A 121,896-nucleotide genomic window follows, 5' to 3' on the forward strand; every position below is an offset into this window, starting at 1 on the left:
CTGTTCACCTATTTCCTGTAGCACGTGATATTTGCTTTACAGTGATTCTGTTCACCTATTTCCTGTAGCACGTAATATTTGTTCTTTACAGTGATTCTGTTCACCTATTTCCTGTAGCACGTGATATTTGTTCTTTACAGTGATTCTGTTCACCTATTTCCTGTAGCACGTGATATTTGTTCTTTACAGTGATTCTGTTCACCTATTTCCTGTAGCACGTAATATTTGTTCTTTACAGTGATTCTGTTCACCTATTTCCTGTAGCACGTAATATTTGTTCTTTACAGTGATTCTGTTCACCTATTTCCTGTAGCACGTGATATTTGTTCTTTACAGTGATTCTGTTCACCTATTTCCTGTAGCACGTAATATTTGTTCTTTACAGTGATTCTGTTCACCTATTTCCTGTAGCACGTAATATTTGTTCTTTACAGTGATTCTGTTCACCTATTTCCTGTAGCACGTGATATTTGTTCTTTACAGTGATTCTGTTCACCTATTTCCTGTAGCACGTAATATTTGTTCTTTACAGTGATTCTGTTCACCTATTTCCTGTAGCACGTGATATTTGTTCTTTACAGTGATTCTGTTCACCTATTTCCTGTAGCACGTAATATTTGTTCTTTACAGTGATCTTATACTCCTGTAGGAGTCTGGGGTTATATTTGAGTCCCTGTGAGCTTCTTTCTGTTTTATTTTTCTTTAGCTTTGTTTTGATGTTCGCTTCCAGTAGGTGGTGGTTTGAAGCTGCACTCGCTGCTCGTTTGACCCCAGTATCTTGCAGAGATCTTCTGAACGTTTTATTCATGCGTATATGGTCTATTTCGTCTTCAGTTTGTTATCTGGTGATACCCATGTGGCTTTGTGGATGCTCTTATATTGGAATATGGTGCCACCAGCTAGTGTGTTGATTGCAAATTAAAATAGAGCTACAATGTTTATCAAGACTGATACGCACATTGTTTACAACTGCAGATCGTTCATGATGAAATGGCTATCATTTACGTACAATGACAAAAGCATTGGAAATGTAAATATTAGAGGACATTGATCCCCTATTCAAATAATTCATATCATCTCATTTTGAATACATTATATCATATATTCGAGTAGGTGAGATCAACCCTGAAAGTTTATTGCATATCGATTGTTTATGTTCTAAACTGTTCAGGACAATGGGCTAAAAATTATATATTATAGTTAAAGAAAAATCAAATCAAATCAACAAATATAATAAATATAAATAAAGTGATAAATAATCCGTCAGAATTTTAAAGCTATTTGATGTAGTATGTTCCTTAATTGTCTATATATTGACAATAAGGTAATATTAAATATATGAAAGGATTGCTCATTCTGTGGGTTGATTAGACGTGTCCCTTCCAATACGTCATAATTCATTTTGAGACTTGGCAAAATAAATAGAATATTCCGTCACATTGTCAGCTTGTCAGTTCCTGAAAAAAGGAAATAATTCATCCCCATATCTGTCAGTCCAATTTTCCTATTACATTTCTACATATATATGCAAATTGAAAAATCATATCTACACCCGATGTTTGATGTTCGGGTTCTGAAGAAACCTCACATAGAGTTTACAGGAAATTGATTCCAGGGGGGAAAATAACAAATAATATTCATAGTTTACGAACGAAATTCATGACAAATTCTTTGTTTCACATTGATTTAGAAGATTATTTCGGTGGGGCTAGCTGGTTCAACGACCCATTAATGGCGAAACAGCTGTGTATTTCCTCTGCTCAGAGTAGGCAATTGGAGACATGTCGCCATAATGCAAAAAATATTTTCATTCACACAGTGATTTTTTTTTTTATTCAAGAATCATATTGATATACTCCAAAGAAACTTTTTATATGCAAGTTTTCTCTTCGCTTTAGAGAAATATATTGGGGAAAAAATCTTTCGTTTTGCACCTCAACATTTTCTTGAACAGCTCATTATGAAATTGAAGCAGTAGAATTTTCTATTTAAAAAAAAACAGCATCACAATTTATAACGCAAAGCAGAAATATCACAAGATCGATGAAACATTGAGACGTTAGAAAATTGTGTGGACATTGTTGCACTTCTCACTGGCACTCCCTAGGATCAGTATTAATAATGATAAAATTTATATAGCGCCTTATATAAAACAAATTAGTAGTACTCCAGGGCGCTTTACAAGGTAAGAAGAGGAATGCAACAATAAAACACGCTTAAATGAAATGAAATGACAGTATGACATAAGATGTTATATCTGTAAAATCATCAAACATTATCTTACACTTAAATTGGGCATGCCATGACCTATGTGGACCTTGGTTATGTTCCTAAACAAAGTTTGGGAACATAGTGTTTTTGCTCTACTCAGTTTCTTCTTATTTATTTTTCTCCGGCACTTTTTGTTGTTGTCCGGAAGTGTTCTAAAAAACTACACAAGGCATGAAGATGAAACATTTTTATTAGGATGTATAGCAGCTATAGATGTGCATAAAGAATGTCATATTGTCTGAGCATGCATGCATGTGCATACAAGTGCATTGTATTTTTGGTTTACTAATTTTGGAATGAGTCTAACTTTTTTTTCATTTTAAAATTTTATATGGAAGGTATCTCATGAAATTCTTAAATGATTGACATGGTCAAAATCAGAAACCTGCACGCACATGCGCGTCTGCTTCATTTTGATTGGATGATAATAAAACTTCTATAATTTCCCTATGAATGAAGGGAATCGAATGATATTCACAAGAAAGAGATATTTAGATCAAATAAATATCTACAGATTGGTATAACAAAAAAATGCATACGTGCATATATGTGCATAGTCTTTTGAATGTACCATTCTTTGATGGGCCATACCTGTTTTGTTCTTACTTAAAATCTTGATCTTGATACTCCTTAATATCTAATATGGTCAAAATTACTGGCATGCACCTGTGATAAATTCTGATTGGATGTTTTAAAGTCACCATATTGTAGGTATGATACGAATGCCCGTTGAATGACATCATCTAAAGTGCTAAGTCATACTAAGGTGCACGTGTATGTTTTACTGACAACCATGCGCATACTCGTTTGATTTTGATGGACTAATGCTTTAACTTGTATAGCTACATGTACCTTACAGATGAAGAAAATACTGTCTGTAATGTAATATACGTGTCTATTGAACGATTCGATTGGACTTATAAAAAGTACCACCTTGGAGGTGGTGAGGTGGTGGGGTGGGGGGGGGGACTACCTGTAAGGATCCCTAGTAGCACTAGTTATGATAGGTGTTATGTTCCACGGAAGATTTAATATCATTAACCGATTTATTTGTAATCAATAGCAAATAAAATATATTTTCAATAATTATGTTTGATGTCACCGTAATTTTAATTATTTGAAACGTAATTGTATGTGTTACTAGTGTGCATGTACTTCAAGGTAATGTGACTATGATGTTGTATACATAAGTATTTGTCATCTCTTTCTGTTTAAGTCACGTCGGCAGTGGTTCTTTCTTGTATACTGACATTGTGATCAGTTGTTTTAACACGACTGACTATTTTGAATTCGTTGTTTGACACATCATTATGTTCCACAGAAAGTTCAGGCTTTGGGGCCATAAAAGACATGTTTGATTAAATCTCACGTTCATAGAATGAACAGCGGTTGTTTTTTCCTTATATAACTGGTAGCGATAAACGGAACCATTCATGGCACCAGACTCTAGGCTTAAAAAAAACCCATAGATAAGCTCACATTTGATTTCATTTCCCCACTACATGTTCCTTCTATAAAAGCGAGACTTATATCAAAAGTGTGCTCGTCTGTTTTATGGCTCTGGATCCAGAGGGTTACTCGAACCTCTTACTGATCGCTTATTTGAGGAAGAAATTAGTGCTTCGGTGACGGAAGTAACTTATTTGCACTAACACATGGTTTTCATCGTACAGAGAATCAGCCATTTGTAACGATCTACATTTACATGTATATATTGTGAACAAGAACCCAGTGGCGTAGCTTCCATTGAGGCAACCGGGGCAGCTGCCTCGGTAAAAAAAAAAAAAAAACCCACCTTTTACGTTGTTAAAATGTCGACCCCCTGCCTCGGTAATATTCGAACCCAAGCTACGCCTATGGAACCTCTCCGTCTGTGGTCAAGTGCTGTAATATGAACTTTTACTTACGTTCACATTTTAACTCAACCAATGGTGCAAATGTAACCGGTCTTGGGTTTAAAGATAATCCACAAGATGGTAGATTCGTTTACTTTTTGGAAACAATGAAAACAAACCCTATAACAACAATAAAAACATATAAGGACAAATACAATACAAAGACAAAAGACACTATCGAACATATGATATATGCAACGATACAAATATATATATATTGGTCATCATTTTATCGTCAAAGGACATAACTCTCTGAACCATCAATTATAAGTAATTGATATTAAAAAAATGAATATAATGTACTGCAGTGAATTGCATATGTACATGTACATACCAGTTTATGGAACTGAGCTACAGCTTCCGAAATCAAGGTGAACTGCTTAAAACTCTTATGATGACCTATTGAATAATTTACTAAAATACTAAATTCTGTACACATATATCACTCTGCGCATTTATATTACTTAAAACTCATTATTTACTTAAAGAACAGAAATTATGTTTTTCCACAATTCTACTTTCAGTAAATCTTTCACTCATGACTTGCACACAAGTTTTATGAATAAAGAAAAGTTTAATTACTTATTTAAATTCATTACTTGCTTTTAATCATATAGTAAAACTATCAGCTACTTACAGTTGTTGGTGTTAGCAAATCCTCTATAAATTAAATATATATTTTATGCTTATTTAGAACTCAATAGTGGCAACACCCTTTGGAATCTCTTTCAAAACTAGATTTTCCTGAACTATTTCATAAAAAGAACTCAGGAATTCCCGCCAGGAATTCCTATTGGCTAGAACAAAATACTAAGACCAATCAGATGACAGAACAAGTATGACACCTAAGAGATACATGAACTAATCCGAGTTATGTTCTAACTGGACCCTTACGGATTAAACCATTATATTTAAAAAGGTGTTTAGGTTTCTTTAACACACAACACAAAGTTAGTAAGTAGCGCAGCGCAATATGTATTGAAGTGAATAAATGTGAATGGCAATATAAAAATATAAAACTAAACTAAGTACAACTACCACACAAATATGAAATATTAAAGTCCAAACCCTTCTCAAGTTATTGCTAAAATTAAATAAAAAGGCAGTTTAGTGGTTCGGGCGCTCGGTTCCACACTGAGAAATCCAGGGTCGGATTCCCGATCCCGACACTAGATATATATTTAAGGTTGCACCACTCTATTAATTTTGCCTATATGTTCTTACCAAAATTACTCACCTTTGACCTGACCCTGCTGCCTTAAAGTAAACTTTTCAGAAGTTGTACTTTCACATCATATAGTACAGTTCTTAATGAGCATTTTCATACCAAAAAATACATACCCATCCAGCAAGGCGTGAGAGTTTGTTTACATCGAAGTCAAGCACGTGCAAAATCAGCTGGTCAAAAGCCAAATCACCCACCTCTACAACAAAAATTCAAAAAAATATTTAAATCCTTCTTTCATGGTTTTTACTCACAAAATTTCAAACACAATACTTGAATTTACATCTCATAAAAAATTGGAGAGCCTACCTCATAAGGAAAGTCCCATAAAACATGCAAAGTTCCAGGAATTATTTTCTTTCGGCCATGATTCGACGTGAACCTCCACATAAATAGAGTGATGCAACCTTAACATTGGCAGTGGCATGCATTAGCACATGAAAGAACCATTACTCTTTCGGCCTTGAACACCAAACATGTCAAAATATGTGGTACCTCATGTATAGTTGGTGACGTCACTATAAGAGTAAACATCATTGAATGGGACGTAAAAATAACAAACAAATGTAAAGCATTGAATCGAATGGAACATATTTCATTGACAAAAGCATCAACAGGATTAGGCAAAGAGGTCATGCCACTAGGAGTATGGATCCAGAGGCAATCCAGATTATTTCTAACAATGACACTGTGCAGCAAATGGGTAACATCAGTTCTCCGGGTGTGACCGGTCGACAGGGGATGCTAACTCCTCCTAGTCATCTGATGCGACATCTGTTATATCCAGGGTTCCTTAATTGCCCAACTCTCAATTTTGTATTGCTTATAGGAGTTATGAGATTGATCACTGTTTGTTATCTTCATCTTTTATCCTCCACTTTTAACCCATATCAAATTTCTCTGGTGTAGCATTTCTCCTTAAAATTACACCCCCCTACACGTAGTACCATATCTATACAATGGACAAAAGTAGTTATTCTAGAAAAACTACCCCCACTCGGTTCAACACCCGTTTCTACACTTTTAACTTTGAAGTTATTGTAACATCATGTTTACGACTCGTTGTAGCGATGGTTTTCCCAAATGATGATGTATTTGTCGCCGGTCGACATGCGTTCTATCAAAAGAAAACGCATACTATCTCATCGATTTTGAGGGCCATCTCGTCAAATCGGTCTTGAAAGAACGGAAGTTACAATTTCGCGTCGGCTGACTATAGGGAAAGTGCCAAAATTTTAAATATTGAAATCAACATAAATGTTCAAAATGTCTTCGCCATTCTTAACAGATGTATTTCCGTTTAAAAATCGTAGTAACGTTGAATGTATAGAGAAAAATATGTTTTCATGTAATTCAAATGGTAACGCCACAAAGTATAATTTTTGGCAGCTTCCTTTTAACCAGTCGTCGTTTTTGAAAACTTCCGTTCTTTTCAGACCGATTTGACAAGATGGCCCTCAAAATAGTTGAAATAGTGTGTATTTTCCTTTGATGGAACGCATGTTAACCGGCGACAGGTACATCATCATTTAGGAAAATCAACGCTGGAGCGAATTTTGCCACGATAATCCAATAAATTGTTAGTTTAGAGTACAAAAATGCGTGTTGAACTGTCAGAGTGGTTTTTTTTTCAAGATGGCGACTTCCGTCCCTTGTTTCGTTATGATGAAGTAACAATGAAAGAAAAAGGGCTACTAAACTATTCAACAACATAAAAAAAATTCAGGAGGAAACTAGGGGGCATCGCCATTCAGATCTGAATTCATGAAATCAGGAACCATTAAAATGTCACAACGACCTGGGACCAGATTCACTCACAGCAAATAAACGACCTGGGACCATATTCACAACAAAAATAAACTACCCGGGACCAGATTCACATCAAATAAATGTACGTGGGACCAGTATGCACACGAAAGAGAGCACATGCAAATGTTAGATCAAGAGACCTTTCTATTTCATGATTTATGGAACCTGTCGTTTTTACTGGTCAATTCTGCAGAGAAAGTACGTGCGACAAGTGCATATTAATGCGGAATGGTGAGTTTTGTGAGAGGATGATTGATTGTTAATGATGGTTAACGTCCCAGCGAGAATATTTCGCTCACATAGAGACGTCCTTCATGAAATTCAGTGCGAGGAGTTTTTACTGACAGAAATCATCCGGTATAATAATGTTCTACACAAAGTGATTGACAACTTTTGAGAAATAAAATAACTAGGGCACTATCTTCATCCAATCGATAACTTTCTTGTCACAAATAGACCAGACTGCATCGGAATGTCTCGAGTTTGATGTATTGCCCACATTGCATTCTTGACGACGCACAAGAATGCCGTTGTGACACACACACACGCGCACGCGCAGTCTAGAAAAGTGAGGAAGTTCATATGCTCCATTCAAAAATACAACTTTAAAGAACCTAAGTCGAGTAAACAGAGGACTGTGGAATTTTCAGATGTCGGTATTCCAACTATTTCCAGAGCAGAAAATTACTCATTCATACATATGATAAACTTTATTATTCAGTACTTGCACGAATATGAGTTAAGTTTTAACTGACAGTTAACGTTAGTTAACACTAAATAAATGTAAGAGTTAATGGGAAGTTAACTGCCTGTTAAAATTAACTAACCGTCGTGCAACTGGGTTCAGTCCTAAAGTTTTCATTTGTACTTGGAAGATATTGCTGAAACATAGAGTAATGTACAACTCTGTTTTCAACATCTCTTGCATTGCAATGTTAAGTCATTCCAGACAATCATTACTACGCTTGAGAGACATTTTCATTATTTTTCATGTTTTCGATGAAAGGTGAAGATAACGAACAGTGATAAATCTCATAACTCCCACAAGGAATACAAAACAGAGAGTTGGGCAAACACGGACCCCTGGATATACCAGAGGTGGGATCAGGTGCCTAGGAGGAGTAAGCATCCCCTATATCGACCGGTGCATCTTGTAACGATGAAAAGTATTAATCCTACAATGTGTTGAATAAAAACAAGAAATTCTTGTGACTCTTACGAGAAATGCATCGATAGTTGATATTCTACAGATATTTCACAATTTACTCACCTGATATAAAACATGTATTATGATAAATCAGCTTTAAAAATGACAAATGCTTGGTTTCCAAGTAGATCAAATATAACAAAATGCGGCCAGTTGATCCATACACCTGACTTGGCGCTTTCTTTAATCTGTATTTCCGTGGAATATTAAATCTTTTCGACATTAATTTTGGTTAGGATATCCCTTGTATTTGACTTTGAACTATTTCTATCCTATTCCTTTTCGTCACTGTGGTTCCGAAAATCATTGTCATCATTCTACATCTTGGTATGTTTTCGATAAGAAAGTCATCGTTTGACATCGCGTCCATTTTCAGCCATTCGAGTTTTCTGATGACCTTGTGAATAAGAGGTATTACAGCATACGTGAATCATTGATCAGCGTCTATTCCTAAAAATTCTCGAAAGGGAATTTTAAAAAACAAGAAAAATTAAATTATTTTTACCAATACCTAGAATCAAAATAAAATGATTTCCATTATCATGTTCTAAATTTGATGCGTCATTCATTTCTTGCATATTAATGTGTTAATAGAAATATATCATTGTTGCACATACTAAATAAATACATGTATATCAAAAATCGTATAAATCTTTAATAAAAATTAGTGCGCAATGCTTGGAACTACTTTACTGTATAATATACTTGGGCCTAATATACAAACAACCATGTAAATGTAAATCTATACATTACAGTGTTGTAGAATTTTATCTATTCCAATTCAAATTCTTTTTCATATTTAATCTAAAACCTAAAATCTAAAACCATATTATGCCGTGATTTACTTGATGACAATGCAATATAGTTTATAAATGGTCCTTTTGAAAACCCAGAAGTTCTCGTGGATGTTGTCAAACGCTGGCTTTAATCATTTGCTCAGCTTCCAATGTGTAGGAGGAAAATGGTAAGAAATTTCGATAAGTCTTACTAACTAACATACTTCCCTGTCCCAACAATACTGGATTAGTTTCCCCTCTCATATTCAGAAATTCCTCCGACTTGCCCTGCCTTTCCCCATATCAATTCCCTATCGGCCTGACCAGTCCTGCTCCTGTCTCGAGGTTAAAAAAAAAAAAAAAAAGGCGTGTAAACTTTTCTATAGAAAATACAAACGATTAGTAGTTTTTATTGATCAACAATATTTTAACGATAAGCTCTAAGTATACTGAAACCTACAGTGTACTTGTATTTTACAATTTTTATCGCAAGCTAATAAACAAAACAGAATTAAAAAAAATCACAAAAAGTACATACATGTAGTTGAATACCTAATCACTAAAGCTGAAATCTATACTCCACCTAATCAGTTTGACATGGAATTGGTCAGGGACTGAGAAAAGTGGTCAGAGAGGTCCGAAAAAACACAGGCCGGGCGGACGGGCGGTTGGGCGTCAACAATGGGTTTTGTTTTTGAAATGTCAGGGGAATACGAATTTAGTATGTCAGTGTCCTATACTGTGTGTACGGAGAATCAGGTATTACCTACAGTAAAAATTCTGTTTATCCGTTGCCGTTAATGTTTCTGTGTTTCAGCTAGGCCCATGGGATAATGATAAATATCCAAATGCCATTATACATTCAATTAAGTTTTAAAACATCGGAAGCAAATCCAATCTCCTGTATTTGCTCAAACATTGACTGGAATTAGACAGTTAAATGACCCCATAGTAAGGATTATTGAACCTTTTCTAGCTACACGTATATGATTGTATGTATTTGGACAGTGTATTTTGTAGGTGGTAGTATTTGTTTCTGTCACGTTGTCATTAGATACCTCAGTTTCCACTCCTAAGCCACAATTAGCGATTCGATATATCAGAATCTCTCAAGTAACATATCTTTTCTGATATTTTTATACTTCCTCTCATATTTTCACAGTGCATCAAACATATCAATATCGATTTCCCTTTCATTTCAAACATCGAGTGGATATGAAGCCACAATGACATTTCAGGTAGCACGCAGGCAGACCCAACTGTAAAAGACACTCTTTTGTATGTGTATTAGTGTCTTATAAAGCTCAGGATGACAGCAAGACTAGATATCTGATTGATACAAATTACATATTCACGCCGAACAACGTGAAGTTAAACTTGGAATCAAAACGAAAATTTGTTAGTAGTATCAGTTAGAATAGATCCATTCTTACTGGCTTATATTATTCTGAATGTGTTTTAGCAATATTCCACATTGGATAAACAAGACGCATTGCTTGAATGAAAAATGAGGATAAGGACAGTGATCAATCTCAAAAATAGTAGGGCAAACACGGACCCTAAAACACACTAGAGGTTGGATCAAGTGCCTAGGAGGAGTAAGCATCCGCTATGGAAAGGTCACACCGTCTTGAGTCCTCATTCAATGCAATGACTTACATCTTTGATATATTTGAGATAGACCAGATAATACAATTATTTGCTATTTGTCGGTGATTATGATGATTTGATGTGTTGAGAACTATATTAACCGAGTGCGAAGGAGCGAGGTAAATGTTGTCGTTCTCAAGGTTATTGAATAATTGTATTCGCCTCATAATCAAACGATTTTTAAACCCAACTCAGCCAATATTTATGAGTATACCGTGGTAAGTTCAATATCCCTATATTATTTCCATTTGATGAGTTACTCCGGTAGTCGTTAATACATACTTCCCGATTTTACCGGAAGTACACTTTTACATAAAAACAAAATCAGGGATGGTTGGCCTTTAGGCAACTTGCAACTTTTTTCACTAAATATTCTGTGGAAAAGGATATAGATTCGAATAAAAAAAATTCGTTCTCAATGTTTGTGCCATAGCGAACTTCTAGGCTTTGTGCCTTTGGCGTCCTAAACCTAATTCCTGCACATCTTCAGCTCATATGATAAACCTATCCTGATATTTTACATTGATATCTTGAATATTTTTTTTAATAAAAAATCTGCTGAAAAGGGACATCAAAAATATAGGAACGCACAACACATTTGAAAATCCTTTTCAGCTAACCGGATGCCCCAAAATGTACTCATCCACAACATAAGTTTATTATTCAGTCTTTGAAAGAGGTTTAGAACAATGATTAATCCCTTTAAAAGTTTTCGCTTTTACTTAAAAGATATTACTGAAATATCGCAGAATGGAAAATTCCATAATCAGTCCTAGTTGTCTTGTAGTCCTGTGCTGCACATCGTCGCAAGCTAGGCCTCAATTGTCTCCGTTAACACTACGTCAATGCCGTTTGATGTAGGATAGATACTACCGGACTCGGTAACCGTGGCTAGCGGCGATGGGTGCGGCAATACAAAAAAGAAATGACCACAACAAACTTAATTAAGTTTAACATATTACATACAGCTAACGATAGCACATTGTGTAAACTTATATAATTTATCAAGGCAAAATATTTGATTTCCTATACCTGTAATGCATTAATCACAGGGGGGATGGGATGTTTGCCGGCGTAGCACCTCGAACAGTACAACGCAATTATACAAGGTGTAAAACCTTGTATTATAGTGTTCTTCACCAATTGTACAAATTGTCCAACTTTCGTTTTGTTTTCATACCATCATCATAATACAAAAAGCAGGACATCTCTTCATTAATTATTGCACGACAGTGAGGGCAATATTATGTTTTATTCACTCAAAATAATTAAATCTCTTTTGACGGTTACGCCTGAAACGGGCAATCTTTCGTGGACGTATAGAATTTTACGGTTCATATACCCAATGCATTTTTTATTACTGAATCCATATGTATTCTCAAAATATTGTCATTTGCGATTAATATTTGATATCCCTTTCCCCAAAAAAAACAAGGCTTGTGGTGCATGAGTGCGGCAGCTCTGCCGCAGAGTATACGGCGAACTAACCACAAATTGTTTGCACCAATCTTTTAGCGACTTTTAACCATACAAATAATGTTGACCACAAACTTTTGACAACCATATATTTAGAGTTATGTAGGAATCCCCACATTTATAGAATGGTCAAGTACAATAGTTCACATGATTCACTGTGCTACAAGCAACAGAATGCAACACTAATTCTTCAAGTACTCTTTATAATCATATGAATTTGTTATATGCCTGATTTGAATGTACAGTGTATGTCCATTTACAGTTAAACAGTTGATGAGAGAAATTCTAACCCGACTGTTTCTGTGCTGATAAACACATCGCAAAGACGATAACTTTTCAATGAAAAAGTTTTGTTGATTGGTTAAAAAATATAGGGTACGACATTACAATATCATAATAGCCAAATTGATACACTCTCAAATTTGAAGTAAGAGATAAAAGTGAGATGCATCGAGTTCCTCACTAATGGTCGATTCCATGAGTATCTAATTATCCACCTCGCAGAAGTTGGCAGAAAATCCACCATATTTCCTAACTAACTGTACTTATTAAGATCAATTTCAACACAGGAAGTTATGTCTGAGCATGCTCAACTAAAATTCAATATTACAGCAGGAAAACTTTCGGCAAACTTGAAATTCATCCATCATGCAAGTTTGAACCGCTACAGGTGAACAACTGCAAATTTCAGGTGAACGAATTTGTTTACCGTTAGTTTGTCGCAATTTTGACCTCACGTTCCACATCGAAACTCTACAACTCGTGCAGTGGCCAAATAGAAACAAAGAGGGAATCGAGGGACTGATTTTAATCAGATAGTATATATATCGCTTAGTTGATAAGGTTTATGTACCACTAAGCATAGAAGTTTTCTATATATAATCATAGTGGTTTCTATAACGTTAATCATAGGGGTTTCTGTATCGTTGAACATAGGGATTCTGTATCGTTGAACATAGGGATTCTGTATCGTTGAACATAGGATTTCTGTATCATTGAACATAGGGGTTTCTGTATCATTGAACATAGGGTTTCTGTATCATTGAACGTAGGGGTTTCTGTATCATTGAACATAGGGGTTTCTGTATCATTGAACATAGGGGTTTCTGTATCATTGAACATAGGAGTTCCTGTATCATTGAACATTATACAATTATTGCTGTTTTTGAGGTCAATACGATGATTTAGACACCCGAGGAGTACAATATTCACCGTGCCCGAAGGGCGAGGTGAATATTGTACTTCGAAGGTGGCTAAATCATCGTATTGACCTCAAAAACAGCAATAATTGTTTTATTATATGATTAAAAAACCCTTCAAGATTGTTCTTTGCTTTAATTGTAAGTTTAAACGACCTATTTTTGGTCCTATGTGCAAAAAATAATTCCTTATGTTCACCTGGAAGGTCTATTTTTGGTCCTATGTGGAAAAAATAATTCCTTATGTTCACCTGGAAGGTCACGTGCAGGTAAACATAACGTAGTATGATTTCTACATTGTTGGATCTCAGCCAATGAGAGAGCTGGGAATTATTCAATCATATAATAAAAGGGTTTCTGTATCATTGAACATAAGGTTCCTGTATCATTGAACATAGGGTTCCTGTATCATTGAATATAGGAGGTTTTGTATCATGGAACATAGGGGTTTCTGTACCGGTGAGGACGTGATTTTCTGTGCTGTTAATGACGGGGTTTTCTGTGCTGTTAAGGACGGTGTTTTTTGTGCTGACAAGGACGGGGTTTTCTGTGCTGATAAGGACGATGTTTTCTGTGCTGTTAAGGACGGGGTTTTCTGTGCTGTTAAGACGGGATTTTCTGTGCTATAAGGACGGGGTTTTCTGTACTGATAAACACGGTTTTCTGTGCTGATAAGGACGGGGTTTTCTGTGCTCTTAAGGACGGGGTTTTCTGTGCTGATAAACACGGTTTTCTGTGCTGATAAGGACGGCGTTTTCTGTGCTGTTAAGGACGGGATTTTCTGTGCTGTTAAGGACGGCGTTTTTTGTGCTGTTAAGGATTGGGTTTTCTGTGCTGTTAAAGATTGGGTTTTCTGTGCTGTTAAGGACGGGGTTTTCTGTGCTCTTAAGAACGGGGTTGTCTGTGCTATTAAGAACGGGGTTTTCTGTGCTGTTAAGGACGTGATTTTCTATTCTGATTAGAACGGGGTTTTCTGTGCTGTTAAGGACGGGTTTTCTGTGCTGATAAGACAGGGTTTTCTGTGCTATTAAGGATTGGGTTTCTGTGCTGTTAAGGACGGGGTTTTCTGTGCTCTTAAGAACGGGATTGTCTGTGCTATTAAGAACGGGGTTTTCTGTGCTGTTAAGGACGTGATTTTCTATTCTGATTAGAACGGGGTTTTCTGTGCTGTTAAGGACGGGTTTTCTGTGCTGATAAGACGGGGTTTTCTGTGCTATTAAGGATTGGGTTTCTGTGCTGATAAGGACGGGGTTTTCTGTGCTGATAAGGACGGGGCTTTCTGTGCTGATAAGGACGGGGCTTTCTGTTCTGATAAGGACGGCGTTTTCTGTGCTGTTAAGGACGGGGTTTTCTGTGTTATTAAGGACGGGGTTTCCTGTGCTGTTAAGGACGGGGTTTTCTGTGCTGATAAGGACGGGGTTTTCTGTGCTGATAAGGACGGGGTTTTCTGTGCTGATAAGGACGGGGTTTTCTGTGCTATTAAGGACGGGTTTTCTGTGTTGTTAAGACAGGGTTTTCTGTGCTCATATACACGGGGTTTTCTGTGCTGATAAGGACGGGGTTGTCTGTGCTATTAAGGACGGGGTTTTCTGTGCTGTAAGGACGGGGTTGTCTGTGCTATTAAGGACGGGGTTTTCTGTGCTGTAAGGACGGGTTTTCTGAGCTGTTAAGACGGGGTTTTTGTGCTATTAAGGATTGGGTTTTCTGTGCTGTTAAGGATTGGGTTTTCTGTGCTGTTAAGGACGGGGTTTTCTGTGCTGATAAGGACGGGGTTTCCTGTGCTGTTAAGGACGGGGTTTTCTGTGCTGATAAGGACGGGTTTTCTGTGCTGATAAGGACGGGGTTTTCTGTGCTATTAAGGACGGGTTTTCTTTGTTGTTAAGACAGGGTTTTCTGTGCTGATAAGGACGGGGTTTTCTGTGCTGATAAGGACGGGGTTGTCTGTGCTATTAAGGACGGGGTTTTCTGTGCTGTAAGGACGGGTTTTCTGTGCTGATAAGGACGGGGTTTTCTGTGCTGATAAGGACGGGGTTTTCTGTGCTGATAAGGACGGGGTTTTCTGTGCTGTTAAGACGGGGTTTTCTGTGCTATTAAGGATTGGGTTTTCTGTGCTGTTAAGGATTGGGTTTTCTGTGCTGTTAAGGACGGGGTTTTCTGTGCTGATAAGGACGGGGTATTCTGTTCTGATAAGAACGGGTTTCCTGTGCTGTTAAGGACGGGGTTTTCTGTGCTATTAAGGACGGGGTTTTCTGTGCTATTAAAGACGGGGTTTTCTGTGCTGTTAAGAGAGGGTTTTCTGTGCTGGTAAGAAGGGTTTCTGTGCTGTTAAGACAGGGTTTTCTCTGCTCATAAACACGGGGTTTTCTGTGCTGATAAGGACGGGGTTTTCTGTGCTGTTAAGGACGTGATTTTCTGTGCTGATTAGGACGGGGTTTTCTATGCTGCTAACCACAGCTGGGATTTCTGTGCTGTAAGGACGGAGTTTTCTGTACTTCCTTATGAGATGAACACCTCAGTTCTATACTTCCTTAAGAGAAGAACACCCCAGGTCTATACTTCCTTAAGAGAAGAACACGCCAGGTCTATACTTCCTTAAGAGAAGAACACCCCAGGTCTATACTTCCTTAAGAGAAGAACACCCCAGGTCTATACTTCCTTAAGAGAAGAACACGCCAGGTCTATATTTCCTTAAGAGAAGAACACCCCAGGTCTATACTTCCTTAAGAAGAGAACATTTCCTGAACAAAAATGAGTAAAATGTACTGGAAAGCAGAAATTACCATGCTCTTGAATGACAAGTTTTTATTGGATAGTACAATTCAGACAATCAAGTTGAATAAGTATTAATACAGCCTCCGCAAATGTCATTTTCTTTGGACAAAGCATTCTACGCGCTCTCTATCGATCATCCATGTAACAAAAAGATCGCTCAAGTGTCGTAATTCGAAATATCTAACAACTATTGTTAATGTACATGTGTATATGCGATAGAGTTTTATGTCCCAGCAAGTAAATGTGGTGTAATAAACATTGGATGTTTCTCTATGGCTGAAAGTCTAACATACAAACTGTCTATGAAGCAGAACAGTGACACATTATAACATAATATGCAACCAAAGGTACACGATAAGCTATTGTTCAGTATGTTTTAGTCTTCTATATGATCTGATCTATCAATCATTCATAAGTGAAAGCTGCAGCTTCATTAACAGATAACTGAAAAATAAAGCCGTTAAGATCATGGAATTTCTTTTCATTAAATTAAGATTCTCACTACGCTTCGCTATTTTATTCTTCATTATGCATAGCAAATTTCAAATAGATTTATGTTCAAAGAAAATAAATAGGGCATTTTATACTACATGCGGTATCGCCACACGCTAGTATCTGTTGTGAAGAGTTGGGTCAGTTCTACAACAATGCAGGAATCACACTGATCCACGCACGCGAGCTTTGACCTCCCTCTCTAAGCATCTCGCGCGCACATTCTGAAGTATTGAGATTGTATGGTATGAAGAGTATTCTTACTACATCCAACTAAACGGGCAATCTCAGGAACAAAACGGGCTGCACATGGAGCGATAAATTTACATCAACTCAAATAATTGAAGATATCTTGAATTATTTAAAGATATCATCAATTCAATTATTGCGCGCAACGTGTGTGACCGGTCGACAGGGGATGCTTACTCCCCCTAGGCACCTGATCCCACCTCTGGTGTGTCCAGGGATCCGTGTTTACCCAACTATCTATTTATCTTCGCCTTTCATCTTTAATCAAATTGTTGCCCTCATCAAATGAATTGATGATATATTCAAATAAGTAAAGACATTTTGAAATAATTCAACACAGCTTCCATTATTTGAGTTGATCAATATTTTTCGTCTGTTATGTTGACCACTACTGCATTTCAAATGCTCGGTACACTAAAAAATGACACATAGTCTTGAAATTTCAAAACAACGCCATTATAGATCGTAACATAATTTATGATAATTCTTACCGCAAATTGATTTATTTGTTCATTTTAATATACACATGAATTTACATTCACTGAATCCTTTCTCTTATGTTTCTTTTGAAATTGACATTGTTTTCATCATAGACAATGAATACACGTTAGTTGCAAACTAGTTCGATCCGGTTTTTAGCACAAGCTGTCCGCTTAACCATTACCATCTGGAGCGTCATCAAAGTCAAAGGGTGCATTGGTTGTTCCATTTAAAGTAACGAATGGGTCACCGATATGATATTTTAGTATTTAAATATAGTTTATATTAAAAAAAAAATACATAAACATATAAATACATGGGTTATAATTTTTTTTTTTGCAATGCTAGCTACCTTCATCACCCAATAAATCAACAAAGCATTTTATTGTTTAAATATTTACATCTACCATGTGTATTCTGTTTCATTGCCATTACAGGCCTGGAGGTTATAAAACTTTTTTCAACATGTTTTCATACCCAAACTCGAACTCTGTGCTCTAAATCGTACTCATACTCAAAAGTGAACGTTATAAAACTTTTATAAACCCATTCTCACACTCAAATGGACTACATTTTCAAGATTGTTCGAGTATGCTTCATAGCTTGCTCAGATTTGTACTCAAAATAAGCATGGCTGAGTTTGAGTACGAGTGCGGTAGAAGTTTAATAACCTCCAGGCCTGGTCATTTGCAACGTATACCAAAGTATGAAGACACATTCTGTTTCAATCTAGTTGGATCCGGTTTTTAGTGTCGTCGGTCCGTGTATGAATATACATATTCCATGAACTCCGCGACCTATTTCGTGACATTGTTGAAAAATATGTTTTCTTGTTTATTCTTTCCCCTTTATTTGAATTTAGAATAAATAAAGCAGTCCTATATTATATGATAGTCTACTTTAAGAGTCTATCCTTCTTGGATCATTTCCCTTTACCATCGTTCAAATAGGGAAATAATTACCAAATATGGAGACAAATCAAGGTCTGGTGATTTTCTGCTGTTAGGCTTAAATAACTTGCAGGTCAATAACATCTATAATTTACGTATATCAAAGTAGCTACATGTATATCAATATATATATATATATATATATATAAAGCACTAGAATGACCAACGACATGAACAATTCCAATTGTTCATGTCGTTGGTCATTCTAGTGCTTTATATAATTATTTTCCCTAACCATTGTATCTATTTAATATAGATCCGACAATTTTGGATACTGAATGTTGTTGGTTCTTCAGTGCTTTATATATATATATATATATATATATATATATATATATATATATATATATATATATATATTAATTAATTTATTAACATTATGAATTTGTATTCACCTGAGGATGGATGTTAAAAATATATTTTGGAACTGTATATTTTCCTGCTTTTTTTTATTGAATTATTTTGACTGTGTGATATCAACTCTTTCTATTTGGATTATATATATATATATATATATATATATATATAAAGTCTCTGTTTTGGAAGTAAAATATAGAAAAAACTCTAAACACTTTGTTGAAATATTTTGACCGTGTTACCGGTCTTCTTCAGTCGTGTTTATCTCTCATAGCAACGTAACGCACCTTATTTTTTAAAATTTTTATTAAATAAATAATAAATTGGAGTGCGTTACGTTGCTATGAGAGATAAACACGACTGAAGAGGACCGGTAACACGGTCAAAATATTTCTACAAAGTGTTTAGAGTTTTTTTCTACATAAATATATATATACATACATACACCAAGTTAGGCCCCATCCTAGAGTCAGAACCTCTACCCCGTGGATCATGAAAGTTACTTCCTGCCCTACATCACTATGCATTTAGTTTTCTTACAGATAAAAAATTATACTCAAATATGATTCATAAACACTTGCTTAGAGCGTGATTTATTATTCATTGAAAAAATGCATTGTCCACAATTTTACAGGACTACCAAAAGGCTCTAGGTTGAAGAAATACCTAAATTTAATATTTTTGATACATATTACAAGATTCGGTTTAAAAACAAGCTTAGAATTGCACAGAAAATCTCTCGTGTAAATGTACATATTTACATAAATGTCTGTGAACTCTCGTGTAAATGTACATATTTACATAAATGTCCATGAAATTCATCAACATACTAAACACACGTTCTTTCAAACACTTTTTAAATTGTGTCAATAATTTTCATACAAACAGCGATTTCCAGTTCTTTGGAAAAAAATTAATTTTCAAGGATTTGAATCAATAATTGTGCACAGTATAAAAGTTCATCGACTCGATGGAAAAAAGATCAATTTTCATATTTCAATTTTCCAAAAATTCATATACAATGTATTTATTTAAATACATGCATTTTCAAAAACTTTCAAATTTGTGTCAATAATTTTCATACACAGTGGAGGGACAAATTCTTGAATGGGAAGTAAAACAATTAACAAAGTTCTGTAGAAAAAATTCTCATACACTGTCGGAAAACGCTAAGTTTCAAAGATTCATCACAATACATTAACAAGATACGCTGCTGCATTTTTTTTTTATCAAATACAAGTAAACCTGATACTGACTTATGGTAGATCAATTTATATGTCTTACATAAAAATAATGGAAAGAAAAGAAACATTCACAATCAATATGACATTTTCTCAAACATAATCATTCACTACATACACTGTAATTGTACAGTGTATTATGAAAAAACTATTACCTAAGCACCATGTCACAAACTGCAAATCTTTACACACGAAATCATAATTCATACCAAAATTATGGAGTTCCACAATCTTAATATCAGGAATAAATCTGAAATCACATGTCACTATACTGACAAAATCATGATGAGAAAAATTCAAAATAAAATGTAAGCTACATCTATATTTATTCAGTCTTTAATTTTTGTTTCCGTTTTGCCTTTATCCATTTAAAAGCTTTGAACAGAGATCCCAGAATTGGTAAGCCAATCGGCAGAAACAGTGGAATGTAGATGGCGAATCTGTAAATGAAATTAAGAACTCATCATATATCTTCACTTCTAGTCGGGCTATGAATCTCTTTCTCTCTCACATCAAAGGCAGATTAACTGATATAATTGTTTGACAGACATATAATTCTTTTAAAAACCCCCAAAACATTGTTTCATGGGAGCATAAAGATGACCTACTTTTGATCTTCCGGGAAATACAGCAATTCTAGCAGGGACGGATCAAAGAAAGCTTTCTCTGGAAAAACAAAAAAAAATTTTATGTGATGATTCATTCTTGAGTGCAATGTGCATTTATAAAATGTATGAAAAATATCAATAGAAATAAAATGGATTATATTGACAAATGCAAATTAAATACACTTCTGCAATATCCCATGTACTGAGCAAAACACTTAAAAAACCTTAAAAAGATTAGAATAACATGGTGTAATATTCTGCACCCGAGAAAGGATATGAAATTAAAAGAGAAACTTAAGGCCCCTACTAAACAGCTGGACAGGTAATTGTATCACATGCAGTGTGGTATAACAAGAAATGTTTGTAAAACATATATGCCCTCTGTGGTGAAAAATTGAAAAGGGTTATACACATGCATCATTTAATTGACATCAGTGCCAAACCAATTCGAAATATTTAGCAGACAATATCTTTCTATTTCCAGAGTGGATTGACCATGTGACCTAAAAATTGATAGAGGTCATCTATTCCTTACACTGTACCAAGTTTGGTGTCAATCAAGCGAATAATTCTTAAAATACAGGAGACAATATCTTGCTATGTCCAGTGTAACTCTTGACCTTTGACCATATGAACCCAATTTTTATAAGGGTCATCTACTCCTTATGATGTACAAATGTAACAAGTTTGATGTCTGTCAAGCAAAGGGTTCTCAAGACATTGAATGGACAGTATATTCGTATGTCCAGTTTGACCATGTGACCTCAAAATCAATAGGGGTTATCTACTCCTTAGGATGTAAAAGTAAAACAAGTTTGATGTCTGTCAAGCAAAGGTTCTCAAAATATGGAGGAGACAGTATTTTCCTATGTCCAGTTTGATCCTTGACCTTGGCCATGTGACCTAAAACAATAATGGTCATCTACTCCTTAGGATGTACCAGTGTACCAAGTTTGATGTCTGTCAAGCAAAGGGTTCTCAAGATATTGAGTGGACAGTATCTTCCTATGTGCAGAGTGGATCGACTCTTGATCTTTGACTTTTTGCCTCAGAATCATTAGGAGTGCTCTTCTAATCAAAACCCACCCACATATGAAATATGATTACGATCAAGTGACTGGATCTCAAGATATTGAGCGGACAACATGTAGTCTACCGACCGACAGGTGCAAAGCAATATGCCCCTCTTCTTTGAAGGGAGGCATAATAAAAATATTTATGAACCAACACATTTTGTAGAAGACGTGTGTTACAATTAGAACAAACTCTAGATATCATTAAAGGAGAAGATACCTGATGAGGCCAGGGCCTTTCGTGACTGTGTAAAAGCCCGTGCTATCTGCCCACCAGCCAGGTACCTCTGGGCCTCCTTTATACCTGTTACTGCATTCTCTACCTACAATTAACAGACATACATTACAGTCGGTATACATTACACAGTCTGCAGACAAAAATTCTAACATCCAGTGAAGAATGGAGAATTCTAACTCTTAACAGAAACTCCCAGCCAGGTAGAAATGATTAATTCCAAGAAAACTGTTTCAGTTTGATTGAGTATTATGTATGTTTATAAATAAAATGCTCCAAAAATGTTCACACAGTTGATTTCTTCCAAATCAATTGGAAAACACTGTTGTCCCATTTTGAGTTCAACCTACATATACAGTAAAATATCTGTATCTCGAATATGGTTTATCTCGAATACCCCGCTTGAGTCGAAGTCGACCTCTGGTCCCGGCCGTTTTCCCTATATAAATGATTAAAAAAAACTTCTGATATTTCGAACACGGTAATCTCGAATACTCCGCTTATGTCGAAGTATTTTCAAGGTCCCATACCCTAAATTCACCTGGTTTATTTCAAAGTGCAGTCAATTTTCCGCTCTGCTTACCATACCTGGAGTCGTTAGGTCACACATTCACACCCGTGGCTACATCAATTATAATTAATTACCACTAATCCACGCTCGCCTTTTCCGAATAGACCCAGGTCACAATAAATGGTTCAACAGCTTGGGTGATTAGTGAAGCTTTTCAACATTACGGCTAAAATTCACCGCCAATTATGAACTAACACACCCGATTCCAGGGATGGTGTTTTGAATGACACACGCTCTATCATTAACATGTGGGTTAGATAAACACACAAAATCGTCGAAGTACGCTTGAAGGTAATGCTCTTAATAACGATAATGCATTTAATAATACATGTTTCATCATTAAAACTAGTACAAATAAAACACGAAAATTTCTTTAATAAACATTTAAAATTATTTTTTGTTTTAAATCCGTCTTTTTTGTTTCTTACATGATAGGTTCTTTCATTACAAGGCAATAACTACATCCCAGTCTAGCCTGGACATCAGTAAACTTAAAGTAAGCATACAGGCACGATCATCTTAATTTTGAAACACATTGTGAATTCAATTGGATGTTTATATATATTTAAAAAACGAAATGTTTGTCTTTGAAATTCCACAATATTAATTTATCAACTTGTATTAAACTATAAGAAACGGCAACGGGGTTTTTGTTTATAATGCAAATCCCATACTATGCATCAAATATCCTCCTTTAAAAAAAATATCCAAGGTCGATTTTGGATATCACGAACCCCCGGATATCTCGAAGTTTTTTTGAAGGTCCCTCGGACTTCGAGATAGAGATATTTTACTGTATGTTAATTTTGCTACTTTAATGTTATGATTAAAAATATTTATTTTTAATCTTTTTGTCTTTGATGTCTCAACAAATTGGATCACCATTTCCCCATGAATGTATTGCAGATGTAAGAAATGTGTGTATGAATACAGATAGATATAGTACACATCTATTTCCAACAAAAATGAAAGTAGAATGTAAATATAAGAAATAAATTTCAGTTTTAAAAATATATGAGGGTATGAACTGCAATGCTTCGTGCCAGCATAAATGTACTTTCCATGAAGCACTAACACACCTTATGAATAGTATACCAGCGTGAAGCATCACAGTTCACACATTCATGTATTTTCAAAAATGAAATTAATTTATTTCTGAAAAGAAGCACAAATCACACGTAATATGGAAGCATCCTTCAGCTTCTTTACATAGCTAAGACAGGGCTACATTATAGGTTTATAGTTAGAAACCTTCCACTACCTTATCATAGAGTCTATATATGTAAGAGCATGGATACTCAGGTGGCTTATTGTTACAATATTTTGTAGTTGTTGAAATTTGGAGAATATAAGTATTGATTTAATGGACAGGATACATGCACCTGTAGTTTTCAGTAACTTATTCAACAAAACTTTGACAGTGGCCAGCAGAGCTCACCTGTAGTCTGATATCATCCTGTATAACAATATTACCGATTCCTTCTAACATAGCTGTTATTGACTGCAGGGTCGATATTGAGCTTACCTGAAGTCCGATATCGTCCTGTATAAAATGACTGATTCCTTCTAACAGAGCTGTTATTGACTGCAGGGTCGATATTGAGCTTACCTGTAGTACGATATCATCCTTTATAACGATATTACTGATTCCTTCTAACAGAGATGTTATTGACTGCAGGGTCGATATTGAGCTCACCTGTAGTCCGATATCATCCTGTATAACAATATTACCAATTCCTTCTAACATAGCTGTTATTGACTGCAGGGTCGATATTGAGCTCACCTGTAGTCTGATATCATCCTGTATAACGATATTACTGATTCCTTCCAACATAGCTGTTATTGACTGCAGGGTCGATATTGAGCTTACCTGTAGTCCGATATCGTCCTGTATAACAATATTACCAATTCCTTCTAACAGAGCTGTCAGTGACTGCAGGGTCGATATTGAGGTCGCTAAATTCTCCACACATTTTTTTCTTAACCAGTTGTCCAGTTCCTAAAATTGATATAAAAACATGATGAAAAACAACAATGCATTTATAACAAGACATGAGGAACACAAGCCCCTCCAATATTCTCAGGAGGTCTTCTTTGGTCTGTATACTGTAAAATCATTAATTTTTGTGAGGGTATAAAATTCACTGTTTTTGTGGGGGGATAATTAATGTGGTATTGTTGGCATTTTTTAAAGCTTTTAACTCCCCCCCCCCCCCCCCCCCATCCCCGAACAAGAGAAAATGAACTGAAATAAAAATAAATATCACCTCTTCAACTAAGAAATGAAGTCTTTACTTTCTTAAAAGAAAATTTAACCTATGAAAGTAAAGGATTTTTTCACGTGACAGGTACATTTGCACGATGATCAGACACCTAAAATTAAAAACTAAAGACTAGAAACTGAAAAACTACCGTACATGTAAATTTGCATTTTTAGGGATTGAAATGCTGTCGTATCAGAATTACTTGGATAGTGTATGGTATTGCATACAGTGGATACTGTTCAATCCAACACCTGTGAAATCCTTCACAATTACAATCATAAATTTTATCCCCCCCCCCCCCCCCTGCTCTTTACACTGTATCATCTGACACACTGTCTATTCCGAGACAAAATGTCTACTAGTGCATGCTGGGTTTGATTTGATGTATGATTATTTTTTTGTTTGACTGGTTTCCCTGTATGATTATTTTTCAACATTTACCAAAAGAGTCCTGTGGCTTTTGAATTGGAAATTTTTTTTGACACTTTGGTCAAATTGGGAAAAACCATTATCATTTTAAATAAACTAAATATATTATATCAGACAAGTAATCAAACACAAATTGATGTCATTCTTTCCTTTATTTTACATATTAAACTTATTTTCTTTAAGTTTTTTAAATTTTTCTAAATCATCTAAAATTTATGTGTCTTTGTCACGCTGTACATAAACTATTCACGATCAAACTTATCTTTTAACAAATATGCTTTTGCCAGTTTTTATTATTGGGAAAAATGCAAATTGAATTAGGAGAAAAAATTGGTAATTTTTGGGAAGGGAAAGGTCCGATATTTGGACCTTAAATGGGTCTTTAAAAAATCACTGGTTTACTTACCCATTCTCTGATGACATCATTCCCAACTTCTCGAACGTCCACATCCTGTGCTACCTGTATAAATTCAAGCAGTTAATTCATTGTGAGCTCAGCAATCCACTCAAGCAAACTCTGAAGATTCACAGAAAATTTACGTTTACATATAAGTATGGACTATAAAAAACAAGATGTGTTTGTGAAACACAAATGCCCCTGATAATGGCCAATTCCGAAGATGGCCAAGGTCACAAGGGCAAATATCTTGGTACCAGTTGAAATATCTTGTCAAAAGAAATGCTCATGTACAATATGAAAGCTCTAATATTTACCATTTAGAAGTTATGACCAATGTAAAAAAAAAAATTAAAGTAGGTCAAATGTCAAGGTCAAAAGGTTCAATACCAACGGAAAGATCTTGTAACAAGAAATACTCATGTGAAATATCAAAGCTCTATCACTTACTGTTCAAAAGTTATTAGCAAGGTTAAAGTTTTCAAAAAGTAGGTCAAATTCCAAGGTCAAGGTCACAGGGTAAAAAATGTTGGTACCCACGAAAAGGTCTTGTCACAAGGAATACTCATGTGAAATATCAAAGCTCTATCACTTACTGTTCAAATGTTATTAGCAAGGTTAAAGTTTCAGACAGAATGACAGAATTACAGAATGACAGACAGGACAAAAACAATATGCCCCCCGATCTTCGATCTTGGGGGCATAAAAATCGTCAACACATCCTGATCGAAATTTTTTTAAAAATCAATTAAACTACATATATGGTATTTTTTCAATACCGTAAAAATTAGTAATATGAACAAAAGGAAAATATCACACACATGAATGCTGAAATCCATCAGAAACCTAAGCTGAGTGAGGAAAACCTCCATGACTGTCTTCATATCTACTGAAGCAGTGGCCGGGAGGGAGGAATTCGGAGGGGGTGAGGGGAGGTTCTGTATCACAATCCCTCCCCACTGAGGACTCAGGAAGGAGTTGGTAGTCACATGTTTACCTTGAAAACAACCAAATATCAACAATTATAAATCATCTAAAGAATGCTAGAAAATTACAGGGGCAACCAGTTATAGAAATAACACCCCCTTGTTGACAGTTTATCAACCTCAATACAAATGAGAATGTGCATATGGGGCCCTGTGAAATGTTCAAACTTCAAAGTTGAATGAGACTCACATTTCAGGATATTTACATCCCAATTAAAGATCTACAACCACGATATGATTTCACTGTGGGTTGTACATAATGACATCCTATACTACATATGTAAGACGATATAGCCAAAATATTATGATATTTTTCACAATTATGTATAGAACACAACCTTAGATGTTTACATTATTGAAAGAACTATAATTGATACCTAATTTAATGCATATCATCTATATTCCTTTGATCAATATTCAATTTTTTGTACAGCATTTTCAGATAAAATTCAAAGACTTCACACATTTATATGTCCAGTTGAACAAATGCATTAAAACCATATTTTCTAATAAAAGAATAAAGTCACAATTCTATATTCATACTTTATTATTTGACACAAGTGGGCATTTATCTAAAGTGGAAATAAACAGGGCAATTTTAAGCATAAAGTGAACCTCCTTCTTTACTTGTACAATCAAGTGAAAATGTGCTTGACAGATCGGGCAAAACTTGACTCATCCAAGCAAAGCATACCTTTCTTGTCCACAATGTGAAGTGGATACTGATCTCTGCTTGGTACATAAACAATGAAGTTCAACATGGGATTATTGGAGGCATGAGAACCTGAAAATAACATTACTGTCTTATAGAATATATTCATTTGCATACAATAGTATATTACAAAAATTCATATTTTTTTTCAATAACAACCCCTCCCTAAAATCACAAGAAACACATATACATATTAATGAAAAAGTAGGTCACGAACAATAATAATTCTCATAAATCCTACAAAGAACAAAAATTGAGAGTAGGACAAACACAGACCCCTGGATAAGAGGAGTAAGTATCCCCTGTCGACCGGTCACACCCGTCGTGAGCCCTATATCTTGATCAGGTAAACACAGTAATAGTACTCTAAAGACACTGCTGAAGTGTATGTAGAGGGACTGAAAACTATTTTGAAAATTCTGAACTGGTTTATAGGATAATATTAGAAGTTATATATACTGATAGAGTATCATCATCATAGTTCATGATAAATTGTAGCATCATCTGACACATGTATTAACATAGTATAAGCTCAGTAAAGTTACTCATGTAACAGATTGTATCAACTAAATACAAAGAAAAAAATCCCACTAAATTTTCTTATACAAAAAAATGTTGGCAGATTTTTCATGTGATTTTTCTTCAATACCCAAAATTTTCATTGATGCTAAATCATTTTATAAAATGTATCTTTTATGGAACAATTTATGTTACTTCTGTAGGATAAATATATTTTTCTACCCATCAATAATCTGTGTTTTGATATCGTCAAATTCACAGAGTGTGATCCGGATCACCTCACCACAGTGACCCAATTCCAAATTGTGTTTCTTTGAAACTGATGATGTCACAATACATCAACGCACATTTTTTGTGGAACACCAAAAACACTTGCATACACAAAAAATAATTAAATTTCACAACATGTTTATGTTTTTGATAATTAAGAATACATTCATTATCTTACAAACATGTATTTAAAAATACACAAATGGTATCATAATAAAATTATCATTACTACAGTAACTTGATCTGAAGAGTCGGATCACGTGGAGTTGACAGGCTTCACGTCTCGTTTGATCTGATGATCCGCCCCTGTCAACTCAATGTGATCTGGCTCTTCAGATCTAGTTACTGTAGTAACAATATATATACATGTATGTATCTCTGCACACACACACAAACATCTATTGTTTCTCTTACCTAGTTTAGCCTCTAGGGGGTTAATGGTGTGAGGTAAATCTACCTCCTCATAATAGTAGCCCTGAGACTTGCTGTCTTTCTTTGGTTTTCTTCTCAATCCGGTGAAGAAAATCATCTGGTGATAAAAAAATAAAATAAGTATAAGCACCCAGGGGTGCACGAGCCGAGTTGCATGGGATACATTGTAAAGCCAGGAATGACATGATATATTTATAATTGTGAAGAACTAATTTCAGTTTTAAACTTTTCGAGTTACTGTCCAGAAACCATATTTGTCTGAAGTTTTCAATCTATATTCGGTCACTGTGACCTTGACCTTTGTTCTCCAAATCAATAGGGGCCTTGGTTTGCTGGTATCCAACAATATATCCAAGTTTCATTTGATTCAAATTAAAAAAATTTGAGTTATCCTCCGGAAACCAAAATCCTTTTGGAATTTTAAATCTATTTTCAGTCACTGTGACCTTGAACTTTGACCTATTTTCTCCAAAGTCAATAGGGGTCTTCCTTACCTGGTACATAACAATATCTTCAGGTATCATTTGATTCGGATTTAAACTTTCTGAGTTATCATCCGGAAACCAAATATTTCTGAAATTTTCATTTTATATTCGGTCACTGTGACCTTGACCTTTGACCTTTTTTCTCCAAAATCAATAGGGGTCTTCCTTACCTGGTACCCAACAATATATGAAAGTTTCATTTGATTAGATTATAAACTTTTCGAGTTATCATCCGGAAACCAATTGTTGACACCCAACCGCCTGCCCGCCCGCATCACCAAACCAATAGCCGAGTTCAACTTCGTTGCAACTCGGCTAATAAAAATTCTATTAGAACTGCATGTATCTCTGTTAATCTTCCAAAATACTAGGATGATAACAATTTTTGAAACCTTACAGTGATCATTTAGATGAAATATTTCATAATGCATGCAGAAACTTTCATTGTTTTATAACAAACTATGAAGCATCTGACTTTCATAAAAGAGATTAATAAGTAGAATATGTACTACACACAACAAAACATAAGCAACTATTAAATACAGATAACTAATAAAGATATTAACCTGTGACTTGATATCCATTCACACAACAAAACATAAGTAACTATTAAATACAGATATCAAACTATTAAATACGAACATCAAACTATCAAATACAGATATCAAACTATTAAAGATATTAACCTGTGACTTGATATTCACTACACACAACAAAACATAAGTAAGTATTAAATACAAATATCAAATATTAAAGATATTAACCTGTGACTTAATATCCAGGCTGATGTAATCTGACAGCTGAGTAGACAAGGGATCTAAGTAAGCTACAATGAGAAATGATGTGCATGTCTGAGAAAACATTTAGAACGCTTCCACTTTTGACAGAAAATTTAGAACACTTCCACTTCTGAGAAATTAGAAACAAGTTGGGCTTTTAAATTCAGCCATTGTGTTTATGACTCACCCTTCACTGCCTCCTGTATGGACCAATCAACATTCAGGACATCTGGTTGTGGGTTTACCAAGGTAAATAGGAGGTCGTAACCCTGGTGATAGCTGAGGGATCTCATGCTTTCTTTGTCCTGCCATTTACATGAACATGTGAATTTCATATTCAGAAAACTATTGGGAAATTGATTTCATAATCATGCAGAAATCATGATGAAAAGTCACTTAACAATGTCAAGCAACAATTTAGTATCCAATGTAAGAAAGAAATATGTCTCATTTCATTTTGTACTGTTGCTTTTTAAACATACTGTGTGAATGAAATCACAGCACCTCTATGCACACTACATAGTACCTTTGGTTCCCTAGCACCTAGCGAATTCTGGAAAGACTTGACCATGGTGTCTTCTCGAACCAGAACACTGTGAAGAATTTCAGTGATCTTTGTTGCAACTATTTTCAAATCTGCAAAATATTCAAAAGAATACATCATTTAATTCTTCTCAGATAATGCAAAATATTTCACAGAATACATACTAAAATCAGTTTATTTTAAAATATGCAAAATAATTCAAAGAATAATATATATGTGGTCATTGATACTGTTTGCAATCTTCCTTTCACCATTGTCTTCATTTATCACTAATTTTGCAGAAATTTAAAATTATGAATATATGACTGCAGTGAAAATCACATAACCAGTCTTTCAATAATATGTAAAATACAAATCTGTGAAATTAAAATGAAGTAAAAACAGAACCTGCAGCAAATTCAAAACTGTAAAAAGTAATAAAATGATTTATACAGAATATGTGCTCTTTTGAATAACGAAATCTATATTTCTGACAAATTACTAGTAACACAAGTTTTTGAATGATTCTTAAACTTCCTTACCTCCCTTTCCAACAGGCAAAAACACAGCTCTGTTATTTCCAATGGTTGGCTTTGTAACCACTACATTATTTACTGGCAGTAGAACTATGAGATATTTGTTGATAGACGACTCCTTTCCGTGAAAGTATTCATCAAATTCTGAAAAAAAAATGAAAAGCATATAAGCAAAAATCATGAACAATCATCGTAAATGAACACAATCTAAGCAAATAAAGCAATGTTTGTTTGATCTGTACTGGTCGAGAGTTTCTATATCCCTGCTATCATGCTTACTGGAAGTCTGTAAATCTTTAAGCAGTTACATTTAATGCAGAGGACTGTACTCGATGCAGAAGTGTACGATTACTATTATAATGATCCTCCCATACACCGAAAGTGAACTAGTGAAGCTCAGTGCTCGAGCTGGGCTTCGCCATTTTCGCCAATGGCGAATTATTTTCAAAAATGGCGAAAAAAAATTGAAAGTGGCGAAAATCCCTTTTTTGCAATAAATTGTATTTTAAATCCTTTGTCAGTGACGCATTATCGCCTGTTTGTTTATGCAGTCAAAATCTGTTTATTCAGTCAACGCGTGCGACCAGAAATCTTGCGTCGCTCCAGTGCACACAGAGCTGGTCACAGCCTCAGGTAATTTATGGCTGCAAAAAAGTCGGTGATTATGTAATAAAGTACATTGGACAGCTGTTTACACTGCTGTGGTCAATTGTTTAACATTTAAAGTCTTATTCATTATCGTGTTATCATCTCCACATTAAAGTCAATTCTTAACCAGAGAACCGACCGGTAATTAAATTGGCCGTATTATTGTGTATAATGTATATATGAATACATCAATTGTTTGTTTTTGCGGCCAAACTCGTTGATTACAAGATTTTGATGTGTTTGATTTTAGTTCGAATATTTCATAAACAATTATGCGGTTGGTCACCATTGATATGGACATAGCAATTTTAATAAATAATTTTCTTTGAAGTTCGGTGCGCAACAGTATAAAAATGCTAATCTCCTAAGACTATGCACCCCATTCTATTTTGACACTAAACTTGTAGCTTCTGACCCTAGTCAGTCTAAAATTAAAAAATAACTATGTTTGGCTTTACAGTCAATCCCACCTGCTCAAACATCTGATTCTGTCCAAATTGCAAAATCTTCCATACAAAAACGGAAATTTAATAGGGAATGGTTGAGATACGACTTTAAATTGGGTTTGATGTTTTGTGACATCTGCATTTTGGGCAATGTACACAATGTTTTCACTGAGGGGTGTAGCATCATGAAGTTTATATTTTTATGATTTATTATCTGAATTTTGATTTCCATAATAGAATTTATCAAACAAATCAACTTCTTATTATTTCAGAAAGAAGTGTTTAGGTATGGTAGCTGGGTATGATTAAGTAATGTAACTGATTCAAAATGCTAAAATAAGTGTAATGAATAAAATAATATATAATATGATGGAAATAATTGTAAAGCATGTGATTATTTGTGCCGCGCCGCTCCCCGAAAAAGTGGCGAAAGGGAATTCTGGTCCAGTGGGAGCACTGGTGAAGCTAGACAATAAGTTATTAAAATCTAAGACAGGCATGGCTCTAGTTGAACAAGAATGCTTACGTGATAATGTTTTGAAGGAATTAACATCACTTGTTTGTTTCTCTGCTGCTTGTCGCACTGTCACGCGATACTTTGAAAGAATGGTGGCTAATTTTCTATCATCAACTACAAAAGTGTACAGAAATATTATACACAAAATATTGAATAGAAATCACTTCATTTAATATTCATACAGTAAAACATAGTTATAGTGAACACACTTAGTTATAACAAAGTGAAACTACATTTGTAAATGGAACAAATTACGTCTATTTCAAAATAAAATAGTGAACACACCAAAGTGAAACTAAATGGAACAAATAACGTCTATTTCAAAATAAAATAGTGAACACAACAAAGTGAAACTAAATGGAACAAATAACGTCTATTTCAAAATAAAATAGTGAACACAACAAAGTGAAACTAAATGGAACAAATTACGTCTATTTAAAAAAAAATAGTGAACACAACAAAGTGAAACTCAATGGAACAAATTACGTCTATTACAAAATAGAATAGGAAGTTACTGAAACTGTGTTGTACTGTATATAATCACTATAATCACAGTTTACTGTATATTGTCACTTCATGCACTAGTCTTTGTACATGACATAAACTCAAATTCTAAATTACTTTATTGATTAATTCAATTGTAACCATGGTTATGATTTAATATGCACTGCATTTACAAGATGTTATGCTAAAAGCAGTAAAAGTGGTATTCTAAAATAGTGAATTACAATGGATAACATTATGCTGAGTCTCAAAGTCAAAAGATTTCTTAAATTACCTAAATTTGCTTTCAAAAGTTTGGACAAGTCTGTCAGATCTTTATCAGTCCATGATTTTTCCAAGTTCAACACATCAATGTCAATTGTGAACTGAAACTAAAAAAAGAAGTCACTAGTTACAATAACAGTTCTAGTTCATGAAAAAAAATTATAATAAAATAAATGAATTCAAATAGATTGATTAAATATTATGCAGTTTTCTTTTAAATGCTTTGTACAAAGAAATTGTCAATCAGTAAGTTCTGTATTTCCAATCGAAGTACAAACTATCTCAGTGTTGAGAAGTTAAGTATGAAATGGTGGCTGTTTGCAATGGCTTCGAAAATAGCCAACTTCATTCACTGTGGGATTTACACCATGTAAAGGTAAGAAATGCATGTTTCATTGTGATAGGGAGTTAATAGGATGTCTAAGGCGAAAAGTTGAAGCGGACAAGAAATTCAGTTTAACCCATTTTAATCACAACAAGCAGCCGAAGTTCAGGCAAGATTTCCCGAATCACTTTGTGTGACACTGGTCTGAGATTTGGAAGAGGCATCAGTCCAAATATCCAGCCTCGACGAATCTCGCTGAGATTACTCTCAGTGCTCTGATAAACAACACTCCACACTATCAATCACAAAACATCGAGTATGGTTAATGATAAAATCGGTGACAATATACCTTTGTTTTTGATAGGTCTGCGATGTCAGAGTATGGTAAGCTCACTCGATACACCTCTGTTGTTTTCCACCATAATGGTATTCCAATGACAACACAGATAAAGCCAATGCTTAGTGCAGCAAAGTGCTGAATGGATTTATCTACAAGTTCATTCTCACAGTTAAATCAAATACCTTTATAAAATCATTCATCAAACATAATTCAAACCAATGCCTTGCTTTATATACAAGCGTACACATGTTTACCATCTAATCAATAATTCAGACTAATCGATGCAGCAATAGTTTACACAATTTTTACACAATGACAATGAATGTGGGGTATCTGTTAGTCTATCACTTCCAACAGTCCAATCAAGAACATATTTATAAATCACAAAAACATATATATTGCTCATTAATTGTGTGAAAATTGATACCCTCATCCTCAGAGCCAGTTGCCTCTTCGCTCGGCATGATGACTCCGGAAATAAACAAATACTTTTTTACCTTTTCGTACAGGAGAGTTCAGACAAATTGGGTCGGGTGTGTATTATTATTTAAAATTGAATTTGAGCATACTTCCGCAATTAGCGATGCTAAATAATATAAATTGTTTGTTTAAAATTAAAGTGTTTATGAAATAAATATTTATCCATCTCTAATTTGCATGTTTACATTTGTGTGATAGACTGTGCAGTATAGGTACTACGTTGCGTTGATAGTAGAATGACTTCAAATGCAGTATTGAGATTTCGAGAATTTGGGAAGAAAATAGTTGCAGTTGGGAGAAATTATAAGTAAAGTATATTTGGAATTATTTATCACAGACACTGCTTGATTGCACAAGGGTCATTATTTAGCATGTGTACCGAACTTCGAACCCGATTGAAAAAGCAAATATCAAAATTCGCTGTCCGTCTGTCTGTCCCTCCGAAGTTTTGCATCAGAAATTAGTATAATTGACCGCAAATGTTCCTTGAAACAATGACGTTTGAACAAAGGTTGTTCTAGAAAGGTCAGGGTGACTTAGAACTTATAAATTTTTGTTATTTCAAGTTTTTGAATAAGGTCATTTTACAAAGGTCATGGTCACTCAAAACATGATTTGGATATAAAAATCTGTTATTTCAACATTGTTTGAAAGACTTTCAGACAAAGGTCACTCAAGGTCAATTTCTAAAGATTATGGTCACTAAAATCATGCTTTAATATGAAAACCCCTCATTTTAACAATATTTGTTTCAACAGCTTTTGATCATTGTGGGTATGATTTTGGGACAAAGGTCACTCAAGGTCATTTTTTGAAAGGTCACTCAAAACATGGCTTGTGAATGAGGAAAGACATTTCTGAAAGGTCATTTAAAACATATGGCTTTTATATGAAAAAAGGCCTCTATTTCAAAAATTTTTCATTTAGTATACAAGCCTGTGCACATTGGTTCCATCAGGTTTACTGATATTCTTGTTTTATGATTTACATTTTATGACTAAAATAATAGTGAAACTTTAAAAATCATAATCCTTTGCTGTCATTTTCACATTAAAATCATATTTGATTTATTATATATTCTATTCTTAGACTACTTTTATAAATTCCTTAGGATAGTATCAATTCAAAACTGTATACCTTTCATAGCATTACTGAGAAAAAATTGAATACAACATATAATAACATATAATTTAATTTGACACAGGGAACATGCGGCGGAATTGGGAAATGTGGTACCAACAAAACCAATTTTGTTTCTAAAACCAACAACCTCATATGTCATCCAGGGCCAAAAAATAAAGGTAACGGTTTATAAACCAAAACTTTGCTATCATATAGATTAGTTGTGGTTTAACCCAAAATATGAGGATTCATACCTAGATTGAATTACTGTTTGTTTCCTATTTGTGACTCGCCATTTTCTCCTATGGTTTGTTAGGTGAACAAATATTTCAGTTTTTAGTTGAACACTTTAGAATACAGACATTTAATGAACAATTCACCTCTTGGCATGCTTACAGATAACAATGAACAGGATAAAACCTGAGAAACTGTTCAAGAAAACGATTCTTGTCTTCAGACTTATTTTCTATTTGAGTTGGATATTTTTATTGAGATTCGGAAAAAGAAGGCACACTAGAGAATGTGCTTGTATTAGATGATGCATCTACTGGACTCAAAATTAACACAGAAAAAGTACTGAGAGTGTAATTTTTTGCTGATGATTACTGACAGTGTTTTCTTCAGTGCTTATCAGTTACTGTTATCTACTGTAGGTATCAGTATTTCTCTGTACCAACAGAAAATATAAGTATTAACAGTATATCAGTTTTTATCACAACCACCAACACAACAACAGTAATTAATCAGCAAGAAAATGGCACTCTCAGTAATTTTTCTGTGTTAATTACGTGTGTGTGTGGGTCAGATGGGTTTCAATCTCTGGTGGCCAGAGAGCTCAGTTGTTAGAGCATCTGATTGGAGATTAAGGGGGGCCCGAGTCCAGTTCTCCCTTTCTGTTTCACAGGTATATATATGTATAAGGGTAATTATAGTTATGTACATGCAGTTTGCCACATTTCATTTTGTTTCCATTAGATTCCACCAAACTGCAAATCACTACATCATGAGGTAGAACTGGGTGTCGTGATCGGGAGAACTGGGAATAACATCACCGAGGATCATGCCATGGAGCACGTGGGAGGTTACGTGTTAGCTCTGGACATGACAGCCAGGGATCTACAGGTTTGTTACAGTGCATTGTATGCTAGATTAGTCTACATCGTATTTGCTTTTCAGCACCAGGCGCCTAGGCTATGAAATGTAAATGAGATTGCATTTGATCAAAATCTCACTTTTTCATGATATGTTCTGTTTTCAAAGACTTGGATTAAAAGTGTGCTCATCTCCGTTTAATGGCCCCCGAGCTAAAGAATTACATGTTAGAAATCATTTAGTCTTCAGTTAGCACTATTTTCCACTATTCAATGTGCCCTGCGGGGTGTATTAGTCCTCTTAGGACAGTTGTAGTTTGTATTATTTTGAAATATTTTTGGGTTTCTCAACCTTTTTAATTGATTTTAATTGTCTGCTTTCTCCTGACCAGCACATAGAAAGTAAAAATCCTGCAAAAAAGTGAAAAATTGTAAAGCAGACTCTAGGAAAAACTAAGATGTTTAGGAAAATTCAACAACTCGTAGTTGCATTTTTGTTTTGAGAAATTTGTGTCACTTGTCTGTATTGGCATAAAGGGTATCACTGTCACATCTAGATGCCATATAGTCTAGGGCAACATTTTCCAATTTAAAAGGTTTATTGATAATTGAAATCAGGTTCCTTTTCTATTTTTACACATACATAGATATATCCGTTTTCCGTTTCAGGATGAGGCGAAGAAGAAAGGGTTGCCATGGACACTTGCCAAAGGCTTTGACACATCGTGTCCGATAGGTGACCTGATTTCCACGGACAAACTACAGCAACCAGATAATGTCCAGTTGTGGCTGAAGGTCAACGGTCAAACAAAACAAGACGGGAACACGAAAGACATGATCTTTAGCATTCCTTATCTTATCAGTTATATCAGCAAGTATTTTACGTTGGAGGAAGGTGACGTCATTCTGACGGGAACGCCCTCAGGTGTCGGACCTGTTGATAAAGGAGATATCATTGATGCTGGAATTTCAGACATTACTTCATTTAAATTTCAAGTGGAATAAAACTGAGATGAAGTTGTTATTTTGTGTTTACTTGTTTACATGTTTTATTTCTAATTATGGCACTTAAATTAAGAAATGAAATTGAATGAAGGTATGTAGATTGAAAATCAAAGGAATGAAGCCTCTTTAAAAAAGGAACTACAGGACTTGTTGCATGTGCATATATTCAGATATTAACATATACTACAGTACAGCTGAGAAATCTGAACATGCGTGTATGAATCAGTTTCACATGGCCTCAAATTTGACAGAATTGTGGATTCTATTTACATAAGGTGTGTCAGCTTCGCTAGCCAAGGGCTTTCGGTCCACTCTGCTTCCCATAAACCTTTCGCTGATCGAGCTATCTATGAAAAGTTGGCAATTTTCAGCAAAACGTGATTGGACTCATTATGGGGAGCAGAGTAGACTGAAAACCCTTGTCTAGCGAAGATGAAGGTGTGTAATTCAAGCAATAATTTGTGTCCTTTGTAATGTATATGCAGCAATATTATAGAATTATGAACATTTTCTTGATCAATATTGACTCCCTTCAAAGTACAGTATTTACCTTGCACTCTTAGCTCAGTATATATTTTATTTCTCGGGTAGCTAAAAAGCATTATATTGACCAAGAAATTGTCAAACCATCTTCTAACGAAACAACACTTTTTCAACCATCTTTGTTTACAGATAGAGTGTAAGACCAAGTAGAAAGTGATCAGACTCAATTTTTCATAGGACAACCAAAACACAATTATCAGTATAGACACTGAAGTGAATTAATCTGTAACAAGAAACAAGAGCTCCACAATTGAACATATCCTCCCCATATTGGGTGTCTATAGGCTTTTTCTAAGAAGTACCGTTGTAACCTTGAACTATTGATTTCTCTCTTGTCAATAACAAAGTTGCATGTGAAGTGTCGAGGAAACAATGTTGCCTGTAGAGTGCCTAAAGCTTTTTCTATGAAATCCTGTAGTGACCTCGGAATTTGACCTTCTGAACCCAGAATCAATAGAATTCTTCTCTTGAAAGCAGAGCTATGTGTGAAGAATCAAATCAATCAAGCTAAAATTGTGGCTTGCAGAGTGCCAACAAGCCCCGTGTTACACATACACAAATGGTCCCGTTAATTACTATATCCCCTCTCGCTATGAATTGTGAGGGGATAAAAAGCATTCACGACAACTTTAAGAAGGGGGCGTAAGCAGACAAGTAACACCAAATGTTAAGAATATCCTGTGTTGGAATTCCATATTCCCGAATACTGTTCATAGTTTTGTAAACGCTTAAAAGACACAGACATAATAGTCGCATGTAAGAAAAGAATAAAACAATTTACTAATGCTTTATCTGAGAACGAGAGAGAGAGAGAGAGAGAGAGAGAGAGAGAGAGAGAGAGAGACACTAAAAGGGAGACATGTATAACAGAAATGGAGAAAATGCAATGCACCAGACCGGGATTCGAACCCGGGACCCCTGAATCTCTAGTCAGGTGCTCTGTTGTTTTTTTTTTATCTTTTATTTCTAGTCAAGTGCTCTACCAACTGAGCTATCTGGCTACCGGCGATCGAATTCGTCTGACCGCCATATTCCTCCCTCCTTAAATGTCTTCACACTCGAAGACATCGACCTAGGATAATTAACACCTGGCAGACAATTTTCACCTGTCCGTTCCAATGGCTGGTCACGGCACCAAATGTAACAGGAAGGGAGAAAATGCAACGAACCATACCGGGGTTCGAATCCCACTCTGGTGCGTTGCATTTTCTCCCTTCCTGTTACACATATGCTGAAATGTAACTAGTATAAAATTACCAAACATAGGTTTGTTATTTTAAGGCTCATTTTACAAATGTACTCAACTTTAGGTTGAAGTGTCACGGTTTTGTAAAACATAATTTACTTCATTACATGTGCAATGTATAATTTTAAAAACTTCTATACGGACCTCATCATACACTCTGAAGTTTACAAAATTTCTTATCAATGTTAGTGTATCGGTGAGAGTTTGATGACCTCATATAGGTAAAATAAAAATGGCTTCGTGACTTGAATAATTTATTAAGGTTTTTCAGTTCTCGCAACATTTCTCATTTGTGTGGGTTTAATAACCTAAAACAGAACTTACCAATCCCTGTCTTTCATTACCTTAATTAGAGTATAATAAGACCACAGAAAGAAACCAAACTTAGAAATATAGTACATTGAAAGCAACTTCACTCAATCGTTTGCCCAGTAATAGTTTGTAAGCTCATCTATATAGGATCAGGACGTGCCTACAAATTTAAAAAGAAAACATGTAGATGTCAATTCTTTTGATGATAATTCAAATGCTTTATTGACGGCTACCAAACATGAGGCTTTCATCACATCATATCCTAGTATATGTAACGTGATACACAATCTCAGATTAATGGTTATCATTGTCTGGAACGTGATACACAATCTCAGATTAATGGTTATCATTGTCTGGAACGTTGTATTTTACCATTCAATTCTAAATTGTGTAAAAAGTCAACCCTATTTACTTGTTCGATTTGTATTTTGGAAAAGACAAGTGCTCTGGCATACTACTTTGTGAATGGAAAGATAATATCTGGACTAGTATGACCTTGACAATATGTTGCACATGCGCAGATATAATACACTTAGAACCATTCCAATATCACCGTGATCGCTCTGATCTAATGAGCTTGACGACAGTTCAACAGTGACGTCATTTAATTCCGTCCTCTACTGCAGAAAGATTATGGGCATATGCTACTCTGTTTTCATGTATTTGTTGAATGTTTGATAACTGAAACCAGATACATGCTTTTGTAAAATTAAATTTTGACCTCCCGACTATTGTGATGCATTTTGATAGCCTTCAAATTAGTAATTCACTAGATCGGAATATTCACCGCAATTTTGGAATGATTCTTAACAAATTTATTCAAGTCACGTAATATTTTTTCTACACGAAGTCATTCAAATCACGGACTACAAAATAGTTCATCTGAAGTTTTGTAAGAGAAAGGAATTGCAGACTTTAGAGTTCGATTCACGCTACTCCCAACATGTACAGTCATCCGGGCTTTGGGGTTGCAGATTACTGTGTTTTTGGAGCGTCGGTGATCATTTCTTTGGGAATTGGAATCTTTTATGCATTTTCCGGTGGAAGACAGCGCACGGCTGCCGAATATTTGGTCGGAAACCGTCAAATGAAGATTCTGCCCCTTACTCTGTCACTAATGGTGTCTTTCGAGTCCTCTATCATGATGCTTGGGTTTCCCGCGGAGACATATGTATATGGACTTCAGTACATATGGTACAACGTGGGAGTTATGGCCGGTCTTTTTATTGGCGTTTTTATAGTGATTCCCCTGATTTATCCCTTAAAGCTAACAAGCGTGTATGAGGTAGGTACTGGAATTCAATGAGATTAACAAGTGGCGGATCTAGAATGTAACCTACTACCCTTTCTGTTGATTAAGAAAAGTTAGAATTTAAAATTTTTGTGAGATATGTGTATGACCTTCATGAAGCACAAAAATACCACTCCTCTCCTGCATTGTTCACTGTCGAATAGGAGCTGAAAGACAGTAGGTGTTGATATATTCACAATCATGCTTCAATGTTAGACACATTCAATATCCCAGTCAATGGGATGGATGAATATAAATCTATCATACTTATACTGGATTCGTAGACTTCACAAAAACCCTTACAAAGATACATTGCTGGATCGAGTAAATGTTCTACCAAGCCCCTATCTTTGCTCCTCACGAAAATATTAACAGGTGTGAAGGAGAAACTTTAAACGTACTGTGCCACAACATATGCCAGAATTGGTGTAAATCAAATGTTGGTTTCAAACAATTCTAAAGATCATTAAGTAAATTTGAAATCGCAAAGCCTTTCTCAAATCAACAACATCAAAACGTATGACTTTTTAAGACTTTACACGACCATTCCTAACGATGAATTAAAGACTAGACTTTTTAATATCAGACAGTTGCTTCTTCAACTAAAGTGATAAACGGAAATATTCATATATAGTGATCAGTCATCCAAAAAATTACTTTGTTAAATACCACTCTGATTCCACGCACAAGTACCCTGAAGTTGAAAGAAAAAAATATGCTAGAGTTCCTCATTGACAACATTTTCGTAGTCTTTGGTGATCAGGTTTTCCAACAGTCTGTTATTATTCCCATGGGCACGAATTCTTCTCCTTTGTTAGCTGACCTGTTTTTATATTCCTATGAAGCATAATTTATTAAAAAACTTCTACGTGAGAAGAAAAAAATTCTTGCTGTGGCCTTCAATTCGACATTTAGATATATCGAAGACGTTTCATCTATTAACAATAATAATTTTCATTCATATGTCGATTCGATACATCCCTGTGAATTCGAAATAAAAAACACCACAGAGTCGTAAACTTCTGCTTCATACCTAGATATATTATAGAAAGTAGATATTAACGACAAACTAACAACTCAACGTTATGACAAACAGGATATTTCAGCTTCTCCACCGTCAACTTCCCATATTTATGTAGTAATATTCCATTATCACCTGCATAAGGTGTTTATATCTCTCAACTGATTCGATACGCAAGAGCTTGTTCTCCGTATGGTCAGTTTTTAAATCGAGACAGGCTACTGACAGATAAGTTGATGGTGCAGGGGATTCAACAGTCATGTTTAAAATCAGCATTTCGCAAATTATATGGTCGTTATAATGATATAGTTTGCCAATACAACCTATCATTGGGTCAAATGCTGTCTGATGTGTTTCATACCGATTGTTAGGCCGTTCTTGGCACACTGAAAATGACAACGAAGAACTCCCTTCCTCTGATCAAGATATAGGGCTCACGGAGGGTGTGACCGGTCGACAGAGAATGCTTACTCCTCCTAGGCACCTGATCCCACCTCTGGTGTGTCCAGGGGTCCGTGTTGCTCAACTCTCTATTTTGTATTGCTTATAGGAATTGTGAGATTGATCACTGTTCGTTATCTTCACATTTCATTTTTGTAATGATGTTGTCTTTCACTGATATAGTTGAATTTTGGGTGGGTTTTTCTGTTTTGTAAAAGAAATTGAAGAAAACGAACGGCGGAGAACAATTCATAGGAAAATGTTCGTGTTGAAGTGTTTGGGCAAGTGGTAGGGGATCTGACCGAATGTTATATGTCATTCAAACCAGAATTTATTGCGTCAACTGATAGGCTATATATATAAATAAAAAATATGAGCCACTCTCTTGCTCCTCCTCACGGACTTCTACACTGTCCATAGTAAAGATTGGTTGTACTCTGTGTTAAATGTATCCTGCATATAATGGTTGTATTCAAATGACGTTTGGCCATGGTGTGAATGGAATAAGTTACGATTAGTTAGTTTGTTATTTCATTCTTTCTTTCTAGTATATGGAGCTGCGTTTTCAATCAAAATGGGTTCGAATATTTGCGATGATACAAGGGACCCTATTTTACGTAAGAATGAAATATTATAGAATACAATGTTAAATATTCAAGGACTAAACGTTTTTTAAACAAGCATGTCTGGCCATGAATTTGGAATTTGTTTATTTGATTTCTGTGAAATTTAGTAATTTCTATTTTGAAATTTTCTGAAACGAAAATTAAGAATTGAATGTCATAAAACTGATTTTCATTTTATTTCACATGAAAACGAGAAGAGTTATGTCATGTATATGTTCCTAATTGACAATACTGGGTTTTACTTTGCAGATTTTCTATATGGGCATTGTGCTGTTTGGCCCTGCAATTGCTTTGGAGTCAGGTATGTAGAAAGCACGGTTGAATCTTAAAAGAAAGCTCCCTAAATGTTCCATCAGTCTATCTTAATGTACACGTTATGATTCATGACAAAGTATGACAATAATGTGAACGAATGAATACAAAATATTGCAAGCTAGGACATCCAGTGTAAACCTTGAATTTACGGTAAACTGGGAAATTTTCTCTTCTTGATATTTTCGTCCACTGAAAAACGATTTCGTCGTTGTTTTAGATTTGCTCCAAACAATTTGATTCAGGGAAATGAGTAGATTTAAATTCATCCAGTTTAAACACCCTATTTAGGAGGAAAAGGTGAAGGTAATGAATATCGATCAATTTTATAACTCCCATAGGAAATACAAAATTAAGAGTTGGACAAACACGTACCAGAGATGGGATCAGGTTTCTAGGAGGAGTAAGCATTTCCCGTTGACCAGTCACGAGCCCTATATCCTGATTAAGTAAACGGGGTAATCCGCAGTCAAAATCAGTGTGTAAAGAACGACCTAATAATTGGTAAGAAACACGTCAGACAGCATTTGACCCAATGACAGGTTGTATTTGCAAACTAGATCGTTATAACGACCATAAAATTTGCAAAATGCTGACTTTAAACGAGACTGTCAAAACCCATGTAACATCCTTGTTTGTCAGTAGGCTGCCTCGGTTTAAAAACTGATCATACACAGAACAATCTCTTGCGTATCAAATCAGTTGAGAGATATAAACACCATAAGCAGGTGTAAATATTATTTCATAAATATGGGAGGTTAACGATAGGGAAGCTGTAATAATCCTCTTTGTCATAGTGTTTAGTTGAGGATTAAAGCAATACGAACGAATATAAAACGATATAGAAAATATCTTTGTAATAAGTATACAAAATAATGTATTTTCTAGTAAAGTGTGTTGGATACTATGAAAATGTAATGCAGCAAAGCAATAATAGTGTATTGCTTTTCGACTTTGTTTAAGTCCATCAGTTTTTCATGTTTAATGGCATCATGAAAGAAGATGGGTGAACTTGGCGAACAATAAGCCTATTCATGTTTGGGCACCGGTCGCGAATCGGGAGTGTATTGGTACCCGTAGTTACAATAGAATACAATACCGTACTAAAACGCTGTCGAAAATATTTAGAATTTAAAACCCCCCACCAAAATATATAGATCATACTTCAAAGAAGGATATTTAATCAAAATCATCATCATAATTTGTTTCACAGGCAGCATCATGTATATCAGACATTAAGCGGCTTTTAACACACACACTGGGGCCTGGAGTACCCAAGGTACCAAAATGACACTGCATATATGCTCGCATCATCCAACAGTACGTGTTCCACATTTCCATTGACATATTAACTGATGTGAACGAGAAACCCCACATGTTTGTGGAATAGCATTTTCTGTATGGTGCAGCATTAATGCTTTGATTTGGATTCAGTTTTTATCCAACAAATGTTTTTGAACAGCATTTACAACCTACTGGTACTAGTATACCGAATATATTAAAGGCATCAGTTCTCGCCTCTTTTGGTACAATTCTGAGGCCGTTTTTACAGTTACAGAACGCACATTTGCTGTTAGATTTCCCAGCAAATACAAATGGGACAGAAACAGACACTTGATTCGCTTTTTTTGGGTACTGTGCCTTTTAGACAGTCTGCACTGATTGCATATTTGGCTTTTGTCATGATCTCTTCAAGTAACTTCTTAAGCATCGTTGAAATTATTCTCTTTAACTCTCCTTTAAGTTGTCGTTTACATAAACAACATCCATAATTCACAGGAGGCCCCATACTTGTTTACATTTATTCACTAGCTGCATGTTGGAAGCAATTAATTGTGATTGTCATTAAGACTGCATGCTATTATGGGGAGTCTAATAATTCATAAGTAAGAAAAATAGGTTGGAAAAATTGGTATTCGAACCACAGATATGCAACTTGAGCCTGTCCAAAACGTCACTGAGACTGTCGCTATACCACCTCGGCTATCCATCCCATGAAAAATGTCTGAATTGCAAGCTATCTAAACTCACCCGTCGTGGACATAGAAATTTTCTTGATAATACGACAAAAGTTATACACAAGAAGTAAGTTTTTTTTTTATAGAGTGGGTCAATTCTCCATACTTTTATTTACAAAACATATTACACCTGAACATGTAGTAACATATTTTACTCCGTTCACAATGGAGACTTGGCCCACTCCATATGAAAATCTGCTTGGAAAAGTCAAAGTTACTGTTATTTTGTGCGTTTTTCGCGTATACGTGATTTTAAGTAGGTTTTTTTTCAATGTTCTTTTGAAATGGGCACATCGAAAAGGCAATTTTGGAAACTATGGATTGATTGTTTTAACTAGAATGCAATTTTTTCTTTTTCTGGAGAAATTTCAATTTTAACTTTGATATTTGTCGTTCTGTGAGTTATTGGCTCGATAAAATCACCCATCTTCTTTCAAAATAATAGACTTTCATACCAGATGATATTACCGATGCATGTAACACAGTGGGTAGGGCGTCTTAATAGATTTTAAAGATTTCGTGAGAACGTTAGTTGAAGGGAAAAGAAATTTCAAAGTCAATAAAACGTAAAATATAAACATTGAACAATTGCTCTTTCTATTCGTTTCAAAGTCACAGATTTACCGTACTGGGCTTCCGTCTCGGCAGTCGCCTTGGCAGCCATGTTGTATACATCCATTGTGAGTTATTTATAAAACTTTATTCTCGATTTAATGATTGCAATCAGTTCAAGGGAACGCAACATCGTTCTTCAAATTTCGTAATTAATAAGTGCTGCACCGGTCGTAGACTATATAGTATTTAGGATCTTCTTGACATTTTTGGTACTGATTTCAGGGCGGAATAAAGGCGGTGATTTGGACGGACGTCTTCCAGACCGTGGTAATGATGACCGGGATAGCGGCCATTTTAATTCAGGTAAATACAGACCTAATTAATGGGGATGTATTTTTATTTTGCAATTTCATAAAGGATTGTTTTCCAGACCTACAGGAAACAATTTCAAGGATGAGATAGTTTAATGACTTTCGTGATTTTTTCCCAAATCGTTGAAAAGTTTAGAATTGAAAATTTCATTTTAGGGAACCATCTCTGCTGGTGGTATAGGGAGTGTTTTCAACATCAACAAAGCTACAAAAAGACTAGATATAATAGAGTATGTGATGGCAAGTTAATACACTCTTATGAGCATATAATTAATATATATAACGAGTGGTTTATTTTAATTTGATTAGTCTAGAACTGTTCAAAATAAAAATAAAATCCCGAAGTTAAATATTTTCAAAAATAGAATAGAATGACAAAGGGTGTTTGATGACCATCAGACGAACATGTAATTGTTCCACTGATAAATGATAAAGAAATGTTTATTAGACAAGATAATCAGCTGATGCATTGTCTTGCAGCTTTAACCCCAATCCGTTTGTTCGACACACGTTCTGGACACTGTTTATTGGGAATTCGATTAAAGCCATAAGTCTTGGCTTCAACCAATCCTCTATACAGCGGATATCCTCAACATCCACGAAGAGCAGGGCCAGAAAGTATGCTCTACCAGTTTAAGTATCGTAGTAGTACTCAATTCCTAAGATACTCCTACATAAATAATTTTGGCATTATTTTGTATCTACTTGTTTCCCGAGACAGTTTTGCAAATGTCAATTGTACTTATATCGTGAAACAAGCACCCATTCCATAAAAATGACCGATATTGGTAATACCGTATAACAGGTATTTTCTGCAGTTGTCTATTCTTTGTGGAATTTTACGGATAGGCAAAATACGCAAAAACTATAATCGCAAAATGATCAAACGTTTCTTTTGTAAATGTTTCAAAAATATAATGAAATGACATGACTTTAATTCACATCTGGATGTTTTGAAAGAATCTGCATGTTCAAGATTGTATTTACAATTCTAGGATATTTTTGATTGCCGGTCCAGCGTTTTGCATCACCCTCTCTCTGCCATTATTGGAAGGACTTGTTGCTTATGCATACTATTATAAGAAGCGCTGCGACCCCCTCACTTCTGGCCAAATCAAGAACCCCAACCAGGTATGCATATGGAACATAGCAAAACATGCATCACATACTGTTGTTTCATTATCATGCTTTGAACACAAATTCTCGCTTTGTTTTTGGAGAGGCGAGATGCCCAGGAGAAGTATTAAAACCATAGTCAAGGTAGCGTAGTAGTTAGAGCACTCACCTCATCACTGGGACACCCATATACCACTCGCGACCCTGTGCCGGGTCTAACACAGGAAGTGACGTTCCTTTGCGAAGCGCCCACAGAACGATAATTCGTACCCTCAAGTAGGACCCGAGGTCACCTGAAAGTAGTACTTATATTTCGAAATAAATGCTCATAGTAATAAATGCAAGTGATACTCTTCTCAATTAGAAAATGTGGTAATGTACGAGTACCTACTTTCTATATAACATTGTCATTCTTTTGGAAGATAGACATCCTCCAATTTACATTCTGTCATGAATCCTTTTATGGGGTCTTTCCACTTTTCTGTGTTTTGTTTTGTTTATCACTATTATCATTATATATTTCTTTTCCTAACGGATGTTTTGTTTCAGTGTTTACAGATGAATCAACTTCATCATTGTATATAATTTAACAAAAATATACTTTAGTGGGATCATCTCGATATAATGGAATTGTTCCCAATTTGTTGATCTTAATATTATACCTATACTGGATTCATTAACTTCATAAAACCCTTACAAACAAAGATACATTGCTGGATCCAAAATCACCCAATACGTGTTCTACCAAGCCCCTATCTTTGCTCCTCACGAAAATATTAACAGCTGTAAAGGAGAAGCTTCAAACGTGCTTTGCCACAACATATGCCAGAAGTGGTGTAAATCAATTGTGGATTCTAAAAAAATTCTGAAGAGCCTTTAGTAAATTTGAAATCACAAAGCTTTTCTCAAATCAACAACATCAAAACGTATGACTTTTCAACACTCTACACGACCATTCCTCACAATAAATGAAAAACTAGACTTTTTGACATCATAGACATTTGCTTCTTCAACAAAAATGGAAAACACAAATATTCCTATCTAGTGACCAGTCATCTAAAAAGTTACTTTGTTAAACGTCACTCTGATTCCACGCACAAATACTCTGAACTTAAAATAAAAAAAATATGCTGGAGTTCCTCAATGACAATATCTTCGTGGTCTTTGGTGATCAGGTCTTCCAACAGTCTGTTCGAATTTCCATGGGCAAGAATTGTGCTCCTTTGTTAGCTGACCTGTTTTTATATTCCTATGAAGCAGATTGTATTTAAAAACTTCTACGTGAGAAAAAATCTCTTGCCGTGGCCTTCAATTTGACATTTAGGTATATCGACGACGTATTATCTATTAACAATATTACTTTTCATTTATTTGTCGATTTGATATATCCCAGTGAACTCGAAATAAAAGACATCACAGAGGAGTCCACTTCTGCATTATACTTCGATACTTTATTCATAGTAGATATTAACGACAAACTTGCAACTCAACTTTGTGACAAACGGAATGATTTCAGCTTCTCCATCGTCAACGTCCCTATCAAACTCAACTTTATGACAAACAGGATGATTTCAACTTCCCCATCGTCAACTTACCATATTTATGTAACAATATTCCATTATCACCTGCATATGGTGTTTATATCTCTCAACTGATTCGATACGCAAGAACTTGTTCTGCTTATGGTCAGTTTTAAATCAAAGCAGGTTTATATCACTTTCTCGTATTTGGGAAAATCTGGGGATGTAGTTTTCTTTAACATAAGTTCAAGAATTATTGATATACTAAGTAATATTGTGTACTTATATAGATTAAGTTACACAATTTGAAATCAATAAGTCCAAAGAATTATAGACCTTGACATTCAGTTTTATAAATGTTTTTCTTTGATAGATCATTCCTTATATGGTTCTGGAGATCTTTGAAAATCTTCCCGGAATGCCCGGATTGTTCATCGCTTCTTTGTTCAGCGCCTCATTAAGGTGACATCGTGTATTTTATAGCCATGTTGATTAAATTTCATTTACACTGAATGCCACGAGAGGAATAGATACTCATGAAATTCTTTAATGAAGCATTTGCATAGACAGATAATTGTTGAACAATGAGTAAACTAAAGAACATATCTGAAATATCTCGTCTGCAATATTAGATATAACATTATTGCCTGATTACCGTGTATCGGGTTATTTATTTGACAGATTGTCCTCGAAAAAGTAGTTTGAAACTTCCGCGCTTTGATTTTAGTCGCAAGTGTTTGATTTTTATGAATAGGAATTTTGTACACTCTTTTTACTTTTGGCGATTTTTTTCCATTCTTTTTATACTTTCGGTGAATTTTTAGCATCCGTTAAAAAGGTCAACATATCCAACGCGCGAAAATTAGCCGATATACGACATCTCTTGTGTCAATCATAAATTAATTCAATGCCATTTCAAAGCAACGGTTCAAAAGTTATTAAAACAACAAATGAATATTTATTTCAGTACTCTGTCCTCTGGTTTGAGTAGTTTATCAGCAATGACAGCTGAGGACATCGTCAAGCAGATATTTCCTTCCATCCCTGACTCCAGAGTTACTATTTTGTCCAAGTTATCAGGTAAATTATTATTGATAGAGTAACTTAATTATTTCAGATAAAGTAGTAGGCATTTCTAGTTTATGTTATTTCACGTGTCTATGTACCATGGACAGTAAATTCAAAGATGGCGTACTTGAGGAATGGATAAAAACAAAAAAGTTTAAGATAACGAACAGTGATCAATCTCATAACTCCTATCAGGAATATAAAATACATAGTTGGGCAAACACAGACCCTTGGATATACCAGAGGTCAGATTAGGTGTTTAGGAGGAGTACGCATCTCCTATTTGATAATGTTTATACACGTACCTTCAGTTTTTTATAAGATGGAAATAATTAGAACCCTATATCATTTTTTGCACGATGTCAAAATTCCCATACTGGTCTAGTTTTCGGGAAGTACTAGAATTCTGTTTGGAAGGTTATTCTATAACTGTAACCATGGGCCCTTGGGTATGACAGAGGTGGGATAAGGTGCCTAAATACTGTTTTTACACATACCTTCAGTTTGCTATAAGATGAAAATAACCATAACTCTATATCAATGTACTGTGTTATCTTATGGGAAGTACTAGAATTCTGTTTAGAAAGTCTATCTATAACTGCATTGTAATAAAATTATCTAACACTTTACTTACTTTATGGTTTATTTCAGTTTTTCTCAACGGTTCACTTGCTATTGCCGTCTCATTTATGATAGCAGAAATTAAAGGACCCGTATCTCAGGTATACAATCTGAATTTATTGTTTAGATCATATCTCCAATATCGAATACCCGATTAACATTGATGTTTATATTCTAGATTCCTTGGCTGTATTAACGGTAGTTACACTGATGTTTATATTCTAGATTTCCAGTACAATTCTTGGCTGTTTTAATGGTAGTTTGTCCGGAATGTTTTTGTTTGCAGTGTTTGTTCCGTGGTCCACTACGAAGGTAATTTTTTCTGAATATATCAATTTCAGTACCATTCTAAGTGCATGTTGATTAAGATTAACAAACTGCCTGTTTGCCCTGTTTATTTTCAGTCTACATTATGTGGAGGAATAGCAAGCATTGTAGTTACATTTTGGATTTCAATGGGACAAAATTTCTCAAAAACACTTCGGCGGCAACCGTGGCTGGAAATGCCACCTAATGATAATTGTGTTCACATGATTGGAAATAACTCGGTCTTGTTCAACATTTCAACGTCCACTCAGTCCCTTCTCTCAGACGTATCAAGCGTGGCCACCATTCCTACAGAAGAGTATACACCGTATGTATGTTTATTGCATGGACTGCTCGTTAAATTTAGAAACATAATATTCATTAATTTGTTAAAAACAATCAGGCAAGATTTAATGATCCTAAAATTCTACAGATGAACGGCGTTTCTTGTCTCAATCACATTTTATGAGAATGTATGTTGATTTACCCGTGGTAAACTGGTAACATTAGTAAAACTTCAGATGAAGTTACAAGAACTGCAACTTTTCAATTCGACACAATTTCGATTTTAGCCATTCATTTAATTTTGATTCGATTATTTGAATAGTAACTTCTTTATTCAACATTAACTTGCAATAAAAAAAATTATAACAATCATAATCATACACAAACACATAAGATAATATGAAGATCATATAGCATTTAAATTTCAAAAATCAAATATTATTTTGAAAAACTTGTCTAGATTAAATTACCATAACTAACTAAATAAGTAACTTAGACTTAAAAATTTCTAGAAATTAAATATATGATATCACAGATAATGTACAGATTTTAAAATCATAAAATCCTCGTTTGACCCAAAACGTTTTACTACTCAATGACACTCATTCCAAGATTGCAGCAAATCATTGTGTATAATCAAAAGAAAACTCGCATGTTTTCTAATCTTTTACTACCTATTCAAAATCAAAATACCCCCAGTTTTTGGATTCAAGTGACTTTGGGGATCTTCGAGCGTCATCATGCTTCTCCATCTTGTTTGTTTAGTGACCTAAGTATATATTGCACGTTTGTTTTAGCCAATCAGAGGCGCCATTGAAATGTTAAAAGAAATAAATACATTTATTTACATCAATAAAAGACACCAGAGAGTCTTCCTTTTCTGCTTCATAATCAGATATTTTATTGAAAGTAGACATTAACGGCAAACTGACAACTCAACTATAGGACAATCGGGATGATTTCAGTTTCTCCATCGTCAACTTCCCATATTTATGTATTAATATACCATTATCACCTGCATATGGTGTTTAAATCTCTCAAATGATTCGATATGTAAGAGCTTGTTTTGCGTATAGTCAGTTTTTAAATCGAGGCAAGATACTGACAAACAAGTTGATGGTACAGGGGTTGCAACAGTCTCGATTGAAGTCAGCATTTCGCAGATTTTATGGTCGTTATAACGATCTAGTTAATCAATACAACCTATCATTGGGTAAAATGGTGTCTGAAATATTTAATACCGATTGTTAGGTAGTTCTTGGCACACTGATTTTGACTACGGATAACTCCTTTACCTGATCAAGAGATAGGGCTCACGGCGGGTGTGACCGGTCGACAGGGGATGCTTACTCCTCCTAGGCACCTGAACCCACCTCAGGTGTGTCCAGGGGTCCGTGTTTGCCCAACTATCTATTATGTATTGATTATAGGAGTTATGAGATTGATCACTGTTCGTTATCTTCACATTTTATTGAATCGAACCGAATTTGTTCAGTTCTGAATGGAGAATCAATTTGGCTGACAGAATCGCGGTTTTTTATGCATCGCGATGAATTGTTGCACCTCTAGACATCACATCATTTATAGTTGTTCTTCCAATGGGTTTACCTTCAATGTCATTTCGCGTTGCAGTTGTAAACAATACGTTTATTTGAACGGCGGGTAATTCTGACAGAAATAAAGGAAGAATGTACATGCAAGAAATAAAACCTTAGGCTTAAAAAATACATGAGAGTATGAACTGAAACGCTTCACACCGGAATTCGTTATGAAGTGTGTTAATTTATTCCTTAGATATACATGTACATGTATTGCATATATAGCTACTGATTTACAAAGTAAGACTGCAAAATTTCTGAAATATGAAAGGCGAAGATATCGAACAGTGATAAATTTCATTCATAACTCCTATATGCAATACAAAAGCGAGAGTTGATCCCACCTCTCGTACGGGCCCCTTGATGTACCAGAGGTGGGATCAGGTGCCTAGGAGGAGTAATCATCCCTTGTTGATCGGTCCCACCCGCCGTGAACCCTATAGGATGTGAAACTTATACGGTACCAATTTCGATACACCAGATGCGCATTTCGACAAATAACGTATCATCAGTGATGCTGTGTTGTGTTTTTTAATTTATCTATTTAGATATTTTCATATTGTAGAGAAGGACTAGACAAAATATACGCCATCTCCTACATGTGGCTTGCAGCCATAGCGATTGTTATTTGCCTTGCTGTTGGTCTATTAAGTGCTTTGATTCTAGGTATTATTTGCAAGTCTTAACCAGATCGTTCACAAAAGAAAATATTTGTTGAGAGATTGTCGGTTTTGTTACTTAGCATCTCCTTTATTAAGAATTACTTGTAATTTCATTTCAGATAATTCGAATGGTCACAAACCGGATGTGCGATTTATGTTACCATTTTTTGACGTTTTCATGTCATTCTTACCAAAGTCTTTGAGACAAAAACTCTACGCTGGACTTCCGTTTGACAAGGTTAACATCATACTAAAAAGTTTCATAATTGGTCTTCTACGATATTTTTTTTTTAGTTTTACGGGGGGTGGGTGGGTGTAAACTTGTGAATTTTTACCAAGGACCTTGTAGGAAATGCGAATAGAATATGTGCATTTACTGATCTTACTGGTACATCGTGTCTGTTTTGTGAGTTTAATTTTGATTAAATATGTGTTATGATAGTTTGCACTGTATCAGTTGGCGCAAAACTATTCACTTTGAATATCATCTATTTTTAAAACTTATAATCTTTGAAAACGTAACGTGTCCGGGAAACTGTTGCCTAGACATAAAGGGATCCAGCCGTAGACACAAGCTTTAATGATTTTTTGGGGCTAAAGTAAAAGAAAAATATATGTAAAAGTTTTGCGTTTGATATTTAGCTATTGGAATTTTTTTTCTGTGTCAAGAGATTTGACGCATCTAAATCTTAGGAGTCCAGCAAAGTAATTTCCACACTTTGTACAGTGTCAGTAATGTTTTATGTGATGACAATGTTCCATGGAATCTCGGTGTCTACATGATACCACGATACGGAACAAATCAAAGTAACATTACTTTCAAAATGAACTTTGAGATATATCTTTGAAATGTTTATTTGTTAATTCCCTTCATTTACTTTCAAGGAGAGCTCCTCTTTTTAAGTTTTGGATATTCGCAAACAAAATAGTCATTTATTTTATAAGTTAGTCATGATGATTTTGTGCGATATATGTCATGTTTTGCATGATTTAGTTTTTCGTGAATGAAAACCACAAATGACATTGCAAATAAATTTGCTGTAAGTAGTTTTCTGTTTCAGCGGGAGGAACTGCTGAAAAATTATACACAACAACATTTCGTATTTACGAATATGGAAAAAGACATCGGTACAAACGGTAAAGACTACCTCTCACCTCTGACCACTAATGCGGATGTGACGTCAGATGAAGACATGCAATCGGAAGTGTTTTTCCAGGAGAAGGCGTAGAACTATGAAATATGCATACCTGGCTTTTCCATATTATTACGAGAGTTCATGAGGCTGTGTAGGAAATGTGATTTCCTTTACTGATAAAAACCGTATAGTTAGAAAAGAAAGATTCGTTTTGTTGGTGTTTTTGTAACAGTATAATCTGAAAACAAAGGTTTTCTGTGAAAAGATTTTAATTTCAAAATATTCTGGAAGATGATACTCCGTGCATTTCCACGCACAAATACTCTGAAGTTGAAATAAAAAATATGCTAGAGTTCCTCATTGACAATATCTTCGTGGTCTTTGGTGATCAGGTCTTCCAATAGTCTGTTGGAATTCCCATGGGCACGAATTGTGCTCCTTTGTTAGCTGACCTGTTTTTATATTCATATGAAGCAGAATTTATTCAAAAACTTCTACGTGAGAAGAAAAAATCTCTCGCTGTGACCTTCAATTCGACTTTTAGATATATCGATAACGTTTTGTCTATTAACAATGATAGCTTTCATTCATATGTCGATTTGTTACATCCCTGTGAGCTCGAAATAAAGGACACCACAGAGTCGTCCACTTATGCTTCATACTTGGATATTTTATTGAAAGTAGACATTAACGGCAAACTAACAACTCAACTGTATGACAAACGGAATGATTTCAGCTTCTCCATCGTCAACTTCCCACATTTATGTAGCAATATTCCATTATCACCTGCATATGGTGTTTATATATCTCAACTGATTCGATATGCAAGAGCTTGTTCTGGGTATAGTAAGTTTTTAAATCGAGGTAAGCTACTGACAAACAAGTTGATGGTACAGGGATTTCAACAGTCTCGATTGAAGTCAGCATTTCGCAAATTCTATGGTCGTTATAACGATCTAGTTCGTCAATACAACCTCGCATTGGGTCAAATGCTGTCTGACGTGTTTCATACCGATTGTTAAGCCGTTCTTGGCACACTGATTTTGACTGCGGATAACTCCGTTTACCTGATCAGGATATGGGGCTCACGGCAGGTGTGACCGGTCAACAGGGGACGCTTACTCCTCCTAGGCACCTGATCCCACCTCTGGTGTGTCCAGGGGTCCGTGTTTGCCCAACTATCTAATTTGTATTGCTTGTAGGAGTTATGAGATTGATCACTGTTCGTTATCTTCACCTTGCATTTGGACAGAACGAAAACTTCCGAAAACCATTGATAAGATGGCACATCTTAGAATGTTTGAGCCCTCCTTCAGGTAAAGGGCTATCCACTTCTCCAAATTTGGCAAAGAGTATTCCTTGGGTTTTATGTGGCAATATATCTGAAAATAAAACTTAAAACCTTTTTCTCAAGATCGATTGGGTCATAATTAGTCATATCAATATGGAAGCATCACCAGGAAGTGAAGATTGAATATTTTGGCCCACGGACGAGTAGGGCTACAATACAACATCTAAGGTTTACATACAAAAAATGTAGGAATATGTAGTAATCTGCTATTGGCTGCTAGGCTATGCTTAGTCATGTTGATTCAAATTCGGTTGTGGCATGACCCTGTGGAGCTAAGATGGGGTTCATTTAGTATTTATTTCAGTACATCGTATGCCTCTTTATTATCTTTTTAAAAATTGTTCATAAAGACGGAAAGCTTTAGTTGTTTTAAAAAGTTGCCGAAGTTGACCTGAAAACAAACTCTTGTTGATCATGTTAAATATCAAAACCGTATTGGAATTGCAGACGAAATAATGGTTACCATATCCGTAATGCGGAAGAAAAGAATAAAAGAAGGTATTACAAAATACAGATTTTATTCAATTATAGCACATGGGTCCGGAAAAGGCAAAATGCACTTATAAAAAAGTGTGTTGGGTATGTATTATCGCTTCGGTCTAAGAGTCCATATGAATATATAATAAGTTTGATCACGGTCTGACTGAGTAAGGATAAACGAATATGCAATGTGCAGTTAGAATTGTCCTACATATTGAATAATTTGAATGAACCAAAAAGGCAACTTTCAGATTACGTGATCTCAAAAATTTATTCAAATCACGAACTCCCGAGAGAAAAAATCGTCACAACCGTTTTAACGAACTGATTGTTAGATAAAAATTGAAGGGGAAATATTTTTCTGAAAGATGGACAGTCATCCGAGCTTAGGAGTTGCAGATTACTGTGTTTTTGGAGCGTCGGTGATAATTTCTTTGGGAATCGGAATCTTTTATGCATTTTCCGGTGGAAGACAGCGCACGGCTGACGAGTATTTGGTCGGCAACCGTCAAATGAAGATGCTGCCTCTTACTCTGTCCCTGGTGGTGTCTTTCGAGTCCTCCATCATGATGCTTGGGCTTCCCGCGGAGACATATGTCTATGGACTTCAGTACATATGGTACAACGTGGGAGTTATGGCCGGTGTTTTTATTGGCGTTTTAATTGTGGTGCCTTTGATTTATCCCTTAAAGCTAACCAGCGTGTATGAGGTAGGTATTAGGATTCAATGAGATTAACAAGTGGCGGATCTATAATGGGGCTACGGGACTGCAACCCACTTCCCAATCTGTTGAATTTAATAAAAGCAACAAAAGTTAAGTTGAGAATTTTCGTGAGGGCGATACACTAAGAAACTGGATACGGACATTCAAATATGCAGTACATTTTGAAATATATCATCAAAATCATGTTACAGTTTTAGACACATTTAACATCCCAGTCAATGGGATGGATGAATATAAAGTTACATGTACCGTACCTATACTGGATTCCTAAACTTCACAAACACCATTACAAAGATACATCGCTAGATCCTGTTCATGATCTACTAAGCCCCTATCTTTGATCCCTACGAAAATATTAACAGGTGTGAAGGAGAAACTTCAAATGTACTGTTTGTGTCAATGCATGTGCCAGAAGTAATGTAAATCAAATATGGATTATAAAATATTGTGAAGAACGTTTAGTAAAATTCAAATCGAATAAATTATGTAAAAATGTTTAACTTTTCAAGACCCTACACGACCATTCCTCACTATCAATTAAAAAGTAAACATTTTGGTATCATAGACAGTTGCTTCTTTAACAAAATTGGAAAAAGGAAATATTCATATCTAGTGATCAGTCATCCAAAGAATTACTTGAACCACTCTGATATACTCTGAAGTTGAATTAGATATATGATGAAGTTCCTCATTAACAATATCTTCGTAGTCTTTGGTGATCAGGTGTTCCAACAGTCTGTTAAAAATCCCATGGATAAGAATGGAGCTCTATTGTTAGCTGACCTGTTTTTATATTCTTATGAAGCAGAGTTTATTCAAAAGCCTCTACATGAGAAAAAAATATCTTGTTGTGGTCTTCAATTCGACATCTAGATATATCGACGACGTTTCATTTATTAACAATAATAAGTTTCATTCATATGTCGATTCAATACAGTGGAGCCTCGGTAATCCGGACGGCATTAATCCGGACGCTTCACCTTCCGGACGATTTTTTAGGAAAAGGAATATTTGTACGTTATTTTGCATCATTAATCCGGATATTCGCGTTCCGGATCCGGACGGTCATTCTTTACTACAAAATGTTAAAATGCATTGAAAATTGTACCGTTACTTGATGTGTATGATGATATCTCGGTTAGATAACACGTGCCGATTGTATTGTTTTATGTGATGACAATGTATTGCCAATCTTTGCACATAAGATCGGTATTGCGTGTAATGTTGAATTCTCCAAATAAATCTGTAGCATATTATTCTCTAGTCTTGATCAATAGTCTAATAGTATTAATTAATTATACATCATACCGTAATGATATGTTTTATCAAACTGCTACATATATCAGTTGTACTGATTCGTAAATTGATATCGGTTTATTCAAATCTAAAGAGTGTAGATTATATATACTTCTAGATTCTGGATTTTATAGTGTTGATTGGCGTGAAATATATATGCATGTTCATGCCCATGTATATGTAGTAAGTATAAAATTCTTAAATCAACTTTAGAAGACGAAGATTGGTTTAACAGATTGCCGAACTCATGAATCGTGACAGATGGAAATGATCAGCCTCTTTAAGAATTAAAAATGTGATGAAATGTTTGAAGTGTCAATGATTATTTTAGTTACTAATTATTTATTTATAGTCACATATAGTGCTTCATTATTTGTTTTAGTGCATACGGTACACAGTTTTGTATATTTATTTGTAGTGCAAATACACTGCACACGTATATTTCAATTATAGTGCTTTGAAATGCATGTAAATGTTAACATTATCATGCTTTATTTACTAATGCAAATGGTTAAATCCAATGATAGAATGTGTTTAATTCACTGCCCATCAATAAAGTAGGCACATTGGTTACTTATGTAAAGATAGAAAATATGCGATTCAGTTATGTAGACGCTTCATTTATCCGGACGATTTTGCTGGGATCCAAAGTGTTGGATATTTTATTGAAAATAAATATGAAGGAAAAACTACTTGTAACAACTCAACAGTGACAAACTGGGATTATGTTCAATACTTTGAATTTATAAAGTGATATTTTAATACGCTGTCGATTTCATTAAAATCTCCAACATCATTTCAGATTGATTGTATAGTTTTTAACGTCCCACTGGAGAATTTTTAATTATATGGAGACGTCATCATTGCCGGTGAAGGGCTGCAAAATTTAGGCCTATGACCGGCACTTACTGTCTTTGAGCAGGGAAGGATCTTTATCATGCCACACCTGCTGTGACATGGGGCCTCTGGTTTTGCAGTTTTACCTGAAGGTCGCCTCTTATGACAAGCAAAATAATGTAAAAAATAAAAACCCAGAACAAAGTGTAAAACATGTATACAGTACAACAAAAAAGTTCGCTTTCAAAAAGATGCACGAATTGTCATTTATTGAGATGAAAATGTAAATTGAGAGATTACCCGGACATTCATTATACATTTGGAACACAATAAAGATTCATAATGATATAAAACGTCATTAATTTTTATTCCAAAAGAGGAAATGAAGGGATATTTCATTCCGCTGTTGATTACATCTTTTTAAAAAACTGAAGGCAATGTACATGTATGTGCATTATGTGAAACTTCTCATTTCTCCAAAATGAATTAATTAATTTCGACAAAAATCCGTCCGGATTTTACAAACACGAACGTTTCGAGATCTATAATTTAGCAGGAAAATAGTTGTTCAACATCAAATTAGATTCAACTATTGAGATTATCAGATATAGAAAAAAACCTTCCTTCAGTTACTGAATGGAATAAGGTACTATCAATTACTCAATGTTATTATTTTTTCTTTCTTTCTAGTATATGGAGCTGCGTTTTCAATCAAAATGGGTTCGAATATTCGCGATGATACAAGGGACCCTGTATTACGTAAGAATGAAATACAATGTTAATAGTAAATAGGATACAATGTTAAATGTTCAAGGACTACGCGTTTTAACAAGCAAGAATTTGGAATTTGTAATTTGTTTTGATTTGTGTGAAATTTAGTAATTCCTATTTTGAAATTTTCTGAAACGAAAATAAAAAATTGAATTTCATAAAACTGATGTTCATTTCATATGTAAACTACAAACATTATATGATGTATGTTCCTTATTAACAATACTGGAGTTTACTTTGCAGATATTTTATATGGGCATTGTGCTGTTTGGTCCCGCTACTGCTTTGGAGTCAGGTTTGTAGAAAGCACTGCTGTAGAGGCTATTATTTCCCATAACGTATGACAATAATACAAACGAATAAATTCAAAATACTGTAAGCCGGGAAATCCAGTGTGAACCTTGAATTTACGGTTAACCGGGAAATTGTCACTTCTTGATATTTTCGTCGACTCAAAAAGGATTTCGTTTTGCTTTAGCTTCGCTGCAAAAAATTTGATTTAAGGAAATAAGTCGATTTGAATTTACTCAGTTTAAAAAACCCAATAAGCATGAAAAGATGATGATAACGAACAGCGATCAATTTCATAAATTCCCACAAGGAATACCAAATTAAGGGCAAACACGGACCCTGGACATGCCCGGGGTGGTATCAAGAGCTTAGGAGGAGCAAGCCTCCCTGTCGTTCGGTAACATCCACTACGATCCATATATTTCGATCAGGTAAATGAAGTAATCCGCAGTCAAAATCAGTGTGTAAAGAGTAGCCTAATAATTGGTATGAAACACGTTATACAGGATTTGACTCAATGACAGGTTGTATTGGCAAACTAGATCGTTTTAACGACCGTAAAATTTGCAAAATGCGGACTTTAAACAAGACTGTTGAAACCAATGTAACATCAACTTGTTTGTCTCTCAACTGATTCGATATGCAAGAGCTTGTTCTGTGAATGATCAGTTTTTAAATCGAGGCAGGCTACTGATACGCAGAAGGATAAAACGTTTGCTCAACTAGGACCTAAGGTCATCTGCTCATTCACAACATCCAATATGTTTACTCCGCTACAAAATATAGTGCATTGAAACAGCAAATGTGAAAGTAGAATAAAAAGTACAATTCTGAATCCTTTACAAACGTAATCTACCAACAGAAAATACATTTCTTTAAAGAATAACCATATGATTTTAGGAAATAAACAATAGGGGAAATCCAAGCAACATTGAAAGATATATTTTAAGATATGTTTGGCAATGGAGTTATTTAGGTGACCTCTGGTCTCCCTAATGATATGCCATGTTAGGCAACCTTATCAATATAACACACAATATATCAGAATATGTCTTGTCCCTGCAAGCCGGGATAGGGGGATCATGCCTCCCCCTGTTTTCACTGATTCTTTAAGATATACATGTATGATATTATGTTTTAGTAATAAATTGCTTTAGGTGACCTCTAGTCTCCCTAATGATGTTTCATACCACAATAGGCGAAATTGTCAATATAACACTCTAGCTAAACTCTGGTCTTCTTCATTAATATTACAGAATAGGTGTTCCCTGATTCCCATCCGCATGTAGGAGTCTAGCAGGGGTGGGTTGGAGTTAAGCCCCCCCCCCCCCCCCGAATGAATTTTCACTTATTAAATTAATAAAATTACCAAAAATAGAAACATACCCATGGTAAATTGCTTATGAGAATCAAATATATGCAGACGAGCAAGTTTTCCTATCCCCCTCCCCCGAAGAAATATATTTAGTGGATATGGATAATTTGTGTCCTTTTTGCTTGTCAAACACTTCACAGGGATTTGCAACCTATTATCTTCCTACTGATGTACAACATTAGGTTATCTTTGGTCTCCACATATGGTGACATCTGATGTTCATATTAATATACAGCATTACCTGATCTTCGGTCTCCGAAAGGATCCCTACGGATAAACCTCTTTTCACAGTCCTTTATGTTCTTACTTTAAACGCCTTTTGGAAAGTGGCATCTCCATATCTATGTCAAACAGTATGTGTTCACTGGCCTCCATATTGGTATACCACATTAGGTGACATTTGGTCTCTTTATAGAAGGACTTCTGGTTCAGGTGTCAAGATCGAAATCTCCCTATTCATGGGTCATATTTTCGGTGACTTCTGGTCTCTGTATTGATTATCGAAACCATTACTACTTTGATTTAGGACTTAAGGTGATCTCTGGTCTCCTTATGGATATTCCACTTAAGGTAAACCCTGGTCTCCCTACAGTAGCTGACTTCTGTTGAATCTCCATCTTGTAAAATGACATAAGGTGACCTATGGTCTCCCATTTTCACACACACATTCAATTGGTGATCTCTGGTCTCCCCAGTCTCCGTATTAAACACAACACATTTGGCGTCTTATGGTCTCCATACTGATACTCCATGTTGGATGACCCCTTGTTTCCGCATCAATAACCCTTGATCTCCCTATTCATGTTCCACATATGGTGACCTCTGATGTCCATATCGATATAAAACAAACTGTTCTTATAGGCTTTCAACTGGAGAATAAGCAGACGTACTAAATTAGATCTATCCTCTGTTCTTCCTGAAGGTGGGGATTTTTAAAACACTCTGTTTCAGCAATAAAGTGTCTTAAGTAGACCAAGTACTGAAATCTCAAGCTTCGTGCACATCTACCTTTTTCATTTTCAGAATTTAATACCATTTTTTGGGTTGTTACAGCAACCATCAAATTGAGGATTTGTTGCTGCTGCTTCATGAAAATGTTGCTTAGGAGTACATCAAATGAATTGCTACCAAATATACTGCCTTTAAAAAAATAATCGTTAAAATTAATAGATCATTTACAAAATGGTGGAAAGAATTTCTTCGTGAAAATTATTTTTAAATTAGCCCTTATTACTTCACCTAAGCCAAAGGTTGAAGTGAGAATTTCTGATCAAAATCCCGACCTTTGATAAAGCTTATAAATTATGTAGTGTATGTTTCTTTCTGCAGAACAGCAATGTCATATTAGTCAGAACGTGACTTTTTTATGTCTATAATTTCTTTATCTCCTGATGAAGAACAGGTCGGCCAAGGGGACTCAGGTAAGCGTTGTGGCCCATCGGCCTTTTAACAATGTTACAATAATAAGAACTTTCTTGGTAAAATTTTAAATCGGTCAACAGGGGATGCTAGGCACCTGATCTCACCTCTGAAATTTCCGGGGTTCGTGTTTATGCCCTGTTCACAGATTTGTATTCTTTGTAGTTTCTTATGAGATCGACCACTGTTCTTTATCTCCTTTTTTCGTTTCTAGCTAGCTTATAGAGGTTAGAATAAGTACATCAGAAATGGTCCTGTATGTGCAATACAATAGGAAAAACATCAATGTAAGATATGTTTTTAAATACTTTAATGAGGAGTATGAAATCATCTTAAAACATGGTTTTCCACATCACCTTTCAAAGTTGTCAAATCGTTGTGCATTTTTAAATGTATAATTTCATATAATACTGATCAAAATCGTTTTTTCCTTGATAATCAATATTTACAGAAAAAAAAAATATTATAACATGATTAAGAATAATAATACGGTAATAAGTAGTGCTAATTGTAACGGTGTTCCTCGCAGATATTCCAATACAGCTCCTCTATGTTACTACATTCTATACCAGCTTCAATGATTTCATTTGTAAATACATCTACATTTTTCCCAAAGTATTTATCGAAAAGTAACATCGGTATAAGTATTAACCAAACAAATTTCATGGCATATGCAAGCACATATTTCTAGATTTCTCATAAAAATCTTCTTAAAGAGACCCACTATAAATTTCTATGTGTTAAGTCTCAAAGATTTACATTGAGAAATGAACTGTGAGAGATAGATCCATTTAGTATAACTGAATCCATTTAAGTAATAGCCAATCAGAATGACTGTTTTAAAGAAATTTCTTATATTTCAAATTGTAGAACCTCATGATATATGCCTATATTTTAAATTTCAAGCATTTTTTTAAGAAAAAAGAAAAAGAAAAAAGAAAGATTTTTGTGTCAGCCAACCAGAATGAAGCGCAAGTGCATCCCGGGCTTTCTTGCTAATTCAACCACATAATCTTGTTTCCACTACTAATCTATGTCAATATTCTGCATTTTAAAGCATTTTGTTTCAAAAAATGGGAAAGTTAAAACGATTTTAATTAAATCAGTGATTTCAACCATCGCACATGCTCAAACACATGCATGCATGTGAGTAAATAATGACCTTCGTTCTGCACATCTACACAAAATGTCTAATAACCCTGAAACGGTTTCATCTCATTTGGATGAGCAGTTCTATTAGAACAATTGCGGACAAAAAAATTCGGGGAAGAAGGGAAAAAAGAAGAATAAACAGAGTATAAACATATTGTTTTCAAGCATAAAAATAGTTTGGAATGCAACCATCTGTTAAAATCATCTAAATCAATATGCATGCCTGTCATAAAACTGGATTGCATCAGGGGATGCCCACAGGTTGATTTATTCGCCTGAAAAGAGAAATAGGAAAACATAAATATTCATATACTTATGTTCTGCAAAACAGGGTTGAAAGCATATTAAATCTGTTTCCAATTAAGGCTTTCCCCTGGAAGGCTTAATTGTTTTTTTGTCATGTCCTTTAATTTGCCATTTCCTAACATCATAGCTATATGGACGAACTTGCAAAGTGTGAGAGAGTTACAAATATAAGAACTTTAAAGAATCAAAGAAGGAAATTAGTAGCTGAGAACATGCTGAGGGCAGGAATGGACAAAAGCATACAGTGGGTCACAAGGACAGAATGTAGAGTTCCTTCTCAAAGCAGTCCTGAAAAGCTGTATGATGTTGATATTGCCAACATGAATGGCAATTATCCAACATATACTGAAGGAGGTAATGGGTTAAGGACATTTCCAAGGACGTTGTGTAGTTGAGTCTTCTACACTGAGTTTTCTCTGTAAAACAATCAATCAATGATAGCATGATACTTTGACTTTGACAACTATGACCTACATGTTTCACATGAAAGGTGAAGATAACGAACAGTGATCAATCTCATAGCTCCCACAAGCAATACAAAATAGATAGTTGGGCAAACACGTACCCCTGGATACACCAGAGGTAGAATCAAGTGCCTAGGAGGAGTATGCATCCCCTGTCGACCGGCCACACCCGTCGAGAGCCCTATATCCTAATGAAGTAAACGGAGTTATCCTTAGTCGAAATCAATGTACCTTTTATTGGATCTTTCCATTTTCTGTGTTTTTCTTATTATCGGTCTATATTTCTTTTCCTGACGGAGTGATTTTTTGTTTCAATGCTTACAGATGAATAAATTTCATCATTATATATACTTTAGTGGGACCATATCGATGAAGGGAAATTGTTCCCAACTTGTTGATTAATGGTTCTACAAAGGTTATAATATAATGATCATATAAGGATTACTCCTGGTCACCCATTTAAGTTAATGGTCATAAAAGAGTTTCTTTTTGTCACCCATTGATGCAATGGTTATATAAAGGTTACCTTTGATCACCCATTGATGTAATGGTCAGATAAGGGTTTCCTTTGGTCACCCAATGATATGAATATTGTATAATGCTTACCTCTGGTCACCCACCGATGTAATGGTCACACAAAGGCTACCTCTGGTCACCCATCGCTATAAATGTCATCTAAGGGTTACCTCTGGTCAACCGTTGAGGTAAATGCCATAAAAGGATTAATTACCTCTGGTCACCTTATGATGTAATGGCCATGAAAGGGTTACCTCGGGTCACCCAACGATGTAAATATAATGTAAGGTTACCTCTGAGCACCCAATGATGTAAATTTCATATAAGGGTTATTTCCTACCTCCGGTCACCCATTGATATTATGGTCATACAAGGGTTACTTCTGGTCAGCTATTGATATAAATGTCATATAAGGGTTTCCTCTGGTCACCCGTTGAGGTAAATGCAATATAAGGATTAATTACCTCTGGTCACCCTATGATGTAATGGCCATGAAAGGGTTACCTCGGGTCACCCAACGATGTAAATATAATATAAGGTTACCTCTGAGCACTCAATGATGTAAATTTCATATAAGGGTTACCTCTGGTCACCCACTGATGTAATGGTCATACAAGGGCTACATCTGATCACCCATTAATGCAATGCCATATAAGGGTTACCTATGGTCACCCAATGATGTAAATATAATATAAGGTTACCTCTGAGCACACAATGATGTAAATGTCATAAAAGGGTTACTTCTGGTCACCTATTGATGTAAATGTCATACAAGAGTTACCTCTGGTCACCCATTGATATAAATGTCATATAAGGGTTTCCTTTGGTTACCCAATGATGTAAATATCATAAAAAGTTACCTCTGGTCACCAATTGATGTAAAACCAGAATTTTTTTTTTACCACGGGTCACCCAATGATGTAAATGTCATATAAGGGTTTCTTCTGGTCACCCATTGATGTAAATGTCATATAAGGTTACTTCTGGCCAACCTTTGATGCAATGGTCATATAAGGGTTTCATCTGGTCACCCATTAATGTAATGCAGTATAAGGATTACCTCTGGTCACCGTTTGATGTAATTGTGGTAGTTGTACTTGGTTTAGTTTTATATTTTATATTGCCATTCACATTCATTCACTTCAATACATATTGCTCTGCGCTACTTACTAACTTTGTGTTGTGTGTTAAAGAAACCTAAACACTCCTTTTAAATATAATGGTTTAATCCGTAAGGGTCCAGTTAAAACATAACTTGGATTAGTTCATGTATCTCTTAGATGTCATACTTGTTGTCTTAGTATTTTGTTCTAGCCAATAGGAAGTCCTGGCGGGAATTCCTGAGTTCTTTTTATGACATAGTTCAGGAAATCTAGTTTTGAAAGAGATTCCAAAGGGTGTTGCCATTATTGAGTTCTTAAAAGTATAAAGTATATATTTGATTTATAGAGGATTTGCTAAGTAGCTGATAGTTTTACTATATGATTAAATGCAAATAACGAATTTAAATAAGTAATTAAACTTTTCTTTATTCATAAAACTTGGGTGCAAATCATGAGTGAAATATTTACTGAAAGTAGAATTGTGGAAAAACATAATTTCTATTCTTTAAGTAAATAATGAGTTTTAAGTAATTTAAATGCGCAGAGTGATATATGTGCACATAATTTAGTATTTTAGTAATTATTTAATAGGTCATCATAAACGAGTTTAAGCAGCTTTACCTTTATTTTGGAAACTGTAGCCTAGTTCCATAAACTGGTATGTACAAATGCAATTTACTGCAGTACATTATATTCATTTTTTGGAATATCAATTACTTATAATTGATGAGTTATTTCCTTTGACGATAAATGATGACCAATAGATATATGTGCATCGTTGCATATGTCATGTGTTCGAGAGTGTATTTTGTCTTTGTATTGTATTTGTCCTTATATGTTTTATTGTTGTTATAGGGTTGTTTTCATTGTTTCCCACTATTAAACGAATCTACGACCTTAGTCATCTTGTGGATTATCTTTACACCCAAGACCGGTTACATAATGGTCATACAAGGGTTACCTCTAGTCACAGATTGATATAAATGTCATACGAGGGTTTCCTTTGATTACCCAATGATGTAAATATCATATAAGGTTACCTCTGATCACCTATAGATGTAAATGTCATAAGGATTACCTCTGGTCACCCATTGATGTAATGTTCATACAAAGGTTACTTCTGTTCAGCCGTTGATATAAATGTCATATAAGGGTTTCCTCTTGTCACCCGTTGATGTAAATGTCATATAAGGGTTACATCTGGTCACTCATTCATGTAATGATCATATAAGGGTTTCTTCTGGTCACATATTGATGTAATTGTTATGCAAGGGTTAGCTTTGGTCACCATTGAAAAAATTTATAGAAAGGTGTCCCGAGGTAACCGACATCTTAGTGTATGGATGACCTTCGGTCACCAGTGTTTATAATTCTACTTCTATTTGAAATACATATAGCCAAGTAACAGGTAGAGTGACCACATGACCAATCTTCTATGTCCGAAATCCATACTTCCCGTTATCTCTTATACACATCTTACAGACACGCCTTAAATATGTCATATTTTCTATTTACAACAATTCTAATGAACAATTACAAATTCAAACCATAGCATAATTTAGACAAATTACCCATGGACCATCTGAAGATAAATGTGGACATCACCTGCTTAGGTGTGGTGAAAATATGCCTAGTAGATAAGAAAATTTACAAACAGATAGACAACTAATCAAAAAAGCTAATTTTATTCTTTAACTCCGGTGAGCTAAACATTTCACCTTAACACTGTTGTAGCATCATGAAATATAATCAACCGTAACATAATTTTCATGTCTGAAATCAATAGGTGACCAGAGGTCACCCTCTATGTGCAACATTATCTTACAATTATCTGTGAACAAATTACAAATAAATATTTCAAGTTCAATTTCACTGCATTGTATTTATTATATAAGCTAGGTTTATATCACATTTTCGTATTTGGGAAAATTTGGGGGATGCAGATAACAGTGAATTATCATTTTCAAAGGTAGGCTATGTTTTGCTAAAAACAATTATGACATGTAAATGATAAGTAATGCTCAATATTCATTTTTCTTTAGTAGTGTATAATAGACATAGTCTGCATTGTACTTTCACATTTATGTTGGAATATTTTTGTGCGTAGTAAACTGAGTAGAAAATAGGGTGATCCGGGGTCATACTAAAATGTGGTGACCCTGGGTCCTACTTGAGGGTACGAATTATCCTTCTGCTACATGTATATGTGGCAGGAATTCAAAACCTTTTCTGCAAAACATGTCATACCTTTTTCAGTTTCCTCTTTGGATTACAAGCTTACAACATCAGTAAACAGAGATGGTAAAATAATTGATATCACAGTAAATTCAGCATGAAACTCTGAAATGCTTTGCGGCTAATGGGTCCAGAAGTCACCATATGAAAAGGATAAATTTAGACCTATGGTAACCTATACATATTATGCAATTATGGAAAATGGTCCCCAAAATAAAGAGATTGCTTATACCTCTTTGTCAGTTGAGTCTTTTAGGTTGGGTTTTGTCTGTAAAACAAAGAATCAATGATTGCATGAGACTGTATGTGATACATGTAGGTCATAGTATTCAAAGTCAAAGCTTTCTTTTAAGCAATTCATGCAATACCTTTTTCAGTTCTCCCTTTGGGACACAAACCTACAACATCAGTAAACAGAGTCAGTAACATTTTATATTACAAATATAGCATGAAACTCTAATATACCTAGAGGCTTATGGGGCCAGAGGTCATCCAATAACAATCAAAGACGGGATATTGGGGCACCTATTTGTTATGTATTAATGGGACCAGAAGATATAAAGAATGCCTATAACTCTTTATATCATATACCTAGTAGTGTATCAGCCCTGATACACTTATCTTGGCTAGGGTGAGACAGCTGCAAGTAGGTAGGGCTGTCTCACCCTAAGGGCCGAGATATCTCTGTCTCGGCCCGTTGTCAAGGGGCTGTCTCGCCCTCAAATTTCAAATGGCTATTTCTTCTTTAATCTTTTGAAATCTAACATAACTACATGAAAAAATGATGTTAGACACAATTTTTTTCATATATAATACTTTCTTCCACGACAAAATTTAATTTAAGCAGAAAAATTAAATAAAAACGTTTTCAAAAACAGCGCTAAATTGTAGCGAGTATCTAAGCAAAGAGGGGTAACCCAAGTAACAATTGTTTATTTAGAACAATTACACGTTTAACTTCATTTCAAAACAATCAACGTTCTAGGTGACAGAAAACAGTAGGAGGATTATGGAGGGTGATACTGAAGCATTTTCAGAAATCCCCGGTCCTAATGGAGATAAAATGTTAATTTACGGTAATCTTGATGTAGAAAACTCCCGAGGACTTGGCAATAAAACGAGAAAAGTAGAACCATTATCTTCCGACGTATTTCAACGACTTATAGTTGCTAAACAGATGGGAAACGGTAAAAAAATAACTTACTTCAGTATAAGGTAACATTCCTTAAGCAAAGAAATAGCAGCATCAGATCTGTAAACATTCCCGTTCATACGATGACCCACGTAAACAAAGTTCTACAACTCTTACAAATTATATGAAATATTGAAAACGGGCGAGTTTGGTAAATCCGAAAAAATAAATAATAATCAGCAATGGAATAAAGCTACAAAACCCAGACTTTAGCATGTTTCACAATGTCAATAGTACTGGAAAGGTAACCATTAAAGTAAACTCTCTGAAGGAATGAAATAGTCAAATATCGTTGTACAGTATACCATGTATTTATGTTTGGGTCAATGACCCCCCCCCCCCATTAAAAAAAAATGTTTATCAACTTGTTGTGTTTTAGGTATATGATATAAACAATATCACACTCTAATGTTGATCTCGGACCTGGGATTGCCCCTCGAGTGATCTCGGCCCTCGCCCTACGGGCTCGGGCCGAGATCAACTCTCGGGGCCAATCCCAGGTCCGAGATCAACATTAGAGTGTGATATTCTATATGTCAGTTGAGTCTTTAACACTGGTTTCTGTCTATAAAATAAACAATCAATGATGGCAGAGACTGTTGTGATACATGTACATGTATGTCATACTTTTATAAAGCAAGTCAAAACTCTTTTATGTAGAACATGTCATACCTTCGCTAGCTTTCTCTTTGGATAACAATCCTACAATATCATTAAATAGTCAGAATAATTAACATAAAAGAGGGCATATGTACATAAAACTTCTCAAATGCTTAGAAACTATTGACGACAGAGTTTAACCAATGACAAGCATAAATGGGGACCTAATGGAACCTATACCTGATGCAGTAATGGAAAATAATTTGCTACCATTACCAGAAAATATGCAAAATTCTTTTACATTGGGATTCATTTGTATATCATAGCATAAAAATGTAACTGGCACATGTATGTCATATATGTGGTAGGTATTCGAATCTTTTCAAGCAAAATATGACATACCTTAGTTTGATCTCTGGATTAAAACCCATTATCATCAGTAAACATAGGTATAGTGTTTATATCACAGCAAATCTAGAAGGAAACTGTTATATGCTTACATGTGGAGGCTTAAGGGGCCAGAGGTCACCCAAACACAAGCTGACTCGAGGACCTCAGGTCACCGTTCAGTAATGAAAATATACAGAATACCTTTACATCTTTTTCAGTTGTGTCTTGTATACTGGGTTCTGTCTGTAAAATTAAAATGCAATGATAGCATAAGACTGTAAGTGATACTTGTATGTAGTAGTTTTCATAGAAAGTCAAAGCTTTTTATGTAAAACATTTCATACCTTTTCCAGTTTTCCCTTTTGATTACAATAGCACAACACCAGGAAACAAAAACAGTATAATATTTATATACATGTAACAGGGAATCTAGCATGGTACTCGTATATTATAAATTAGGCTTCTGGTTAACATTAAAACGTACATAGTAAAAACATTGTTGCAACATGAAAAGTTTATGTTATTTTGCAATTTGTTACAATATTTAAAATTCATACAAGTATTGTCACATTAAAATGCTCTTCCTTGTCTGCGGGTTCATTTCCTGATTCCAATTCCCTTTTCTGTCAAATGCACATGATTCAAATGAAATAGTTCACATACTTTCTTTGTTTGAACATTAAAATATCAAAACTACTGCAAAATACTATTTTTAGGAAAGGGGTTGGGGCTGTACTCAGGAAGATTGATAATAAATTTTGACAAAAGTTAGACAGTAAAAGTTAAACCATTGTGAACCGTTGGGAAGAAATTAACCCTATTAACATTTGAATACTAATTAAAAACTTAGATAGAGGAAAACATTTTAATGAATCAAATTAGTGGATCAGTAGATACAAAAATCCGTGCGACACAAGACTTATACTGACTAAACTAAAATACTTGCAAAGTTCATGAAGGGGTACAACTGTACATTTATCTCTGTTTTCTATAATAAAGCATACCCCCCCCCCCCCCCACACACACACACACATCTTCGTGCTACTCACAGGCCACGTACACAAAACAGTGAGATATCATACCATACTAAAAGAAAAAAACCTTCCAAATTCATGAAGGGGCACAACTGTAGAGTTATCTATTTTTTCTATAGTAAAACATATTGGGACACCACCCTACCCCCAAACACACCTCTACGAGCTACTTACAGACCTGATTTGACATATCAACTTACCTGTGCTCTTGTGTTTAAAAGACATTCTCTTTTTCCCGATTTCCGTCTCTGCAGCAGAAAAAAGAAAGTACATTTACATTCTTATCTTCACTGGTAAAAGAGTTCCATAAGTGCTCATTAATGCACACATTTTGGAGAACTATTTTCGGGTTTCCTCAGGTCCTAGTTGAGCATACGTTTTATCCTTCTGCTACTGACACACAAGTTGATGGTGCAGGGCTTTCAACAGTCTAGTTTCAACTAGGGGACTGTGTTTGCCTAACTCTCCATTTTGTATTGCTTATAAGAGTTATGATATTGATGACTGTTCGTTATCTTCACTTCAATTCTCGATCCTAACGAAAATCGGTATTCAAATTATTCCTATATTTAATAGATCTTAAATACTTCATGAGACCTAATGTTATTTAAAAAGAAAATTAATTTCAAAGTCAGTAAAACGTAAAAATATAAACGTTGAATAACTTTCTTTCTATTCCTTTTAAAGTCACAGACTTACCATATTGGGCTTCCGTCCTAGCAGTCGCCTTGGCAGCCATGTTGTACACATCCATTGTGAGATATTTTTAGATGTTTGTTCTTTCAATTTGATGATTGCTATTTGTTCAAGGGAACGCAATATCCGTCTCCAAATTTCATAATCTTTATTTGTTGCACCGGTCGTAGAATATTTAGGGTCTTGTTGACATTTGGGGTATTGATTTCAGGGCGGAATAAAGGCGGTGATTTGGACGGACGTCTTCCAGACCGTGGTAATGATGACGGGGATAGCGGCCATTTTAATTCAGGTAAATATAGACCAGCTTAATGATGACATAGTTTCATTTGGCAATTTGATAAACAATGGTTTTCAAACCTGTAGAAAACAATTTCAAGAATGAGACAGTTTGATGCTTTTCGTGATGTTTTCCAAATCTTTGAAAAGTTTATAACTTGTTTAATTGAAATATCATTTTAGGGAACCATCTCTGCTGGAGGTGTAGGAAATGTGTTCAATATCAACAAAGCTACAAAAAGATTAGATATAATAGAGTATGTGATGGCATTTCAATGCACTCTCATGAGCATATAATTAATGTTTCTAACGCGTGATTTATTTTTTAGTAATTTAGAACTATATGTAAAAAAAAAATGCAAACACTTTAAAGCTAAATTCATTAAAATAGAATGACAAAGGCTGTTCGATGACCATAAGACAATCTTGTTGTTCCATTGATAAATGACACAGAAAAATTTATTATACGAGATAATCAGCAGATGTATTGTGTTGCAGCTTTAACCCCAATCCATTTGTCCGGCACACGTTCTGGACATTGTTTATTGGGAATTCGATTAAAAAGATTAGTCTTTGCTTCAATCCATCCTCTATACAGCGGATATCCTCAACACCCACGAAGAGCAGTGCCAGAAAGTATGTTAACTATAGTAGTACTCAATTCTATGAAAGCCCATTGGGATCAAACTATGGGAAAAATAACCAGAGATGTGTTATAACGCGACAAAAGACGCACTAACGTGAAGTGAAAAGGTGTTATAAAGCAGAGTGAAAGGTGTTATAACGGAAATAGTACGTAATTACGCAAAAATGCGTTATTACGTCTCTCAAAAAGGTGTTATTACGCCTTTCAAAATGGTTTTAACGCATATTGAAAGGTATTATAACGCTAAAAGGCTTAATTGCGAGGAGAAAAGCGTTATTATGCCTGTCGTTTAAAGGAATTAATACCCCTTTATAAGACGAACGGCGTAATAACGCCTTTTGTAAAGATGTAATAACACTCTTTGAAAAGGCGTAATTACGCTTTTGTTTGCGTTGACATGCCTTTGAAACTGTATTATTACACCTCTTGATGACGTGACTTTAATTCACATTTGAATATCATGAAAGGATCTGCATGTTGAAGATTGAATTTATATTTCTAGGATACTTCTGATAGCCGCTCCAGTGTTTTGCATCACCCTCTCTCTGCCATTATTTGAAGGACTTGTTGCTTATGCATACTATTATACGAAACGCTGCGACCCCCTCACTTCTGGCCAAATCAAAAACCCCAACCAGGTATGCATATGGGACATAGCAAAATACATATCATATACTCCGGTTTCATTATTCTGCTTTGAACACAAATTCTTGCTTTGTTTTTGGAGAGACGAAATGCCTAGGAAAAGTATTAAGACCATAGTCACGGTAGTGTAGTAGTTAGAGCACTCACATCATCACTGGGATACCCAGGTACGACTCTCGACCCTGTGCCGGGTCAAACCTAAGACATTTAACACAGGACGTGACGTCGAGTCAAACCAAAGACGAAGACATTTAACACAGGAAGTGACGTTCCTTTGCGAATCGCCTAGCAAGAAAAGTGAAAGTTACGGATCTTTCGGATGTCGCTTTATAATGGGACCTGGATGGGTTTGGCACGATAAAAAGCCTGCATGGCTACTGCCTTCAGCGCCGTACATAGTCAAGATTTGTGGTGTTTCATCCACTCCTGTGGATGTCTGTATATGAGTGAAACATTCTTAGAATGGGATGTAAAGCGACGAGTACTCGTATAACAGAGAAACCAAAGTGTTGTAAATAACTGTTCTCTATGACAGTAGTTCATCAAGAAGAGGTAATATACAAAGTAATATTATGTAACTATATGGATTAAGTTACCCAAATTGAAATCAATACGTCCAAAGAATAGACCTTGACATTCAGTTTCATAAATGTTTTTCTTTGGTAGATCATTCCTTATATGGTTCTTGAGATCTTTGAAAATCTCCCCGGAATGCCCGGATTGTTCATGGCTTCTTTATTCAGCGCCTCATTAAGGTGATATCATGTTCAAATATAAAGTTACATGTGAACACATACATGTATTTTATAGCTACGTTGATTAGATTTCATTTTCACTGAATGCCACGAGAGGAATATATACTCATGACATTTCTTTATGAAGTTTTTGTAAAGACAGATATTTGTTGAACAATAAGTAAACTAGAGAACATGTCTGCAATATCTCGTTTGCAATATTAGATATAACATTATTGCCTGATTATCTTGTATTGGGTAATTTATTTGAGATTTTTTTCCAAAAAGTAGTTCGAAACTTTAGCACATTCTTTTTAGACGCAATTTTGTTTACCAAGTGTTTCATTTATATCAATAGAAATTTTCACGCTTTTTATTTTTGGGGAATTTACTACATCCGCCAAATAGTTTACATATCCAAATACCAAAATTAGTTGACATTTCAAAGAAACGGTCCAAACGTTCTTAAAACAAAAAATGAAAACTGATCAGAATATTTCTTTCAGTACCCTGTCCTCCGGTTTAAGTAGTTTAGCAGCAATGACCGCTGAGGACATTGTCAAGCAGATCTTTCCTTCCATCCCTGACTACCGAGTTACTATCTTGTCCAAGCTCTCGGGTAAATTATAATTGATAGAGACTAATTTATTTCAGATAAAGTAGTAGACATTTCTAGTTAATGTTATCTTACGTGTCTATGTATTGTGGACAGTGAATTGAAAGATGACCTGCTTGAGGGATGGATGAAAGGCTAATTTTAACAGTGATCACTGTCAGAACTCATATAAAGAATGCAAAAATAAGGGTAGAGCAACCATGGGCCCTTGGCTATGACAGAGGTGGGATAAGGTGCCTAAATACTGTTTTTACACATACCTTCAGTTTGCTATAAGATGAAAATAACCAGAACTCTATATCAATGTACTGTGTTATCTTATGGGAAGTACTAGAATTCTGTTTAGAAGGTCTATCTATAACTGCATTGTAATAAAATTATCTAAAACTTTACTTACTTTGTGGTTTGTTTCAGTTTTTCTCAACGGTTCACTTGCTATTACCGTCTCATTTATGATAGCAGAAATTAAAGGACCCGTATCTCAGGTATAAAATCTGTATTTATTGTTTACATCATATCCCCAATATCGAATACGTAATTAATATTGGTGTTTACATTCTAGATTTCTTGGTTGTGTTAATGGTAGTTACACTATTGTTTATATTCTAGATTTCCAATACAATTCTTGGCTGTTTTAATGGTAGTTTGTCCGGAATGTTTTTGTTTGCAGTATTTGTTCCGTGGTCCACGACGAAGGTATTTTTTCTCAATTTTTCATTTTCAGTACAATGTTAACCATTTAAAAAATGGTATGTTATTTAAGATTAACAAACCGCCTGTTTGCCCTGTTTCTTTTCAGTCTACATTATGCGGAGGAATAGCAAGCATTGTAGTTACATTTTGGATTTCAATGGGGAAAAATTTCTCGAAAACACTTCGGCGGGAACCGTGGCTGGAAATGCCACCTAATGATAATTGTGTTCACATGGTTGGAAACAGCTCGGTCCCGTTCAATATGTTCAACAATTCAACGTCTACTCAGTCCTTTCTTTCAAACGTATCCAGCGTGGCCGCCATTCCTACGGAAGACTATATACCGTGTGTATTTTTATTACATTTCATCAGTAAAATACTGATATTTATCAATTGAATAAAAATTGATATTTTCACGGTTGTTATTTTTACACTGTGAAAATGACAAAAGTGTTATTTTCACAGTATTGTAGCAATATGTAACCGCGATACACAAGACCACCTTCAATTTATGTTATCTACAAATAATTTTTTATGTTTTTAATTTAAATACCCCAAAATAATTGAAGCTTCAACTGGGGGGGGGGGGGGGGGGGGGTTGTTGTTGTTGTTGCTTGATCCGCTTATGAAAGCATACGCCTAAAATGCATTATGTCTGGGAAAATTTACCAAATGACTTCAGATCATATCGATTAACTGTGTGTGTGCATTTTACTGTGTTGGATTTAATTTGCGACTATGCTTCATACTATGGGAAGTTTTAATGTAGTTTAAAACTTTTACAAAAGCAAATACTGTAAATTATATAGCTTTTTCCTGATACATGACTTTTCTTTCTATCCGAGTGACTCAAGAGTCGATCTTGGGCTGTGAAGTAAACATTATGCCTACATATATATAGCCTACACATACATGTATCTCCACCTTGCGTTCAGTATAGTACACAAGAACCAAGATGGCGATTTCTCGCTTCATCGATATCTTTGCGCGGTGCAAGTGATTTCTATTTATCAGTGTTTATACAGGGACAGCTAAAAATGCTGAAGAAAAATGTAATAAACAGAAATATCAATGTTTTTAATGTTGTATATATAGAATGTATTTCACCCGTGAGATAAGATGTTTTATGTTTACAATCGTGCTTTGCACTCGTGAAAATATCAACAACAAAGAAAGCGTGTCTCACTCGTGAAATAAATTCTATATCCAACAAGCAAACCTTGAGTATCCTTTATTTATTACATGGGCTGGGTGGAAAATTTAGAAACATCATAATTATTGATCCGTGAAAAACAATCAGCCAATATTTAATGGTCCTAAAATTCTACAGATGAACGGAGTTTCTTGCCTCTAGGAAATTTTATGATTATGTATGTTGATTGACCCGTGGTAAGACTGTAACGTTAGTACAACTTCATACATGTATGAGTGGTTAGAGCATCGCGCTCAAAATCACACGGCCTCTCGCCTCTGTTGGCGCGGTTTCAAATCCCGCTCGCGCCGGTAAGTGAGAAAGTTTCCCAGTTTACTTTCGGAAGGTCGGTGGTCTCTTCCCAGGCACATTGTATCTGGATTCTCTCTTCCACCAAAAAACGACTGATGCCACCATATAACTGAAAAATTGTTGAGTGTGGTGAAAAACATCAATCAATCAATCAATTAATTATCAATGGTTTTGCCTTTGATATCTGACATTCATTACGCGTTTCAGTGGTAAACAATGCGCGTAGGAATACAGGTAACCATAGTACGTCAATTTGAACGACCGGGAATTTTGACAGAAATGAAAAAAAAAATGTAACCTAAGAATTTGATATATATAAGGTTATGAATTCCAACGCTTCATGAAGTGTGTTAATGAAATTCATTTCTTAGATATACGTGTGTTAATGAAATTCATTTCTTAGATATACGTGTGTTAATGAAATTCATTTCTTAGATATACGCGGCAAATATTGCATATATAGTTGCTCCTTTTCAAAGTAAGAGTGGAAAAGTTCTGAAATATTCATTTCTGCTAAAATATTGTTAAAAACTATTTCGGTGAATCTTTTTTTTCTGTGTATATAATTTACACAGATTTTGAATCAAGAATGTTTTTTTGTTTCTATCTCATATTATCATCTGGAACTTATGCTATTTACACAACAATGAGATGCAATGGTGTATTTTTAAAAAACATTTATCTATTTAGGTATTTTTATATTGTAGAGAAGGACTAGACAAAATATACGCCATCTCCTACATGTGGCTTGCGGCCATAGCAATTGTTATTTGCCTTGCTGTTGGTCTATTAAGTGCTTTGATTCTAGGTATTATTTGCAAGTCTTAACCAGATTGTTCACAAAAGAAAATATTTGTTGAGAGAATGTCAGTTTTGTTACTTAGCATCTCCTTTATTAAGAATTACTTGTAATTTCATTTCAGATAATTCGAATGATCACAAACCGGATGTGCGATTTATGTTACCATTTTTTGACGTTTTCATGTCATTCTTACCAAAGTCTTTGCGACAAAAACTCTACGCTGGACTACCGTTTGACAAGGTTAACAACTTACTAAAAAGTTCCATAATTGGTCTTCTACGATAAAGTATTACATGTGAACTTACTGATCTTGCATCGTGTTTGTAAGATAGTATACACTGTATCAGTTTGCACAAAACTATTCACTTTGAATGTCATCTATTTTTAAAAGTTGTAACATTTGAAAACACAACGTGTCCGCAAAACTGTGCCTAAAGGGATCCAACTGTAGACAAACCATTTAATGATTTTTGGGACAAAGTAAAAGTAAAATGTATGTAAAAGTTTTGCGTTTGATATTTACTTATTGGAATGGGTTTTTTGTGTGTGTGTCAAGAGATTCGACGCATCTAAAGCTTAGAAAGTCCAGCAAAGTAATTTCCACACTTTGTACAGTGTCAGTAATGTTTTATGTGTTGACAAGGTTAAACAGAATCTCGGTGTCTACATGATACCATGATAAGGAACAAATCAAACTAACGTAAATTTCGCCATAAGGTTGAGATATGTCTTTGACATATAATTAGAAAAGTTAATTTGATAATTCCCTTCAATCAATTAGAAGTAGATCTCTCGTTTTAAAAGTGTTTAATATTCTCAAACAAAATGGTCGCTTACTGTATAAGTTAGTCATGATGATTTTGTGTGATGGAGGTTATTGTTTGCATGATTTAATTTTTCTTGAATGAAAACCACAAAATGACATTGAAAATACAGTGCTGTAAGTAGTTTTCTATTTCAGCGGGAGGAACTGCTGAAAGATTATACACAACAACATTTCGTATTTACGAATATGGAGAAAAACATCGATACAAACGACAAAGACTGTCTCTCACCCCTGACCAATAATGCGGATGTGATGTCAGATGTTGATGAAACAAATGAAGAAGTGCAATTGGAACACTTTCTGCAGAAGAAGGCATAGAACTATCAAATTGACATGCCTGGGTTTTTCATGTTAAAGGGACTGATTCACGATTTTCCCCAAAATTATCTGTTTTACTTTTAATGATCAAAATCTATTGTCTAATGTGTTTAAAAGATTTAACATAAAAATGATGGTTATAAATTATCAAAGAAGCTCATTCTAAAGAGTTTATTACTTGTTTTGTAAACAAAGATTGTGGTATGTTATTGTTTACAAAAGTTTCAAAAGAAATTGATATCGATCTAAGTTTATCATATCTTTCACATTTCAACCATTTTTGAGGTAAAATATGTCATCTAAAAGTTAAAATTTGTGACTATGCAAAATTAAGATGTTTTATATTATAAAATCAATAAAAGACTCGAGTCTTTGTTTACATAACACGGATTTAAGTTTAAAATATTGCTTTTAAACTTGCATTTAGAAGGTCAAAATTTTGGCTGTCAATATTAAATGGGTGATATTTTTAATGTTTAACATAAAAAATGAAAACTAGTTTTATCAAAAATCGTGAACCAAAGGGAAAGGCAACCCAATTTTTTTTTACAGGATAAATGATAGGATTAATTATATGATAAAGATTTGCCACACTATTCTGTTGATATACGGCCTAGATCTAGATAAGCTTCGGAACTAATTTGAAAGCGTTAAAAATTTAAATTCCCGCTATCTATAGAGGCTGCCATGATGTTGAACTCTTTTGTATTCAAGACCACAAGAATCAATAAGTTTGACGTCACACCGTTTATTCGGGTAACTGTAAAGTGCAAAACGCAATGGAAACGAAATCGAAACGAAACGAAATCTACCGAAACGAAACGAAATATACCGAAACGAAACGAACCCCACCGAAACGAAACGAAACCTACCTAAACGAAATGAAACAGATTGTATAACCGAACTCTTTTAATCATAATAATTAAAAATGGCATCTTAGGCTCCTATGAAAGTTACCACATATCAATAAAATTTGCCTTTCCTTTGATGTAGGATTTCGGCTTGACTGATACAAAGTTTTAAAAGTTGGAAAGGTGGGGGTGAGTAAGCACAAAGTACATATCCGAAGTTGATTAAATACCATGTGCAATTAGTTTCGGATCCATAAATTTCAAAACGGAGGGTTACAGTCTCACAGGTCAGAGGTTTGGGGAAACACACTAAACGAGGAGTGGGGTCGCCGACGTTGGATCCGCCTTTGGGCATAAATACTTGTTTCAGTATTTTTTGCTCTAAAGATAAATCTATGTATATATGTGGATATTGTGTATTTGTATGTAGTATATCAAACGGTGGATTCTGAGTATGTCCTCCCGTTCTCTTTGTAATTTCTGCTTCCCATGTTCATAAGCCTTTTGATTTTACAAAATGCTGACATTTTCCTGAGATTATTGCATTAAAAAAATCCTTTTTCCGTCCCGTTTTCAATTCCCCGTCTTAGCAACACCCCAAATGTATAGAGTTATCTTTAGACTCACTACATATCAATAATAATTTTTAATAATACATGTATATATATATATATATATATATATATATATATATATATATCACCGAATTGCATTCATATAGTATGGTATACTATTCAATGTTTCCATTAATAATAATAATAATAATGTGCGGCACTTATATAGCGCATTATATAATTTGTAATTACTCTAAGCGCTTTAACAATGTAAAATGTAAAACATGATAAGATTAATCAGAGCATAAAATATAACATCCAAATAAAATAAAACAATTTAAACATTACGAGTTCATGTGACAAACCAGCCTTTACTTTAAAAAACAATATACATGCATTACAAAATATGGTTATAAGATTTCCTAAAAAGATATGTTTTGAGGTATGTCTTAAAACTTTTGACAGTGCCACACGAATGGATGTCTATCGGTAAAGTGTTCCATAGTGTGGCAGCTGTTACATCAAACCTTCGATCTCCATATGTCTTTATACGAACGCGGGATTTTTCTAGCAATCGTGAATTGCATGAACGCAGAGATCGTTTTGGTTCGTACACAGTGATGAGGTCGCTGATATAAGCCGGTGCCAATCCGTTTAGTGCCTTGTATGTGTGTAGTAAAATCTTGTATTCAACACGGGAATCAACTGGAAGCCAGTGAAAGGACACAAGCACCGGTGATATATGGTCATGCTTCCTGACCCGGGCAACAAGTCGAGCTGCTGAGTTTTGGATTATCTGTAGCCTGTTCAGATCTGTTTGGGGTAGCCCTTTAAATAGTGCATTTCCATAGTCTAAGCATGAGAACACAAGAGAACATACAAATGTCTTGCAGGCGTCATCATTGATGAAAGAACGAATCCGTGCAATATTCCGTAGATGATAATAGCAAGAACGAGAGATGGAACTAATATGATTTTTAAAAGAAAGTACATGTACACTGTCGAAGAAAACACCAAGGTTTCGAACACAGTCCGAGTTGGAAACAATGATATTTCCAAAAGACACTTGAAAGTACTCGCACCTCAGCAGCTAGAGATACAATAAGAGGTTAAGAGCTCTTCCTGATTTCAACTTTCTCAGACACCATTTTCTTCAAACAATGTATTTATGCCCAAAAGCGGATCCAACAACGGCGACCCCACCCTTTGTTTAGTGTGTTTCCCCAGACCTCTGAGACTGTAACCCTTTGTTCTGAAACTTATGGATCCGAAACTAATTGCACATGGTATTTAATCAACTTCAGATATGTACTTTGTGCTTACTCACCCCCTTTTAACTTTTAAAACTTTGTACTAGTCAAGCCGAAAACCTACATCAAAGGGGAGGCAAATTTTATTGATATGTGGTAACTTTTACAGGGGCCTAAGATACCATTTTGAAATATCATAATTAAAAGAGATCGGTTATACAATCTGTCTCGTTTCGTTTCGGTAGATTTCGTTTTGGTGGGGTTCGTTTCGTTTCGGTAGATTTCGCTTCGTTTCGGCGGATTTCGTTTCGCACTTTACAGGTACCCCCGTCTATTCCGGTTTTGATGAGATTCTAAAGTTATCAAAGATGTGCATGTGGTAGATTTTACGAATACATTGTAAATAGGTTGATGCCTTCTTGTCAAGCGGTTGATTACGCTAGTGCGAAGGGGGGTTGTGAAAAAAAGTGTTGCTGTCTTTTTTAAATGCTGACCCAACCAAGTCATCTGGAAAGAAAATACTATGTAAACTGTGGATCCATCATTTGCGTAATGACAAATTGAGGTTCGAGACATTTGTATGAAGAAACATGTACCGTCTACCTGGTCTGCGACTCGACTGGACGTCTTCTTTTCTTAATGTCTTCTTGCGAAAGAACGGGCTCAAATTTATACGGCTCCAAACTTAACTGTTCGTGACTTGTCATGTTTACAGTGCTGCTAATGAAATAAACCGGATCTGACGGTGTAACGTCATCAAAGAAACTTCAGTTGCCGTTCTCTTAACGGTGGGTAATTTAATATATATGATAGATTAATATTGATTTAATTGTTAAGCAAGGACTTTTGTTGTTAAAGACTGTCATTTACGATATCAGGAAGTGATACTTTATTCATAAACGCAACAACATGGTTAAAGTTGTCTTTCCCTTTAATACGGGAATTAATAACGCTTTGTAGGAAATGTGCTTTCCATTTATACGGGTATAAAACAAACTGAGAAATCTGATCAGTACAAAGTGAAAACATGCGTATAGATAGAAAATAGCCATTTATTTTGTTGCTGTTTATAATATTGTATAGATGTTTGTAGTTAATCTTAAAACAAATTTCTTTTTATTTCGGATGGTTTGAATTTTAAGATATTTTGGAAGATGATTCTCCGTGCCTTTGGACATGATGAAAACCCCTAAAACATTGATTGCGCCCAACACAAAAGGGCCCTTATAGCAATTTTTACCCATTTTCAATTTCTAGCTGATTCAGATAGATAATAGGTCAAAATATGAAATTTTATGACTCTCGTCCCCCAACTGTAAAATGATTTCTTCTTCTTCTGTGGTTGAAGTACTATGTGCATGCAATTTTACAACGCTACGTAAAATGAAATATTTGTGACGTTATTTGTCTGTTCTACTCTTGATTCTGATGTAGTAATGATAAGTGAAAGGCGAAGATAAAGAACAGTAAATAATATACAGTAACTTAAATACAATGATGTTACTCTTGAATATCCTGATCTTGGTCTTGATGCTGATGGCTGTTGACTTCCATGGACAAGCACGAGCCCTGCACACACCAGAGGTGGGATCAGGTGCCTAGGAGGAGTAAGCATCCCCTGTCGACCGGTCGCACTCGCCGTGAAACCTATATCCTGATCAAGTAAACGGAGTTATCCGTAGTCAAAATGAGTGTGCCAAGAAAGGTCTAACAATCGGTTTGAAACATGTCAGACAGCATTTGACCCAATGATTGGTTGTATTGGCAAACTAAATCGTTATAACAACCATAGAATTTGCGAAAGGCTGACTTCAATCCAGACAGTTGAAATCACTGTACCATCAACTTGTTTTTCAGTAGTTTGCCTCGATTTAAAAACTAGCTATCCGCAGAACAAGCTCTTGCGTATCGAATCAATTGAGAGCTATAAACACCATATGCAGGTGATAATGGAATGTTGCTACATAAATATGGGAAGTTGACGATGGAGAAGCTGAAATCATCCCGTTTGTCACACAGTTGAGTTGCCAGTTTTCCGTTAATGTCTACTTTCAATAAAATACCGGTAAACCTTCCCTTAGCTTTCACAAAAGACCGGTGGTTTTCCACTCGTGTGCGAAGTTCGGTTGTTTCTTTACGTAAAACTTATACGGTATCAATTTTGATGCACCAGATGCGCATTTCGACAAATAATGTCTCTTCAGTGATGCTCAACCGAAATGTTTGAAATCCGAAATAACTATGAAGTTTTAGAGCTAAATATAGCCAAAAACAGCGTGCCAAAAAAGTGGAGCCAAATTCGTCCAAGGATAAGAGCTATGCATGAGGAAGAAAATCCTTAATTTTGAAATGAATTTCTAAATTTTATAACAGCAATTAATTATACATCCGTATTTTCAAGCTAGTAACGAAGTACTTAGCTACTGGGCTGTAGAGACCCTCGGGGACTAACAGTCCACCAGCAGAGGCCTCGACCCAGGGGTCATAATGTAAAACTTATACGGTACCAATTTTGATGCACCAGATGCGCATTTCGACAAATAATGTCTCTTCAGTGATGCTCAACGTATCATTTCTGGCGGACATTTCAACTTTGGAGAGATCTGCAGTCATTGGTTTTGCAGGAAAAGTTTCCCAATATTTTGTATCTGCGATCCGTGACAGCATTGCTAAAGCTCAAAATTTATGTCCTCCATTTATCTTTTGATTTCCCAATATTGCATATAACTCCAAAACTTATTATTTCCAGTTCCATCTTAGACCTGCAGCTTTGTTAATTTTTACCTTAGAAAACAACCACATCAATTTGGATGAAAATTGTCATATATTAATGACGAACGTAATAAACTACTACAAATCAACTACATTACTAATAGGGAGATCCCCGACAAACATAATCCGACTTATTGAGCAAATGCTATGACAGACAGTGGGATCTCCCTAGAACTTAAGAGAAACAATGTACATAAGAATGTATAAGTATAAAAACATGTTAAAGCACATATAAAAAATTCGGGGATCACCGGGTAACATATTTACACACAATAGTTAAAAACAATGGCAGGGTGATCTCCCCTTGATGTAAAAACCAAGAACTTGTAAACATTAAGGTGGCATCTACAAAGTTCCGCCAAAAATCCAATGAAAATTGGATTCCGCCACCCAAAGGACAAAGATGGGACTGGTGACATACATTGCTTATCAAAATGTCAGAAAAAATTCTGTCGAGAGATGTAACATAAACACATTGAAAAATTGTGATTAACTGATTTGTCAGGTGGCCAGCAACAAAAAGCAAACGAAAGCAACTACATAGTTCTTAATAAATATAGGATATTTACACTTGAACTCTCATGACATGGGGGTGGTAGCAGACATAATCCGAACTACAGATCATGGAGGTGGTAGCAGACATCATCTGAACTACGATGAAAAAGGGGGTTGGAATTTAGACAAAAATTGCACTACTAAGGGGCTGGGATAGTATGCTAATACTGATATAACTAATGACTAGACTACCTCTAAATCCCTAAATATGTGTTCAAGGAATTTTCTTCAATGAAGTGTGACAGGAAATGAACCCAAACGGATGTAACGTTTGACAGCATCAGACTTCCATCTACCCATATTCTGAATAGCATTTTCTGAAAACCCCAGCTTAGAGGCATGAGTAGCAGCTCCAATCCTAAAGCTGTGACCCTTATATTGTTTTGGATCGAGCCCAATGAATCTTATAACTTGATTCAACTTTTGTGCTACAAAGGAATAAGACACAGGACAAACATCTAAAAACAGGAAAAGAGGTCCACCGGAATGACGATAATGTTTCAGGTAGTTGAATAAAGCATGTACTGGGTATGCATTAGTATTGACTGATGCTTCTAGGGTAATAATCTGTGGTTACCTACACTTAATCGTTTTGAAATTTCGGAGGACTAATTGCACCTGCTTCAGCTTGCCATTTACTGCCTCAAAATGCACATCCGATCTTTGAATGACTCTGACTGACTGTGTTTTTGATGTAACAACTAATTCCCCCAATCTGAAGAACTCATGGAATGAAACCAGAAATAAAGCCTTTAGTAATAATGATTGGGCCTGATTATTAACTGTATGACTCAATGCATTTATTATGCTTTTTAAAATTTCACCAGTAATTGGTAGACGAGTGTCTACTGTTGGACCTAATTTGTAACAGCCTCTTAGCATCTTTTGCGCCAAGAAACACTGAGCTGGATTTGGCAATCCTAAAATTTCATGGATGTATGTCAAAGCTGAAATGTATGATGCTATTGAGCTTGGTGAATATCCGGTTTTAAATAAATGACCCATAAAACTACACAGTGTAATGGAAGGTATAGGTAATGATATGGAATTGGCCCAGGTAAGGAGAAGCTGCCATGAGTGTTGGTATGCTTTCCTTGTTGATGGGGCCAATGAAGCTTGTAGAAGTCTATGTGCTGAGTTTGTTAAATGTAAAGCAATTCCGCTGGAAAATTTTTTGTTTGTTGTCTGTGTAAATGTGGTGTTTCCCGAAAGGCATCCTGAAATTTAAAACGGGATAATCTGTCAGCTGTAACATTCAATTTCCCAGGTATGTGCTTTGATCTAAAATGGATATTGAACCGTAATGACACTAAAACAAGTCTACGAAGCAATCTCATTAAGGAATTATCCCTACAGGATTTCTTGTTGATGACCTCTACCACAGCCATATTGTCTGATAGGAACAAAACCTTTTTATTTTGAAATTGGCTTGACCACACTTCTAAAGCAAGGACAATTGTAAACAATTCTTTTACACAAATAGTATAATCCTCCAATTCAATTGGTCATTCACATACAAACCACTGTGCACCTAAAACAGCTGAAAATACAAAAGCACCAGAAGCATCCATGTATAAGCTGAGATGGTCTGATGTTACCCAAACATTGTCCAAAAATACTGACTTTCCATTAAAGTGGTCAATAAACTTAGCCCAGGTGTCTAAATCGGCCCTAGCATCCTTATTCAATCTAATGTAGAATTTTGGATGTTACGCCGCATGTCAAGTTTATCAAACGACGAAGAAATATACGACCTGGTACCACAACAGAGCAAACAAAATTTAGAAGACCGATGATAGATTGCATGTCTCTCAATTTGACCTTTTTGCACCTTTTAAATAAGTTCAGCTTGTTGCTTATTTTTTGGATTTTATCTAACGGGAGCCGACACTCCATTTTTGTGGAATATACTTCTATTCCATAAATGACAATGTTGGTTGTAGGTGCCCGAGTTTTCTCCATCTTGATCGGTACACCAATCGACTTGCACAGAAATAAATAAAAAAAACTGGCAAGATCATTCCTACAACTAACCGAATTTTGGGGCCCCACAAAGAAAAAATCATCGAAAATATGCGATATCCCAGAGACATGAAAAACATGTTCCATTACCCATTGCAGAGCTGTACTAAAAGATTCAAAAAAATTACAGCTACTGCTTGCCCCCATAGGTAGACATTTGTCGTAATAGAACTGACCCTCCCAAGTAAACCCCAACAAATAATAATCAGATGGGTGGATTGGGATAATGCGAAATGCATCTTCAATATCTGTCTTTGCCATTAAGCAACCGTGCCCAAATTTTTGAACTAAATGAACTACTTGATCTATAGAATCATACTGCACTACCGAATTTTCGTTTGGTATGTTAGCATTGACTGATTGGGTTTTTTGGGAAAGAAAGATCATGAATTACCCAAAATTTTCCGGTATTGCTTTTTGGGACCAATCCCAATGGGGATACAACAAAATTTTCAAATGGTTTGTGTGAGAATGGGCCAGCAATACGTCCTTTGCTTAAACCCACTTGTATATAATGTTTAATAATTTCTGGGTGTTCCAAAGTGGATTTATGGTTTTGGGGTACACATGGTGAAGGGGCAGATATACACCCTAATCTAAAACCATCGGTAAACCCATTGATGAGGTAAGAAGCAAGGTTACCATCATATTTAGCTAGAAAGCTACTTAAACTTTTTGGGTTGACTGGTGAAGGAAGCTGATTGGGTGCTTGATGAGGACTTAGCGGTTGAATTTGTTGGTTGTTTTTGTTTTCTAACCCTGCAGTTAACCCTTGCATGGGAACCGGAGCATGCTTGGCATTTGTGAGTATAAGGACAGGGGTTGTGGATACATTGGTCCCCATTGTTGAATGCGTAGCAGAATTTGATAGGCTTATTGCCTGTGCTTGAACGAAAGGGCTGCTGTAACTGATAATGAGTGGAGGCAGCTTTGATTCGTAATTCCTCGACCGGTTTTTGCCATGGTAAGTAAGTGGACTCTTTCAACAAACGAAAGTTTTCATCATATAAACTCCACGCCTTATCTCCTAAAAGTTTACTCAATTCCCTTATGTAGTAACAATATTTTAAGAGGTGGGGGGCTTGGTCTGGGAACTTTTCTATGTAAATCCCCATGAAAATCAAAAAGGCGTCAGTCCACTGTTGAATAGACAGTGGCGTTCGGGTATGTTAAGGCAGGTCATGCTTCATTTATGCACGTAAACTGCATATTTTTAAAAATCTGTCTTACACAGAGAGAGAGGGAGCTACTAACTCTTAAAAACTATTTTGGTTTGTTCACATGAGACCAATTTGTATCATAACAACATGACAAACATGCGCTTCCGTATGACGTCATTGCATGACTGTTATAAATAGATCATGGAGGTACCTTAATAGAAAATGTAAAAGTAGCACATTATCGCAAGATTTAAATATTGGTCTAACTGGCGATAATGACAGTAAAATACCCATAGTATATCAGAATTACTGATGGAATCCTACCACTTTCAATAAGAAATAATTATTGAACATTTAAACACGAAACCATCTAGCCCATGTTTTACATTTTGCACTGATGCTATGCAGTTTTCTTTAAAAGTTTTCTTAACAGACAATTCTATCAGTAATTGCCGTGTACATTAGTTTATGACCTTTCACACGGTGTATAAAAAGTTTCTAAAAGTATGCGGCCTAATGTGCTACTTTTGCAGTTTTATTTCAGTGTGTGACAGAGGAAAATCGGATCGACATGCTAAATGGAATGTTTTCACGGTTAAACATAATTGTCAATGAATGATATCAACATACCTTCTTAATATCAATAAATTCTCAGCGTTTCACATATATATTCCATATATCCCATGTCATATATTTCAAATACTCCACATTTTGTCGATATTTGCATGGCACACATAAACAAATTCCTTGCATGTGTCAACGTCACTCGATGTATAGTCATGACGTCATCAGCTTACTTTCATATCGATCAGAAATTACACAACAGCAGTATAGCATTTCGAATTTCGTTGGATCTTAGTAGCTGCATGGTTTATGTTATGCATAAATAAAACTTAAATAAAAAATAAAATCGGAATTTAATATATACTTAGTGATATACTTATTTCAATTATGACGTCACATTGTTTCGCTGATTTTATCCCAGTAAAATTTCATAACCTGCCTTAACGTACCCGCGCGCATTTGGTTTTGAGTGCCCCTGCTGTACTGTCACAGACCCGGTTGTGATACTCAAGGATATAAGTTCCTCTCGACGCTGCAACAACAAACTTAAATCTATAAATTGATTTGCCCAGACCTTAGCTTTTAAGCGTTGGGATGTTGCAGCACCGAGAGAAATCCCATCGGACAAAGAAATTACATTTCTAACTTGTGCTGTTGCTGGCTCACCTGCGTCTTGATTCAATAACGCATTAACCAATTTAGCCACAGATGCTGTTGAATCTGAAGGTTGTTGTGACTCTGCTGGTGGGGACAGGCTTGTAGGATTCTTAGTTGCAGTGTTATTTACTCTTTGTTGAGTGGCAACATCCAATGGAGACACTTCCTGATCGTCAACATTGGTATTGTTTATGTCACACACGGATAAATTAGTATGATTCACACTGTAGCTGCTACCCTGAGTCATAGAGCTGTTGCTCGAGTTCTGTGTTTGTCTTAGGATGGCGGCAGCTAATAAATCATAGTCGATTTGTTCAACAGGTTCGGCATTCGTCGCCGATGCCCCCGTAGATTTCTTTCTCTTTGAAACGAGTTTTTGCGTGTTGACTGACGCCCGCTTAGGCATGGTTTTCTCTGAAAAGTATATAAATTTTGTTATAACTCTATAGAGCTATTCAATATAAGATGTCCTGCTTCGCTAGCTTAAAATGAACTTGTATGGCAAGTGGATTAGAACTGATCCCAGCTCAAAATACCCTTTTAAAATTATAGCCATGTGAATTATCGTACACCTTATAAGATGTGAATTCCTGTATTACATAGATCAGTATGTTGGAATTCCCATGGGCACGAATTGTGCTCCTTTGTTAGCTGACCTGTTTTCATATTCATATGAAGCAGAATTTATTCAAAAACTTCTACGTGAGAAGAAAAAATCTCTCGCTGTGACCTTCAATTCGACTTTTAGATATATCGATGACGTTTTGTCTATTAACAATGATAGCTTTCATTCATATGTCGATTTGATATATCCCTGTGAGCTCGAAATAAAGGACACCACAGAGTCGTCCGCTTCTGCTTCATACTTAGATATTTTATTGAAAGTAGACATTAACGGCAAAGTGACAACTCAACTGTATGACAAACGGGATGATTTCAGCTTCTCCGTCGTCAACTTCCCACATTTATGTAGCAATATTCCATTATCACCTGCATATGGTGTTTATATATCTCAACTGATTCGATATGCAAGAGCTTGTTCTGGGTATAGTCAGTTTTTAAATCGAGGTAAGCTACTGACAAACAAGTTGATGGTACAGGGATTTCAACAGTCTCGATTGAAGTCAGCATTTCGGAAATTCTATGGTCGTTATAACGATCTAGTTCGTCAATACAACCTCGCATTGGGTCAAATGCTGTCTGGCGTGTTTCATACCGATTGTTAAGCCGTTCTTGGCACATTGCTTTTGACTGCGGATAACTCCGTTTACCTGATCAGGATATGGGGCTCACAGCGGGTGTGACCGGTCAACAAGGGATGCTTACTCCTCCTAGGCACCTGATCCCACCTCTGGTGTGTCCAGGGGTCCGTGTTTGCCCAACTATCTATTTTGTATTGCTTATAGGAGTTATGAGATTGATCACTGTTCGTTATCTTCACCTTGCATAGAAGCAGGCTAACTACAAACTTAGAATTCCGTACAAGGCTACATACTTAGAAGGCTTGTATCAGAATATAAACTTAGAAATCTTATAACTTTGTACAACCCAAAGGTATGTATCAGAATAAGAACATTAAAATCTTAAAAATCTGTATATGTGTGGATTCCTGTATTACAGATCAAACTTACAAGCAGACTAAAATCCTGCTAACTTAGAATTCATAAAATTCTGTACATGCCCAAATACTTAGAAGTAGGCTTGTAACAGAATACAGACTTAGAAATCTTACAAACCCTGTACATTAATGTACAAGTGAAAGTAGTCTTGCAGTTCTCAGAGATTTAGAAGCAAATTCTGTACAGACTAAAATTCTTAAAAAGCCTGTATCAGAGTAAGAGTGTCTAGAAATTTTAAAACTGAGCACATGACAAACAGATTTGTATATTCAACAACATTAGATTCAGACCTGAACGAAATAGAATATAGGCCTGAAATTCGTTACAAATGCCATTCTTAACTACTATAAGTGATAACTGGCCTTGAATTTCTGTACTCTGTTATGCACTGCATATTTTATGCTCCTGAGGTATTTCACCATAGGTGCTGGGGAATCTTCACTCGTAACTTCTTGTAAATGAACACCATCGCGCCCCAGGTACGACAAGTTGTCCCCAAACCCTCTGTGCTTCCAGAAGTGGACCTGATCGTGATTGGCAGTTAGCTGATCTAAGTGTTTGTTGATCTGCAGTACTTCGGTATTGTAGCCCAATGGAGATTTCCATGGGTCCCGCCGTAGTAGCTACTCGATAATCACATTTTTAACTCCCAAAACATGTATCAGATAGTTTGTGTATGACCAAATGTCTTGAACTATCACATTAGCTGGACGAGTAGCAGCGTCATTACCCCCGATCTCCAGGAAACACAATGATGGGACTATCGGAAACGTGCACAATCTCGGCGAGTTAACCAGACCACATACCGACAAGCCGCCTTGACCTCGAAAACACACCTTAATACGACCTTCGTTCAGACACAAGTTTTTATACACAGGATTTTGCAGTATAAATCGTTCCAAACGTTTTACATAGGAATGTCCGATGATGCCCACAACAACAGGATCCGCCATTTTGGGGTAGGCAGTACCTTGGGCGCATGGTCCAATAAATCATTGAATTGCACACTTACGTTTTAGTGGAACCGCATTTGTCAAAGAACAAATCTTCCCGCGTGCATTACTTTTAAGTTAAACTGAAGTTCACGGCCAGAACTTTAACTTTCCCGTCTATTAACTTATAGAACAAACAATCTCTTTGTGGCATAAAAGCGTCCTTCTTCATACAGGGTTAAACAAAAGTGACAATCAGGTGATCATTTATCTGCAATTTCATTGGCTATCAATGAGGCCAAGGACACACGATTTATAAATAGCTCGGTGATAATTCAACATGTTAAAAATAAACATAAAAACCAAATTTTAAAAATAAAATCAGTTTTAAAATAGATTGTTTGATACAATGATGACATAAAACATATTATTGTACAATAATATTTCAATCTGGGCTATATTTGCATATTTGACATCTGAGATCTGAACATGTTTGAGCCCTCCATCAGGTAAAGCGCTATCCACTTCTTCTCCAGATATCATTGAGTCAATATCAACCAAATTTGGCAAAGAGTATTCCTTGGGTTTTATGTGGCAATATATCTGAAAATAAAACTTAAAACCTTTCTCTCAAGATCGATTGGGTCATAATTAGTCATATCAATATGGAAGCATCATCAGGAAGTGAAGATTGAATTTTTTGGTCCCCGAAAGAGTAGGGCTACAATACAGCATCTAAGGTTTACATAGGGATATGTAGTAATCTGCCATTGACTGCTAGGCTATGCTTAGTCATGTTGGTTCAAATTCGGTTGAGACATGACCCTGTGGGGCTAAGGTGGGGTTCATAAAATAAGTTCAAAAGTGTTCGGGGCAAAATCTCATAACGAAGAAAAACGGTCATTGTGACTCGGGTGAGAAATGTGGCCCATACGTGTGTATGTATGTGTGTGTGATTGTGATTATGTGTGTAAAAAGTATTTTGCATTATATTTGGATTATCTTCTAGTGCCCGTATACACAAGTATTTATTTCAGTACATAGTATGCCTCTTTATTATCTTTTTAAAAATTGTTCATAAAGACGGAAAGCTTTAGTTGTTTTAAAAAGTTGCCCAAGTTGACCTGAAAAGAAACCCTTGTTGGTCATATTAAATATCAAAACCGCAATGGAATTGGAGACGAAATAACGGTTTCAATATCCGTAATGCGGAAGAAAAGAATAAAAGAAGGTATTACAAAATACAGATTTTATTCAATTATAGCACATGGGTCCGGAAAAAGGCAAAATGCACTTATAAAAAAGTGTGTTAGGTATGTATTATCGCTTCGGTCTAAGAGTCCATATGAATATATAATAAGTTTGATCACGGTCTGACTGAGAAAGGATAAACGAATATGCAATGTGCAATCACAATTGCCCTACATGTTGAATAATTTGAATGAACCAAAAAGGCAACTTTCAGATTACTTGGTCTCAAAATTTTATTCAAATCACGAACTCCCGAGAAAAAAAGTGCGTTGGGTTTGTATTATCGCTTCGGTCTAAGAGTCCATATCAATATATAATAAGTTTGATCACGGTCTGACTGAGCAAGGATAAACGAATATGCAATGTGCAGTCACAATTTCCCTATATATTGAATAATTTGAGGGAACCAAAAAAGGCAACTTTCAGATTACTTGATCTGAAAATTTTATTCAAATCACGAACTCCCGAGAAAAAAAATCGTCACAACTGTTTAAACGAAATCATTGTTCGATAAATATTGCAGGGGAAACATTTTTCTGAAAGATGGACAGTCATCCGGGCTTTGGAGTTGCAGATTACTGTATTTTTGGAGCCTCAGTGATCATTTCCTTGGGAATCGGAATCTTTTATGCATTTTCCGGTGGAAGACAGCGCACGGCTGACGAGTATTTGGTCGGCAACCGTCAAATGAAGATGCTGCCTCTTACTCTGTCCCTGGTGGTGTCTTTCGAGTCCTCCATCATGATGCTTGGGCTTCCCGCGGAGACATATGTCTATGGACTTCAGTACATATGGTACAATGTGGGAGTCATGGCCGGTCTTTTTATTGGTGTTTTAATTGTGGTGCCTTTGATTTATCCCTTAAAGCTAACCAGCGTGTATGAGGTAGGTATTAGGATTCAATGAGATCAACAAGTGGCGGATCTAGAATGGGGTTACGGGACTGCAACCCACTTCCCAATCTGTTGAATTTAATAAAAGCAACAAAAGTTAAGTTGAGAATTTTCGTGAGGGCGATACACTAAGAAACTGGATACGGACATTCAAATATGCAGTACATTTTGAAATATATCATCAAAATCATGTTACAGTTTTAGACACATTTAACATCCCAGTCAATGGGATGGATGAATATAAAGTTACATGTACCGTACCTATACTGGATTCCTAAACTTCACAAACACCATTACAAAGATACATCGCTAGATCCTGTTCATGATCTACTAAGCCCCCTATCTTTGATCCCTACGAAAATATTAACAGGTGTGAAGGAGAAACTTCAAATGTACTGTTTGTGTCAATGCATGTGCCAGAAGTAATGTAAATCAAATATGGATTATAAAATATTGTGAAGAACGTTTAGTAAAATTCAAATCGAATAAATTATGTAAAAATGTTTAACTTTTCAAGACCCTACACGACCATTCCTCACTATCAATTAAAGAGTAAACATTTTGGTATCATAGACAGTTGCTTCTTTAACAAAATTGGAAAAAGGAAATATTCATATCTAGTGATTAGTCATCCAAAGAATTACTTGAACCACTCTGATATACTCTGAAGTTGAATTAGATATATGATGAAGTTCCTCATTAACAATATCTTCGTAGTCTTTGGTGATCAGGTGTTCCAACAGTCTATTAAAAATCCCATGGATAAGAATGAAGCTCTATTGTTAGCTGACCTGTTTTTATATTCTTATGAAGCAGAGTTTATTCAAAAGCCTCTACATGAGAAAAAAATATCTTGCTGTGGTCTTCAATTCGACATCTAGATATATCGACGACGTTTCATTTATTAACAATAATAAGTTTCATTCATATGTCGATTCAATACAGTGGAGCCTCGGTAATCCGGACGACATTAATCCGGACGCTTCACCTTCCGGACGATTTTTTAGGAAAAGGAATATTTGTACGTTATTTTGCATCATTAATCCGGATATTCGCGTTCCGGATCCGGATGGTCATTCTTTACTACAAAATGTTAAAATGCATTGAAAATTGTACCGTTACTTGATGTGTATGATGATATCTCGGTTAGATAACACGTGCCGATTGTATTGTTTTATGTGATGACAATGTATTGCCAATCTTTGCACATAAGATCGGTCATGCGTGTAGTGTTGAATTCTCCAAATAAATCTGTAGCATATTATTCTCTAGTCTTGATCAATAGTCTAATAGTATTAATTAATTATACATCATACCGTAATGATATGTTTTATCAAACTGCTACATATATCAGTTGTACTGATTCGTAAATTGATATCGGTTTATTCAAATCTAAAGAGTGTAGATTATATATACTTCTAGATTCTGGATTTTATAGTGTTGATTGGCGTGAAATATATATGCATGTTCATGCCCATGTATATGTAGTAAGTATAAAATTCTTAAATCAACTTTGGAAGACGAAGATTGGTTTAACAGATTGCCGAACTCATGAATCGTGACAGATGGAAATGATCGGCCTCTTTAAGAATTAAAAATGTGATGAAATGTTTGAAGTGTCAATGATTATTTTAATTACTAATGATTTATTTATAGTCACATATAGTGCTTCATTATTTGTTTTAGTGCATACGGTACACAGTTTTGTATATTTATTTGTAGTGCAAATACACTGCACACGTAGATTTCAATTATAGTGCTTTGAAATGCATGTAAATGTTAACATTATCATGCTTTATTTACTAATGCAAATGGTTAAATCCAATGATAGAATGTGTTTAATTCACTGCCCATCAATAAAGTAGGCACATTGGTTACTTATGTAAAGATAGAAAATATGCGATTCAGTTATGTAGACGCTTCATTTATCCGGACGATTTTGCTGGGATCCAAAGTGTTGGATATTTTATTGAAAATAAATATGAAGAAAAAACTACTTGTAACAACTCAACAGTGACAAACTGGGATTATGTTCAATACTTTGAAATTATAAAGTGATATTTTAATACGCTGTCGATTTCATTAAAATCTCCAACATCATTTCAGATTGATTGTATAGTTTTTAACGTCCCACTGGAGAATTTTTAATCATATGGAGACGTCATCATTGCCGGTGAAGGGCTGCAAAATTTAGGCCTATGACCGGCACTTACTGTCTTTGAGCAGGGAAGGATCTTTATCATGCCACACCTGCTGTGACATGGGGCCTCTGGTTTTGCAGTTTTACCTGAAGGTCGCCTCTTATGACAAGCAAAATAATGTAAAATATAAAAACCCAAAACAAAGTGTAAAACATGTATACAGTACAACAAAAAAGTTCGCTTTCAAAAAGATGCACGAATTGTCATTTATTGAGATGAAAATGTAAATTGAAAGATTACCCGGACATTCATTATACATTTGGAACAAAAATAAAGATTCATAATGATATAAAACGTCATTAATATTTATTCCAAAAGAGGAAATGAAGGGATATTGTTGATTACATCTTTTTTTAAAAACTGAAGGCAATGTACAGTGTACATGTATGTGCATTATGTGAAACTTCTCATTTCTCCAAAATGAATTAATTTCGACAAAAATCCGTCCTTAGAACTTTTCTGAATTTGACGACATGTCAGCTATTGGGACGTCAAATTCATGGAGTCGATCAATATGGTTCATATCTATTACTCACGCTCAACCTAGAAGGATTTTACAAACACGAACGTCTCGAGATCTATAATTTAACAGGAAAATAGTTGTTCAACATCAAATTAGATTCGACTATTGAGATTATCAGATATAGAAAAAACCTTCCTTCATTTACTGAATGGAATAAGTTACTATTAATTACTCAATGTTATCATTTTTTCTTTCTTTCTAGTATATGGAGCTGCGTTTTCAATCAAAATGGGTTCGAATATTCGCGATGATACAAGGGACCCTGTATTACGTAAGAATGAAATACAATGTTAATAGTAAATAGGATACAATGTTCAATGTTCAAGGACTACGGGTTTTAACAAGCAAGTATGTCCCTGAATTTGGAATTTGTAATTTGTTTTGATTTGTGTGAAATTTAGTAATTCCTATTTTGAAATTTTTTCAAACGAAAATAAAAAATTGAATTTCATAAAACTGATTTTCATTTCATAAGCAAACTACAAACATTATATGATGTATGTTCCTAATTAACAATACTGGAGTTTACTTTGCAGATCTTCTATATGGGCATTGTGCTGTTTGGTCCCGCTACTGCTTTGGAGTCAGGTTTGTAGAAAGCACTGCTGTAGAGGCTATTATTTCCCATAACGTATGACAATAATACAAACGAATAAATTCAAAATACTGTAAGCCGGGAAATCCAGTGTGAACCTTGAATTTAGGGTTAACCGGGAAATTGTCACTTCTTGATATTTTCGTCGACTCAAAAAGGATTTCGTTTTGCTTTAGATTCGCTGCAAAAAATTTGATTTAAGGAAATAAGTCGATTTGAATTTACTCAGTTTAAAAAACCCAATAAGCATGAAAAGATGAAGATAACGAACAGCGATCAATTTCATAATTCCCATAATGAATACCAAATTAAGGGCAAACATGGACCCTGGACATGCCCGGGGTGGTATCAAGTGCATAGGAGGAGCAAGCCTCCCCTGTCGTTCGGTAACATCCACTACGATCCCTATATTTCGATCAGGTAAATGAAGTAATCCGCAGTCAAAATCAGTGTGTAAAGAGCAGCCTAATAATTGATATGAAACACGTTATACAGGATTTGACTCAATGACAGGTTGTATTGGCAAACTAGATCGTTTTAACGACCGTAAAATTTGCAAAATGCGGACTTTAAACAAGACTGTTCAAACCAATGTAACATTAACTTGTTTGTCTCTCAACTGATTCGATATGCAAGAGCTTATTCTGCGTATGATCATTTTTTAAATCGCTACTGATACGCAGAAGGATAAAACGTTTGCTCAACTAGGACCTAAGGTCATCTGCTCATTCACAACATCCAATCTGTTTACTCCGCTACAAAATATAGTGCAATGAAACTGCAAAAGTGAAAGTAGAATAAAAAGTACTACTCTGAATCCTTTACAAATGTAATCTACCAACAGAAAATACATTTCTTTAAAGAATAACCATCTGATTTTAAGAAATAAACAATAGGGGAAATCCAAGCAACATTGACAGATATATTTTAAGATATATTTGGCAATGGAGTTATTTAGGTGACCTCTGGTCTCCCTAATGATATGCCATGTTAAGCAACCTTATGAATATAACACAGAATATATCAGAATATGTCTTGTCCTGCAAGCTGGGATCGGGGGATCATGCCTCTCTGTTTTCACTGATTCTTTAAGATATGCATGTATGATATTATGTTTTAGTAATAAATTACGTTAGGTGACCTCTAGTCTCCCTAATAATGTTTCATACCACAATAGGCGACCTTGTCAATATAACACTCTAGCTAAACTCTGGTCTTCTTCATTAATATTACAGAATAGGTGTTCCCTGATTCCCATCCGCATGTAGGAGTCTAGCTGGGGTGGGTTGGAGTTAAGCCCCCCCCCCCTCCCCGAATGAATTTTCACTTATTAAATTAATAAAATTACCAAAAATAGAAACATACCCATGGTAAATTGCTTATGAGAATCAAATATATGCAGACGAGCAAGTTTTCCTATCCCCCTCCCCCGAAGAAATATATTTCGTGGATATGGATAATTTGTGTCCTTTCTGCTTGTCAAACACTTCACAGGAATTTGCAACATATTATCTTCCTACTGATGTACAACATTAGGTTATCTTTGGTCTCCACATATGGTGACATCTGATGTTCATATTGATATACAGCATTACCTGATCTTCGGTCTCCGAAAGGATCCCTACGGATAAACCTCTTTTCACAGTCCTTTATGTTCTTACTTTAAACGCCTTTTGGAAAGTGTCATCTTCATATCTATGTCAAACAGTATGTGTTCACTGGCCTCCATATTGGTATACCACATTAGGTGACATTTGGTCTCTTTATAGAAAGACTTCTGGTTCAGGTATCAAGATCGAAATCTCCCTATTCATGGGTCATATTTTCGGTGACTTCTGGTCTCTGTATTGATTAACGAAACCATTACTACTTTGATTTAGGACTTAAGGTGATCTCTGGTCTCCTTATGGATATTCCACTTAAGGTAAACCCTGGTCTCCCTACAGTAGCTGACTTCTGTTGAATCTCCATCTTGTAAAATGACATAAGGTGACCTATGGTCTCCCATTTTCACACACACATTCAATTGGTGATCTCTGGTCTCCCCAATCATAGAACACTCTAGTTCACCTTTTGTCTCCATACATGTAGTATCCGTTTTAAAAACAACACATTTGGCGTCTTATGGTCTCCATACTGATACTCCATGTTGGATGACCCCTTGTTTCCGCACCAATAACCGTTGATCTCCCTATTCATGTTCCACATATGGTGACCTCTGATGTCCATATCGATATAAAACAAACTGTTCTTATAGGCTTTCAACTGGAGAATAAGCAGACGTACTAAATTAGATATATCCTCTGTTCTTCCTGAAGGTGGGGATTTTTAAAACACTCTGTTTCAGCAATAAAATGTCTTAAGTAGACCAAGTACTGAAATCTCAAGCTTCGTGTACATCTACCTTTTTCATTTTCAGAATTTAATACCATTTTTTTGGGTTGTTACAGCAACCATCAAATTGAGGATTTGTTGCTGCTGCTTCATGAAAATGTTGCCTAGGAGTACATCAAATGAATTGCTATCAAATATACTGCCTTTAAAAAATAATCGTTAAAATTAATAGATCATTTACAAAATGGTGGAAAGAATTTCTTCGTGAAAATTATTTTTAAATTAGCCCTTATTACTTCACCTAAGCCAAAGGTTGAAGTGAGAATTTCTGATCAAAATCCCGACCTTTGATAAAGCTTATAAATTATGTAGAAATTTTCGCCTAGTGTATGTTTATTTCTGCAGAACAGCAATGTCATATTAGTCAGAACGTGACTTTTTTTATGTCTATAATTTCTTTATCTCCTGATGAAGAACAGGTCGGCCAACGGGACTCAGGTAAGCGTTATGGCCCATCGGCCTTTTAACAATGTTACAATAATAAGAACTTTCTTGGTAAAATTTTTAATCGTTCAACAGGGGATGCTAGGCACCTGATCTCACCTCTGAAATTTCCGGGGTTCGTGTTCATGCCCTGTTCACAGATTTGTATTGTTTGTAGTTTCTTATGAGATCGAGCACTGTTCGTTATCTCCTTTTTTCGTTTCTAGCTAGCTTATAGAGGTTAGAATAAGTACATCAGAAATGTTCCTGTATGTGCAATACAATAGGAAAACATCAATGTAAGATATGTTTTTAAATACTTTAATGAGGAGTATGAAATCATCTTAAAACATGGTTTTCCACATCACCTTTCAAAGTTGTCAAATCGTTGTGCATTTTTAAATGTATAATTTCATATAATACTGATCAAAATCGTTTTTTCCTTGGTAATCAATATTTACAGAAAAAATTATATTATAACATGATTAAGAATAATAATACGGTAATGAGTAGTGCTAATTGTAACGGTGTTCCTCGCAGATATTCCAATACAGCTCCTCTATGTTACTCCATTCTATAGCAGCTTCAATGATTTCATTTGTAAATATATCTACATTTTTCCCAAACTATTTATCGAAAAGTAAAATCGGTATAAGTATTAACCAATCAAATTTCATGACATATACAAGCACATATTTCTAGATTTCTCATAAAAATCTTCTTAAAGAGACCCACTATAAATTTCTATGTGTTAAGTCTCAAAGATTTACATTGAGAAATGAACTGTGAGAGATAGATCCATTTAGTATAACTAAATCCATTTAAGTATTAGCCAATCAGAATGACTGTTTTAAAGAAATTTATATTTCAAATTGTAGAATCTCATGATATATGCCTATATTTTAAATTTCAAAGCATTTTTTTAAGAAAAAAGAAAAAGAAAAAACAATGATTTTTGTGTAAGCCAACCAGAATGAAGCGCAAGTGCATCCCGGGCTTTCTTGCTAATTCAACCACATAATCTTGTTTCCACTACTAATCTATGTCAATATTCTGCATTTTAAAGCATTTTGTTTCAAAAAATGGGAAAGTTAAAACTATTTTAATTAAATCAGTGATTTCAATCATCGCACATGCTTAAACACATGCATGCATGTGAGTAAAAAATGACCTTCGTTCTGCACATCTACACAAAATGCCTAATAACCCTGAAACGGTTTCATCTCATTTGGATGAGCAGTTCTATTAGAACAATTGCGGAGAAAAAAATTCGGGGAAGAAAGGAAAAAAGAAGAATAAACAGAGTATAAACATATTATTTTCAAGCATAAAAATAGTTTGGAATGCAACTATCTGTTAAAATCATCGAAATCAATATGCATGCCTGTCATAAAACTGGATTGCATCAGAAGATGAACACAGGTTGATTTATTCTCCTGAAAAGAGAAATAGGAAAACATAAATATTCATATACTTATGTTCTGCAAAACAGGGTTGAAAGCATATTAAATTTGTTTCCAATTAAGGCTTTCCTCTGGAAGGCTTAATTGTTTTATTGTCATGTCCTTTAATTTGCCATTTCCTAACATCATAGCTATATGGACGAACTTGCAAAGTGTAAGATACTTACAAATGTAAGAACTTTAAAGAATCAAAGAGGGAAATTAGTAGCTGAGAACATGCTGAGGGCAGGAAGGGACAAAAGCATAAAGTGGATCACAAGGACAGAATGTAGAGTTCCTTCTCAAAGCAGTCCTGAAAAGCTGTATGATGTTGATATTGCCAACATGAATGGCAATTATCCAACATATACTGAAGGAGGTAATGGGTTAACGACAATTTCCAAAGACGTAGCGTAGTTGAGTCTTCTACACTGAGTTTTCTCTGTAAAACAAACAATCAATGATAGCATGCTACTTTGACGTTGACAATTATGACCTACATGTATCACATGAAAGGTGAAGATAACGAACAGTGATCAATCTCATAGCTCCCACAAGCAATACAAAATAGATAGTTGAGCAAACACGTACCCCTGGATACACCAGAGGTAGGATCAGGTGATTAGGAGGAGTAAGCATCCCCTGTCGACCGGCCACACCTGTCGAGAGCCCTATATCCTGATCAAGTAAACTGAGTTATTCTTAGTCAAAATCAATGTACCTTTTATTGGATCTTTCCATTTTCTGTGTTTTTCTTACGTTTATTAATTGCTAGCATTAAAATTATCAGTCTATATTTCTTTTCCTGACGGAGTGATTTTTTGTTTCAATGCTTACAGATGAATAAATTTAAATCATTATATATACTTTAGTGGGACCATATCGATGAAGGGAAATTGTTCCCAACTTGTTGATTAATGGTTCTACAAAGGTTATGATATAATGATCATATAAGGGTTACTCCTGGTCACCCATTGATGCAATGGTTATATAAAGGTTACCTTTGGTCACCCATTGATGTAATGATCATATAAGGGTTTCCTTTGGTCACCCAATGATATGAATATCATATAATGCTTACCTCTGGTCACCCACCGATGTAATGGTCACACAAAGGCTACCTCTGGTCACCCATCGCTATAAATGTCATCTAAGGGTTACCTCTGGTCAACCGTTGAGATAAATGCCATATAAGGATTAATTACCTCTGGTCACCCTATGATGTAATGGCCATGAAAGGGTTACCTCGGGTCACCCAACGATGTAAATATAATGTAAGGTTACCTCTGAGCACCCAATGATGTAAATTTCATATAAGGGTTATTTCCTACCTCCGGTCACCCATTGATATTATGGTCATACAAGGGTTACTTCTGGTCACCTATTGATATAAATGTCATATAAGGGTTTCCTCTGGTCACTCGTTGAGGTAAATGCAATATAAGGATTAATTACCTCTGGACATTCTATGATGTAAGGCCATGAAAGGGTTACCTCGGGTCACTCAACGATGTAAATATGATATAATGTTACCTCTGAGCACTCAATGATGTAAATTTCATATAAGGGTTACCTCTGGTCACCCACTGATGTAATGGTCATAAAAGGGTTTCATCTGGTCACCCATTAATGCAATGCCATATAAAGGCTACCTCTGGTCACCCATTGATGTAAATATCATATAAGGGTTACCTCTGGTCATCCATTGATGTAAAGCCATAAAAGGGTTACCTCCGGTCACCCATTGATGTTATGGTCACACCAGGGTTACTTCTGGTCACCTATTGATATAAATATCATATTAGGATTTCCTCTTGTAATCCATTTATGTAAATGTCATATAAGGATTACCTCTGGTTACCATTTGATGTAATGGTCATACAAGGGTTACCTCTGGTCACCCATTGATATAAATATCATATAAGGGTTTCATTTGGTTACCCAATGATGTAAATATCATAAAAAGTTACCTCTGGTCACCCAATGATGTAAATGTCATATAAGGGTTACCTCTGGTCACCCATTAATGTAATGGTCATACAAGGGCTACATCTAGTCACCCATTGATATAAATGTCATATAAGGGTTTCATCTGGTCACCCATTAATGTAATGCAGTATAAGGGTAACTTTGGACACCCAATGATGTAAATATCATATAAGGATTACGTCTCGTCACCGTTTGATGTAATTGTGGTAATTGTACTTGGTTTAGTTTTATATTTTATATTGCCATTCACATTCATTCACTTCAATACATATTGCTCTGCGCTACTTACTAACTTTGTGTTGTGTGTTAAAGAAACCTAAACACTCCTTTTAAATATAATGGTTTAATCCGTAAGGGTCCAGTTAAAACATAACTTGGATTAGTTCATGTATCTCTTAGGTGTCATACTTGTCTTAGTATTTTGTTCTAGCCAATAGGAAATCCTGGCGGGAATTCCTGAGTTCTTTTTATGAAATAGTTCAGGAAATCTAGTTTTGAAAGAGATTCCAAAGGGTGTTGCCATTATTGAGTTCTTAAAAGTATAAAGTATATATTTAATTTATAGAGGATTTGCTAAGTAGTTGATAGTTTTACTATATGATTAAATGCAAATAACGAATTTAAATAAGTAATTAAATTTTTCTTTATTCATAAAACTTGGGTGCAAATCATGAGTGAAAGATTTACTGAAAGTAGAATTGTGGAAAAACATAATTTCTATTCTTTAAGTAAATAATGAGTTTTAAGTAATTTAAATGCGCAGAGTGATATATGTGTACATAATTTAGTATTTTAATAATTATTCAATAGGTCATCATAAAAGAGTTTAAGCAGCTTCACCTTTATTTCGGAAGCTGTAGCCTAGTTCCATAAACTGGTATGTACAAATGCAATTTACTGCAGTACATTATATTCATTTTTTGGAATATCAATTACTTATAATTGATAGTTCAAAGAGTTATTTCCTTTGACGAAATGATGACCAATAGATATATGTGCATCGTTGCATATGTCATCTGAAGATAAATGTGGACATCACCTCCTTAGGTGTGGTGAAAATATGCCTAGTAGATAAGAAAATTTACAAACAGACAGACAACTAATCAAAAAAGCTCATTTTATTCTTTAGCTCCGGTGAGCTAAACATTTCACCTTAACACTGTTGTAGCATCATGAAATATAATCAACCGTAACATAATTTTCATGTCTGAAATCAATAGGTGACCAGAGGTCACCCTCTATGTGCAACATTATCTTACAATTATCTGTAAACAAATTACAAATAAATATTCCAAGTTCAATTTCACTGCATTGTATTTATTATATAAGCTAGGTTTATATCACATTTTCGTATTTGGGAAAATCTGGGAGATGCAGATAACAGTGAATTATCATTTTCAAAGTTAGGCTATTTTTTGCTAAAAACAATTATGACATGTAAATGATAAGTTATGCTCAATATTCATTTTTCTTTAGTAGTGTATAATAGACAGAGTCTGCATTGTACTTTCACATTTATGTTGGAATATTTTTGTGCGTAGTAAACTGTGTAGAAAATAGGGTGACCCGGGGTCATACTAAAATGTGCTGACCCCGGGTCCTATTTGAGGGTACGAATTATCCTTCTGCTACATGTATATGTGGCAGGAATTCAAAACTTTTTCTGCAAAACATGTCATACCTTTTTCAGTTTCTTCTTTGGATTACAAACTTACAACATCAGCAAACAGAGATGGTAAAATAATTGATATCACAGTAAATTCAGCATGAAACTCTGAAATGCTTTGCGGCTAATGGGTCCAGAAGTCACCATATGAAAAGGATAAATTTAGACCTATGGTAACCTATACATATTATGCAATTATGGAAAATGGTCCCCAAAATAAAGAGATTGCTTATACCTCTTTGTCAGTTGAGTCTTCTAGGTTGGGTTTTGTCTGTAAAACAAAGAATCAATGATTGCATGAGACTGTATGTGATACATGTAGGTCATAGTATTCAAAGTCAAAGCTTTCTTTTAAGCAATTCATGCAATACCTTTTTCAGTTCTCCCTTTGGGACACAAACCTACAACATCAGTAAACAGAGTCAGTAACATTTTATATTACAAATATAGCATGAAACTCTAATATACCTAGAGGCTTATGGGGCCAGAGGTCATCCAATAACAATCAAAGACGGGATATTGGGGCACCTATTTGTTATGTATTAATGGGACCAGAAAATATAAAGAATGCCTATAACTCTTTATATCATATACCTAGTAGTGTATCAGCCCTGATACACTTATCTTGGCTAGGGTGAGACAGCTGCAAGTAGGTAGGGCTGTCTCACCCTAAGGGCCGAGATATCTCTGTCTCGGCCCGTTGTCAAGGGGCTGTCTCGCCCTCAAATTTCAAATGGCTATTTCTTCTTTAATCTTTTGAAATCTAACATAACTACCTGGAAAAATGATGTTAGACACAATTTTTTTCATATATAATACTTTCTTCCACGACAAAATTTAATTTAAGCAGAAAAATTAAATAAAAACGTTTTTGAAAACAGCGCTAAATTGTAGCGAGTATCTAAGCAAAGAGGGGTAACCCAAGTAACAATTGTTTATTTAGAACAATTACACGTTTAACTTCATTTCAAAACAATCAACGTTCTAGGTGACAGAAAACAGTAGGAGGATTATGGAGGGTGATACTGAAGCATTTTCAGAAATCCCCGGTCCTAATGGAGATAAAATGTTAATTTACGGTAATCTTGATGTAGAAAACTCCCGAGGACTTGGCAATAAAACGAGAAAAGTAGAACCATTATCTTCCGACGTATTTCAACGACTTATAGATGCTAAACAGATGGGAAACGGTAAAAAAAAAAAACTTACTTCAGTATAAGGTAACATTCCTTAAGCAAAGAAATAGCAGCATCAGATCTGTAAACATTCCCGTTCATACGATGACCCACGTAAACAAAGTTCTACAACTCTTACAAATTATATGAAATATTGAAAACGGGCGAGTTTGGTAAATCCGAAAAAATAAATAAAAATCAGCAATGGAATAAAGCTACAAAACCCAGACTTTAGCATGTTTCACAATGTCAATAGTACTGGAAAGGTAACCATTAAAGTAAACTCTCTGAAGGAATGAAATAGTCAAATATCGTTGTACAGTATACCATGTATTTATGTTTGGGTCAATGACCACCCCCCCCTCCCCAATTTAAAAAAAATGTTTATCAACTTGTGTTTTAGGTATATGATATAAACAATATCACACTCTAATGTTGATCTCGGACCTGGGATTGCCCCTCGAGTGATCTCGGCCCTCGCCCTACGGGCTCGGGCCGAGATCAACTCTCGGGGCCAATCCCAGGTCCGAGATCAACATTAGAGTGTGATATTCTATATGTCAGTTGAGTCTTTAACACTGGTTTCTGTCTATAAAATAAACAATCAATGATGGCAGAGACTGTTGTGATACATGTACATGTATGTCATACTTTTATAAAGCAAGTCAAAACTCTTTTATGTAGAACATGTCATACCTTCGCTAGCTTTCTCTTTGGATAACAATCCTACAATATCATTAAATAGTCAGAATAATTAACATAAAAGAGGGCATATGTACATAAAACTTTCAAATGCTTAGAAACTATTGACGACAGAGTTTAACCAATGACAAGCATAAATGGGGACCTAATGGAACCTATACCTGATGCAGTAATGGAAAATAATTTGCTACCATTACCAGAAAATATGCAAAATTCTTTTACATTGGGATTCATTTGTATATCATAGCATAAAAATGTAGCTGGTACATGTATGTCATATATGTGGTAGGTATTCGAATCTTTTCAAGCAAAATATGACATACCTTAGTTTGATCTCTGGATTAAAACCCATTATCATCAGTAAACATAGGTATAGTGTTTATATCACAGCAAATCTAGAAGGAAACTCCTATATGCTTAGAGGCTTCAGGTGCCAGAGGTCACCCAAACACAAGCTGACTCGAGGACCTCAGGTCACCGTTCAGTAATGAAAATATACAGAATACCTTTACATCTTTTTCAGTTGTGTCTTGTATGCTGGGTTATGTCTGTAAAATTAAAATTCAATGATAGCATAAGACTGTAAGTGATACTTGTATGTAGTAGTTTTCATAGAAAGTCAAAGCTTTTTATGTAAAACATGTCATACCTTTTCCAGTTTTCCCTTTTGATTACAATAGTACAACATCAGGAAACAAAAAACAGTATAATATTTATATAACAGGGAATCTAGCATGGTACTCGTATATTATAAATTAGGCTTCTGATTAACATTAAAACGTACATAGTAATAACATTGTTGCAACATGAAAAGTTTATGTTATTTTGCAATTTGTTGCAATATTTAAAATTCATACAAGTATTGTCACATTAAAATGCTCTTCTTTGTCTGTGGGTTCATTTCCTGATTCCAATTTCCTTTTCTGTTAAATGGACATGATTCAAATGAAATAGTTCACATACTTTCTTTGTTTGAACATTAAAATATCAAAACTACTGCAAAATACTATTTTTAAGAAAGGGGTTGGGGCTGTACTAAGGAAGATTGATAATAAATTTTGACAAAAGTTAGGCAGTAATAGTTAAACCATTGTGAACCGTTGGGAAGAAATTAACCCTATTAACATTTTAATACTAATTAAAAACTTAGATAAAGGAAAACATTTTAATGAATCAAATTAGTGGATCAGTAGATGCAAAAATCCGTGCGACACAAGACTTATACTGACTATACTAAAATACTTGCAAAGTTCATGAAGGGGTACAACTGTACATTTATCTCTGTTTTCTATAATAAAGCATACCCCCCCCCACACACACACACACACACATCTTCGTGCTACTCACAGGCCACATCCACAAAACAGTGAGATATCATACCATACTAAAAGAAAAAAAACCTTCCAAATTCATGAAGGGGCACAACTGTAGAGTTATCTCTTTTTTCTATAGTAAAACATATTGGGACACCACCCTACCCCCAAACACACCTCTACGAGCTACTTATAGACCCGATCTGACATATCAACTTACCTGTGCTCTTGTGTTTAAAAGACATTCTCTTTTTCCCGATTTCCGTCTCTGCAGCAGAAAAAAGAAAGTACATTTACATTCTTATCTTCACTGGTAAAAGAGTTCCATAAGTGCTCATTAATACACACATTTTGGAGAACTATTTTCGGGTTACCTCAGGTCCTAGTTGAGCATACGTTTTATCCTTCTGCTACTGACACACAAGTTGATGGTGCAGGGCTTTCAACAGTCTAGTTTCAACTAGGGGACCGTGTTTGCCTAACTCTCCATTTTGTATTGCTTATAAGAGTTATGATATTGATGACTGTTCGTTATCTTCATTCAATTCTCGATCCTAACGAAAATCGGTATTAAAATTATTCCTATATTTAATAGATCTTAAATACTTCATGAGACCTAATGTTATTTAAAAAGAAAATTAATTTCAAAGTCAGTAAAACGTAAAAATATAAACGTTGAATAACTTTCTTTCTATTCCTTTTAAAGTCACAGACTTACCATATTGGGCTTCCGTCCTAGCAGTCGCCTTGGCAGCCATGTTGTACACATCCATTGTGAGATATTTTTAGATGTTTGTTCTTTCAATTTGATGATTGCTATTTGTTCAAGGGAACGCAATATCCGTCTCCAAATTTCGTAATCTTTATTTGTTGCACCGGTCGTAGAATATTTAGGGTCTTGTTGACATTTGGGGTATTGATTTCAGGGCGGAATAAAAGCGGTGATTTGGACGGACGTCTTCCAGACCGTGGTAATGATGACGGGGATAGCGGCCATTTTAATTCAGGTAAATATAGACCAGCTTAATGATGACATAGTTTCATTTGGCAATTTGATAAACAATGGTTTTCAAACCTGTAGAAAACAATTTCAAGAATGAGACAGTTTGATGCTTTTCGTGATGTTTTCCAAATCTTTGAAAAGTTTATAACTTGTTTAATTGAAATATCATTTTAGGGAACCATCTCTGCTGGAGGTGTAGGAAATGTGTTCAATATCAACAAAGCTACAAAAAGATTAGATATAATAGAGTATGTGATGGCATTTCAATGCACTCTCATGAGCATATAATTAATGTTTCTAACGCGTGATTTATTTTTTAGTAATTTAGAACTATATGTAAAAAAAAATGCAAACACTTTAAAGCTAAATTCATTAAAATAGAATGACAAAGGCTATTCGATGACCATAAGACAATCTTGTTGTTCCATTGATAAATGACAGAGAAAAATTTATTATACGAGATAATCAGCAGATGTATTGTGTTGCAGCTTTAACCCCAATCCATTTGTCCGACACACGTTCTGGACATTGTTTATTGGGAATTCGATTAAAAAGATTAGTCTTTGCTTCAATCCATCCTCTATACAGCGGATATCCTCAACATCCACGAAGAGCAGGGCCAGAAAGTATGTTAACTATAGTAGTACTCAATTCTATGAAAGCCCATTGGGATCAAACTATGGGAAAAATAACCAGAGATGTGTTATAACGCGACAAAAGACGCACGTACGTGAAGTGAAAAGGTGTTATAAAGCAGAGTGAAAGGTGTTATAACGGAAATAGTACGTAATTACGCAAAAATGCGTTATTACGTCTCTCAAATAGGTGTTATTTCGCCTTTCAAAATGGTTTTAACGCATATTGAAAGGTGTTATAACGCTAAAAGGCTTAATTGCGAGGGGAAAAGCGTTATTATGCCTGTCGTTTAAAGGAATTAATACCCCTTTATAAGACGAACGGCGTAATAACGCCTTTTGTAAAGATGTAATAACACTCTTTGAAAAGGCGTAATTACGCTTTTGTTTGCGTTGACATGCCTTTGAAACTGTATTATTACACCTCTTGATGACGTGACTTTAATTCACATTTGAATATCATGAAAGGATCTGCACGTTGAAGATTGTATTTATATTTCTAGGATACTTCTGATAGCCGCTCCAGTGTTTTGCATCACCCTCTCTCTGCCATTATTTGAAGGATTTGTTGCTTATGCATACTATTATACGAAACGCTGCGACCCCCTCACTTCTGGCCAAATCAAAAACCCCAACCAGGTATGCATATGGGACATAGCAAAATACATATCACATACTCCGGTTTCATTATTCTGCTTTGAACACAAATTCTTGCTTTGTTTTTGGAGAGACGAAATGCCTAGGAAAAGTATTAAGACCATAGTCACGGTAGTGTAGTAGTTAGAGCACTCACATCATCACTGGGATACCCAGGTACGACTCTCGACCCTGTGCCGGGTCAAACCTAAGACATTTAACACAGGACGTGACGTCGAGTCAAACCAAAGACGAAGACATTTAACACAGGAAGTGACGTTCCTTTGCGAATCGCCTAGGAAGAAAAGTGAAAGTTACGGATCTTTCGGATGTCGCTTTATAATGGGACCTGGATGGGTTTGGCACGATAAAAAGCCTCCATGGCTACTGCTTTCAGCGCCGTACATAGTCAAGATTTGTGGTGTTTCATCCACTCCTGTGGATGTCTGTATATGAGTGAAACATTCTTAGAATGGGATGTAAAGCGACGAGTACTCGTATAACAGAGAAACCAAAGTGTTGTAAATAACTGTTCTCTATGACACTAGTTCATCAAGAAGAGGTAATATACAAAGTAATATTATGTAACTATATGGATTAAGTTACCCAAATTGAAATCAATACGTCCAAAGAATAGACCTTGACATTCAGTTTCATAAATGTTTTTCTTTGGTAGATCATTCCTTATATGGTTCTTGAGATCTTTGAAAATCTCCCCGGAATGCCCGGATTATTCATGGCTTCTTTATTCAGCGCCTCATTAAGGTGATATCATGTTCAAATATAAAGTTACATGTGAACACATACATGTATTTTATAGCTAAGTTGAATACATTTCATTTTCACTGAATGCCACGAGAGGAATATATACTAATGACATTTCTTTATGAAGTTTTTGGAAAGACAGATCTTTGTTGAACAATAAGTAAACTAGAGAACATGTCTGAAATATCTCGTTTGCAATATTAGATATAACATTATTGCCTGATTATCTTGTATTGGGTAATTTATTTGAGATTTTTTTTCCAAAAAGTAGTTCGAAACTTTAGCACATTCTTTTTAGATGCAATTTTGTTTAACAAGTGTTTCATTTATATCAATAGAAATTTTCACGCTTTTTATTTTTGGGGAATTTACTACATCCGCCAAATAGTTTACATATCCAAATACCAAAATTAGTTGACATTTCAAAGAAACGGTCCAAACGTTCTTAAAACAAAAAATGAAAACTGATCAGAATATTTCTTTCAGTACCCTGTCCTCCGGTTTAAGTAGTTTAGCAGCAATGACCGCTGAGGACATTGTCAAGCAGATCTTTCCTTCCATCCCTGACTACCGAGTTACTATCTTGTCCAAGCTCTCGGGTAAATTATAATTGATAGAGACTAATTTATTTCAGATAAAGTAGTAGACATTTCTAGTTAATGTTATCTTACGTGTCTATGTATTGTGGACAGTGAATTGAAAGATGACGTGCTTGAGGGATGGATGAAAGGGTAATTTTAACAGTGATCACTGTCAGAACTCATATAAAGAATGCAAAATTAAGAGTAGAGCAACCATGGGCCCTTGGATATGACAGAGGTGGGATAAGGTGCCTAAATACTGTTTTTACACATACCTTCAGTTTGCTATAAGATGAAAATAACCAGAACTCTATATCAATGTACTGTGTTATCTTATGGGAAGTACTAGAATTCTGTTTAGAAGGTCTATCTATAACTGCATTGTAATAAAATTATCTAAAACTTTACTTACTTCATGGTTTGTTTCAGTTTTTCTCAACGGTTCACTTGCTATTGCCGTCTCATTTATGATAGCAGAAATTAAAGGACCCGTAGCTCAGGTATAAAATCTGTATTTATTGTTTACATCATATCCCCAATATCGAATACGTAATTAATATTGGTGTTTACATTCTAGATTTCTTGGCTGTGTTAATGGTAGTTACACTATTGTTTATATTCTAGATTTCCAATACAATTCTTGGCTGTTTTAATGGTAGTTTGTCCGGAATGTTTTTGTTTGCAGTATTTGTTCCGTGGTCCACGACGAAGGTATTTTTTCTCAATTTTTCATTTTCAGTACAATTTTAACCCTTTAAAAAATGGTATGTTATTTAAAATTAAGAAACCGCCTGTTTGCCCTGTTTCTTTTCAGTCTACATTATGCGGAGGAATAGCAAGCATTGTAGTTACATTTTGGATTTCAATGGGGAAAAATTTCTCGAAAACACTTCGGCGGGAACCGTGGCTGGAAATGCCACCTAATGATAATTGTGTTCACATGGTTGGAAACAGCTCGGTCCCGTTCAATATGTTCAACAATTCAACGTCTACTCAGTCCTTTCTTTCAAACGTATCCAGCGTGGCCGCCATTCCTACGGAAGACTATATACCGTATGTATTTTTATTACATTTCATCAGTAAAATACTGATATACATCAATTGAATAAAAATTGATATTTTCACAGTTGTTATTTTTACACTGTGAAAATGACAAAAGTGTTATTTTTACAGTGTGAAAATAACAACTGGGACTAATTGTAGCAATATGTAACCGCGATACACAAGACCACCTTCAATTTATGTTATCTACAAATAATGTTTTATGTTTTTAATTTAAATACCCCAAAATAATTGAAGCTTCAACTGGTGGGGGGGGGGGGGGTGTTGTTTGATCCGCTTATGAAAGCATACGCCTAAAATGCATTATGTCTGGGGAAATTTACCAAATGACTTCAGATCATATCGATTAACTGTGTGTGTGCATTTTACTGTGTTGGATTTAATTTGCGACTATGCTTCATACTATGGGAAGTTTTAATGTAGTTTAAAACTTTTACAAAAGCAAATACTGTAAATTATATAGCTTTTTCCTGATACATGACTTTTCTTTCTATCCGAGTGACTCAAGAGTCGATCTTGGGCTGTGAAGTAAACATTATGCCTACATATATATAGCCTACACATACATGTATCTCCACCTTGCGTTCAGTATAGTACACAAGAACCAAGATGGCGATTTCTCGCTTCATCGATATCTTTGCGCGGTGCAAGTGATTTCTATTTATCAGTGTTTATACAGGGACAGCTAAAAATGCTGAAGAAAAATGTAATAAACAGAAATATCAATGTTTTTAATGTTGTATATATAGAATGTATTTCACCCGTGAGACAAGATATTTTATGTTTACAATCGTGCTTCGCACTCGTGAAAATATCAACAACAAAGAAAGCGTGTCTCACTCGTGAAATAAATTCTATATCCAACAACCAAACCTTGAATATCCTTTATTTATTACATGGGCTGGGTGGAAAATTTAGAAACATCATAATTATTGATCCGTGAAAAACAATCAGCCAAGATTTAATGGTCCTAAAATTCTACAGATGAACGGAGTTTCTTGCCTCTAGGAAATCTTATGAGTATGTATGTTGATTGACCCGTGGTAAGACTGTAACGTTAGTACAACTTCATACATGTATGAGTGGTTAGAGCATCGCGCTCAAAATCACACGGCCTCTCACCTCTGTTGGCGCGGTTTCGAATCCCGCTCGCGCCGGTAAGTGAGAAAGTTTCCCAGTTTACTTTCGGAAGGTCGGTGGTCTCTTCCCAGGCACATTGTATCTGGATTCTCTCTTCTTCCAAAAAACCACTGGTGCCACCATATAACTGAAAAATTGTTGAGTGTGGTGGAAAACATCAATCAATCAATCAATTAATTATCAATTGTTTTGCCTTTGATATCTGATATTCATTACGCGTTTCAATTGTAAACAATGCGCGTAGGAATACAGATAACCATAGTATATATGTACGTCAATTTGAACGACCGGGAATTTTGACAGAAATGAAAAAAAAAAGTAACCTAAGAATTTGATATATATAAGGTTATGAATTCCAACGCTTCATGAAATGTGTTAATGAAATTCATTTTTTAGATATACGTGGCAAATATTGCATATATAGTTGCTTCTTTTCAAAGTAAGAGTGGAAAAGTTCTGAAATATTCATTTCTGCTAAAATATTGTTAAAAACTATTTCGGTGAATCTTTTTTTTTCTGTGTATATAATTTACACAGATTTTGAATCAAGAATGTGTTTTTGTTTCTGTCTCATATTATCATCTGGAACTTATCTTATTTACACAACAATGAGATGCAATGGTGTATTTTTAAAAAACATTTATCTATTCAGGTATTTTTATATTGTAGAGAAGGACTAGACAAAATATACGCCATCTCCTACATGTGGCTTGCGGCCATAGCGATTGTTATTTGCCTTGCTGTTGGTCTATTAAGTGCTTTGATTCTAGGTATTATTTGCAAGTCTTAACCAGATTGTTCACAAAAGAAAATATTTGTTGAGAGAATGTCAGTTTTGTTACTTAGCATCTCCTTTATTAAGAATTACTTGTAATTTCATTTCAGATAATTCGAATGATCACAAACCGGATGTGCGATTTATGTTACCATTTTTTGACGTTTTCATGTCATTCTTACCAAAGTCTTTGAGACAAAAACTCTACGCTGGACTACCGTTTGACAAGGTTAACAACTTACTAAAAAGTTCCATAATTGGTCTTCATCGATAAAGTATTACATGTGAATTTACTGATATTGCATCGTGTTTGTAAGATAGTATACACTGTATCAGTTTGCACAAAACTATTCACTTTGAATGTCATCTATTTTTAAAAGTTGTAACCTTTGAAAACACAACGTGTCCGCAAAACTGTTGCCTAAAGGGATCCAACTGTAGACACACCATTTAATGATTTTTGGGACAAAGTAAAAGTAAAATGTATGTAAAAGTTTTGCGTTTGATATTTACTTATTGGAATGGGTTTTTTGTGTGTGTATCAAGAGATTCGACGCATCTAAAGCTTAGAAAGTCCAGCAAAGTAGTTTCCACACTTTGTACAGTGTCAGTAATGTTTTATGTGTTGACAAGGTTCCACAGAATCTCGGTGTCTACATGATACCATGATACGGAACAAATCAAACTAACGTAAATTTCACCATAAGGTTGAGATATGTCTTTGACATATAATTAGAAAAGTTAATTTGATAATTCCCTTCAATCAATTAGAAGTAGATCTCTCGTTTTAAAAGTGTTTAATATTCTCAAACAAAATGGTCGCTTACTGTATAAGTTAGTCATGATGATTTTGTGTGATGGAGGTTATTGTTTGCATGATTTAATTTTTCTTGAATGAAAACCACAAAATGACATTGAAAATACAGTGCTGTAAGTAGTTTTCTATTTCAGCGGGAGGAACTGCTGAAAGATTATACACAACAACATTTCGTATTTACGAATATGGAGAAAAACATCGATACAAACGACAAAGACTGTCTCTCACCCCTGACCAATAATGCGGATGTGATGTCAGATGTTGATGAAACAAATGAAGAAGTGCAATTGGAACACTTTCTGCAGAAGAAGGCATAGAACTATCAAATTGACATGCCTGGGTTTTTCATGTTAAAGGGACTGATTCACGATTTTCCCCAAAATTATCTGTTTTACTTTTAATGATCAAAATCTATTGTCTAATGTGTTTAAAAGATTTAACATAAAAATGATGGTTATAAATTATCAAAGAAGCTCATTCTAAAGAGTTTATTACTTGTTTTGTAAACAAAGATTGTGATATGTTATTGTTTACAAAAGTTTCAAAAGAAATTCATATCGATCTAAGTTTATCATAACTTTCACATTTCAACCATTTTTGAGGTAAAATATGTCATCTAAAAGTTAAAATTTGTGACTATGCAAAATTAAGATGTTTTATATTATAAAATCAATAAAAGACTCGAGTCTTTGTTTACATAGCACGGATTTAAGTTTAAAATATTGCTTTTAAACTTGCATTTAGAAGGTCAAAATTTTGGCTGTCAACATTAAATGGGTGATATTTTTAATGTTTAACATAAAAAATGAAAAATAGTTTTATCAAAAATCGTGAACCAAAGGGAAAGGCAACCCAATTTTTTTTACAGGATAAATGATAGGATTAATTATATGATAAAGATTTGCCACACTATTCTGTTGATATACGGCCTAGATAAGCTTCGGAACTAATTTGAAAGCGTTAAAAATTTAAATTCCCGCTATCTATAGAGGCTGCCATGATGTTGAACTCTTTTGTATTCAAGACCACAAGAATCAATAAGTTTGACGTCACACCGTTTATTCGGGTACCTGTAAAGTGCAAAACGCAATGGAAACGAAATCGAAACGAAACGAAATCTACCGAAACGAAACGAAATATACCGAAACGAAACGAAACCCACCGAAACGAAACGAAACCTACCTAAACGAAATGAAACAGATTGTATAACCGAACTCTTTAATCATAATAATTAAAAATGGCATCTTAGGCTCCTATGAAAGTTACCACATATCAATAAAATTTGCCTCTCCTTTGATGTAGGATTTCGGCTTGACTGATACAAAGTTTTAAAAGTTGGAAAGGTGGGGGTGAGTAAGCACAAAGTACATATCCGAAGTTGATTAAATACCATGTGCAATTAGTTTCGGATCCATAAATTTCAAAACGGAGGGTTACAGTCTCACAGGTCAGAGGTTTGGGGAAAAACACTAAACGAGGAGTGGGGTCGCCGACGTTGGATCCGCCTTTGGGCATAAATACATGTTTCAGTATTTTTTGCTCTAAAGATAAATCTATGTATATATGTGGATATTGTGTATTTGTATGTAGTATATCAAACGGTGGATTCTGAGTATGTCCTCCTGTTCTCTTTGTAATTTCTGCTTCCCATGTTCATAAGCCTTTTGATTTTACAAAATGCTGACCTTTTCCTGAGATTATTGCATAAAAAAAATCCTTTTTCCGTCCCGTTTTCAATTCCCCGTCTTAGCAACACCCCAAATGTATAGAGTTATCTTTAGACTCACTACATATCAATAATAATTTTTTATAATACATGTATATATATATATATATATATATATATATATATATATATATATATATATATCACCGAATTGCATTCATATAGTATGGTATACTATTCAATGTTTCCATTATTAATAATAATAATAATGTGCGGCACTTATATGGCGCATTATATAATTTGTAATTACTCTAAGCGCTTTAACAATGTAAAATGTAAAACATGATAAGATTAATCAGAGCATAAAATATAACATCCAAATAAAATAAAACAATTTAAACATTACGAGTTCATGTGACAAACCAGCCTTTACTTTAAAAAAGAATATACATGTATTACAAAATATGGTTATAAGATTTCCTAAAAAGATTTGCTTTGAGGCATGTCTTAAAACTTTTGACAGTGCCACACGAATGGATGTCTATCGGTAAACTGTTCCATAGTGTGGCATCTGTTACATCAAACCTTCGATCTCCATATGTCTTTATACGAACACGGGATTTTTCTAGCAATCGTGAATTGCATGAACGCAGAGATCGTTTTGGTTCGTACACAGTGATGAGGTCGCTGATATAGGCCGGTGCCAATCCGTTTAGTGCCTTGTATGTGTGTAGTAAAATCTTGTATTCAACACGGGAATCAACTGGAAGCCAGTGCAAGGACACAAGCACCGGTGATATATGGCCATGCTTCCTGACCCGGGCAACAAGTCGAGCTGCTGAGTTTTGGATTATCTGTAGCCTGCTCAGATCTGTTTGGGGTAGCCCTTTAAATAGTGCATTTCCATAGTCTAAGCATGATAACACAAGAGAACATACAAGTGTCTTGCAGGCGTCATCATTGATGAAAGAACGAATCCGTGCAATATTCAGTAGATGATAATAGCAAGAACGAGAGATGGAACTAAGATGATTTTTAAAAGAAAGTACATGTACACTGTCGAAGAAAACACCAAGGTTTCGAACTCAGTCCGAGTTGGAAACAATGATATTTCCAAAAGACACTTGAAAGTACTCTCACCTCAGCAGCTAGAGATACAATAAGAAGTTAAGAGCTCTTCCTGATTTCAACTTTCTCAGACACCATTTTCTTCAAACAATGTATTTATGCCCAAAAGCGGATCCAACAACGGCGACCCCACCCTTTGTTTAGTGTGTTTCCCCAGACCTCTGAGACTGTAACCCTTTGTTCTGAAACTTATGGATCCGAAACTAATTGCACATGGTATTTAATCAACTTCAGATATGTACTTTGTGCTTACTCATCCCCTTTTAACTTTTAAAACTTTGTACTAGTCAAGTCGAAAACCTACATCAAAGGGGAGGCGAATTTTATTGATATGTGGTAACTTTTACAGGGGCCTAAGATACCATTTTGAAATATCATAATTAAAAGAGATCGGTTATACAATCTGTCTCGTTTCGTTTCGGTAGATTTCGTTTTGATGGGGTTCGTTTCGTTTCGGTAGATTTCGCTTCGTTTCGGCGGATTTCGTTTCGCACTTTACAGGTACCCCCGTCTATTCCGGTTTTGATGAGATTCTAAAGTTATCAAAGATGTGCATGTGGTAGATTTTACGAAGACATTGTAAATAGGTTGATGCCTTCTTGTCAAGCGGTTGATTATGCTAGTGCGAAGGGGGTTGTGAAAAAAAGTGTTGTTGTCTTTTTTAAATGCTGACCCAACCAAGTCATCTGGAAAGAAAATACTATGTAAACTGTGGATCCATCATTTGCGTAATGACAAATTGAGGTTCGAGACATTTGTATGAAGAAACATGTACCGTCTACCTGGTCTGCGACTCGACTGAACGTCTTCTTTTCTTAATGTCTTCTTGCGAAAGAACGGGCTCAAATTTATACGGCTCCAAACTTAACTGTTCGTGACTTGTCATGTTTACAGTGCTGCTAATGAAATAAACCGGAACTGACGGTGTAACGTCATCAAAGAAACTTCAGTTGCCGTTCTCTTAACGGTGGGTAATTTAATATATATGATAGATTAATATTGATTTAATTGTTAAGCAAGGATTTTTGTTGTTAAAGACTGTCATTTACGATATCAGGAAGTGATACTTTATTCATAAAAGCAACAACATGGTTAAAGTTGTCTTTCCCTTTAATACGGGAATTAATAACGCTTTGTAGGAAATGTGCTTTCCATTTATACGGGTATAAAACAAACTGAGAAATCTGATCAGTACAAAGCGAAAACATGCGTATAGATAGAAAACAGCCATTTATTTTGTTGCTGTTTATAATATTGTATAGATGTTTGTAGTTAATCTTAAAACAAATTTCTTTTTATTTTAGATGGTTTGAATTTTAAGATATTTTGGAAGATGATTCTCCGTGCCTTTGGACATGATGATAAACCCATAAACATTGATTGCGCCCAACACAAAAGGGCCCTTATGGCAATTTTTACCCATTTTCAATTTCTAGCTGATTCAGATAGATAATAGGTCAAAATATGAAATTTTATGACTCTCGTCCTCCAACTGTAAAATGATTTCTTCTTCTTCTGTGGTTTAAGTACTATGTGCATGCAATTTTACAACGCTGCGTAAAACGAAATCTTTGTGACGTTATTTGTCTGTTCTACTCTTGATTCTGATGTAGTAATGATAAGTGAAAGGCGAAGATAAAGAACAGTAAATAATATACAGTAACTTAAATACAATGATGTTACTCTTGAATATCCTGATCTTGGTCTTGATGCTGATGGCTGTTGACTTCCATGGACAAGCACGAGCCCCTGCACACACCAGAGGTGGGATCAGGTGGCTAGGAGGAGTAAGCATCCCCTGAGACCTATATCCTGATCAAGTAAACGGAGTTATCCGTAGTCAAAATGAGTGTGCCAAGAAAGGTCTAACAATCGGTTTGAAACATGTCAGACAGCATTTGACCCAATGATTGGTTGTATTGGCAAACTAAATCGTTATAACAACCATAGAATTTGCGAAAGGCTGACTTCAATCCAGACAGTTGAAATCACTGTACCATCAACTTGTTTTTCAGTACTTTGCCTCGATTGAAAAACTGGCTATCCGCAGAACAAGCTCTTGCGTATCGAATCAATTGAGAGCTATAAACACCATATGCAGGTGATAATGGAATGTTGCTACATAAATATGGGAAGTTGACGATGGAGAAGCTGAAATCATCCCGTTTGTCACACAGTTGAGTTGCCAGTTTTCCGTTAATGTCTACTTTCAATAAAATACCGGTAAATCT

The 121,896-nt window shown here is 35.2% G+C and overlaps 6 protein-coding genes and 1 pseudogene across 6 annotated transcripts; 4 read left to right on the forward strand and 3 right to left on the reverse strand.

The window, feature by feature from the left end:
• Positions 1–19,369: 19,369 nt before the first annotated feature.
• Positions 19,370–34,420, reverse strand: LOC125659095 (GPI transamidase component PIG-S-like). Its single transcript, XM_048890642.2, has 16 exons — positions 34,340–34,420; positions 33,922–34,061; positions 33,258–33,354; positions 32,489–32,593; positions 30,875–31,012; positions 30,336–30,445; positions 29,997–30,114; positions 29,795–29,856; positions 28,528–28,642; positions 27,307–27,396; positions 26,448–26,623; positions 25,636–25,689; positions 24,407–24,535; positions 21,951–22,053; positions 20,658–20,715; positions 19,370–20,489 (listed from the first exon to the last, which is right to left on the reverse strand). Exons 1-16 carry the CDS (start codon positions 34,374–34,376, stop codon positions 20,375–20,377), a joined length of 1,647 nt encoding a protein of 548 aa, XP_048746599.2. The 5' UTR covers positions 34,377–34,420; the 3' UTR covers positions 19,370–20,374.
• Positions 34,350–37,629, forward strand: LOC125659096 (acylpyruvase FAHD1, mitochondrial-like). The gene is made up of 5 exons (XM_048890644.2): positions 34,350–34,445; positions 34,591–34,699; positions 35,597–35,693; positions 36,490–36,636; positions 37,275–37,629. The coding sequence occupies exons 2-5, from the start codon at positions 34,629–34,631 to the stop codon at positions 37,608–37,610; spliced, it is 651 nt and encodes a 216-aa protein (XP_048746601.1). The 5' UTR covers positions 34,350–34,445; positions 34,591–34,628; the 3' UTR covers positions 37,611–37,629.
• Positions 37,630–40,433: 2,804 nt separating this feature from the next.
• LOC125658652 (sodium-dependent multivitamin transporter-like) lies at positions 40,434–54,861 on the forward strand. The gene is made up of 16 exons (XM_048889972.2): positions 40,434–40,996; positions 43,013–43,081; positions 43,340–43,391; positions 46,033–46,100; positions 46,258–46,338; positions 46,503–46,576; positions 46,827–46,964; positions 47,342–47,477; positions 49,356–49,444; positions 49,950–50,062; positions 50,702–50,772; positions 50,897–50,983; positions 51,076–51,305; positions 53,426–53,526; positions 53,642–53,760; positions 54,584–54,861. Exons 1-16 carry the CDS (start codon positions 40,655–40,657, stop codon positions 54,749–54,751), a joined length of 1,938 nt encoding a protein of 645 aa, XP_048745929.2. The 5' UTR covers positions 40,434–40,654; the 3' UTR covers positions 54,752–54,861.
• A 1,706-nt stretch (positions 54,862–56,567) lies between these two features.
• Positions 56,568–80,153, forward strand: LOC125658660 (sodium/iodide cotransporter-like). Its single transcript, XM_056149214.1, has 16 exons — positions 56,568–57,199; positions 60,038–60,106; positions 60,362–60,413; positions 72,883–72,950; positions 73,103–73,183; positions 73,354–73,427; positions 73,669–73,806; positions 74,319–74,454; positions 75,128–75,216; positions 75,702–75,814; positions 76,226–76,296; positions 76,421–76,507; positions 76,611–76,849; positions 78,716–78,816; positions 78,932–79,050; positions 79,772–80,153. The coding sequence occupies exons 1-16, from the start codon at positions 56,858–56,860 to the stop codon at positions 79,952–79,954; spliced, it is 1,962 nt and encodes a 653-aa protein (XP_056005189.1). The 5' UTR covers positions 56,568–56,857; the 3' UTR covers positions 79,955–80,153.
• Positions 80,154–85,420: 5,267 nt separating this feature from the next.
• On the reverse strand, positions 85,421–90,745 carry LOC125658661 (uncharacterized). The gene is made up of 2 exons (XM_056150735.1): positions 90,349–90,745; positions 85,421–89,117 (listed from the first exon to the last, which is right to left on the reverse strand). The coding sequence occupies exons 1-2, from the start codon at positions 90,743–90,745 to the stop codon at positions 88,621–88,623; spliced, it is 894 nt and encodes a 297-aa protein (XP_056006710.1). The 3' UTR covers positions 85,421–88,620.
• Positions 90,746–92,171: 1,426 nt separating this feature from the next.
• LOC130050143 (uncharacterized) lies at positions 92,172–93,047 on the reverse strand (annotated as a pseudogene).
• A 1,637-nt stretch (positions 93,048–94,684) lies between these two features.
• On the forward strand, positions 94,685–117,339 carry LOC130050526 (sodium/iodide cotransporter-like). The gene is made up of 16 exons (XM_056150736.1): positions 94,685–95,026; positions 97,961–98,029; positions 98,295–98,346; positions 110,164–110,231; positions 110,384–110,464; positions 110,635–110,708; positions 110,949–111,086; positions 111,599–111,734; positions 112,408–112,496; positions 112,983–113,095; positions 113,507–113,577; positions 113,702–113,788; positions 113,892–114,130; positions 115,949–116,049; positions 116,165–116,283; positions 117,006–117,339. Exons 1-16 carry the CDS (start codon positions 94,685–94,687, stop codon positions 117,186–117,188), a joined length of 1,962 nt encoding a protein of 653 aa, XP_056006711.1. The 3' UTR covers positions 117,189–117,339.
• Positions 117,340–121,896: the final 4,557 nt, after the last annotated feature.

This window comes from Ostrea edulis, chromosome 9, assembly GCF_947568905.1.
Source record: "Ostrea edulis chromosome 9, xbOstEdul1.1, whole genome shotgun sequence".
Taxonomy (NCBI): Eukaryota; Metazoa; Mollusca; class Bivalvia; order Ostreida; family Ostreidae; genus Ostrea; species Ostrea edulis.

Bases quoted from the DNA above. Each gene is read 5' to 3' on its own strand.
- LOC125658660 (XM_056149214.1), top strand. From the start codon at position 56,858: ATGGACAGTCATCCGAGCTTAGGAGTTGCAGATTACTGTGTTTTTGGA. The intron at 60,414-72,882 runs GTTTGTAGAAAG...TTCCTTTTAAAG, and splicing joins CGCTACTGCTTTGGAGTCAG to TCACAGACTTACCATATTGG. The intron at 76,297-76,420 runs GTATAAAATCTG...TTTATATTCTAG, and splicing joins TTAAAGGACCCGTATCTCAG to ATTTCCAATACAATTCTTGG.
- LOC125659096 (XM_048890644.2), top strand. From the start codon at position 34,629: ATGACTTCAAATGCAGTATTGAGATTTCGAGAATTTGGGAAGAAAATA. The intron at 34,700-35,596 runs GTAAAGTATATT...AATTTGACACAG, and splicing joins GCAGTTGGGAGAAATTATAA to GGAACATGCGGCGGAATTGG. The intron at 35,694-36,489 runs GTAACGGTTTAT...TGTTTCCATTAG, and splicing joins TCCAGGGCCAAAAAATAAAG to ATTCCACCAAACTGCAAATC.
- LOC125659095 (XM_048890642.2), bottom strand. From the start codon at position 34,376: ATGCCGAGCGAAGAGGCAACTGGCTCTGAGGATGAGG. The intron at 31,013-32,488 runs GTAAGCATTCTT...TTTTTTTTTCAG, and splicing joins TTCCTTCAAAACATTATCAC to AATTTGATGAATACTTTCAC. The intron at 22,054-24,406 runs GTAAGCTCAATA...TGTTAATTGTAG, and splicing joins AGGACGATATCGGACTACAG to GTAGAGAATGCAGTAACAGG.
- LOC130050526 (XM_056150736.1), top strand. From the start codon at position 94,685: ATGGACAGTCATCCGGGCTTTGGAGTTGCAGATTACTGTATTTTTGGA. The intron at 110,232-110,383 runs GTGAGATATTTT...TATTGATTTCAG, and splicing joins CCATGTTGTACACATCCATT to GGCGGAATAAAAGCGGTGAT. The intron at 110,709-110,948 runs GTATGTGATGGC...ATTGTGTTGCAG, and splicing joins AAAAGATTAGATATAATAGA to CTTTAACCCCAATCCATTTG.
- LOC125658661 (XM_056150735.1), bottom strand. From the start codon at position 90,745: ATGCCTAAGCGGGCGTCAGTCAACACGCAAAAACTCGTTTCAAAGAGA. The intron at 89,118-90,348 runs GTGAGCCAGCAA...AACATACCCGAA, and splicing joins GTTATTGAATCAAGACGCAG to CGCCACTGTCTATTCAACAG.
- LOC125658652 (XM_048889972.2), top strand. From the start codon at position 40,655: ATGTACAGTCATCCGGGCTTTGGGGTTGCAGATTACTGTGTTTTTGGA. The intron at 43,082-43,339 runs GTAAGAATGAAA...TTTACTTTGCAG, and splicing joins TACAAGGGACCCTATTTTAC to ATTTTCTATATGGGCATTGT. The intron at 47,478-49,355 runs GTATGCATATGG...TTTCTTTGATAG, and splicing joins AAATCAAGAACCCCAACCAG to ATCATTCCTTATATGGTTCT.